The sequence below is a fragment of the Mytilus californianus genome, unplaced genomic scaffold (assembly GCF_021869535.1).
Source record: "Mytilus californianus isolate M0D057914Y unplaced genomic scaffold, xbMytCali1.0.p SCAF_16, whole genome shotgun sequence".
NCBI lineage: Eukaryota > Metazoa > Mollusca > Bivalvia > Mytilida > Mytilidae > Mytilus > Mytilus californianus.
Genome location: NW_026262648.1, coordinates 2,870,301 through 3,014,479, shown reverse-complemented (window position 1 = coordinate 3,014,479; position 144,179 = coordinate 2,870,301). Strand labels below are relative to the sequence as shown.

Below are 144,179 nucleotides of genomic sequence, written 5' to 3'. Positions count from 1 at the left end.
GAGGAGAATGTTAAGTTATTGAAGATAGTTTTATACTGTTGGCTTGATTGAAGTGGAGAACTGTATATGACATAAAGACTAAAAGAACACCACACTTCCTTCTATTTTAAAGGAAAGTGGATATGTTGTATCAATTCATCAACAAAAATCCCAAATTAAACTTTAATAAAAAATTGAAAAACACTAATCTCTGCATAAAGAACACAGTTGCAGGGTGAAATTAAAAAAAATATGGACTTTGTTGCTATAAATAGAACATAAGGGGGCAAAATGGTAATCTTTAGTTTTATGATATTACATTTTGTACATGTATTATTAATTTTGATGAAAATAGACAGTTTATAATTCTACTTTTCAGTCATGATGGTATTTTTGTCAGAATATATAAATGAATGGGCTGCAAGAAATTACAAGTGAGTTTAATTTAGCATTATTAATCAAATAACCTTAAGTCTTACAAGTTCCTACAATTGTGCACATGCATTCATTTGACATAGAACAAACGTAGAATGCCACTTTATTTTTGGAAAATATAGGAAAAATACAGTTTTGTTATATCAATATATTTTCTTTACAACTACGTGCATAACTTGCATTTCACCTTTTCTAATATTATACTCTGACATACAAACGTCACCAACTTAATCAAGCGAATTTTAATAATGATTTGATCCTCACTTCGTTTTTGATAACAAAGCTGAATTTTGTGGTTTCTGACACAATATTAGAATATGAAATAACTTTATAAAGAGATCGATCATTATCCAATCAAACTTTCTTCATATTAATCGTCAGATCTGATGGGTGTGTTCAAGGACGTAGACTGGCTATAAAGCCCTGCACGGTCGGTATATTAATCATGAATAACATGTTACTGTTATTCATGTTTTTTTATATATTACCTTATTACTTGTGAAATGAATAAGTGCAAATGTAATTAAGTTTGCACTCAATTTTATAAAAAAATGATACCATAATAAGTGCAAATATAATGTGCTCAATAAAAAAATAGGTCAACACATAGAAGTCATTATCCATTGTCTTGTTTGTGTCATCTCTTGTCTTGTTTTTGTCAGCTGTTGTCTTGTTTGTGTCATCCATTGTCTTGTTTGTGTCATTTATAGTTTTGTTTGTGTCATCTATAGTCTTGTTTGTGTCATCTGTTATCTTGTTTGTGTCATCTATTGTCATGCGTGTTGTAGTTGTCATATTTTGTATTTGTTTTCCCCGAAAGTTAATTCATATTAATAAGCCCAATTAATTAGCAATCAAAAGTTTCAAGTGGAAGAAGACTGACAACATTATGACCAAAGTGAAAAGACAAACAAAAGTCAACAAATCAGTACACAAAAAAAGATATGAGTGAAAGTGAGCAAAAAATAAAACCTATCAAAAACCAGGGATGAACAGGAAATGAAAGCGTAAGCAGTGCCTGCTCCTACATGTACATCAGTGTTTTAAATGTTGTGAACTATATATCAGTAGATACTATTAATTTAATCAGTGTTTCTAATTGCAAAATTTGATTTTAATACATGTATTAAATATCTGTTTTACAGGTCATTCTCAAGACAACAGTATTTTGACAGTAATGGCTTGTTTATATCAACAGTTTTTTCAACACCAATTCTTATCAACTGTTTGATTATGGTAGTAAGTAAATGTTAAGTTAGAATAGGAAATGTAAATTGTACACAATTAATCTATTTCCTATATATATATATATATATATATATGTATCTGTGGCAATATACAATAAGAGGATTAAGATAAAGATTAAAAGTCACTTAGTCTAAGGTCAAGGTTATAAAGTTACTAAGAATATATATGTAAAAGAATATTGCTGTCTAAAATCATAATTTATATGGACTGGGAAGGGTATGTGAGCTTGCTCACTGAAGGTTCTTTTAATATTGGAAGAGCCTAGCTATAGGGTGTCTTGCATACTGCAACACATGTGTAGAACTTAATGTCCTCAAACAGACTGGACGTCACTGCATATTATATATCCTACATAGCCAAACAGGCCACCCATGGGTAAAAGTAGAAATAAAGATCCAAATCAATGCACTGAGCAAATAGCCTTACTTTTAATGACATAACAGCTTTCTTACAACATTGCAGATAAAGAAGATTCTTTTTTCCCAAAATTTATACAAGTAAAATTAAACAGAAATATTGGTTAAACAAATAAAGAATACTTCCATTTAAAAAAAATCTGACATTGACATTATTGTACTGTAGATTCAGAATACTATTTTATTGTGTCGCCTTGACGGAGTCAAAAAGCGAGACATAGGTATGCTGTTTCCAGCGTCGGCGAGGGCGGCGTCAACAATGTATTAGTTTGTGATTAGGTCTAGTTCATGGTGAACCACTAGTGGTAGGTCAGTGATATTTGGTCTGCAATTGTATAAGCATCAGCACATCTCATTACCATGGAGATTATTTGGCCACGCCCCCTCAGTCAAGGTCTATTGACTTTGAAACTTTGCTTAGTTTTCATGTATTAGTTTGTGATTAGGTCAGTTTATGGGGAACCACTGTGGTAGGTCAATGATATTTGGTATGCAGTTGTATAAGCATTGGCATATCTCATTTCCATGGAGATTGTTTGACTCCGACCCCTTAGTCATGGTCTATAGACTTTGAAAATTTTGGTAAGTTAACATGTATTAGTTTGTGATTAGATCAGTTCAAGGGGAACCATTAGTGGTAGGCCAATGTTAACTGGTGTTCAGTATTAGTTGTGATTAGATCAGTTTAAGATGAACTGCTAATGTTAAGTCAATGATATTTGGTTTGCAAATTTATTGTCATTTGCAAGCATTGTTTCCATGGAGATTATATAGCCCCATCCCTGATCATGGTTCATTGACTTTGAAACTTTTACATAGTTTACAAGTTAATGTTTGTGTATAGGTTTGTTTAAAGGGAACGACTTATAATAAGTCAATGGTATTTGGTATGCAGTTGTATTAGCATTGGCACATCTCATTCCATGGAGATTGTTTAGCCGTGTACCTTCAGTCATGGTTCATCGAATTTGAAAATTTGCATAACTTACATGTTAAAGTATTGCTATTTTAATTTCAACATTTGCATTATCAAAATAACAAAAAGGCGAGACATATCTCTGTGATAACAGTTTATTTAAACTTTGTTTGATGTGTGATAAAGAGATTATGACATGTCCTTTTCCATATATTCATGATATTATAGGAGTTATTGCTATTAAATGATTTTTGCTAGTTATTGTTGGTTTTTTGTGGAAATTATAAATGATAAAGTGGAAATATATATAGCAAAGTTAATCAGCAAGATAAAAATCTGAAAATAAGTCAAAATGATAGAAATCATCTGTCAAATTCTAACAATGGTGGGAGATATTGCCATCAAATTACAATGTGTTCCTCTTTTTTGTGTTTTTGGCTGTAAACTTGAAAACTATAATGAATAGAGAGAAACATTATTGAGTTATTTAGACAAAATCTATAATAGTCAACATAATCAGTCCATTTCTTATGAATTATTTCCCTTCAATCATGAATTCTACCCATTGTTGTGTTTATAATACCCATATAGGAGATCTGTTAAAAGCAAAAATGATCATCAAAATAATGTCTGCAAATAAGTGAAAATGGCTCCTTGTACGAATTATTTCCCTTATATGATGATTTCTTTTTGGGGACCAACCTTTTATCTTGAGAACTATAATTGATAGCCTGAAACTTTGTACAACAGTAAGGATAAGCAACTAAGTCTACACATAAGTTACCTGTAACATGATTGCAATTATAAAAAAACTCCTTGCAATAGTTATTGCCCCTTTTTAATTTCAATCCATTTGTTTGAATTTTTTCTTATTATCTCAAAAACTATAATAGGTAGTCAGAAACCCGGTAGATTGTACAACAAACAAATTTTCGATATCTTGACTTTACGTGCCTCATATTATAGAAAAAGTTGGTGTATTGTACCTCAATTATAACATGTTTTATTACAGATAATGTGGTTACTTAATATGAGCAAGTTGATGTCAGAGGTCAGATATGTTAAACATCGTTCAAAAAAGAAAAATGACAGTGAACCAATTCAAACTTCAGAGAACAGTACAGATAAAGTGGGAAAGAAAGAAAAAGGAGACTAGCATTGTCATATTCATTATTGGATATAAAAATTGTGGGAATTGCAATATCATTATAATGGTAATTTGGGGCTATAATTAATAATCTCATTTTTAATTTTATTTTGATAAAAAAAACTGTAAGTATTCCAAGAACACATGAAGAAGATAACCAATATTATGATATATCTTTTCATGTTTACCATGTCTTCTTTAAGGATAACAAACTAAAGTTGTTTTGAGAAGGCAATTCAGAATTGCTTGTATTGTCTTTGATAAATTTGTAAGAGGTGGTATTGGACTCTGATTAAAGTGTTTAGCTAGTTACTATAGCTACTCCGATTAAAGTGTTTAGTTAATTACCATGGCTACTCTGATTAAAGTTTTTAGTTATTTATCATCATTATGGCTAAGATGTCTTAAGATCAAAAGAAACTTGTGATTTCTTTATCAATGCTTTCTATTACCAATCTTAAATTTGATGGATTTGGAGAAATCATAGAAAACACAGCTGATTTTTTTTATTGCACAAAAATTGGGAACCTTGATATTTATACAGTATGTAGTCCTAATTTAAAAAAAATAATATCTGCTTTAGAATCCTGGACTTTTGAACTAAATGATTGTCATTACGACTGATACTACTCTACAACACTATGCACCAATACAGACTTGCATGTTACAGTGTAGCCATACTGACTTTACTGTTACAATGTAACTATACTGACTTGACTGTAACAATGTACAATACTGACTTGACTGATACAATGTAACTATACTGACTTGACTTTTACATTGTATAATACTGACATGACTGTTACAATGTAACTATACTTACTTGACTGTTACAATGTACCATACTGACTTGACTATTACAATGTGCAATACCGACTTGACTGATACAATGTAACTTTACTGACTTGACTGTTACAATGTATAATACTGACATATAAAAATAAGGAGATGTGGTATGATTGCCAATGAAACAACTATCCACCCAAATGAAGTGGATGTAAGCAATTATAGGCAACTATTTGGCCATCAACAATGAGAAAAACCCATACTGTATAGTCAGCTATAAAAGGCCATGCCTGTTACAATGTAATTACAATGACTTGACTGTTACAATGTACAATACTAACTTGACTGATGCAATGTAACTATACTGACTTGACTGTTACAATGTAACTGTACTGACTTGACTGTTACAATGTAACTGTACTGACTTGACTGTTACAATGTATAATACTGACATGACTGTAACAATGTAATTATACTGACTTAACTGTTACAATGTACAATACTTACATGACTGTAACAATGTAATTATACTGTCTTGGCTGTTACAATGTATAATAGTGACTTAACTGTTACAATGTATAATACTGACATGACTGTAACAATGTAATTATACTGACTTGACTGTAACAATGTAATTATACTGTCTTGACTGTTACAATGTACCAAATGGACTTGACTGTTCTAATGTATACTGACTTTATTGTTACAATCAATAACTGTATTCAGATTACAATGACACAGATAGGTTACTATACTGACTTGACAGTTACAATGTACCAAATGGACTTGACTGTTCTAATGTATACTGACTTTATTGTTACAATCAATAACTGTATTCAGATTACAATGACACAGATGAATTAAATTAGTCAGTTTGGAGGATTAGATTTTATTAATCAAACTATCAAATAACCACTTCATTACCATGATTACTACATATGTATATATATTGTTGTAATAATTCAAATGTAGACTATAATCCCTTCTCTCGACTGAGTTGGTCTCTCGTTTTATTCTTAGAAATAAGTTTTTATGCTCCCCACGACAAAATGATGAGGGGCATATTAATTTACCCCTGTCCATCCCTTCGTCCGTGCAGATATGGATACATGATATGTCCGGCTATCTCCACTTATAGTTTTTGAGCTACAGCTTTATTGTCCACAGGATTTTGATTTTTTTCAAATATTCTCAAAATGCCAGGTATTTGGACTAACAGTAGGGAGAGATGTTAGATATTCACAAAAACTGGTAGTAGAACTTCATTTCCTTCTCACTTGAAAACATGGTTTGTATGACTACAGTTGGATGTCCCTAATGCAATAAATAAGATTTTTTAATATTGTTAAATATTTAATCAATACTGAGAAGTAGAACTTGGTGACTACTAAAACTGGAAAATTGAAACATTCTGGCTGAACATTCAGTCCTGCAAGTGTAGACATTCAGAATAAAAATAAAAGATGGATCATCATACATAGTGTTAAATTTTTAATTTTTTATGATCAGGCAGGGGCATCATTTGTGCCTCATAGACAGCGCAACAATTTCAAGTTGTACTTCAACATCACTGTTTGTCAAATCTAACGTATGTGCAACTATACTCATGCATATGACAGAGCAGAGGGGCATTGTCCATATCTAGTTTTTTTCTTTTTTGTTTACTATAATAAAACAACATGAACAAGTTGAATTAATTTTTGTTAGTTTCATATTGTTGATCCTGTTAAATTTAGCTGAATCGATTTCAACCGAACTTATAGAATTTGTTTTCAGTGGGGTTTTTGCTGTAAATGTAATCTGCCATACCAAATGCATAACAACTGAAGTAATGTTGTATTATACAAAAACATTAGTTAATAACTTCATTTATTGTTCATTTGGTAATACTTCATGAGAATGTTACCTCTTTGGGATGGAAATATGTTATTGTTCAATAATTGTTAACTAAAAAAGTATTAAAATGTTTTTGAAGCCGGGATAGTTACTGCTCGTTTTTGTCTTGCCTCGAACTTCAAAGAAGTAAAAAAAAGTGAGACTTAAGCTTGCTACAAGTGGTAGGTCAATGGTATTTGATATGCTGTTGGATTAGCATTGGCACATCTCATTTCCATGGAGATAATATGACCCACCCCTCAGTAATGGTCTATTGTCTTTGAAAGTTTTGCTTAGTTTACATGTTAAAGTTTGTGATAAGTTCCGTTTAAGATGAACCGCTTACATGTATGGTAAGTCACTGAATTTTGGTATGTAGATGTATTAGCATGTGTACATCAAAGTTCTATAGAGATTTTATTGCTCCAATCCCCTCATTATGGTTCATCAACTGAATTTTTTGTATAGTTTACATGATAAAGTTTATGTTTAAGTCAGCTCGATAGGGAACCACTTATAACAAATCAAAGGTATTTGGTAAGTCAATGATATTTGGTATGGAGTTGTACAATGTATTAGCATTGGCACATCTAATTTCAATGAAGATTATTTCGTTGCCCCTTCAGTCGTGGTCTATTAACTCTGAAACCTTTCTTAGTCAACATGTATTAGTTTGATTAGGTGTTTTAGATCACTACTAGTAAGTAGCAGGTCAATGTTATTTGGTATACAGTTGTATTATCATTGTCATTCTCATTTCCACAGAGGTAATTTGTGCCTGCACCGACAGTCAAGGTCTACTGACTTGGAATGTTTTGCAAAGATGACATGTTAAAGTATTGCCATTTTAATTTCATAGCATTATCTTGTCAAAATTACATAAAGGCAAGACATATCTCTGTGTCAACAGTTTACTTTGCATTTCATCTGCGTTGGAATCTCACATACTTGTCTTCCTGATAGCACCTGAACATTTCACCTAAACATTTCAGTATTTCCAGTCCCCTGTTAATTCTAAAAATTACTCTCCTATTTTTAAATCTTAGTAGTTTGTATTTGTATTCAAAATTTGACTTGATATAAAAAAAAGTTACTGTTTTAATAGGCATCAGTAAAGGCATCATTCACTTGTATGCCCAAACTGGGATGAATAATAGATTTGGGGGTATAGATCAAAAAGATTCCAGTAAAGCTCGAAATAGCATTCATTTCCTTTTTTGGATAGTGGTAAACCTTTGGCCACTTCTTGCAGTATATATGTATCCCAGCTCGTTTGCTGTGAACGGGGTCTTTGAATGACTGATGAATTATTGGATTAGGAATTTCAATGCCACATTACTTGGAACCTTTGTTGTCTTTGCAAGTGCTGACGTTGATTTTGTTTTAATCAAGTGAAACATCTGGGTGTGAATATCTGTACAGTTGTAGGCACTTACTTAGTATGGTCCTTCCTCTTATTGATTCGTATATTTTGGGATTGCATAATGCCATGTTTTCTCAGACTGTTAATGACGTATGTACATTAAATCTATTTGTTGTTCTGATTGAAAGGTTAGTCTAGGAAAACATGCTTTATTTGTAAGTTGGAATTTGATTTGAACTGGCCTTCATATCAGTAACTGTGAGAACTCTAAGAAGAGCACCTTTTGTTAGAGTTTTTTTGTTTGCTTAGGGCCGATCTGATAGACTAGTTCAAGCTTTTTCCAAACATTTTTATAGTATTTTATTCTTGTGTTGTGCTGTTGCACCACTGTCCCTGGTTGGGAGAAGATTTGGTACCTGCAGGCATGTTTGACCCCACCAGTTTTTTGTGACTATCTCGAGTCAGGAGCCTGTAATTCAGTGGTATTTTTTTTTTCGTTTAGTAATAAATTAAGTATATTTTGGATTTTTTTTTTGAATTTTCATTTGAATTATTTCACATTTTGTCATTCAGGACTTGCTATATGGTATGGTTTTGCTCATTGCTGAAGGCCGTACATTGTCATGTAGTTGTTTGCATCCTTGTCCTTTGGTCTCTAGTGGATAGTTGACTCATTTACAAAATATGTAGAGGTCAAAATACGATGCTCAACAATTGACAAATGTCTTCAGTAACTGCATTTGCAGCTATAAACAACTCAAAACGTAGACAATATGTGAATGATGTTAACCGAATAAATAGAGATGAGGAGTAAACAACATTGAGACAGCAACCCAACGACAAACAACCAAAAGATATCTAGAAAGTTGATATGCAGTCTTCAACAATGTCAATAATGCTCTAAATATCCACGAGTTTAAGTTGAGATTACTATTGATACCAATTTTCCGAAGGCCAACAAAATAATTACATGGGATGGTAAAACTAGTGTTTGACTATTCAATTCTCACTTTTATTTCAATCAGTGGAATGATAAAATGTATACACATGCACAGGCACAAATAAAAGACATCTAGAGGTCAACATATGTGCTACATGATTGTGTCTAGGAAATTTTTAGAGCTCATATATGTCCAATAAGTACAAGAAAAGCTGTGAATAAATTGAACAAATTAAAATCTCTTAACTCTCTTATCGTTATTACACTTAATATTTAGCATGTGATAAGCATGAGGATTTTGAAAATGAATAGTCTGGCCTTCTAAGAAATGAAAATTAAAAAAATATAAACTTACCCGAAACAGAATAAAACTATAAAGTTGATGGTTCTCTTCGGGCACTCTGATTCCTCCACCAAAAGGGCCGCCACTATATAGCCAAAAGTACAGGATGTTTTTTTTCTGTTTAATTCTCTTTTACTGATCGGACATGCAGCGGAGAAAAAGGACTGGAATTGATGGTTTAGTATATTTGCTTTATTTATTTGGTCAGTTTCTAATTTCGATTTTTTTTTTGGAAGTGACCCTGTTTCGTTTCTATCACTTTTATTGTTTGATGTAGGTCCAGAATATTTGTTGATGAACGGGTGTCATCATGCATGATCTTCTGGGGTAACTATGTCCCCTGTTTATTTCTTATAAGTTTGCCTTGATTTGCTTTTAATGGTCGGGTTCCTTTATTTGCTAAATCTTTTGATATCAGTAGAATGGTTTGATTTTTGTTTCTTTTTACATGCTCTGTCTAACATACTGGGTTATCCACGGGTTTTTGTCCTTAATAGAAATAAGAATAATCATGGTTTTGTTTGACCAACTCCTTCCCGGTAGGTTGAAGTCACCCTCGATCTGCATTTTACATTATTTAGTGAAGCTCTATTAACAGTTATTTGAAATTCGGAGAGGCTCTCTTAGTTATATTATTATATGAGCAAATGTAGAGATATGTTAATTATGTCTTATTGTTGGATTTGTGTCCATATTATTTTACTGTTTGTGTCCAGTTCATGTACTTCAGCGTAGGAGCTTGTAGTTAGTGGTATTAAGGACTCAACCTCCAGTTTTATTTTCAGTTCTGTCTTTGTGGTAGATGTTATAATAGCGGGGGAATATTGGGCTGTTTGTGATTGATGATATGAACCAAATATCTGCCTTAATTATCTGGCTTTGTACTGCCTTCTTCTGTTTTTGGGAAAGACGGCTTCAAGTCGTCAATTCCCTATGTGGCTGGCCAGACTTCTAAGCCTCTCACGTCACTCATTTTGTTTTTATAGTTGGGGGGAAAACACCTCAAAATTTCATACTGAATTGATGAGAAGGAGACACACAAATGAACAGATTGTCTTTAAACACTTTTGCCTTCTGTTTGTCGGTAAATTATCGTATCTTGAGCTCTCCTTTACATTATTTGCGTTTCTTTTACCATCCGGAAAAATCAGTATTACGAAATATTCTCAATATATCCAACCTAGTGACGTTATGGTTGGAATTCCACACTAGGTAGAATCAGGGATATCCTTTACTCATTATTAAAATCATTCACACAAATCGTGTACGATTTAGAAATCGGTATTTGGTTATTTAAAACATAATTATGTTTGCTGTAGATGATTCACACATGCAATGCTTTGATTTGTAGGTCAACTTTCGCGGTAAACAAAGGGGATACATGGGATTTGGGAGAGAAAAGTCAGTTTTCATTCTTTTCTGTAACTGCATTGAGAATCTCTCCTCGAATACAAGAGCACCTCAAATTGATGAGAAATTATCCACCTAAAGAAAAGTTAATGTATCTGAACACTTAAAATGTGCTATTTATTATATGATAAGTAGTCTTCCATTAAAACAAAATTTTGTGTACCAACATAATCATTGTAATGGTAAAAAAAAAATATAAAATTTTCGAATGGCTTTTTGTAGTTTAAACATATTTAAATGGAAATTTAAAACTGAAAAGACTTTTCAGACCTCACTTTATTGATAAAAAATTAAAAAATCTTAGAGCACTGTCACAAAAAATGGAGAATGGCCCTAGCTAGCAATTCAGTGGTATACAATAAAAAAAAATAAAAATGTATCGTTGTAGTTATTTAATGATAGAATTCAATAGAATTTTAGATAATTAACTTTCAACTTTAATGAAATGTTTTGAATTAGAAGGTGCCAATCTCTTTTATTGGTCCAAATTGACTATGATGAATTCTTGACTAAGGAAATGAAATTACATTAACCAACAATTAATTTCAATATTATCAATTTTTCTACATGTTTTTGCTTATTCCTTTTATGCATGAAGACTATCAGAAGATACAAAAAAAATTTAGATACATTAATTGGCCGTCTTTTCCCTCAGAGCTCTTCAGCTCTTTAATTGACTCGGTGTTGTTTATTTCTTATGGATTGATGTGTGTTTTGGTTTTACATTTCTAGTCGGGATGATGTACTGACATGTATACCTTCTCTAGAAGTGAACTAGACCTATTATTAGTTTGAATAGCTGTCGAACCAAGGCATAATGAATTATACTTAGGGTTGTCACATATCATACAGTCCCATCTTACAGAGATGTTTCTATCATCCACAAGGTATCTACAAGTTCTGCTGTGAATTTTTAGGCAGATGATATGAAACCATTAGTCAAAAGTATCGCACCGAATGTTTCTGTCGTCCAGTATTTATTTGTTTTTTGGATTTACATAATTTGAGTAACCTTTACAGGATGTAGGTTTTGTATGTCATTTTGTTATCATTGTACTTGGTGATTGCCAGTACCGTGGAATCTATAACCTTTATCTCGGCACATAAACAATCTGTATTGCTCTTTTGTATTCTTTATGTTGTTTACAGTTTTATATGAGGGTCTGGTCTTTCATTTCTTTATACTTTTATTTTGTAGGCCATTTTCTCTATTCTTTATAATTTAGCCTATTATTCTCTATTCTTTATATTTTAGCACCTCATTATTCTCTATTCTTTATATTTTAGCACCTTATTATTCTCTATTCTTTATTTTTTGGTCCATTTTTCTCTATGTTTTGCCCATTATTCTTTATTCTGTAAATCCCCATCCACTCTTATGTATGTGCCAGCTCTAAATAAAATTTACTTTAATACTTACCTTGTGATAGGTGTCAGTTTAAATCAAACTGCACCCCCATTTCAACGAACTCAAATCGATTCTGTCTTGGTCGAGATATTATATGGGTCTTTCTTCGACTTTTTGTTTTTGTTATCCCTTTTATATCTGCTAATGACTATTTTTATTGAATTGCTCATTTAGACTTTATTTTAAGGGACGCATGTTCGCTCCTCTTACAGACTGTTGATGTTCCAAATAATGATTGGTCATTATCCGAAGAAGGGCCACATTCTCGTATAACTCGGAAAATAGGATGGTCATCATGAGATCCCTCAAGGCATGAATAAGCGAGGCAATTTTAGTCTTCTTAGAAAAATTGAATTCTATAGAAGAAATTGCTTAAAAATAAAACAAAAGATATGCTCCCTAATGCAATGTAAAACAAGTGGGATGGAAATATTAAATTAAGTTTGTTGCTGTATACCATATTTGTTCATTGTTTATTGTTTTGTAAATAAAGCAGGCTGTTAGTTTTCTCGTTTGAAAGCGCACATTATCGGTGTCTATTTGAATGTGCTGTATATCCGATAACATCTTAAAGCACATTATTCCCAGATATTTTCCTATCAGAATGTAATTGTAAACTTTATGAATATTTTTCCAACTACCGAGCCATTACTTAATTGGATTTATCAACAGAGAAAACTGTTGACGACCTAATAACATCCTTACCCCATGTTTGGTAATAATCATTTTAAGATGCTAGGGAATATACACATTCTCGCAAATGTTAAAACTTATGATTTCTTTGTCAGATCAAGGAGGTTATCTCATATATCCTCCTTGGTCAGATATATACATCAGAAAATTGCACGACATGAGGTCGACGGTCACAAAACAGTGACGACTTTACAAAGTTAGTTCAGCTGAGCAAGAATACGTTGGTTTTAAGATAGTAATACATATCCAGTGTGTTCAACCAAAGTGTAACATCAACGTAGAACCTTTTTAGTTTATTAGTCTAAATTAAAACAACGATTTATGGGATTCTAAGCAAAATACTAGTGGTGTATAAGTATTAGAAAGTTAAGTCATTTTCGTGTAAACTATGATGTTTTTATATAAGGCATTATATGAGTCATTACAAAAAATATGTCGAATTTCCAGTACACCTATGCTATAAATTTTATTTGTAATGGCAAATGCAGTTGTAAGTGTTTAAATAAAAGTTTGTAGGATTTATGAGCCAAAATATCAATTATAATAAACACGATTTAGACCTATTTTAATAAGACTAAAATATATTTAAGTCAGATTTTAGCGTAATTTATGTGCGTACTACACTGTCAGGGTAACAAATTTCAAAAAGATTGTTTTCCTGTTTTCTGATTTAAAATGAAAAATGCACAATGAACTATTTTAGAATGTTTATGATAGCTCTAACGAAAAAAAATCAGTTTCTTTATTATTTTATGTAATATTTTTCAACAAACTAAATTCAATCGGTGTAAATGAAATGGCATGTCTATCTTGTTACCGATACTAGATCAACCGTTAAATTGTTTCTCCCTATGAATATAGAACTATCCAGTGATGATTTCAAAAGCACAAAGCATTCTAAAAATCGAACACAGCACGTTTCTTGCATAATTTAGTGTAGAAAAAAGAAATTTCGTAACAATTATTAAAAAAATAAGTGCGTAACCTTTTATCCTGCCTTCACTGTTACCAACAAATGTATTAATAACACCAATATTATTGTAAAAATTGCAATTACGTGTTGGAAACCTACACGACAGGAGAAAAACATTATCACTGCATATACAAGGGAGTATAGTTGTTTCACAACAGCATTCATAAATAAAGAAATTTGTCTATCCTGTTACTATACACCTGCTATTATAATAGTTACAGTAACAGGATAGACAGGATAGACAATATTTGACTGAAACGTCTTCAAACAGTATAAATACGTATATGTTTTAGACAATGTGAAATATTTGATTATTTGAACTCCATGACAATAAAATATTACAATGTTTATCACACACAAAATACAATACTGCTATCGGTAACAGGATATAGAACTTATAATATGATGATAATATGTTGATGCAACCAATGACACGATCTACCTCGAAGTATCATTTCCATATAACATGCCCCTCCCCCGACAAACAGTATAATGTTAAACTAACTGAGCTTATCAGACATACAGTTGATAAATATTACTTTGGGCGGGTTTTGATATCTTTGTCTTAGGAAAAAAAACATGATTATCCTTGGTTGACTTAAGCTACCGATTTTAGGTACGACTTTACTGTATGTCAGTACCCATTATAATAGAAGAACACCCAACTGATATTATTGCTTCCATTGAACATTAAATTATACGTTGCGAGTTAAAAAAAAAATAGACCTACATATGTTAAAAGCATTTTCTTAATTTAGGCACTTGACACTCTCCCCACATTAGGCATCACACTTAACGTCTTCATTCAGAAATGGTGCAATTTTGTTTTATATCCCAGTCAGCCCTTACGATTGGAATTACTTTAAAATTTTACCATATATTTTTGGTGTGATGCAAAGATTCAGAAGACGGGAAATAGTGGTAGATAATTTTGCGGAAACCCGTGTTTTTTGGAACGTTGATTATTTTTTTTTTTATCAAAATCAACATTGAGAGAGCTGACTGTGTGATGGTCAGATTTCATATAATGGTGTTGTAGTCCAAGTAAAAGGTGACTTTTTAAACAAGATGTAACACCAAAACGGTGTCTTTGCAATAACAACTGGACAAATTTTAACAGCCCCTTCTATCAAAACATGACATGAAATAACAGTAATTGTCGAGTTCAGTGCTTGTGAGAATTTAAAAAAATATATAATAGAACTAATTTTAATTTTTAAAAGTTTTAAATTGCCAAATAATGCAAAATGCATGAAAAAATGTCAATATCTAACAGGCATGCGAAAATGCATAATATTTTCATATCCATATATAATTTAATTTTGCATGTAACACGTCTTCTGATTGGCTTACAGTTTTTGTCTATCAGTTCATAGAGATAATTTTGTCATGTGACCGTGACGTCGTCGACGTTTTTCCATGATTTACTCCTTTAAAACGGAATTTAGAATTAAATTATGAGGAATGACTGTAATATTTTTTCTGTCTTTTCGAAATAACCTCAAAAATGTGGTGCACACTTTAAAATAGCCCGCTACGATTAAGGGTTATTTTAAAGTGTGCACCACATTTTTGAGGTTATACGGGTTATTTTGTAAAGTGCACCACATTTTTGAGGTTATACGGGTTATTTTAAAGTGGGCACCACATTTTTGAGGTTATTTCGGATAGAAAGAAAAATGTTACAGTCATTCCTTAAATATTAAAGCGAATTTGTACAATGATTTTGATTTAGGATTTTACAAATCACTGAAATAATTAAGAACTTTTTTAACAGATTCGCTGGCTAAAGCTCTCTGACAGATCTATATAATCGAATATCAAAGTTCAAAAACTTTATTTATAGACGAATAAAGGTATACAGAAAACCTAAGTTCTATTGAGCTTTAAAATTATATCGTCTTGTTACAAACAAAACATTTAAAACATCTTCGATGCACGTTTAAAACAAAGCAAGCATACAAATAACACAAGAACTACATAACCAAAGCAAAGCATGACGTGAAGCATACATATACTATATAAATGACATGAAAAAAGGTAATTATGTGATACTATGAAGAAGTACAGTAAGCAATCATTTTTAAAAGCACAGTACACCTGAACAGAATCTGGAGATAATACCATGGCAGATATGGAAAGGACAAAAATAGCATATTCTGCCCCACAAAATGCAGGATATAATTGCATATAAAATCGAACATGATACAAATAAGCCGACCTAGCAATAGTAAAATCATGAATTGTGACTTCCAACTTCAGTTTCTCCCATTTATGTGACTTAATATTTGCATCTACCTATGTTCTTAAGGATGTTTGCTCCTCTGTTTCAAAATAAACAAAGTTTTTAAAAGACTGTTACACATTGATAGTATATAAATAAAGAAACTAAAAATGCAGAAAAATATAAAAGGTCCTTGTCCTTGTATTTGAGATATGATCAATAATTAAAAATTTGGCTGGAAAGGATTCTCTCTGGACTTTTTGTTCCTTTAAAATTGATTGGCACCCTTTTCTCCAAAAACTACGAAAAAATAATAAAGATTTTATAAGATTTTAAACATGGCTTTTTAAATAATATGTACTAGTAACAAAATCATGAAAAGAAAAGTAGGGGTTAGCAGGCGAAATTTTTATTGGCACTACATGGATAACATTAGAGGATTCCACAAATCTGACTTCTACTTCTCACAGTACTTCTACCGGATATTTATGGCCACAATCAACACACTGAATACTTTGCCATGACTTCAGTGCGCGTACGGACCCCTCCCACTCCCCCATAATGTTTGAATTTAGTTTAGCTTTGTCACCGAGGCATTGAAAGCCTCGACTGACGGTGCTGATACAATCCTAAGAGGGAGAGTGTTCCAATCTCTGATGGTTCGTGGGAAGAATATAATTTCCTGTAATCACTTGATGATGCTGGAATTTGGAAGCTTCTGTCATGAATGTTTCTTGACAGTCGTTCCCTTCCCTTGTCACTGCAACTTTCTCATTTATAATTTGAAGAGCATGGTGAGTCTTGCATCTTTTCGACTTTGTTCCAAAGATCTCCATTCTAAGTGACTGAGCATTTATGACTTGAGTGATCATGGTGATTATTTATCACATATCGTGCTGTTCGTCTCTGGACCATCTCTAGTCGGTTTTTGACAAAAATCAAAAACAAGAATAGCGAACATCCTTAAATGCGGGTAGAGATGGATACCTAGGGATAATAAATGAACAAAAAACTGTTGTGAAAATCTATGGATGGTACCAGCGTGTTTCGAACCCTCAATTTCGGGATCTTAAGGCAGCGCTCTGACCAATTGAGCCAAAGAAGATCTTCCCTAACTCAAATAGTTAGACGACCTTTATATTTCTAGGTCTACAACACTGTTTCCACTTTACTTTTTTGGGGCTGCGTACCATCCATCCGAGCAGTTCACATGTCCACTACTGTACAACCCCAGCCTTCTACTCGGAAACCCCCTGCATGCCCCCATGACATGACACTTGTCATCCAATGACCTGGTCAAACCTCATGACCATTATTATTTATATATTTTACATTATATATTTCTAGTTTATTAAGATAGTGAAAAGTAAAATTGAATATAAGTTTCAAATAATTCGTTGATGTAAGAAGAAAATACATAAGTAAAATAGATCAAGATTCTTAAGAATAACTAACTTTATCTGGGATGCAAGATAATCAATAATAGTCCAAAGTCAAGAACCTCATTAAACAAGTTATTTGGCACGCGTAAAAAAGGTTATTATATTGCCGGACAGAGGTATGACGAATTGCTATTACATCCAAGGTTTTAACCATATTCATAGAATTTTAAATAAACTTCAACATCATGAATATTCAGTAAGACATTAAAGCACACAAGAATGTTATTATTTACCAATCAGAATGCTGAAATACAAAGATTGATATATAGAATATATTAATTAAAATTTGTTAAAATTTAATTATCTTTTATTATAAAAATCAGAAATTAAACTTCTGCCAAAAATATAATTCTATTTAGTTTTAGAAATAATAATCCTGATGCTTTTCAAAAACAAACAAGTGCATTTTGCATATTCTGAAGCAACACATATTTTGACAACACATTACATTATTTGCAGAGAGGCTCAGTTAGAACGGTGGGAAAATGATGTCAGGTATTCAACGGGATCTATAAAAGAAAAATAATAAAGTTCCCGGCAGCATCATTTTCCTACCAGCAGAACTGAGTTCTTTTTATTTATTCATTTAAAAAGGTCGTAAGGCAGATCCCAACCTAGCTTTATCGAGCTTCCCCAGAATATTCCAAAGGTATGCCTCATCATTAGTGGTATTTGTCAATTGTCAGTCTGGAGAGTTGTTGAGACGAAGGACACTAAGTCCCGTCACAACAATATGGTGGACGCAAAAATACGACCATGAGGAAAGTAACAACTGCTGATAAACTTAAGTTACCACATAGATATTTTACTAGGGCTAATAAAGACAAAGAAGCAACCGCTATTATCTGTCCTGCTTATTTAACAAAATTTCTACCAAGTGCACTAAGAACAGATGAAGAAAATCTTCGATTTGGAGAGACTATTAAGGAAATTGATTTCAATACAGATATTGAGACTGACAGTAGAAAAATAGGGGGACAAACATCCACTCCAAAAGAATCCGATTTTTTCAAATTTCAAGTGACTCAACAAACTCCGGAGGATCAAATTAAACGTAACAAATTTGAACAATCAAAACCTTCAGCTCCTCCAATATTTAAATCAGATGATGAAGAATCAATATCAGAGAAAAATTTAAAACTAGATATTTCGACAGAGAATATAATTTTACCAGAACCGAAACATCCAATACAATCGTATCAACGTAGATTAAGTGATACCAATGATTTCTTGCCAGAACAATTTAATGACAATTCTTCTAATGTAAAATTTCAGAAATATGCGCAGTATCCAACCTTTGAAGTGAGAGAGCAAAAAAGTGCAGTAAATAGACGGAAAAGTGCAGAAAGAGTAAGTCAATTACCTAGTGACACATTTAATATTGATAAAAATAGTGATAAAAATAAGGATAATGTTAGAATAAATAAAACTAATCAATTAGACAATAAATCAGTTCCATCAAATTTAAAAAGTCAATATTCATATCACTCTTATCCTAATACTATAAATATGGCTTCGGCACATAAATTGGAAGAATTTGATGGCGTAGCGTCAGGTCAAGCTGCAATAAATTGGCTGTCAGTTCTTCAACAGTGGTGTTAATTTTATGAACTATCGGATCAAAAGAAAGCTTGTTCTTTCCCTTTTCATTTAGAAAAGCATGCAAAGATTTGGTATGATACACTATCTGAAAAAGTCAAAATGAATTACACGGCCTTTAATTGATTCTTTCAAAAAGCGATTTAAAAAAGCTTCCAACACAATGGACTTGTCAGTACTACAATGTGCTCAAAAGAAAGATGAAAGTTCATCAGATTATTTAAGTCGATTATCAAAAATAGAAACTAACAATAATATTCCGGAGGCAGTATTTCTGGCAGTAGCAATGAATGGGTTAAACTCTGGTATAAAAGCATTAGTAATTACTAAAGAACCTAAAAATATTGAAGAACTAAGGCATGCAGCTCAATTAGCAGAGAATGCAACTTCTTCTAACACGAATGAGATGAAAACCTCATATGATAATGTATTATCAGAGATAAAATCACTAAAAGATGAAATTAAGTCAGTCAATGCGATACAAGAATGTAAAACAGATGAGGATATTAACTCACTGGTAATAGCCACTTCCCCATATTCGCCAGCAAATAACCAACAACAACCGGTAATTTATAGGGACAGACAACCTCAACGGGACTCGTATCCTAATCGACCTTTTTATAATCAAAATTGGCTAAACGGATCAAATCAGAGGTGGGGTACAAATTTTGTACCTAGACAATTTAATCAAATTTCTGTAACAGAGGTCGATATCAGGGCAATAGGGATCAATATCAGGACAGAAGGAATCCAAATCAGGATAGGAGAAATTTTGGAAATAATATTCCAAGAGGTAATTACAATGGGACTAATAACCAAAATCGAAAATGTTTTTACTGTCTAGGAAATTGTCGTTCAAGAAATTATTACCCATCAAAAGAGGTTCAATGTCACCAATGTGGAAAACGTAGCCATTTTTCAAAGGCATGTTTGAGCGCAAGGAAATCGCAATTTTGATGTTGCGTGCCTGTCCAAGGCATCACTTAGGATAGGCATGAAACGAAATATGAAAATATGACGCTACAAGCGCCAAATCAATCTTGTTTGTTGGCTATCCGATTCGGTGATTATGCAAGCTTAGCACTCATTGATACTGGGTCTAGTATATCATGTATAAATCATTCAATGATTCGAAATTCAAAATTTTCAAAACAACCACTTGAAAAACCCATAATCGCTAAAATAGAGGGGGCCGGGGGAACAAAACATCGTGTTTCAGGACAAATCACTGTTGAATTTTTAATAAACAAATTTTTATTTACACAAACATATTTTGTAATTCCTGCACTCAGACAAAGTATGATTTTAGGAACTGATTTTCTGGCCAAAAATCGAGCTTGCATTCATTGCGAAACGAAGAGTTTATTTCTAAAAGATCGTTCAATAAATATCAATTTTACAGAACAACCACCAGTGTACGCGAGGGTCTCTGTGAAAACAATATTAAATCCAAATTCAGTTCACAATGTACCAGTAAAATTATCAAGAACTAATGAAAATGAATTGGTTTTATTGGAACCTTCCCAAGAGATTTATGACTTAAATGTTTTTCCTGCAGAATGCTTGATACAAAATATACCGGGACAAGTTTACATACAAATACTTAATGTATCAAATAAAGACATTACGCTAGAAATGGATTTGGTTGTTGCTACTGTTTCTACTGTTGAGGAGGCATCTGTATTCAAACTCACGGAGAACAGCGATGAAATTGCAACAAGTTCTATACCTAACGAGTCTATCAACATCAATAAAGAAAATTTGATGAAGAATATAAACTACTTCACATAGATTTTGACTTGTCCAAATCGGTTCTAACAAAAGAACAAAAAGAAATTTTTCAAAAATTTCTAACTGAACATCGAAGTGTTTTTGCAACTAGTTTAAAGGAGTTGGGTAAGACGAATGTTTTTGAACATAAGATTGAACTGATGAATGAAACTCCATTTCAATCTCGACCATATAGAACTACCCCAGCAGCCAAACAAGAGATAGACAGACAATTGGCTGAAATGTTGGAACATGACATCATTGAACCTTCAAATTCCCCATATTCTAGCCCTGTGGTCCTCGTACGGAAAAAGAATAATGCTGGCTTCAGGTTCGCGATTTATTTTAGGTCTCTAAATAATAAAACGGTAAGCTCGACGTACCCGATACCCCGGTTAGAGGACATAATAGACACTGTCGCGTCCTCCAAAGCGGCCCTCTTTTCAGTCGTTGACCTTTCTGCAGGATTGTGTGCAGATAGGCCTGGACAAGGAGTCCAGACCCAAAGCAGCATTTATTACTCATGATAATTTATATCAATTCAAACGCATGCCATTTTGTATAAAAAACGCCAGTTTTTCATTCCAAATGGCTATGAATCAGATACTAAGAGGACTAACGTGGAAATATTGTTTGGTATACATTGACGACATCATTGTATGGTCTGAAAATTTTGAACAACATATGAAACACTTAGGACAAGTATTTGATAGACTAAAAGAGGCCAACATGACAATCAAACCAACTAAATGCGTATTCGCAAAATCAGAAGTGTTATATTTAGGCCACATTTTCTCCGATGAGGGAATTAAAGTGGATGATTCAAAAATCCAAGCTGTCAAAACATTTCCAATTCCAAATAACCAAAATGATGTTAGAAGTTTTCTTGGTCTATGCAAACACTACAGAAAATTCGTTAAAAACTATTGAAAAATTGCAACACAACTTACCCATATTTAAAAAAAAAAGCATGAAATTTAAATGGACAATTAATTGTAATGATGCATTTGAAACTTTAAAACAAGCCTTGATTACTGCTCCAGTTCTGAAGTACCCTGATTTTGAAAAGGAATTTATATTGGCATGTGATGCATCAACACAAGCTATTGGATATATTTTATCTCAAAAAGATGAAGACGGACGAGAAAGGCCTATTGGGTATTTCCTACTTTCATGTTTATTTGGCAAACAGTACATTCATTGTATATACCGATCATAAAGCATTATGTTGGTTGAAAACTATCAAAAATAATTCCCCGAGGTTAATGAGATGGGCTTTACAAGTACAAGAGTACAAGTTTGAAGTGTATCACAAAAGTGGAAGCAAAAATACCCACGCTGATGCATTATCTAGGAGAAAATATGAATCGAACAATCAAGAAGATTGTACTACTGACATACCAATCAAATCTAAAACAGAGAGTATTGACCTTTCAAACGATGCACCTATTCCTCCAGGTCAATTTTATTAGATAAATCTCATTCATTCAGATAACATTCCCAGGTCAATGCATTGCCAACTATCAATAATAGTACAAACGTAGATACCGTTGCGAAAAATATAGGGATTAATAGTGGAGCGGCGAATATTGAAAAAGTCGCTTAGTTAACGAGTTAAAATTACCTAAATACCTCATTGAATTTTAATGTCTTAAATTGTCTATCGATTATCCAGCTTTAGAAAAATGTTTGTCGTAAATATCAAATGTGGTACAAATGACGTTAAAAACAGCCGTAACTGACGTTACCTAACTTGCAACGAATACCCCACTGCTGATTCGGTAGACAAATCTCATATCTAACGCCTTCTAAAAAATATTTGTGAACGAAATTGGTAAATACAGTTACTCTTGAACCTCATACACTATAAGGTCATTTTTAAGTAGTCCTATATGTAAAGCACAATGCATTAGCAGTCTAAGTAAAGCCACCGTATAATACTTCAATCGACCCGATTTACTTTTTAAAGTTAATTCGTAAGAAGATATATATTTGGCTAAATATCTGCTTTTTATCAGGATTTCGAGTCCGGATATTTGTCACACATTAACCGACACTGTTGTGGTTTCTAGTTATACGCGATTAAAAGAAGGTCATTTGTAGTCATTATCAAGATGATTTCTTGTTCATTTTAGAATTTCCAAAGTCTTGTGATTTATGTTGTTTGGTATTGTTGTTTATTCGTTTATGTTGAATTTAGCCAAGAAAGTGAATATCATTGTAGGGTTCGTTTGGTTTTCAGGTGTGCTTGATTTGTTTTATATTCAAGTAAATGGACAATTTCACTGTCTCGTTAAAACTGGCTCCGCCCGATGCCGAGAAAAGGCGATTTGTAGATGGTGTTGACAAATGCATTATCTGTGATTCTGGTGTTGAAGTAACTTGATGAAATATTAATTATATCAACAGAATCTGGACGAAAAATGTCTGATAAATGCTGCAACAAAGAGACGTGATGATTTGTACTGTTTTTTAAATGAATTCTTTAATGATATAGGAACTGGATCAACCGATTTAGTTTCATAGGTCGTGTAATAAAAGCTGCACAAGTAAGCAGAATTTGAAATCAGTAGCACATTATTCGGCTGAAAAGGAAGCACCAGATACAAAGCCTTGTTTATCAAATTCTTTGCTGTCTGAACAGAATGTTCCTCCTCTCAATACATCAAAGTGTATTATTTGCAAGAAACTATCTCATATAAAGGTGATAACATTACATACCATTGCATCTGTTGAAGGTTAGAAAATATAAAAGATGCTGCTTTTAGAGCATGCGACGCTGAAATGATTTATCAACTAGAGCAGGATAATTTGCTCAATAATGCATGCGCAGTGTATAATGCGGCTTGTTTGAACATACTTGGCATAAAGACCAAAATCCCCTAATAAATCTGCGTATGATTTGGCGTTTGAAAGAGAAGTTGAAACTATAGACAGAGAAATAATTCGTATCATATCTCGTAATGTCATCAATTTTGACAATGTACCAGTCTTTTTTACCAGATAAAATTAGTAAGACCTACTGTAATTCCTCTACCCTCAAAGCTAAACTTGAGAAGCACTACAGGGCTGCCATTGTGTTCTCTGCTCAACAAGGACAAGGTTAATGTATCGTGTTTGCTAGCGATATTTCTATTGGAGATGTTGATAAGGCCGCAAAATAACGTCAATGCAGAATTAGAATTGGTAGCTTTAAGGTCAACAGACGATTAATACCAGTTTACGCCATTATTTTGTATTTTGATCCAGTTGTCACCGGTATTCTGCCATTCGTTCATGCCTTGAAAGGGTGTGATTCCACTTCAAGGTAGCCGCTTCGTTTATCTGTAGCCTTAACACAGGATGATATTGATAGTTGCTGTTAGGGTCTTTAATACTGATTTATACGATTCGAAACACAAATTTAAGAAATCGCACAACAATTTAAATTTGCTGAGACATCAGTTGACTATAGTTATAGATAAAAGTCTTATAAAGCTTCCGCCATGTGAATCAGTATTTTAACAAACGTACTATGTGCTATGTGGCAAAGCAAAGTTTTGGTGTCGGCAAATTTTGCCAACCCAAAATAGGGCTCATCGTGTGCCTTTGGTTGGAAAATAGTGCAAAATGACAAGGTGGAGCCAGTTTTCATTGAGATACAAATGACATCAGACATCCTACAATATCTTATTTGTTCGTAAAAGGAGAATAATCATTCCAGGAAGCATGTGTTTGCAAGGAGCAGGGTCTCTTTTGCACTGGTTTGTGCTTTTGTCAAAATGTAGGTAGTTGCAACAATATCCAGGCCGTATCAGCCGACATAGCTGATGACACAGATGAATCATCAAGAAAATTGTTTTTGACATATTTAGTACCTTTAATTTGGTTTTATCAACGTTTAATTTTGTATGGAAACGGTCATGTCTCACTTTTTATATTTGTTATATAACACGCTTGCACTCATTGCAGTAATGTCGAATGAACATTAAACTGGCATCATCTGAAAATTTATCATTTACTGAGACAGTTTCAAATTCATTTTATGAAAACTCAGTGACATGTCGAATCCAGGAAAACTTAAACGAAATTTTACATGACTGCAAATTTTGTTTGATTTATCAACAATGCATTTCGGATACTCTTTTAAAAACTTATATTCTAAAGTATACCAGAAATGCTTTTTGTCGAGGTCCAATATCGAGGTATTATATTACTGTTATGTAATAGGTTTGAAAACTGAGTTATTACACGTGTTTCCTTCAAATAAAATAAATAAAACGTTGTTATGACGTCATTTGCAAATTTCGAAAAAAAACATCTAGTATGAACTGAAGTATTGATACATAATACTGCTTATATAATTTATTTCATGGGTTATTAATTTGAAAAAAAATCAATGGTTTGTTTCTCCAGGTGAAAATAGGAAATTTTTAAGTGATGAACTTTGACCTTGATTTACGGCAAGAAATTACCAGCTTTTATATTTACGACACATATTTTCAAAAAGTACAGGATTTCAGCTTTCCGATTAGCTATTAAAATCCCATGAGGTATTTAGGTAATTTAAATTTCTAAAATTGTCCTCTCCGCCGCTCCACTATAAATAGATACCAGGGTACGCGAGGGTCTCTGTGAAAACAATATTAAATCCAAATTCATTTCACAATGTACCAGTAAAATTATCAAGAACTAATGAAAATGAATTGGTTTTATTGGAACCTTCCCAAGAGATTTATGACTTAAATGTTTTTCCTGCGAAATGCTTGATACAAAATATACCGGGACAAGTTTACATACAAATACTTAATGTATCAAATAAAGACATTACGCTAGAAATGGATTTGGTTGTTGCTACTGTTTCTACTGTTGAGGAGGCATCTGTGTTCAACCTCACGGAGAACAGTGATGAAATTGCAACAAGTTCTATACCTAACGAGTCTATCAACATCAATAAAGAAAAATTTGATGAAGAATATAAACCACTTCATATAGATTTTGACTTGTCCAAATCGGTTCTAACAAAAGAACATCGAAGTGTTTTTGCAACTTGTTTAAAGGAGTTGGGTAAGACGAATGTTTTTGAACATAAGATTGAACTGATGGATGAAACTCCATTTCAATCTCGACCATATAGAACTACCCCAGCAGCCAAACAAGAGATAGACAGACAAGTGGCTGAAATGTTGGAACATGACATCATTGAACCTTCAAATTCCCCATATTCTAGCCCTGTGGTCCTCGTACGGAAAAAGAAATAATGCTGGCTTCAGGTTCGCGATTGATTTTAGATCTCTAAATAATAAAACGGTAAGCTCGACGTACCCGGTACCCCAGTTAGAGGACATAATAGACACTGTCGCATCCTCCAAAGCGGCCCTCTTTTCAGTCGTTGACCTTTCTGCAGGATTTTGTGCAGATAGGCCTGGACAAGGAGTCCAGACGCAAGGCAGCATTTATTACTCATGATAATTTATATCAATTCAAACGCATGCCATTTGGTATAACAAACGCCAGTTTTTCATTCCAAATGGCTATGAATCAGATACTAAGAGGACTAACGTGGAAGTATTGTTTGGTATACATTGACGACATCATTGTATGGTCTGAAAATTTTGAACAACATATGAAACACTTAGGACAAGTATTTGATAGACTAAAAGAGGCCAACATGACAATCAAACCAACTAAATGCGTATTCGCAAAATCAGAAGTGTTATATTTAGGCCACATTTTCTCCGATAAAGGAATTAAGGTAGATGATTCAAAAATCCAAGCTGTTAAACCATTTCCAAATCCAAACAACCAACATGATGTTAGAAGTTTTCTTGGTCTATGCAATTACTACAGAAAATTCGTTAAAAACTATTGAAAAATTGCAACACAACTTACCCATTTTTTAAAGAAAAACATGAAAAACAAATGGGCAAGTAATTGTAATGATGCATTTGAAACTTTAAAACAAGCCTTGATTACTGCTCCAGTTCTGAAGTACCCTGATTTTGAAAAAGAATTTATATTGGCATGTGACGCATCAACACAAGCTATTGGATATATTTTATCTCAAAAAGATGAAGACGGACGAGAAAAAGCTATTGGGTATGGGGGTCGTAATCTTTCTTTGGCAGAACGTAATTATTCTGTTACAGAATTAGAGCTTCTTGCACTGGTCAAAGGTTTTTCCTACTTTCATGTTTATTTGGCAAACAGTACATTCATTGTATATACCGATCATAAAGCATTATGTTGGTTGAAAACTATCAAAAATAATTCCCCGAGGTTAATGAGATGGGCTTTACAAGTACAAGAGTACAAGTCTGAAGTGTATCACAAAAGTGGAAGCAAAAATACCCACGATGATGCATTATCTAGGAGAAAATATGAATCGAACAATCAGGAAGATTGTACTACTGACATACCCATCAAATCTAAAACAGAGAGCATTGACCTTTCAAACGATGCACCTATTCCTCCAGGTCGAAATTTTTTATTAAGAGTTATGAAGCTATAAAAGCTAAATATTACTGGCCTGGCATGTATCAACTATTTTACAATTACGTCACGTCGTGTTAAACATGTCAGGAAGTAAAATCAAGTCCACAAAAGCGAGCGCCCTTAGATCCAATACCAGTGGTAAACGTTTTCGTACGTATTCATGTCGATATCCTTGAAGGATTATGCAAATCCCGTTCTGGGAATTCAGTTATCCTCTTGGTCACAGACAGTCTGAGTCACTGGCCGGAGTGCTTCCCCCTGAAAAATCAGGAGCGAAACATATAGCAGACGTGCTATGGAAAGAGATCTTCACAAGATATGGTTGCCCGTCATACTTAACGAGTGACCGTGGAGCAAATTTCTTATCGCGTATAGTGAGTTCACTTTGTGAAGTATTCAAGGTAGCTAGAAGTTATACTAGCTGCTATCACCCACAAACCAACTCATCATGCGAAAGAGTAAATTCTACTATAACCCAGTCCTTAAGAGCGTTATGCCGCAATGAACAGGACACGTGGGATGAAGTGTTGCCTAGTGTAATGATGGCATTTCGAATGACGCCAGTCATCCAATCCATAGGATTTTCGCCTTATTATGTCTTATTTGGGAAAGAAATGACTTTACCTATCAATACTCAATTGATCCCCACACAAAAAATGGAAAAAGCACCCAAACAGTTCATTGATGAACTGATTAAAAAGGTCAAAATTATCCATGAAACGGCTAAAGAGAATATGAAAGAGGCGAAATTAAAGTGTAAAATATATCATGATAAAAAGTCAAAGATTCCAAAATTTGTAGTTGGAGATCATGTTTATTTAAAAATAAGATAAAGAAACTGGAACCGAAATGAATGGGCCCTTATTACATAGTACGGTGCGGATCAAATGATACGTACAAAATATGTGAACTGCAGTCACATAAATTGATGAAACCGTTAGTGCATGCTAATAGTTTAAACCGTACAAAGATCCACGAGATTACAGACAACAGGCTGATAATCATTCGGATCTGCGCATTGATGATAAGACTGACGACAAAAATGAATCAGACACACCAGTCTATTCAAAAGCTGCGTCAGATCAATCAGTACAGCAATCACAGACACGTGATACTAGTATAAATAAACAAAGAGATAACAGTAATTCTGATAACAAATCAGACAATACATCTGATGGTACTCAAAATAGTAACAACGATAACTCAACAAAGAACACGTGGTTTGAAGTGACTAAATTATTAAAATCCAAATTAAGGTAGATGGGGTGTCTAAATTATAATCCATAGAATTTTTTAATAATTTGCCAAAATGTAGTTTATATCATGCTTTTTAAAAAACAATAATAAAAAGAATGGGTCACGGGGCTTATTTTCACGCTACAGGTTGTGCAAAATTGACAGATTTTGTATAGATTATGCATGGAAAACCCAATTTTCTGCCATAAAATGAAAACTACACCATAGAATTTTGAGATAAAATATGAGAAGATAGGTCTAATAGTATGCTTTCAGATAAGAAAAAGAAAAAATGGGGTCACGGGACCCGTTTTCTTGTTACATAATAAAATAGGTAAATTCCTAACACATTATAAAAGTAAAAGTAACTTTATCTGAATTATCTGCCCTTACATTTCACTTGCCTCCTCTTATGTGGCAAAGTTGGAAAAAATAGAATCAAACAAAAGTATTCTGTTTTCTGTAAAATACAACCATAAATATGATAAAATATGTCATTTTCTCTATTGAAATGAAAATTCTTACACATGAATTACCTACTACTCTCAAAATTTGCACCTTTTATTAAAGATCTAGACCGATTGTTTTCTTGTATTTCAAAATCCAAGATGGAGGAAGACACCCTATCTACCTTAATATCGGGTAAAAGACATTACTTGGTACAATGGGCAGACGGATCTACCCCAACTTGGGAACCAAATGGTAATGTTTCAGACGCACTTAAACAACTGTATAATTCAACCGTAATTCAAAATCGTTTTAAGAAAAAACGACGATATTAAACATTGTATTCTATTTAATCTCATTCATTGGTAGAACTGTATAAGAGGAAGACTTTCAGCGTAGTGACAAAATTACCTTCTGCCGAAAACGTTATGTTGCCTATAGTTTTTAAGTTACGGTACCTAACTTCGATCCTTTTATATTGCATGGGAAGGGTAATAGGAGTGATGTTACTACGTTTGTTAGTGTACTTCTCAGTTCTGACCTTCTCGGTGGGTGAGGAATACAGATTGAATTATGGAATTATTTTTCAACAGCAAAGAGATGTTGACTTTGCTACTGATATGTGAACAAATACATTTGAAATTGAATTACATTTAAACCCTAATATGTCTCTACCACAACAAATATGTGTACAAAAAGAAAATCCTTCCTGTATATTGATGAATCAAATGCTCACACGTGCAAGTGACTTATATGAAATCCAATGTAAAGCACCATATTGTAGAAACATTAGACTTGTTGACAAAAATTATACCATCTTTACCCACAAACAGTTCTCGGTTTGAAAAAGCAATTTTGCCCTTTGTCGGAGACATCGCCTCTGGACTCTTCGGAATCTCAACGGAAAGTGACCTACGACGTGTAGTTAACCATGTCAATATGATTGGCAAAGAAACAAATACAGTACTAAAAGCATTAGCCCAATATGCTGGTGACTTTGACTCTTTTTTCACGCATTACAATGCAAGAATGGCTAACATAATGACAGGTCTTGTAGTAAATAAATACCAAATCCTGGTCCTTCAACAAGAAATGACTTATATTAGTACTGCTTTTCAACGTATATTTGCAAACTAGACTCATATTATGACTCTTGAAGGGGGAGAAATAAGGGGTATGGAAAATTATATAAATGATATACGTGTTGGGTTGACAAATTTGGCAGAAGGCAAACTTTCACCTTTCATTTTGCCACCGAAATCATTAGCGTTCGCAATAAATAAAAATTTAAGCCACGTTGAAAACAGATTTCAAAGGATACAAATTGCTGTCAACTGACCCCTCTTATTATTATAGATATGGGCAATTTCTGGTTTACAGGAACTTCACTACAATATACATCTCACTTAAATTTCCAGTTACAACACTAAATAAACAATTTCGTGTTTGGAAAGTACTTTCGTTTATGGTTCCAATTAATGAGTCTAGTAACCATGCTTCGATTTTAAAAGACATACCCGACTATTTTTTGGTTACTGAAGATAATCAATTTTATACTAAATTGTCAAAATTTACTATTCAACAATGTGAAAGAACAACTAATGTAAGACATTGCAACTCCAAACCAACTTTCCATAACATAAATGAAGAAAATTCAGAATGCATTGTAGATGTTTTTTTTAATAATAAAGATAGAATAAAAGAAAACTGTAACTTTAGATTTATGGAAGATAACATAACTCCTCATATTTTGCAAATTGCGCCGGATAAAATTCTTATATATAAATTAGCCAATATCACATTGGATTGCAATACAGGTTCATACGTACGACCAGGTTGTGATTTTTGTATTATTAATATACCGTGACATTGTGCAATCATTACACAAACAACTCACTTCCCTGCACATGTGTATAATTGTGAAGCAATTTCTACAAAAACAACCAAACTCCATCTTGTAAATTTGGCCCTACTCCAAGAATTCTTTAATTCATCAAAGTTAATCGGTATTTTAGGCAATACTACATTCGATGACCCAGTCTCAGTTTTGAAATTTATAAACATAAATTTCAAAATATAGTAGCCACAGATAGAAAAGAGGATATGAGTCTTAAAAAAATGGCAAAACGGGCAAAAGAAAGAAGTAAAATATACACTAATTTGGCTGATTCATTAGTAGATGGAGAAGTAGATTTTCCAGAAAGTTGGCCTACAAAACGGGACATTCTATCAATATCTGCTATCGTAATTGCCTCCTTGAATGCAATAGCTACATTATATCTGATTTGCAAGTTTAAAATCATAGCAGCAGCTATTTTAGTTTATTCTCCTGTAAAAGCGGACTCCTTTAATTATGAATTCCCAACAACTCAAGATACCTTGAATAATGAATGGACAAAAGTGCTTAGTGAGAATATTAAGTGGGATCACATTATCTTTGTCTTGACTTTCTTCTGTTTGGTAGGCATATGCTTCATAATATTTTATGTCATAAGTAAACGTTCGTTCCACACCACAATATGTTTGGAAATAACAAATGGCGAAACATGTTTCCTTCTTAATATCCTAAATTTACCATTATGTCCAACATTTTTCGATTTCAAAATCCCGGCTGAAGTTAGTGACGTATTTATTTAAGGATTGCTCAGTCCTATCGTTCACTTGAAATGCTCTCAATTTACAATTATGAATAAGTATACCAATCAATTTCTTCAAGGTCAACCGTACATCCTAGTTTCACCATTGAGAGCTTATTTACTACGTCGCCTAATAAAGAAACCATTCTGTGCGTATGTTATGGCAGTACATCACAACATAAAATATCCGGTGGGCAAAACTGAAACAAAAATAGATAATAATCCTAAACCTATCACTGAAAGTTCAAGCTACAGAGAACGGAATAAAGCAAAAGCAAAACCGCCAACCTACTAAATTTATCCAAATATCTGTTAAATATTATAAGAATGATAAAAAAAAATGCTACTGCCAGAACATATCTTCAAATAAATTTTCTCTTAAAGATTAGATTATGATTTTTTTTTTTAATTCTTAAAATCACAGGATTCAATTACTTATATAACAATGATTAAATTATAATCATTTATGTAATACATTTTTCTTTTCTTTACTTAATAACATAGGCTCATATACAAACAAAACAAAAAAAAAAGTATACAGAATTTATACGAACGGCAGCTTGTGTGTGCACAGATGGCTCCCACCTTTCAAGGATTATTACGTTTTGGGGAGACAAATATCAATTTATCTGAATTTTCTTGTAAAGCCTTAATTTTTATTGACAGAAGGTCAAACTCGTTACAAACAAAATGGCCAAGTATAATTGAAATAAATGAGATCACTAAATTGGCTGCCTTTCTAAATATAAGTTCAATTAATTTAATGTATATTTTACAAAAAAATTAAAATTAATTACGAAATGCATTTTTTCTATATATGTACAATTGTCCAATTGAAATTGGGGGATATTTTGATCTAGCTAATATTGTTTTATTTGATATCACTAATGCAAGAATTAGTATTAAATTTTGGTTATATGACTGTAAAATTATATTTAAAATGAATAGGAAAATACATACATTACATACCTATAAATATAATTATAGAACAAAACGGCTACTGTGTAGATGTATTGTTTGCAAATGTTTTAGACAAGTGCGCTTAATATATCTAAAACAAATCCACAGTATCAAATGGAATTCTTTAATAATCTTAACATATATTCTTGTTATTTATTTTTTGGTGTAATGCGTGGTTCCTCAAATAAACCTCCATTTCCACACAATAAATTAAAAATGTATCATCTACTTTCAGAAATGGAAATAACTTGCCTATTCAAACATTCCCGAAAAGTAAGCGCAACATCAGCATTCATTAAAATAGTGCCGATGTTTCAAGGATTATTGCGGTATCGGGAAAACGATATTGATTTAACTGAGTTTTCATATAATGCTTTTATTTACATAAATAAATGAATAAATTTAAATCAAACTAAAAGTGCTTACCGTAAAAGAGATCAGTGACATAATTCATTTATCTTCATTTTTAAATTTTAATGCAACTGATTTGACGTGGGTATTAAGCAAGTTTAATATAAGTTATGAAAATGCAATAAATTATATAAGTACAATAATACAATTTAAATCTGGAGGATACCCGGAACTAGCTAAAAACATTTCATATGAAATTATTTATAGTAGAATAAGTATAAATTTGTTATTGCAAGATTGTAAAAGAATATTTTCAATGAACAGAGACGTGCATATATCAAAAATGTATAGATACGATTATAGGAACAAACGCGTCATAACCTGTATGTGTAATGTTTGTTATAGGCATATACGCACGGTATGTCATAACAATAAAGCTTTTAAGAAAAAAAAACCCGCATTTCTTCTAAATTTTATTATACATAGCTGCAATGTTTCATATTTTAGGTTAATAATGGAACAGGTACAGAAGACAATCCTTCTTAAAGAAATATTAAACCGCGAATTGAGAAGAAAAATGAAATGTCAGGAAATCAATCCATTTTCGACAAGTGCTAGAAACAAACTTGTAACCATTCTAGAGTTCCATGTTTGTTTATCATATTTAAGTTATACGCAAAATTTGGATTGTGATAATGTTGTACATATACTGCCATCACATATTCTTTGGGCAGACCAAGAAGCAAATGATTTTAATAATTTCTTATATTAAAGTTCTTATATTTCATGTACAGCATAAGACAAAAGTATTGCCAATCATTTACAAAATTCTCATGATAACACATTAAATATATCACATATTTATTTTCTTCATATATTTTATGCAAATATTGCAATTGCATGAAACGGGATTTTTTTTTATCATATTTGTCGGCGATATGCCAATCAAGTCCAATCTTCAAATAAAAAAAAAGTACTTAAAAATAAACACATTAATATAAACTTTAAATAAACATGTCCAATTTAATATACAAATAGATGTGTCAACTTTGGTACAAATGACTAAAAGAGAGAGAGAGAGAGAGAGAGAGAGAGAGAGAGAGAGAGAGAGATATTTGTTTTTCTTTATTCCCTTACATATGGAGTACATAAGACACAGATCTCCATATGACTTATTGTCGCGTGTTGGAGTACATCCAGAGACAGATCTCCCTAATATTTCGCAGGTGGACTTCAGTTCCACAGAAGAGGATCGGCACCGATGGAATGTAAAATTTATTGTCATTGTGCATGCATTATATATTTTGTGTATGTATTTGATTGTATTTATGTTTCATTTTAGCCAGAAATTTAGATAGATAAAATTAACCTTACACAAAATTGATAAGATATTCTAATTCAAAACAAAAATGTTATACAAAGAAAATAAGAAAAATTGAAATCAGGAGATTTCATACTTAACAAGGGGGTAATGTTATGAAAGGATTTAGGACGTTATTAGAAACAATTAAAATTAAAATCAAGGAGATCTTAGTTAAACAAACAAATATATTTCTAGTTTATTAAGATAGTGAAAAGTAAAATTGAATATAAGTTTCAAATAATTCGTTGATATAAGAAGAAAATACATAAGTAAAATAGATCAAGATTCTTAAGAATAACGAACTTTATCTGATGCAAGATAATCAATAATAGTACAAAGTCAAGAACCTCATTAAACAAGTTATTTGGCACGCGTAAAGAAGGTTATTAGGTTGCCGGACAGAGGTATGACGAATTGCTATTACATCCAAGGTTTTAACCATATTCATAGAATTTTAGATTAACTTCAACATCATGAATATTCAGAAAGGCATTTATTTAAGCACACAAAAATGTTATTATTAACCAAACAAAATGATGAAATACAAAGATTGGTATATAGAATATAATAATTAAAATTTGTTAAAATTCAATTATTTTTTATTATAAAAACAAGGATTGCCAGCTTTCCTGCCGATAGTCGTTGTTCTCTCAGGTACTCTGGCTTCCTCCATCAATAAAACTGGTAACCATGAAATAGCCTTGGTAACTGAACTAAAAATGAAAACAACACTTTATAAAGTTCATACGTTCTAAGAGCTTTTCTTAATTTGTCTTCATCAGGAACCCTCAAAACCGAATATTTTGAAGCCAAGGATGTATAAGAACTGAAGCAGTTGAAGAGCTTTAGGACCAAAAAGGACCTAAATATACTAGCTAAAATGGCATTAAATAAAGGCAACAGTAGTATACCGCTGTTAGAAACTCTTAAATCGATAGAGATAAAAACCAATCCGGGTTACAAACTAAAACTGAGGGAAACGCATCAAATATAAAAGGAGAACAACGACACAACAAAAACACAACATTAAAATGTAACACAAACAGAAACGAACTATAATATAACAATGGCCATTTTCCTGACTTGGTACAGGACATTTAAAAAAAAAGTGGTGGGTTGAACCTGGTTTTGTGGCATGCCAAACCTCCCGCTTTTATGGCAATGTTAAATATAACATTAAAATGACAACATTACATGACAGGATTACAATACAAATAAATGGGAGAACATATAGGACAAAGAAACACACGAATAAAAGCCAACAAAAGGCACCAGATTTAAAATCAAATACGCCAGACGTATGCATTAAACAACATGCAGATATTTTCTTGTTACCATTAACATCTTGGGCCTGGAATTCTTGTTTTGATTCATCAAAATGGTTTTCGAAGCTTCATATAACAACAAGTAGAAGGAAATTATTTATTGTTACTTTTATTTTGGTTAAGACAATAACTGTGAATCTTTATACATCTACATGACACCCCATTTCAACACTATAATACTTGTTCCAAAACCTATAGTATACTTGCTTAGTGATATGCCACTGTCCCTTAGTGAAATATAGTTTAACTTTTGTCTGTGTTAAAAAAGAATAGGAATACATGTATTGTTCATTTTTTGGCTGTTCTTCCAGGACTTCAGCTGTTTTGTGAAGTGTGTATATTTATGAAGGGAGTAAAAGTTCAGACTTGCATTTGACAAATAAAATAAAATTTTAAGACCAGATGTAGTACATTTTCACAAACCGTCAAAAGTTTTCTATTGTTTACCTTGACATACTTTTGAAAGAAAAACATCTATTGATTAAACTTCTTTTGCAATCTGTACACATTATTACATATATGACATATTTATGAATTTCAGTATTAAACAAATTGATTGTTCATTGTGTTTCAGTCGCCTTATCTTTATCAAATAATGACTCTTGCTTCGACCGTTTCTCAGTTTGATTTCAGACAAGGGCGTTTAATTTAATTCTGTATTCTGTATTTCAATTTATTATGCTAATTGTAAAAGATAGTTTATGACTGTATGCTCATACAATGTCCACAAGACTGTGCAATAGGCATAATTATTATTTTTACTGTTTATATTTTATATATTATGATATAATTTTATATTGATTAATATTAAATTATTACACTATTGTAATAAATAGTATTTAAATGAAATGTTTTCTTTTTTTTTATTAATTCTTAGAGGTCTAATTGATAGTTTCTGGCCATCAACCAATATGAGTGTTGTAACTATATTAATAGATAAAAATACTGTTTAAATAGCTTATTTGACAAATTGAGCAGGATAGTTCTGATAGGTTTAAGAATAACTTCAGATAACCCTAAATTACATTTAAAATACCCATCAGCCTGGAAAATGAAATATTATGGAGAAGAGACCTGAAAACAAAAGTTACTTTTGATATCTACATACAGCAATGAAAATACAACCAGTATTATTTATTATGTTGTTAAAATTAAGTCAACAATAGTTTACTGCTGGTAAAATCTCATAAATCGATTAAAAAGAGACAAATCAAGGAAACAAAGAAAAGGAGCTAGACCAGATGTGTCTACATGGAAAGCGTGTCCTACTATGCATGCATCACCCACCATTCGAATTCACACTCACACTCTGGAATAGGACACACTCGGTTTAATTCAGATTAAACGACTATACTGGTAGTGTGGAATTTGTATTTTTTTCAATTTTCATGATTAATTTGCTTTAAGATTATCTTAATAAACTCATCATAGATACCAGGATTGAAGTTTTGTATTAACGCCAGACGCGCGTTTCGTCTACAAAAAACTCATCAGTGACGCTCGAATAAAAAAAAGTTAAAAAGGCCAAATAAAGTACGAAATTGAAGAGGACCAAAAATTCCTAAAAGTTTTGCCAAATACAGCTTAGGTAATCTATTCCTGAGGTAGATTTGGCATTCCTCATTTGATGATGCATCTTCTTTAAACACAAAGAAAACTGTATAGACGTAGCTCATTTTACTAAATAACTATTATACTTTTTTTTGGTATTTTTGAAGGAATTATCATAGATATGATATTTGCTATTTGAGTTTTACTGGCCTCCGAGTTTATTGCCATCAGAGCTAGACAATGGTTATTTGCAGTGATTGATTCCACCAAATAATAGAATAAGAAACTGTTGCTCTCCTGTATAATTGAATGCCGTTGTGAAGTTAATTGACAAAATAACACCAAACAGGTGAAGAATATTCTGAAAGACTTTTTTCTTAGAATGACATGTTTTTGCATTAGAAGTAATACGAAAAATTAAGCACTAACAGTTTAAAAAAACAAAAACGATGCAATATAAAGAACATAAATTTAATCGTAATACTAAGTTAAGTAACACGTATATTGTGAACAACCCGTTGCCACTCAATGAGTATTATATATTGTATATCATGCAACCATAAAACATTTACAAAATTATTGTATAGACTGAGGAATTTACGAATTGAGGATCTAAATTGATGTTTTACTACACAAAGAAGAGGATGACCAGACAACACAGGTTTGACTGTACCTCACTTGAGACAGACATGCTACATTTACTGGGCAAAATTTAATAGCCCAGTTCAGTTCAAAGATATATAAGGTATTTATTGTTTTGAAATTGATCTCTAATGTAATATAACATTGTAACTCGGGATTTTTGTTTTACGATCACAGGATCACATACTTGTAAAGATTTTAAGTGACATTAAGTGATAAATCGTACTTCGTAAAAAATCACTCTGTTTCAAACAAACAAAAATCTGAACCTGACATCATGATGATTAATTTCTTAATTGACAACATATTTGTTACTTTTGGAGGATGTGTTTTTTCAATAATTAATCGGCATTCCCATTGGAACCAATTGTGCTCCTCTTCATGCCGACTTGTTCCTTTATTTATATGAGGCTTACTTCATACAGGAGCTTCTTAGGACGAATGAGAAGCTTGCATTATTCTTTAACTTCACGCCTCTATATAGATTATGTCCAATCACTAAATAATTCAAAGTTTGGTGACTACTAGTATATGTTGAATGCATTTACTCCATCGAACTTGAAATTAAGAACCAAGGGTTTCAAGTGATAAAGTTGAAATCGTCCTTTCGAGAATTTGACAGACGCCATCACGAGTTGGTTGGCCGTTATCGAATATCTGTTTCACAGATGACGATAGATATGTTTCAATTGTCGATCCCGTCCTCTTTTCCTCGAATGTGACCTACCGAATAAGACTCATCACCGGGTTTGTACTTACATGAGCAACACGATGGGTGCAACATGTTGAGCATGATTTGGTTACCCTTCCGGAGCACCTGAAATCACCCCCAGTTTTTGATGGGGTTCGTGTTGCTCAGTTTTTAGTTTCCCATGTTGTGTTTTGTGTACCGTTGTTTGTCTTTTCGTCGTTTTATTTTGCCATGACATAGTTATGAATATAGAAATAAGAAGATGTGGTATAATTGCCAATGAGACAACTCTCCACCAGAGACCAAATGACAAAGAAGTTAACAACTATAGGTGACCGTACGGTCTTCAACAATGAGCAAAACCCATACCGCATAATCAGCTATAAAAGGCCCGAAATGACAAATGTAAAACAATTCAGTCGAGAAAACTAACGGACTGATTTATGTACAAAATAATGAAAAAAAAACAAATATGATAAACAGCAACAACGACAACCACTGAATTACATGCTCCTGACTTGAGACAGGCAAAGGTTTGTTTTTAAATTTTGAATGTAAATGTTCCTTTGGTATCTTTCCCCTATCTTTTTTCCTAATATTGTTACATGTAACTGGTATATGCATACTAAAAGAGAGGCGAAAGATACCAGATGGACATTCTAACTCATAAGACGAAAATAAACAGACAACGCCATGGCTAAAAAAGAAAAAGACAAACAGACAAAAATAGTACACAAAACAACATAGAAAACTAAAGACTGAGCAACATGAACCCAACCAAAAACTGGGGCTGATCTCGGGTGCTCCGGAAGGGTAAGCAGATCCTGCTCCACATATGACACCCGTCGTGTTGCTCATGTTAGTACAAACTCGGTCATAAGTCTAATTCGGTAGGACACATTCGGGAAAAGGGGACGTGATTGTAGTTACGACATTAGGAACTTATCCGCTATCATCTGTGAAACGCATATTCCATAACGGTCAACCAACTCGTGATGGCGTTCGTAAAACTTACGAAGGGATGATTTCAACTTCACCACTTGGAACTCTTGGTTTAATAGCTTCCTTGTGAGCAGCAACCCTCTATCAAGGAAATCATGATAGGAAATACAAGCCCTGGAATATGATATCAACTGGGAGATATATACTCCGTATGCAGGCGCTGCTGGAATGTTGCTAAGTGGACTAGTCAATAAAGAGTTTTACATAATGTAAATAAGAAGCAAAAGTAGTTTAGAAAACTTGTAAAATCACTTTGAATATTCAAACTAAGAGAATACATTAGTGGAAATCACTTTGAATTTTCAAACTAAGAGAATACATTAGTGGAATAATACTCCAAACTGACTACCAGCAGGTAGCTCAACAGGGTGAACTTCATATACGTCATGCAAATCCAGACAAAGACAATTGTAACAATAGGGCAACAATCTGTAGATTTTCAGATGAAAAGACATTTCTGATGTTTCAAGATATAAGACAGTTAGACAAGTCTACCATGCGTTTAGACACCGCCACTTTGAATCAGTAAATAAATTCATAATGATCACTATATCACTTATACAGTGTAGATTACATTTGTTCTTCCTCGATATCCTACTGTTAGGAACACACTCCTGTTAATGAACTCATTATAATGTGAACATGCACTTGCTTAACATACCAATTGAGATCTATAGATACCATTTCACAGAGCAGAAGGTATATAATAATTGAAAAACCGAAAGATGACCATAAAAAAAACCTAAAATTGACACGATTCTTGTTTGAAAAAGTCCATCTATGTTAAGTTCAAGAGAAATATCTATATATATACAACAATAATGGCTTACAATAAGACCTGCATTTTGATAGTATCCTTTATTTCAAATATAGTTGTATAATTATATGATATGCAATCAACGCAAAGGGGAACAGAGGCACATTATTTTTACTTTATAGGGCAAAGGCGTGCAGCCGAAAGGTGCAGGTGTAATGCCCTTCTATTGTTGACAAGTGACGATGATGTATTTATAACTAATGGAAAATTAAAGGCACAGGGTAATTTTTCTTTCTGTTTGTTATTAATGAAATTTTGCATAAATGATATCAATTGTGGTGACACATATAAGAAAGATATGTAAGACTTCCCAACATTGCATACTTCACTGACTTTTGATAATTTTGACATTGCTTTTTTCAGTACTTTGTAACCTGCTGTCTTGTAAAAAGATAGGTTTTAGATCGGTCAATTGACCCAAAATTCAGCAATACAGGAAAAAATACGATGTAAATAAAGGCAACAGTAGTATAACGCTGTTCAATAGTCATAAATCGATTAAGCGATAACAAATCCGGGTTACAAACTAAAACCGAGGGAAACACATCAACTATAAGAGGAAAACAACGGAACAACAGTAACACTGAACTGCAACAAAAACAAAATACATAGAAACGGACTATTTGGTAACAACTGCCATATTCCTGACTTGGACAGGTTTTTAGTTTCCCATGTTGTGTTTTGTGTACCGTTTGTTTGTCTTTTCGTCGTTTTATTTTGCCACGGCATAGTTATAAATATAGAAACAAGAAGATGTGGTATAATTGCCAATGAGACAACTCTCCACCAGAGACCAAATGAAATAGAAGTAAACAACTATAGGTCACCGTACGCGTACGGTCTTCAGGTAAACAGGTTAACATTTTTTTTTATACATTGTGACTTTGATGAAGAGTTGTATCACCGGCACTCATACCACATCTTCTTATTCATATTTGATGTAAAACATGTAAAAGTTTGATGTAAAACATGTTAAAATATCCGACAAAAACAAATTTCGCAAACTTTACTACATTACAACAATAGTGATATCACTATGAAGTCACCGTTTTACACTTTTGAAATGAAAATCATAAGATTGACTAATTTTTGGCTAAATATTTAGTTTTTGCTGCAGTCGATATTCGCCAAATGCTTGGACCACATTGACTTTTTGTAAGAATATGTATCTTACCCTGCATATACATTTTTATCAAAATTTGAATATTAAATCTTGTAGTATTTTTCCTTTTGGTCGATGTAATTGGCCATTGTTTTCAGAAGCAAGTAGATCTTAATACTGTTGTTAAACTGAAAAAATACTAAAAACTAGTAAAATATCATACTTTTGAGGTGTTCAAAATTGTCGAAAGCAAACAATACACAGAAAAAATGCCCAGCTTTTCTTACCCTTTCGGAGCATCTGAGATAACCCCCAGTTTTTTGTGGGGTTTGTTTTGCTCACTCTTAGTTTTCTCTATTATTTTTTTGTAGACTGTTATTTGTCTTTTGTTCGTTTTTCGTTTTTTGCCATGTCAGTTCGTTTTTGATTCATGAGTTAGTTAAGAAAGAATTTGCAGTTTGAGTTAGTGATTCGTTTTAAATGTATGATTTTTATGGAAGTTGTTTCCATTTGACGTAGAAAATAACTTGAAAATAACAATTTTCCACATTTTTCTTCTTAAATGAAATGATTAGATACTCTGTATATAATTATCTTAGAAGAAGTTATAAATCAAGATTCAGTTTTGTTCAGGATAAGTAATTTTTGTTGAAGTTGGCATCCCTTGAACATAGAGCTTTTTTTAATGCCTAATCAATTCATGAGATATCTGGTACATATTTACAGATAAAATTTAATGTTTGTTCGGCATGAGTGACTTTTCTTTCTGAAATGTAACTTTTGTTTTGCAACATGTCGATAAGATAATAGGTATATGAAATCTATATAAATATAATTGTTTACTTTTTATACATTATGACTTGGATGGAGAGTTGTCTCATTGGCACTCATACCACATCTTCTTATTTATAGTAACTGTGCACCACTTAACGAATTACAATTTATGACAAAAATCCCTAAAGATCCATCGAAACAACATCTGATACAAATATTTAATAACACTTGTATTTATTGGGATGATATATTGGCTCTCAATAATGACGACTTCAGTATGTCTTTATCCTGTTGAACTTACTTTAAATAAAGCTAATACTAACTAACGAACACGGCCCTTTCCTGGATTTTGATATCCATATCTTTAACGGGAAGCTTAATACTTTTTACGATAAAAGAGATGATTTTTCATTTCCTGTTGTTTATTATCAAATTTAAATGGTGACGTTACCTTGGCACCACCTTGTGGTGTTTATATATCTCAACTTGTTCGATTCGCTAGTATATGTTATAACGTATTTGATTTTAACGAAAAAATCTCTGTAATACTGAAAAATTATTGCACAAGGGTTTTCAATATCACAAACTTGCCAAAACTTTTACTAAATTTTATCATCGACACAAGGACATCAATCGTAAATATAAATCAACGTGCAGACATCTTATACGTTCAGGTATTTCACATCCGATCTTTTATGGTAATATTCTATACATAGCACAAGAATGTCGCCCTTCACCTCAAAAGCCAACCAAACCTTTAAACAGATTTATTCAGAAGGGATATAGTTACAATATTGTTGTCAAGTTATTAAGATGTCATTTGTTTAATTAACATTGATCCACTCACAGGGTTTTTGCATCGGAAATAAATATATTTATTCTAAAACAAGTTCAAAATTTAGCACATTTGCAGTTTACAATACCCAAAGATCAGGAGAAACAGCGATTTTGATTGGCTGATCACAGTTGTCTCCCTTGGGAAAAGTTTGAGAAAAGTTCGAAATATTGGGAACAGTAGAATTTAACAAAATCGTGGTTTAGAGGTTTTTACACGATCACAATCGTGCAATCATGACAAGGGGTCAAAATCGAGTATTTCACGCCTGAATCGTGCAAATTGGCAGGTATGACAGGTTAAGAAATTAAAGAATGAAAATTACAAATTTAATTCTGTTCCTGTTGTATTTCCAACAATATGATTGAAAATTGTCCGACGGTCACTAAGATTAATGACCGCCATTTTGTACACAACAAGACATATTGAAGGGAGACAACACCATCTGTTATTTTAAAATGTACATTTGCAACGCTGGAGTTGTCTTTCTTTTACCAATGTATGAGCATACTAACATTCACTTTAAGTATGTAAAATACGGAACCGAGTTCGGAATGCGGGTTGGAAGTCTGGTCAATGGTAAAAGAAAATTGACTGCGTCATTTTCTAAAAAGGAACCTATTTCGGTAGAATTGCTGCATAAAATGTATGATGCTATGTTTTCTTTTGGTAATTTGTATAATCAGCGGATTATTTGTGCGTGTTTCACTGCTTTTGCAGTAGATGGCGGCCTTCTGAAACGGTCAAAGATGGTTACGTGAAGGATTCTTTAGATGATTTGCTTAAAGTATCAAAAAATTTAGGTTTATAGTTTTTGTCGCATTAATTTCAGACTTTTATTGCATGATATAGAACACCTTAAAATTTTCCGGTTCTTTGTGTTTTCGGCCCTCGGCTCTGTCGTGTGGTATTGCACTTTACTCTTTTTTGTTATTTATTATTATGAGTACAAGTGTGGACACAGATCAGTGTGGATAGTATGATTGGATGTTTGACAGTGTTTTATATGACAAAAGGAGTTCTATGTTTTATGTTTTCTATATATTAACTGTGTTGCACAATGACAACCATCATGAGCATTAGGGGTGTTGTTTATGTAATATTTAGTTTTTTATGTTCAACACGGGCATGGAAGAGATACTAATTTAAGTAATTAACAAATGATTATGATAGAATATATATGTTCCACATCTTTGATTTTGGATACATTTTGTAGCTAGGAGAGGAACACATAATAGGTTCATTTTTTTCTTAATGTGATTTTTTTATATGGGAGATGGTATCTGAGAACACGTATTTGCTTACTATTTGTATGGTTCTATTTATATTAATTTGTGGGGGATTGTCAGTATCATAAGTAAAAGATTTCGGTTAAATGTGGAAATTGTTTCTCAGTTTAGAACACATTTAATGTTTTTTAGTAATGACAATGCTTGACATGATGATTGGGGCTAGATGAGCTAGAAAGTGAATTTCTGTGTTATTTTTTATTAATTCTTTGAAATTATCTCCTCCAAAGCTGGTCAAAGCAAAAAAAAGTTTTGACCAGTATGAAAATGATATCAACAAAAGAGCCTTTGTGAGCATGCTTCAAAGACTCATAACTAACTACAGAAGTCAAATGATAAAATGTCAAGTGGATATTATGAACATCTACTTAATATGTCTAAATATCTAAAAAGTTTTAGTATTCAATATGAAAAAGCTATTGCAAAAGTATTCTCTTTTCAGTTTTTTTTGTTATATGGATACAAATATAAGTGATACCTATACAGTAAGGCAGTTTTGTTATGGTATGAAAGTGTAGTAATTAACATTTACTGTTAATTCACACAAATTAAGAAATAAACAAATGAATGATAAACGTTGAACATACACAATGAAATATATTTTAGAAATCAATTAGGCCAGATAGGCCTTATAAATTTTGGCCTTTTTCTTAACATACTGAATGACCATTTACACTCAGGACTGAGTCGCCAGTAGGCAGTACAGATGTAAAAAAATAAAGTGTAACAAAAGAACCTGGCATCATATTGCTAGTAGCGCCAGTAGCATTGTTTGGTGAATTTGTGCCTTTTTTTTTTTAGTTCGGCTAATGGACAAAAAATGTTCGGTTCAAATCTAAATAAAATGCTTTTATCTCCCTATTACTTACATTATACATAGAATGGATACTACTTTGACAATTCCTTGTACATGAGAGTTGTCTGTCAAATCTTTACTTCACAAAGAATGAATTGCATAACAATGAACTGAGCTCAAAGCAAAGCACTTTAATAATACACTTAGACAATGAGCTCAATCCAGTGATATACTTTGTACTACAGGTCCTTCATGAACATCCTACTGGCCAAAACCATATCTCACAAACATGCCATACTACATGGTTGGATCAGAAGTCCTGAAAAAGACATGAACTTTATTAACATATTTTAAGTATATACACCGGTTAAAACTTTAAACAAATTTGTGGTAAAATCATTCAGTATCTAGCAACTATCAATCGCTTCACGCACAAATTGATATAGGTTGAGTACCACTCTGTCAGGAATAAGAACATACCTCCACCTAATTTTAGTTAACTGATGAAGAAACATTCAAAACTATAAAATGTTATCTAATAGACTAGCTGCAATGAAATCCCAGTTTTCTAAAATGGTAGGTGGAACCTAAAACTCAAAAGATTTTAAACTATGCATTTTAAATATTGCAAATATACATGCAATAATAATAATTCTCAAAAATTCGCTATATTTTTCCTTATTTTGTCTTTTGTTCGAGACTGTATATTGACCTCTAGATGTCTTATAATTACATCCAGTTTGGCATGGGTTGATGTTTGATTGTTGTACATGTTATATATCGACGTGGGATTTGTTTATATAAATTAGGTGTGAAATAATTTTGGTTAACTGAAATCCTTTAACTTACTTCCAAATTAATGTTAATACTGAGGGAAAAAATTACATTGCTAAATAACCACTTTAAAACACATGCAAACTTTTTGAGAGGAAGTCATAATGCATGTAACATCTATTAGATCTTTTTTTAAACCATTCTAAACTACTGATAAGTGATAAAGTTTGTTAACTGTTACTTACCTTCAAAAAGGGGGTTGCATTCACTTTACTACATATACATATAAATATAATCAACAATACTGAGTGCAACCCCTAGGATTAATAGAGGATTGTTTTGTAAGAATAGTTGCTGAAATAAGCAGGCAATATTCAAAGTAAAATAAAAAATATTATAGGACTGTGTTTTAAAGTAATAAGCATTGTGCAGGGCTCACGTTACCATGCTACTGGGGCGACAAAGTCGCTTTCCCAGTCGCCACTTCGCTTTGACCGACCTTCAAAAGCGAAATCTAGCCGCCCTGTTGTTTACGATACTCAAATTCAGTCGCTTTTGTCATCGGCAATATTCAACATTTACCAAGTCGATGAAACAGCAATTTTTCATTTGAAAGTAAAGAAATTCAAAGACATAAACGATTTATTTTCTTTAGGAGGTTAAAGCATTGATTTTAAAGTTGGTTGCATGTTTTTTTCATAAAGACAATTTTTTTATCACTTCTGGTACTTGTTACTCAAGCTTAGATCAAATCATTCTAACTTTCGGCAAAATAAGCTTGTTACTTCATTAGAATGTGATGAAATTAAAGATTTCTTGCTGTTGTGCAATACACTGTGCTGTTGCGCAATACTTAGTAAATCTGTCGTCAGACTATAAACAAATAAAGTTCAATTAATTCCCAGTCATATTAGAAATTTATAAAAATGTAAAGGGAGCTTGCATCAATAGATATAAACAATTCACTTAAGTTTCATGAGAATTGCTGACAGCATTTTTGAGCTATTGTCCAAAAACTGGAAAATCACCCCTTTTTTAATGAATAAAACCCCATCACTCAGAAATGTAAAATGTAATAAAATTTATAAAATTCTAAACGGAGCTTACATCAATATAGATATAAACAATTCACCAAAGTTTCATACAAACTGCTGAAAGCATTTTTGATTTTTGTCCGAAACTGGAAAATCCCCCCTTTTTTCATGAATAAAACCCTGCAACTCAGAAATGTAAAATCTAAAATATATAAAAATCGAAAGGGAACTCATGTCAATAGATATAAACAATTCACCACAATTTCTTGCAAGTCGGTGAAAGCTTTTATTGTCCGAAAACTGGAAAATCCCCTTTTTTAATGAATAAAACCCCATAACTCAGAAACGTAAAATCTAAAATTTATAAAAAACGAAAGGGAGCTCATTTCAATAGATATAAACAATTCACCAAAGTTTTATGCAAATTGGTTAAAGCGGTTTTGAGTTAATGTCCGACATGTTGACGACGGACAGACAGACGGACAAAGGTATACCATAGTACGTCCCGTAAACGGGCGTATAAAAATGACAGGGTGTCATACCCTCCAAAACCTTCTGAAGGAAACACTAAGTTGGCAAACAAATTTTTTTTTTCATTGACAACCCTGTATAACCTTGCAGCAGTATCGAGTCAACATGCATTAAAATATATGATAAAAGAGATGATTTTTCATTTCCTATCGTTAATTATCCATTTTTAGATGGTGACGTTCCCTTGTCACCATCTTACGGGGTTTATATATCTCAACTTGTACGATTCGCTCGTGTATGTAACAATGTTTAAGATTTTAACGAGAGAAATTTATGTATTACTGAAAAATTATTACACCAGGGTTTTCGATATCACAAACTAGTCAAAACATTTACTAAATTTTATCATCGGTATAAGGACATCATTCGTAAATATAACTCAACATGCAGACTTCTTATACAGCCTTCACGCTTAACTTTTGAGTCCACAAGCCAGACGCTCAATATTTTGAAAATTTTAGTTGGATTTTGTTGGCTTGTAGAGGAGAATTTTACAAGCCCGAAAGTAATTTTATAAGCCATGGCCGTAGGACTTGTGGTTAAGCGTGAAGACTGCTTATACGTTCAGGTATTTCACATCCAATTTTTTATGGAATTTTCTTTATAAAGCACAAAAATGTCAGTATTCACCTCTGAAGCTAACAAAACCTTTAAATAGACTTATTAAGAAGGGATATAGTTACGATACTGTTGTCAGGTCATTAAAGATTGCATATTTTGGCGCTAATATTGATTCACTTATAGGGTCTTTGCATCGGCACAAAACACATTTATTTAATAAAATGCTTCGCTGGGCGCAGCTTGATACGACCGCAGAGGTTGAACCCTGAACAGGTGGGGCAAGTATGGACACAACATTCAAGCTTGATACATTGATTGTGATTAAATATTTGACACAGCATAGGTTTCTGACACAGAAAGAATGTGGTCTAAGAACTTGAATTTTTTTAATTTACCTATTATGGTCCAATGTCCAAAATCAAAATACATGGTTAGATTCAGCATATCAAAGAACCCCATATATTCAATTTTTGTTGAAATCAAACAAAGTTTAATTTTGGACCCCAACTTGGACAAACTTGAAAACTGGGCCCATAATCAAAAATCTAAACACATGTTTAGATTCAGCATATCAAAGAATCCCAAGAATTCAATTTTTGTTAAAATCAAACTAAGTTTAATTTTGGACCATTTGGACCTTAATGTAGACCAATTTAAAAAACGGGACCCAAAATTAAAAATCTAAATACACGGTTAGATTTGGAATATCAAAGAACCCCAATAATTCAATTTTTGATGAAATCAAACAAAGTTTAATTTTGGACCCTTTTGACCTCAATATGAACCAATTTGATAGCGGGGTCCACAAATTAAAAATCTAAATACATGGTTAGATTCAGCATATCAAAGAACCCAAAATATTCAATTTTTGTTGAAATCAAAAAAAGTTTTATTTTGGACCCCTACTTGGACCAACTTGAAAACTGGGCCTATAATCAAAAATCTAAACACATGTTTAGATTCAGCATATCAAAGAACCCCAATAATTCAATTTTTGATGAAATCAAACGAAGTTTAATTTTGGACCCTTTTGATCTCAATATGAACCAATTTGATAGCGGGGTCCACAAATAAAAAATCTTAATACATGGTTAGATTCAGCATATCAAATAACCCCATATATTCAATTTTTGTTGAAATCAAACAAAGTTTAATTTTGGACCCCAATTTGGACCAACTTGAAAACAGGGCCAAAACTCAAAAATCTAAATACATGACTAGATTCAGCATATCAAAGAACCCCATATATTCAATTTTTGTTAAAATCAAACAAAGTTTAATTTTGGACCCTTTGGACCTTAATGTAGACCAATTTGAAAACTGGACCCAAAATTAAAAATCTAAATACACGGTTAGATTCGGCATAACAAATAAATAAATGTGGTCAAAGATTTTACAAATCTAATGCGCCATACTGTGCAATTAAAGATTACTTCTTGAAATTTTTCAATATTTGAAATTTGAAAAAAAAATAATATTTGAAAAATAATTCTTTTTAATTTCTGAAATCTGAAATGAGAAAAAATTGACCCCCCACAATTTCTTTTTACCCCCCCCCCCCCCCTTTTTTCCCCCAAAAAATTCTTTCCTTCAAGATATGGTCATAATCTCAATCAAATTTCCAATGGAGTTTGCAACCATAATTACCCATTTAAATTTACCATAGTGCTAACTTAACCTATTTTATAATAGAATTTAAAATATAGTGTTAAATCTTTCATATGGATTTTTGTGTAAAAAAAAAAAGATGCAACATTTGCAGATATTTTTACTGGTCTTCCTTTATAAATATGCATTTCTTTAAACATAATTTAAAAGCAGTGTAAGGGAAGTAACCAAAACGTTGTATTTGGATTACCTCCCTTACACTGTTTTAAATTATCTTAATTGTTCATTAACCATTACTTTATACATAATTTAAAAGCAGTGTAAGGGAGATAATTTCAATGATGTATTTGATTTATCTCCCTTACACTTCTTTAAATTATGTTTTGTACTAAAGTATTTGTCCATTAACCAGGACAACCTTGTTTTCCCCCTTTTTTGCCCCTAATTCCTTAACGGTTTGAGCCATAACCCCCCAAAGCAAATCCTAACCATCCCTTTGTGGTATGGAAACTTGTAGTATAATTTCAGAGAGATCCATACACCGTTCCACAGTTATTGTCTGGAAACTAGAAAATGCTTATTTTTGGCCCCTTTTTGGCCCCTAATTCCTTAACTGTTGGTACCATAACCCCCAAAATCAATCCCCACCTTCCTTTTGTGGTATTGAACCTTATGGTAAAATTTCAAAGAGATCCATTCACTTAAACTAAAGTTAGAGTGCGAAAACCAATGTGTCTTCGGACGACGACAACGCCAACGTCATACCAATATACGACCGCAAAAATTTTTTGCGGTCGTATAAAAACCAGTTGTTGGCATGACACGGGTTATGTTCTTCTCATATATGTTATGATGGTATGATACTAAACCCCTTACGGGAAGGATTGTGCCTGATATTCATATGATGAAGACATAATCTTTCAATCAGTTTAATTGAAGTCTGGAGCTGGCATGTCAGTTAACTGCTAGTAGTCTGTTGTTATTTATGTATTATTGTCATTTTGTTTATTTTCTTTGGTTACATCTTCTGACATCAGACTCGGACTTCTCTTGAACTGAATTTTAATGTGCGTATTGTTATGCGTTTACTTTTCTACATTGGCTAGAGGTATAGGGGGGAGGGTTGCGATCTCATAAACATGTTTAACCCCGTCGCATTTTTGCGCCTGTCCCAAGTCAGGAGCCTCTAGCCTTTGTCAGTCTTGTATTATTTTTATTTTTAGTTTCTTGTGTACAATTTGGAGTTTAGTATGGCGTTCATTATCACTGAACTAGTATATATATTTGTTTAGGGGCCAGCTAAAGGACGCCTCCGGGTGCGGGAATTTCTCGCTGCATTGAAGACCTGTTGGTGACCTTCTGCTGTTGTCTGTTCTATGGTCGGGTTGTTGTCTCTTTGATCCATTCCCCATTTCCATTCTCAATTTTATTACCCTAGGCGGATCCAGGCTCCCCCCTTTCGTGGAAAAAATATGGTTGACTATATAGGGAATCACTGAAGCATGACTAGAGAGGCCCCCCCCCCCCCCTTATGAAAAGTTCTGGATCCGCCACTGATTACCTTGTATATTTCATGTACATTGAACTTAAATATATGTGGTCATTGTCAAAGTTAGTTATGTCAGTTATAATTTACACATTTACTGAAACATGCCAGACAAGTGCATGTACAAACTTTTGAATTTGATCTGCAAACTGGGAAAGCTATCCTTTTTTATGAATAAAATTCGACAATTTATTAAATTAAAAGGGAGCTTGCATCAATAGATATATATAAACAATTAACCAAAGTTTCATGACAAATGACAACTGCTTAAAGCATTTTCAAGTTAATGTCCGAAAACATGGAAATCCCCCTTTTTGAATGAATAAAACCCCTTACATTGTAACTGGATAATGTAAATTCTAAAATTCCAAAACAATCTAAAGGGAGCTCACATCAATACATGAATACAATCACATATAACTCTGAAACGGGAAACCTAAAATTTATAAAATAATCAATTCACAACAGTTTCATGCAAATTGGTGAAAGCGTTGAAGAGTTAGTGAACAAAGCATTTTTAGAGTTAATGGGCCAACACTCTCTGAAGGAAACTATAAGGGAGCTTCCTTTCCATTTTTATGAGGAAAATGGGGGGCTAGGATGAAACATTTTGTTCTGCATTTTTTTTTCAGTTCGAGATGTAATCTGTCCTGCCTTTTTTCTATTAGTTTATCCAGACTTGTTTTTACATAAATTGTCATCCTGCCTTTTTTTTCATATTGTCTCATCATGCCTTTTTTCAAATTTCATCCTAGACCCCCACCCCCTAAAAATCAAATGGTAGCTCCCTAAGTTAGCAAACAAATTATTTTATTTTTACATTGACAAACCTGTATAACCTTGAAGCAGTACTAGGTTCATGTATTATCCCGCATATTATTACATGTACATTGAACTAAAACAAATTGTGGTCATTGTCAAAATTCTAATTTACAGTTTACTTTTCCAATGCTTTCAATTTAAGATTAGGGCATTTTTGTCATTGGAATTGAGTTTTGTAGTTGGAGATTACTCTAACCTCCAACGACTGTTTTGCGACACCAGCTAGGGCAGTGGGACTTCAGCTGGTCCCATATCAGATAGATGATATTTGCCCGTCCAAAGTGGATGTGCTGCTTCGTTGCTTCTGGAGGCGACTGGATCCATATAAATCAAGCCTCAATTTATTCATTTTTCTCTTCATTTAAGTGAGTTTGATCAACCTGCCACCCGTTATCTTCTCATATTTGGACAGTTTTCACATTGACCCATCAATACTGGCATTTTAGAGGGTATGAATGCCCTGTACCGTCAGGCGTCAAACGGTCAATACGGATACCGTTAGCGTCAAATATGTTAACATTTTACCGTGATTCGTCAACATATCCTTATCGTGATTCGTCAGAGGTCTCAAATAATTATCGTTACCGTTATTTTTGGGAAAAAATTAACGTGATTCATCAAAATCTGTCGATTTTTTTATTTCTTGAAGAAAGTCTTCATTTTATCATCATGCACCAAAAATTACTGTTAACGTCATTTGGCAAGATTTATTACCGTTATTCGTCATGAAGGTACCCCCATTACCACCCTCATTTTAACTTTCACTTTAAAAGAATGTCACATGACCAACATTATGGGAACTGATTTATGCAAATGACCCTTATCGAGCCTCAATTAGTTCATTTTTCTCTTCATTTAAGTAAGTTTAATCGACCTGCCACCCGCTATTTTCTCATATTTGGACAGTTGACACATCAATACTGGCATTTTTACTTTTAACTTTAAATGATTGTGACATGACCAACAGAAAAAGTAACTTACAATGCATTATGAAAGCTGATTTGTGAAAATGACCCTTATTCAATAGGAAAACATAATCTAACACCTCGTTCATTTATGATGCAAATAAGCTGAATGGCCGAGAGTGTTCAATTTGAAAATAAAGAGTTAAAATGCCGGAATCGCAAAAACAGCCGATGTTGGCACTACAAACCAGTAAAAGTCTGAAATGGCCTATATCTGTACTCGACTGTACTGATTTTTACTCGACCAGTCTGAATTGGTCTGAAATTTTCTTGATAATACTCGACTGTAGTCTGAACCATACTTAACAGTCTGAACTTGTACTGGACCCTTACTCGACCAGTACTTAACTATTTTATACGCGTCTGAACAATGCTCGACCTAGTCTGAACCATGCTCGACCTAGTCTAAACCATACTCGACCTAGTCTGAACCATACTCGACCTAGTCTGAACCATACTCGACCAAGTCTTAACCAACCTAGACCTATTTTTTGTATCTATCTATTGTATTTGATCAATTTAGGAACTGTTTTTAACAACAGCTATTTCCCCTGGCTAGAAATTTGAACAACAATTTGAAATTAAAAATGTTTTCAATATAGCATTGAAACCAAAATTTCACAATAAACATAATATAACTTCATCACCATATTTATCAACACCTATATACATACATATATATCACCTTTAAAATAAAAATAAAACAAGCTGATCAAATAATCTCAAAACTGAATTGTGACTAATATTTTCAATGTTGTTCAAAATTTTTTGAATGTTTCAGATATATTTTATGGTTACTGGACAATTTTCACCATTAACTTAAGCCGCATATAGATTTATGGTGTCAGTCGAGTTAAGTTAATAATGCAGTGAACATTTTTTTTATTAAAATATATATAAAATAGCATATAAAGCAACTTAATAAATTTAAAAAATGACACCTTTGTTTTGTTAAACCAAGAATTTAATATAATCATGGTAATAGAACTTCCATAGTAATCCTGTGATAACTTTTAAAAAAGGAAATGTGTTCCAAAGTTACAATAAAAATTTATTTCAATTAAATTTAAATATTTTTTGCCAAAATTAAAGACATGGCATACAAGAAGCACTTTAATAAGGTTTAATTACCTCAGTACATGTGTGTTTTACAGGTAAAAAGAAAGCCCTATTTTTCTTAAACTCGTGTATTACTTATCTAGTGAATTCAAAAGGCCTTGCGATTTAAGTTTCACAGGATGTTGCAATTTTGAATGAATGTTATTTAGAATTTAATACTCTCTGACCAAGTGTGATCTTTTTCATGAGTTTGCCCCAAGCAGGAGGTATTACTTTATACTTCACCACTAATCAGAAGAACAATTTTATTAATTTCTTTAATTTTTATCCCTTTTTGATATATATTGTATATAATATATCCCAAATTATAATAATAGATATATTTCTAAAATAAGGTTAAACAATTTCAGTGATTTTGTTGGCTGTTGTTACCTCATTAAAAAGATAATTATATAACTATTGTACATTATTTGTATGTAACCATGAAACCTATGTAGTTTTTATTTAGGAATTTAGGAAAATTAATTTAAAAAAAAAACACATGCCAAACAAGAAGCACCTTAATAATTACCCTCAGTATAGGTGTGGTTTTTAGGTAAAAGAAAATCTTTTTTTAAAAAAACTCTAAAACTTTAAAATTAATATAATTAAATTATTATATAAGGTAATTTGATTTAACTATCTCTATTTGATATAAATCTGAGAATCATGTAAGAATGTAAAAATCTGTTTTTATAATATATCTTTAATTTATTGTGGCTGTTGTCATGTCAGTTAAAAAGAAATTTATTTTAACAGTTAAAATTTTGAAAAAGTAGAGGTTATTTGGTCCAGTATGGTTCAGACTGGTCGAGTATTGTTCAGACCTTTGGTCGAGTATGGTTTAGACTGAAAAAAATAGGTCGAGTACAGGTCGAGAATGGGTTAAGACTGTTTCAGACTGGTTGAGTAATAGTTCAGACTATTTTCAATGGCAAAGATAAGGGTCAAGTACAAATCAGTACAGTCGAGTATGGTTAAGACTGGGGTCGAGTAATGTCGAGTAATATTCAGACCAATTCAGACTGGTCGAGTAAAAATCAGTACAGTCGAGTACAGATATAGGCCATTTCAGACTTTTACTGGTTTGTAGTGTGGACATCAGTCATCTCTATGAGTATGAGTTTTGGGCAATTTGTAGGGGGGAGGGGTTCAAGGGAAGCAAATGCTCTTTAAATTATGCACGTTTCAAAAATTGGGGAAAAATTACACAGAGAATTGAGTCATTTTTATATTCATTAAATAATGACTAATGTAGACTTACCTTGTCCTTCTAATTCTATAAAAAAAATTCACAACTACTGAACAGGAACAATCATGGTACTTTTTTGTCTATGAAACTACACTATGACATCTGATCTGCAAAACCTACAAACAGACACAGAAATATCATCAAATAGTGAAATATGAGATTGATTGCACCTTGTATGGATAATTCCGACACGTGTTACATGGGGAGCCCGTTTGTTTACAAATAATAATGTCACGTGATCACGCACTGACCGTCACAAATTTTTATCCTCCGCCATTATTCATTACACAATATTACTGTACTTACACATGTTGTATCTTTACCCTAAGCCCTGGGTTCTCCAAGCTAGGAGCAGATAACTGACACCAGTGGGCCTCTTGATGGATGCAGCTGAGGACGGAGTCTGCGCACGCCTGCAGCGCCCTCTTGCGACTGACCTTCGAAGTGAAGAGACGTTACACACGAAGAGACAGCATCAGCACCCGATAATAGAGGTAATTACAGTAATAGAGCCTTCTCTTGTCATATATCATAAGTCCAGGTCGGGTCCTTTCAGGGGAAACAGTCTTTCCCGAGACGAACACCACATTATTGGTAGTGCGGGTGGTTCGAACGCACATCGTGGGACCTGGGTAGCCATTTTGGTCAGGGAATTTTGACCTGGTGCAATCAAGCGTGACTTGCAGAATTTATTTGGCTATTATGTGACCTCGGAAGTCGGTTTAGGCTCAAATAAAAGCTTTAGAAGCAGTACCTCATTGAAAAAAGCGTTTTGGGATAGGTTTTTCACTGTCTGTGAAAGTTTTCAAACTTTGTTCAAAGTATTGATTTTTTCAGATTGAGTCTCGCGTGATTTCGTGTTACCAGGTAACGACGACACTTGAGATCAATACCGGAAGTGATTTCCGTGATTTGTTTACATATGCAATACACATCTTTGCTATTTGTAAACGGGATTGATAATCAATAAAGACTTGTTTTTTCTTTGGTTATTGTCTTGTCATTTATTTATATTGAGAGTATCATTGCATATAGGTCATTATTAAAAACAATGAGTGGGTATAAAATTAAAATCAATTCCAGTCCGGAGTCTGTTCTCCTACATGTACCTGGCATTGGTACGGCTCATAGAATCATGGTTATGAGAAATAATGGCATAACAATTACACCTGACATATTGGCCCAAATACCATATATGAGAAATAAAATGTCCCAGGTGTCAGAGATGATTGATTTTTCCCCATGTGAATTGAATGACATGGACAATGTTGATGCAAGGTATCAAGGTCAGCCAAATGTGTCACAAGACTATGAGACAGATACCCAGGTAAAATCACATGAGGGAGGGGGAGCCAATTTTGAGTCAACACCCTGTACTCCTCGTACTATTAGGCAGGAGATTGCTCATTTCCAACAATTTAAGACGGACACACAGAGGTGGATAGACCAACACGGTTCTACGTACGCACCTGTCCAGGGGGGTGAAATCTATACAAAACCTTAATTAGATCAACCGGTTTTTTCTGACTCTGAGATTGTCATGGATTCGACACTTGCAGTGCAACGTACAGTGTGGAACTCGCAGGTTGATCACAAGTCGACAAGATCCATGCCATCATGCATCGACGAAAATGAATATCCTACCCAGGAGATGGACCGTTGCAGAATATCAGATGATATTCTGTCCTGTTATGAGGAATCACTACTTCACAGTCAAACATTACAACCAGAAGTAATTGGCTCTGGACGTGGATCACAATATGATAAACAGGAAAATGTCGAATATGAACCATCAGATAAGCCAGATCCGCCAAGTCAAGATCAGGCCTTTAGGTGTCAAGAAAACAACCAGTCTGTAGGTATTCAACACGACAATAGTGAAAGTATGATAGAAGTTCAGCTGAACCAGCAACCCAGGTTTGTGGGTGGAAACTGTAAAGCATACGAGCTATCAACTGTTATAATAGAGCGAGATTTAGAGAACCCTAATCTCAATGATAGGTTTCAACAAAGTCAACCGCCTACTGAGCAGGACTTCTACAGCCAGAATAGGCAAACAAGCAACCAACACAGTCGGTCGTTAGATAATCCAGTCAACTATATTCAACCGCCTCAACAAACTGTTCAACTTCCTGTTGAACATACCATCAACTTCAACCAACAACGTCAACAAACTGTTCAACTGCCTGTTGAACATACCGTCAACTTCAACCAACAACGTCAACAAGCTGTTCAACTCCCTGTTGAGCATAACGTCAACTACTCTCGATCACATACTCGAGCCATTCAACTACCTGGTGATCACACTGTCACCAACACACACCCAACTCAACAAACAATTCAACAATCTACCCGGCATACTTTAAGCAACATACAACATCAACCACAGGGCACATCCATGTCGAGCAGACAAATGCCTACTCAACCAACTTTCAACAGGTCAATTCCGACAACTGTCAATCAACCAGTCAACAATAGGGCTACAGGTCAACAACCACCTCAACCCACCATCAACAGGTCAAACCATATAACTGCACATAGGTCTACTCCACCAGTCAGGGAAAGGAAACCTTGTCAACAACCTCAACCGACCGTCAACAGGGCCCATCAACCACCCTGTCCCAGGTCAACAAGACAGTCAACTAGTCAACAGAACTATACCATTCCAAGTAATACAGCCGAACGACAAAACTTCATCAGGGTGATTGATAATCAACAACATCAACCACCGATCAGCCAACCTGTACCTATACCACCTATCAGCAGCCAAGTTTTATCGACACAACAATTTTTTAACAGACCAGGTCAACACCAACCTAACACCAACCAGTCAGGGTTTCAACAACCCCTCATCAACACAATTGGTCAACAGGGGCAGCTGCCTCAGACCATCCTGCACCAACAAGAATTTTACAGGCAACAGCCGGTGCGACATCTCCACAATGTTACTGCACCTCTACATCAGCCTCAACAGCCATTTGGAAATATACCATATCAACAAGGGAGGCCTGATCAGCCTTCAACAACACAAAATCTTGCTCAGGGAACAGCTCAATCATGTTATTATGGTGCAGCTCCACACTTGCCAATGTACCCTCAACAACAACAACCACAACAACAGATGTACATCAACCGACCAGAGGCTCAGTTTCAGGACCGAAGAAGTATATCTAGGGTTACAAGCTGCTCAAATAGTGATTCAGATTCATCTAGTACTACATCAGGGGTAGTGTACCGTCGGAGTCGTCACAAAAGTAGAAACCACAGAACACATTCTAGACAAAGTGTATCAAGTAGACATGTTTCTCCCGTTGAGGAGGAGGTGAATGATCACTCATCGCCACACCACAAGAGCTCAGGCAAAAAGCACGCTAAAAGAAAGTCAGACAGACATAGTCAGTTAGACACAGATGGTCACCATTCATCGAGCAACCGTCATAAAGCTAAGCCAGCTCCGATGAAACAAGATAATAAATTTTTCTTTTCTATGCCCAAAAACCTAAAGTATACAGGAAAAGGCAACTGGAAGGCATTTTACACAAAGTTCACCGGGTACGCTGAGGCTGCAGGTTGGACAGACAAACAAAAACGAGACCAGCTTTGCTGGTGCTTGGAGGACAAGGCTAGTGATTTTTATACAGTGCTGCTGGACTCTAACAAAGACATTGCTTTTAGTGCAGTAGTGACTAAAATGGTGAAACGCTTTGGATTTCAGGAACCACAAGAAACTTCACAGATACAGTTTCAGACGATAACCCAAAAGAAAGAGGAATCCCTGGAGGACTGGGCAGATCGTGTGTTATCTTTGGCAACACAATCCTTCAGAGATCTCTCTGAAGAGTACATGACAAAACAAGCAGTAATGAAATTTTGTCAAGGTTGCAATGATCCAGAGGCTGGCCAACATGCATGTGGATTTAAACCAGTATCGGTTGAAAATGCAATTGATATAATTAAGTGGTTCCAACATTCAAGAAAAGCTGTACAAGCCCACATTGCTCAAGGAAAAACACCAGATGTGAAACAAGCAGCAGCTCCAACACCAGTAGCACAAGTTAGTGATACACCCTCAGTGCATGGGGTAGACTCTTCCAAATCAGCCATAGACACACGAGTGTCGCAGATGGAGCAGCAGCTTCGACAACAACGAGAAGAGCAACAACAGAGCATGCAACAGATGCAAAGCCTACTATCCTCAATGGCTACACTAACTGAGGAGATGCGACAATCAAACAGATCTAATGGTACTTCGCCCAGTCGTGACTATAGAGCAGATACCTCTCGTGGACGTGGACAAGGCAGGAGAGGTGGTTATAATAATCGTTCCGGTAACCGCAGGACACAGATTCCAGATGGGGCGTGTTTTTATTGTCACAAGCAGGGAAATTACAAAAGAGATTGCCCAGAGTTAAATAATTCACCTGGCAGGCAGCCTCCCAAACAGAACAATCAAACAGCACGCAAATCAGTTACAATTAATGTGCCAGAGGACTCAGTTACTGAGGGGCCATCCAATGGGTTTACAGTTGTAGGAACTATTGGGATTGCTCGACTCTTGAGAGTGAAGGTACAAGTCCAGGACAAGCTAGTGACTGCCTTGATTGATACAGGCTCGGAAGTTACCATTATGCAAGACAAGGTTTTTGATTCCTTACAAGAACAACCTTATGTTATTAAAGAGACACTTATGCATGGTGCAGGACGAGACATGCAGATGACCTGCCGGATTACTAACCCTTCTCTTTTCAGGATAGATGACTTACTTTTCAGCCATCAGCTATATATTGCTCCAATTGACTGTGAGATGCTTCTTGGCCATGACTTTCTAGCTAGTAATAATGTCATACTCAACATTGGTCAAGGATACATGTCCATCAACGACAAGACGGTTAAGCTAGTCTTAGGAGGAGAGACACCATCTGCTCAACCCTCAGTAAACAGAATTGCGATACCAACCTCGGTAGTAGTCCCACCGAATTCAGTAATGCGAATGAATTGTACAGTACCAGTACAAGATAATGATTTTGTGATAGAACCAAACTCAAAGACTACACTTTTGATTCCCAGATCAGTTTGTGCTAAAGGACAAAGTCCAGTGGTTTGTTTTATGAATGTGACGGACAACCCTGTCCGACTCCAGAGTGGACTAGAAATAGCTGAGGCACATGCTGTGGCAGTAAACCGGAGGTTCCGCAGTTCACCTAGTGTGGCAGAGCCCGTCGTGGCTCAGTCCATACCTAGTGTTCCAGTGGTCCAGCCAACCGTTCAGGCCAATGTTTCAGTGGTCCAGTCCACAGTTCCACCCAGCACTCCAGTGGTACCACTTACTGTGCCAGAGGTACAAACTGCCCCCAAAGAGGATGAGAGGAAGTCGGCTGGAAGGGTAACCCCAACAGTGGAGGAGCCAGTGACAGTGGCGGCACCTGCCTTCCGGGAATCCTTGGTGGTTCTGGTTTACCAGAACACCAAGAAGATGGTCACAGTGACCACGATGGAAAACGCGGTGGCACAGGCAAGGGATCTCTTTGACCTGGAGGAGCAGGAGGTCGTGCTTACCTACCTAGCAGCGGAATTGACACGATCGGTGAAGATGGAGTTGCTGCCTGCCATGACAGAACTCGTGGTCGTTGTGAAGGAGTGAATGTACAGCATCGGTGTATTTAGAACTCCATAAAAGGATTTTGTTTTTTTTGTTGGCTTTAGCCTCCGCTTCCTGTCTGGAAGCTGTACTCCACAGGATTTGAAAGCCAGGCCAGTGTACAAATTGTAGTATAGTAGAATAGTGTTGGACATTTTTTATATTATCGCCATATTGAAGAACGGTATTGGTGTATACTTCGTTTTTTGTGGTCATGGTTTTCCCTTTTTTGTTCCATGCTGGAACAGGTGCTTTGATATAATTATGGGGATTTAGTAGAATAGTAGTACGTAGCTTAGATTAATTGGAAATTCGAGGGGAGATTAATGAACTGGCGATTACAGATATCTTTGTATATTTTGATTATTGGAAATATCTTTTGTTTTATGTGTTTTTGAAATATTGTATATGCAATCAATAATTAGGACGATTCTGGGTTGGACAACACCATTTATATCCATTATGTATTGGACTCAGTTCTTAGCAAGAACAGTGAGCTATCGTCTCATGGTGAGATGTTTCCAGGACTAGGTCTTGAGGGGTTGCTTGCACCTATGGCCGGTGCGGAGTTGTAGCTCAGAGTTATAGTGGTTAAGGGAAAGGAAAGATGAGTGAAAAATTTTTTAATTTTTTTTTTTTTTTTAGTTGTCCAATGCCGAGTTGTCTACAGTGATTTTTATATGCCATGTTTTTAGGGAAAGGTTAAAGTTTAATTAGAAACCCCATACCCAGGGAAAAGGGGGGTGGATTTTAAACAGCAAGTTTTATGATATTTACTGGGTTAGATAACCCATTCGTAGGTTATGTTAATAATTAAGGATTTTGACTTTTTATAAAATATGGGCGTCTTCAGTTGTCAGGCCTTTGTCGGAACTTACAGTTCCTCCTTTACAGTTAGGAAGGAGGGGGGTGTTGTATCTTTACCCTAAGCCCTGGGTTCTCCAAGCTAGGAGCAGATAACTGACACCAGTGGGCCTCTTGATGGATGCAGCTGAGGACGGAGTCTGCGCACGCCTGCAGCGCCCTCTTGCGACTGACCTTCGAAGTGAAGAGACGTTACACACGAAGAGACAGCATCAACGCCCGATAACAGAGGTAATTACAGTAATAGAGCCTTCTCTTGTCATATATCATACGTCCAGGGGAAATAGTCTTTCCCGAGACGAACACCACATTACACAATTCACAAATGCATAACCCATTTATCTTGCGGACATGCAATGGGAATGTGCACGGTTATCAAAAACTACAAAAAAATTGCATGTACAGTTAATGAAGAAGTGATTTCATCAAATAGATAAGATTTTCGCTCATGACACCAAGGATTTGTATAGTGATGACACAAATCGACTGGGTCACAGTGGGTGTCATCGCCATCGGGGATAATTGATAAATGGGATTAAATTGACCGCCAAGAAGGTGTAGAGAACCACCTCTGGAGAACCTTAACATTAATAAGTAATACTCACCAAAATTTCTCTATAATTAACGCTATTTTCTGTTGGAAAATTTCAGAAAGATGCTGATAAACTTATTTTGTGACACAGATTATTTTCTTGTTTTGGCGCGAAATATATTCTTACTCTTAATGCTTGACGTAACAAAATTTGTATAGAATTATATTTAACTAAACTCAGCGTAAATATGCAGAAGCATGACAATACATTAATGATAAAATGTGTAAATATTTCTGTAAAAGAATATAATTTTACTTTACCAGTATACTTCACTTAGAATTATGTGAATCGGCTGAAGGTTACCTCGGCTGAATCCCGGGGTCGAAGTTCAACATATCAACGGAAATTTTGCGTGTGCTTGCGTTGCTTTAGATCGAGGCCACAGCTTTTCAACCAATCGGGGAATGTTTACTTGGGGCATACATCTATTTTTACTGCAGGTTTCGACATGTTTAAATCGGGATTATAGAAAAATGGAATGTTGTTGGTAGATACAAAACAGAAAATGATAAATATTTTTAGCAAAAGATGAATTGGATCGGGGTTCTGTTTATTCACATTATTTGTACAACTCTCCTTACTCTTGGGAAGCGTGTGCTTTACATCGAGGCTTGCGTTGCTTTACATCGACGCCATAGTAGTTCAACCAATCGGGGAATGTTTATTTGGGGCATACATCTATTTTTACTGCAGGTTTTGGCATATTTTAATCGAAATTAGAGAAAAATGGAATGATGTTAGGAGATATAAAACAGAAAATGATAAATATTTTTAGCAAAAGATGAATTGGATCGGGGTTCTGTGTATTCACATTATTTGTACAACTCTCCTTACTGATGGCAAAAAATAGAATTTCCGTGACCTAAATGGTTCGCGAAAATTAATATTTTTATATATAGTAATCAGAAATTAAAATTCGGCAAAAAAAATAATTCTATTTAATTTTAGAAATAATAATCCTGATGCTTTTCAAAAACAAACAAGTGCATTTTGCATATTCTGAAGCAACACATATTTTGGCAACAAATTACATTATTTGCAGAGAGGCTCAGTTTGAACGGTGGGAAAATGGTGTCGGGTATTCAACGGGATCTATAAAAATAAAAAAATAAAGTTCCCGGCAGCATCATTTTCCTACCAGCAGAACTGAGTTCTTTTTATTTATTCTTTTTAAAAAAGTCGTAAGGCAGATCCCAACCTAGCTTTATCGAGCTTCCCCAGAATATTCCAAAGGTATGCCTCATCATTAGTGGAATTTGTCAATTGTCAGTCTGGAGAGTTGTTGAGACGAAGGACACTAAGTCCCGTCACAACAAACCCCCTTGCATGTCACCCATGACATGACACTTGTCATCCAATGACCTGGTCAAACCTCATGACCATTATTTTAACATCTACTTCAGTAGCTACCAGGCAATATTCTACATACAATCGCCATTGTTGTGAAAATCCATGGATGGTACCAGCGGGGTTCGAACCCTCAATCTAGAGATCTAAAGGCAGCGCTCTTTTTTTTCTCTTGATAAAGGCAGCGATCTAACAAACTGAGCCAAAGAAGATCTTCCGTAACTCAACTAGTTGCGTAAACCCCTGAGGGTTCACGCATATATATTAATTGATCGTGTAGTCTTTCGGAATATCGGAAATGCCTAGTCTTTTCGGAATACATCTGTTCATTTCTTTGGCCACCTGCGTAAAAGGTAATTAATTGACCTAATGAATATGTATTAGCGTCTTACAGTTGCTATAGAGATAAGTGTTAATCGAGACTGATTGATATTTTCATCAGTAGTTAATTAAATTATAGTCGCATATGTTAAGTTATCTGAAATAGAAGGTGTGTAAACATTGGACATTAGATTTTAAGCGAAAAACTTACCGTCAATGGCTAGGCGTTTTTAAGATTTTAAAACTGAGCCATTTAAGCATAATTAAAAGAGAACTAAGTCCGTTTATGCAGTAATTAAGGAGTTTTTAAAAAGTGTTCCTATTTTAATTAAAATAGCAAAAAATGGAATTATTATAATCATATTATATAATTGGTAAAATATTGGAACAAAATATCTCTTATCGTTATCAAAATACAAATTGAAATAAAAAGAAAATAAATTAAAGAAAAACAAACTGAACCTTAATAATTAGATCTCTGAATATAGTTTACATTGGCACTAATATCTATTTTGTCATTAGCAAATTAAAACATAACTAAATTTGTATTTTCTTTTCAAACGGGATGTATAGAGACACACACACACGTTCATTTTTATCTATAAAGAAGTCACTCCTAACTATCCTACTACCTATCGATATATTTATTTTTGGCATTGCACAAGTCATGTCTTCTTTGACTGTTCGTGACGTTAAAATACTAAATCCCTGGGATGTATTTTAGTTGATTTTAGTCTCTGATGCATGATTTTTTATTATTAATTGTTTTGGCTTTTAACTAGCTGTCAGTAACTGCGAGTACTCTCAAATCGTACTTTCTTTTTAATTTGACCTGTTGATACTATTTGTAATGCTTTTTTTTTATTTAATGTTAACATGGATCTTGTCTATATACCAGCTTTGGTTATTTGGTATTACTACAAATTTTCACTTCTTCGTACTATGAACATCAAAATTATTTCATTTTTCCTTAGATGCTGTTCTTGGACCTGTACAGGAGGTTATATCTAGCACTAATTGTATAGTTTTATTGTTGATATTCACCCCATATGTACCAAGTGTTAGATTATAGTTTTATTGATATTAAAGAAATTTCTTGGTATTCTTAAACGGAAGATTTTATACACACAGAAGAAGAAGTATACTTAACAACAAAATTATTTTCATTTACCTGTGTATAGTATGACGCAGGTTTCTTCAAAGGCACTGGCTACGGTTACATGGAAATGTAACAATAATAAAAATATTATTGTTACGCACGAGGATAAAAGCTTATGTGAAGGGTTACTGCCGGTCACTCATCATCAAAACCGTCGCACTACGAAAAGTGTATACGCAAGTTAATGTAGTCCCAACCAAAAAGATAGATCTAAATATCTAAAAGGAAGCATAATTGAGCATGTATGTGCGGTAAAATAATTTGCAATAAAGGCATTGCATTGAAGTGCAAGGTTTCTTGATTATCAATAGAATAGCCTGTCATTTACAAGTAATATTTATTCCGGCAAAAAAATGAGATTAAAATCGACGATGTTATTATATGCCAAGTGAATCAGTTGGTGCTTAACATCATAAATTATGTCAGTCTCTATAATATGCATTTTTTGTCGTTAAGGTTAAAGATATTTCGTTTTTATCTTTTGATTATCCTCTTTGTATTACGTTGAAAATCACTGTTTATTGGAAATATTTAAAATACTATTTACAGTCATATCAGGCAAAATGATAGGTGACTGTGGGTCACATTTACATAGCTCCAAAAAAAAAATATGAAATATTCGTATAAATTAAGAATAGTAATAGTTATTATTTGCATAGTTACATAATTATTTTCACTTTTGACTGATATTAGAACATCATAGGTATGACTATCTTATAACAGCTATGATTTACATTGTATTACATAGAAAATGATAGTCATAAGATGGTCATACAATATGCCTTAATATGAATCGCAAAACCAGCCCCTGGCCTATTCAAAATCAACAAAATCAAATATGTTCGTTATTTTCGTTAAAAATGGTATTTATTTACTATACAGCAACCGGAAAACCCAGAAAAAATATACAGGGGCATATTTAGGAAGTGAACTAAATCAACAGGTGAACTTCGTCTTAATGTTGTTTTAGTGAAGTCTAGTTTCCATTTCCTTTATTGAGTGTTGCAGTGTTTTTTCTCTTTTATTTTGTAATTTATGATGTCAAAGAGTGGTGTCGTGGTAAAGGACTTTTCAATTCAATTAAGTGTAATTTCTGGCCGTTTTACTCCACACAGAAGATCTTTATCTAACCCGCAGTAGTTTCATTTAAAAGGGGGACATGTATGTGTTAATGTGTGGAATTCATTGGTGGCATCAATATTCTTTCAGGTAGATAAGTAGTCATGCCAAGAAATTTCTTTCGTTGCAATTTTGAAAACATCCCATAGAACAAATTACACAGTCAGATGCTACTCAGACGTTGTTAAAAGTCACCAGTGCCTCAGCAGAAAGTTGATGAACGCCCTGGAGGTATGTCAAAGAACGTCTCGTCCTTTTTCTACAACAGTTCATCGGAAGCTTAAGATACAAAGACCTTGTTGATAAATATTCCGTATCAACTTCACAAATAATCACGATGTTTTTGAAGTAAAGACTCTAGGTACTGACTTTGTTTAGCATCTTATTAATAATAACGTGTTATAGTACTCTTTTATTTGTCTTTGTTGATTAGTACTTTTACTTTTTAGTCTAATTTTGGTAATATCCATTTGACGTGAGTTGGTACTTATACATCCCGTCATTGTCGTATTGTGGTATGGTAAATTTTTGTATTTTTGTCTTTCGTTTTTGCTAATGTGCTTTGTCAATATGCCTTTTTGTTTTTCTTTGTTGAAATACTTATTTGTTTTTATAGTGATTAAGATTATAAGACAATGTAGACTGATGACTAAACCCCTAACGGGAAGGATTGTGCCTGATATTCATATGATGAAGACATAATCTTTCAATCAGTTTAATTGAAGTCTGGAGCTGGCATATCAGTTAACTGCTAGTAGTCTGTTGTTATTTATATATTATTGTCATTTTGTTTATTTTCTTTGGTTACATCTTCTGACATCAGACTCGGACTTCTCTTGAACTGAGTTTTAATGTGCGTATTGTTATGCGTTTACTTTTCTACATTGGCTAGAGGTATAGGGGGAGGGTTGAGATCTCATAAACATGTTTAACCCCGCCGCATTTTTGCGCATGTCCCAAGTTAGGAGCTTCTAGCCTTTGTTCGTCTTGTATTATTTTTAATTTTAGTTTCTTGTGTACAATTTGGAGTTTAGTATGGCGTTCATTATCACTGAACTAGTATATATATTTGTTTAGGGGCCAGTTGAAGGACGCCTCCGGGTGCGGGAATTTCTCGCTGCATTGAAGACCTGCTGGTGACCTTCTGCTGTTGTCTGTTCTATGGTCGGGTTGTTGTCTCTTTGACACATTCCCCATTTCCATTCTCAATTTTATGATGTACCACTATTTGTGATATTTTTATGTATGTTTGTTTTGTTCACACATCGTTGTCAATATAATGGAACTTTATGTGACTGTCATACAAGTGAGAGGTTTAGCTAGCTATAGAACCAGGTTTTGCATTTGTATAATTACATTATACCAAGGCTCTTGTATAGCCCGACCCAAACATCTTTTCTGTTCTTTGCTGTATACTGTTAAACATGTCGGATTAACATTTGCCACCAAGGTTACTCCCAGGCACAGCAACCAGATAACAGCATCACAGTACCTGCATCTTCATAAATGTGGAACATGTTTAATTTTGTAACATCGGCCCTGGCATACTAGAATTCATTGCATAAAATGCACTAAAAATGCAGATGTCTTATTGCTCGTCAAATGACAGTTTACCGGTTATCGTTTTGTACCATAATTTTCTGAACGGCCTGTAGGACACCTTGCTATTGATCTGTACCATAATTTTCTGAGGTGCATGTAGGTCACCCTGTTATTGATATGTACCGTTACTATCCGAGGTGCCTGTAGGTCACCCTGCTATTGATCTGTAACATAATTATCTGAGTTGCCTGTAGGTCATCCTGCCATTGATATGTACCATAGTTATCTGAGGTGCCTGAAGTTCACCATGTTATTGATCTGAACCGTAATCATCTGCGGTGCTTGTAGTTCACCCTGTTATTGATCTGTACCATAATCATCTGCGGTGCCTGTAGTTCAACTTGTTATTGATCTGTACCATAATTATCTGAGGTGCATGTAGTTCACCGTTATTGATTTGTACTATAATTATCTGCGGTGCCTGTAGTTCACCCTGTTATTAATCTGTACCATAATTATCTGAGGTGCATGTAGTTCACCCTGTTATTAATCTGAACCGTAATCATCTGCGGTGCTTGTAGTTCACCCTGTTATTGATTTGTACCATAATCATCTACGGGGCCTGTAGTTCACCCTGTTTTTAATCTGTACCATAATTATCTGAGGTGCCTGTAGTTCACCCTGTTATTGATCTGTACCATGATCATCTTCAGTGCCTGTAGTTCCCCCTGTTATTCATCTATCTGTACCATGATCATCTGCAGTGCCTGTAGTTCACCCTGTTATTGATCTGTACCATAATTATCTGTGGTGCCTCTAGTTCACCGTTATTGATCTGTACCATAATTATCGGAGGTGCCTGTAGTTCACCGTTAGTGATCTGTACCATAATTATCGGAGGTGTCTGTAGTTCAACGTTAGTGATCTGTACCATAATTATCTGAGGTGCATGTTGTTCACCGTTATTGATCTGAACCGTTATTATCTGAGGTGCCTGTATTTCACCGTTATTGATCTGTACTATAATCATCTGAGGTGCCTATTTTTTACTCTATTATTGATATGTACCATAATTATCTGCGGTGCCTGTAGTTCACCCTGTTATTGATCTGTACCATGATCATTTGCGGTGCATGTAGTTCACCCTGCTATTGATCTGTACCATAATTATCTGAGGTGCATGTAGTACACCGTTATTGATCTGCACCATAATTATCTGAGGTGCCTGTTGTTCACTCTATTATTGATCTGAACTATAACCATCTGCGGTGCCTGTAGTTCACCGTTATTGATTTGTACCATAATTATCTGTGGTGCCTGTAGTTCACCCTGTTATTAATCTGTACCATAATTATCTGAGGAGCATGTAGTTCACCCTGTTGTTGATTTGTACCATATCCTAAAAAGGTGCATATAGGTCACACTGCTATTGATCTGTACCATTGTCATCCTAGGTACCTGCTATTGGTCTGCACCATATCATATCAAATAGTTATCAAAGGTACCAGGCTAATAATTTGATACGCCAGACGCGCGTTTCGTCTACATAAGACTCATCAGTGACGCTCAGATCAAAAGAGTTAGAAAGCCAAAACAAGTACAAAGTTGAAAAGCATTGAGGACCCAAAATTCCAAATACGGCTAATTTAATCTATGCCTGGGATAGGAAAATCCTAAGTATTTCGAATAATTCATACTTTTGCGAACAGTAAATTCATAAAAAGTGCAAGAGGTCACATTGCTATTGATCTGTATCATACCCTTTCAAAAGTGCATATAGGTCATCTTGTTGTTGATCTGTACCATATCCTATCAAAAGTGCTTGTAGGTAATCTAATATTAGTCTTTACCACATCCTATCAAAGTTGCTGAAGATTATATTCCTGTTCATCTTTACCATATCCTATTCAATTATCTAAAGTGCCTGTAGGTCACCCTGTTATTGATCTGTACCATACATATCCTAGGTGTCTGTATGTCACACTGATTTGTTTTTTATCGTTACCATATCATATTATAGATGCCCGTATGTCACCTTATTCTCTTCCATATCATATTATGGGTGCATGTAGGTCACCGTATTAATTTACATATCCTATCATAGATGCCCGTAGGTTACCATGGTATTTAAACATGAAATATTATAGGTGCCTGTATGTTACCCTGTTATTTTACATATCCTATCATAGGTCACAATGGTATTTATCGATATCATGTTTGAGGGGCCTGTTAGTCACCCTGTTATTTTACATATCTTTTCATAGGTGCCTGTACGTCACCATGTTATTTTCCATATCATATTATAGGTGTCTGTAGGTCACCCTGTTATTTTCTCTCTCCTATCACAGGTGCCTGTAAGTCACCATGGTATTTATTCACATAGTATTATTGGATTCAACCTCCATGGACCTATGATACATATCTATATGGTGATTGGATCTGCAGGCTCTCAGTATGACCTGCAGGCACATATGATAGGCTATGGTATAGAATAAAGCTGTGTTATCTGCAGGCACCGATTAAAGGCTATTTCATATGCATAGCAGTGTGACCTGCAGGCTCCTATGATGGGCTCTGATAAAGATCTATGAGGCTAAGACCTGCATGCACCTGTGATACAGATCTATGGTGACGTGACCTGCGGGTTCATATGATGGGCTATGGTACAGATACATATCAGTGTACCTACAGGTAGTTACAAAAGGCTAATGTTACATATGAATAAAAGTGTGACCTGAAGGCAATGATGGTACAGATAAATTTTAGTGTCACCTGCAGTCACCTATATATATATGATAGGATAGGGAACACAAAAAAGCGGTGTGACTACAGACACCTTTAATAAACCTGCAGACACTATGATATTGATAGGATATGGTACATAAAGAAACGGTGTGACCTACTGGCACCTATGATTAGATATGGTACATGCAAAAATCTGTGTGACCTACAGGCACTTATGATAAACCTGATAGACTATGGTGCAAATAAAATGGTGTATGATCTACAGGCACCTATGATAGGCTATGGTGCAAATAAATAGCCGTGTGACCTGCAGGCACACATGATAGACTATAGTGCAGATCTATGGTGATGTAACCTGCAGACACCTATGATAGCTATGGTAATGTGAACTGCAGGCACCTGAGATAGACTATAGAACAGATAAATATCAGTGTGACCTGAAGGCACCTATGATAGACTATGGCACAGATAAAAAGTTATAAGACCTGCAGTCACATATAGACTATGGTACAGATAAAATGCTGTGGGACCTGCAGTCACCTATGATAGGCTATGGTGCAGATAAAAAGGTGTATGACCTACAGGCAACTATGATAGACTATAATGCAGATCTATGGTGATGTGACCTGCAGGCACATATAAAAGGTTATGGTACAGATAAATAGAAGTGTGACCTACAGGCACCTATGATAGGCTATGGTGCAGATAAAAAGGTGTATGACCTACAGGCACCTATAATAGGCTAAGGTACAGATAAATAGCAGTGTGACCTGCAGGCACCCATGAAAGACTATAGTGCAGATCTATGGTGATGTGACCTGCAGGCACCTATGATGGGCTATGGTACAGCTAAAAAGCTGTGAGACCTGCAGGCATCCATGATAGGCTTTGATCTACGGTGATGTGACCTGCATGCATTTATGATAGGCTTTGGTACTCAGATAAATGGCAGTGTGACCTGCAGGCTGCTATGATAGGCTATGCTTCAGATCATAATTTAAATAACCTACAGGCACCTATGAAAACTGCGAGTACTGTCAGATATATACTTAGTGTTTTGTTTTTGTTTTTGTTTTTGTTATTTGCATGTACAAGTACCCATCCACGTCCACTTTGTGTTTTGTTAGATGTATATCTATTTTTATCCATTTGATGAGTTAAGCCTTTTTCAGCTGGTTTTTATAGTTTGTTCTTATGTTCTACTGTTACACCACGGTCCAATGTTAGGGGAGGGTTGGCGCCTTCAAACTAGTTTAACCCCGACCCACATTCTGTATGTGCCTGCCCTGTCCAAAGTCAGGAACCGGTATTTCAGTAGTTGTCATTTGTTACTGTGTTACATATTTGTTTTTCGTTTATTATTTTGTACTTAAATTATACCGTTAATATAGCTGACTGTGCGGTATGGGCTTTGTTCATTGTTAAAGGCCGTAAGGGAACCTATAGTTGTTAATTTCTGTGTCATTGGGTCTATTGTGGAGAGCTGTCTCATTGGCAATCATACCATATCTTCCTTTTATATATTTATATGGTGCAAATTTCTATAGTGATGTGCCCTGCAGGCACCTACCATACAAATATATAAATGAAAGTGTGACCTGCAGGCACCTTTAATAGCATATGGTGGAGGTATATGGAGATGTGATCTACAGGCACATATTATAGGATATGAAACAGATAATTAACAGTGTGACCTGCAGACTCAAATGATAGACAATGTTACAGATCTTAAGTGATGTGATTTGCAGGCACCTATGGTACAGATAAATTTTGGTGAGACCTGCAGGCACATTTGATACAGATGAACTATGGTGACCTGCAGGCACCTATGATATTGTATATGATAATACGCGTAGGTATATGCAGCACTACTTTTTTATAAGTGGTGACTGGCAGTAACCGTTCACATAAGCTTTTAGGGAAAACGGTACTATTACATTTTCCCAGCATTAGGTTGGCCTTTTGTGTACCCAAGGCAGGTGAAGGAAGTCAAATTAGGAGCGCTGTGATTGGATGTAAGGGTACAATATATTTTTTTATTTATCTATGAATAACTGCAGTGTGTATATTTACAATATAAATTTTTATACCTATTGAAATATTTTCTAGAGAATTATTTGAAAAGGCTTCCAAAATTTCATAAATTTGGTGTAAAATGACGGTGGGCATGGATAACATAAACAAGCTCCGTTGGAAATTGGTCATGATACTATTTGGCTTCAATTTTTAAAATAGAATAATAAAGTACTAACACCACACATAACTGTTTTATCCAGGTTTTTATTATAAAAAGTGGTAAATTTAGAAAATGTTAGTATTGTCGCCTATGGCAGAATAAATAGTACCGTTTTCCCTATATCCTTGTGCTATTGTTACATTGGAGACTAAATGCCGGAATGCATGGTTGGGTAAGGACTTGATTAATTACGAATGTAACAATAATTATTGAGGCTACGTTTACATTGCGTTATTGTTACATGAAAAACAGCAATGTACGCTAGATTTATTAAACTTAAATCTTCTATAGTTTTGTTGCTTAATTCTTTCATATGTACTAAATAATACTTGTAATAATGATAAATAATAAATATGATTATTCAACAAATGGTGTTTAAATAGTTTTACGTATTAATGGTTTTGATGTTCTTAAAGATACTACTTCAGATTAGTAGTGCCAAAGGCGAAAAATATAGTTCAATGGTTTGTTGTTGAGAACTCGGGCTGAGAAAAGTGTTCACTTCTTAGTATTTAACTGCACACCTACTACTTATTACTGTTATTATACTTTGAACAATGGATGAAGAGATTCCTATTGCCAATTTTGTTTTGGGTGAAAAATTTAAAACTTGGGATGCGTTTGAAACAAAACTGAAACAATATCAAGACACAAATTTCATACAGCTATACAAACGCAGTTCTAAAAAAAATTGATACATCAATAGCAAAGTTTGCTAACTGTGAACAAAAATACTGTGAACTTCTGTATACATGTATCCATGGAGGACATAAGCTATATTTAATTCTTAAATTTTATATTAAATTTGCACTATATTTGTTTCAGGTGATTTCCCGTTACTGACAGAACCTTCCTATAAGCTCCCCCCTAAAATGATACGCCGAGGAAGACCGAAAGGTGCAGAAACGACCGTCGTTGGATTGCCCAGAAGAACGAAGAGAGTCATGCCGTTTCTTAAAAGACGACCAAAGGAAAAAGAAGAAGGTAAATAACTTTAAAAAAAATTGGGACAGTGAATATCCCCCCCCCCCCCTCAGTTTTGATGGGGTTCGTGTTGCTTAGTCTTTAGTTTTCTATGTTGTGTCTTGTGTACTGTTATTTGTCTGTTTGTCCTATTACGTTTTAGCCATGGCGTTGTCAGTTAGAAAAAAATGGGAAAAAAATGGAAAATAATTCAACGGCACTATTTATTAGTACTTGATGAACTTTCGACAATTGATTTGCATTTTTATAATTTAATTTATTGTTTTTTTTTTCAGCTATGCTAAGTTGGATACTGAAATGTGAGGTAAACCTAAAATCCGTAATGGACGGTAGTGCGATCATATTGAAAGACGACATGAAACTACACCACATGCTTCCAACCAAAATATTGGATGAGAATATCAACATTGCTAGAGTGAAAAAGTATTTCTCACCAGAAGCATGGCAAACATTAAAGGTTGCCTTATCTTCTAAAAGGGATATCGCAGAATGGAACTGCACGGTATGCGATACGGACGTTCACAATGCGGCATCACTGGTGTGTGATGGCTGCTTAGAGTGGTTTCAACAGAAATGTATCGGACTTAAACATGCTCCAAAAACCACTTACTGAATATGTAGAAAATGTCATTGTAAATAAAAAATTAAAGAAATTGTATGTAATAATTGTATGTATTGTAAATATAAAATAAATGTCTTCAACTTTTATTATTTAGTACATATTACTAGTCCCATCGTACATTGCTGTTTTTCATGTAACAATAACGCAATGTAACCGAAGCCTCAATAATTATTGTTACATTCGTAATTAATCAGGTCCTTACCCAACCATGCATTCCGGCATTTAGTCTCCAATGTAACAATAATATTTTTATTATTGTTACATTTCCATGTAACCGTAGCCAGTGCCTTCTTCAAAAGTGATGATTTTCTAAAAATTGTTTGACATTTCACATTGATATCATACTTTAACTATGTTTAAACCTGTTTATTTACTTTTGACTTTAATTATTTATCCCTTGTAATTTTTAATTAACTGTGTATTTGCATTCAGGTGTCACAGGTAAAATTTTTTTTTTTTTTGATTGAGTTAAGCCTTCCAATTGATATTTTATAGTGTGTTTTTCTATGTTGTGATGTTATACTATTGTTTCAGAAAAGGGAGAAGGTTTGGTACCATTAAAACGTTTAATCCCGCTGCAAATGTTTGCACCTGTCCTAAGTCAGGAATCTGATTACAGTAGTTGTCGTCTGTTTATGTAGTTCATACGTGTTTCTCGTTTCTCGTTTTTATATAGATTAGACCGTTGGTTTTTCCGTTTGAATGGTTTTACACTAGTAATTTTTTTTGGGCCTTTTATAGCTTGCTGTTCGGTGTGAGCCAATGCTCCGTGTTGAAGGCCGTACCTTGACCTATAATGGTTTACTTTTATAAATTGTAACTTGGATGGAGAGTTGTCTCATTGGCACTCATACCACATCTTCCTATATCTACTTAAAGAATCGTTGAGATGTGTAAAATGCAGGTATGAGATACTACAACGAAATATTTCATTTTTTAATCATGAAACATTTAACTTATTAAACTATTTTTAGCGGTATGTGATGATTCTGAAAGATTAATTAAATTTCAGGACTTGATGCCTGATATGACGGATAATAGAAAAGTTGATTATGCATAAATTATGCATTATTATAGCAGGAGTGAAATGCTAATACAGGGTCAGAGATATAAATAACGACTGTCTTTTATAAGTTCTTATAAAGACTGAGTGATGATAGATACAGTCAGAGATAAGATAATGAATTTCTATTGATATTGATTAAGGCTCTACATTTGTATCAAAATATAAATAAGGATAAAAAGCAATAATTAGAATAAAAGACAACGCAATGAAATCAGGCAGTTAGTTTTCTCGTATGAATTATTTTACATTTGTCATTTCGGGTCATTTTGTAGCTTACCATGCGGTAAGGGTTTTGTTCATTGTTAAAGGCCGTACGGTGACAATAGTTGTTAACTTCTACGTCACTTGGTCTCTGGTGAAGATTTGTCTCATTGGCTATCATACCACATCTTCCTTTTTTATAGAAAGAAACCATACTTGGTCTCTTGTGGAGAGTTGTCTCATTGGCAATCATACCACATCTTCTTTTTTTATATTAATCATATTTTAAAATACTAGTCAACCCTGGAAATTACGACGAAATTTAACGGCACCTTTTAGGTGTGTTAAATGCAGAAATTATAAGTCACACTGAAACAGTTCATAAATGAATATGCGTTTGAGTTCTTAAAATAATTCTATAGATGTGAAACGATTTACAGACACTGAGTGATATTCTTTGGAGTTGAGGTGATGACTCTCTATTTATTAAAAACTTATGGTCTATGAAGTAAAAAAAAAATGAAGTCTGATCTATTCTTCGATGTTTGGATTGAAAACTATTATACTTAAGTTACTAACGGTATGTGATTGCAAAAATATATTAGCAATTGTCCAAAGAATTATAATAACAGGAAGATGAATATTATCTATTCCAGATTATTTTATAAAATTAGAGATGCGTATGTTAATTTCTTATAGGAAAATGTGCGAGTTTTCCAAAGCACATGTGTCGACTACTCTCTCTAAAAAATATAGTTATAAATGGCATAGTCAATTCTTTTGTTTTTTTTGTGTGAAGACCCCCCCCCCAAAAAAAAAATAATAAATTTAAAAAGATCAGATTTAAAGTTGAAGTAGCTGGTGCACAACTGCATGTCCACCCTAAAGTGAACCAGTGCAAATTTCTGGGAATTCCGTCAAATTGTTTTCAAGGAGTCGAGGCAATCTGTATTCATAAGCGAATTAAGAGGGTCTAGATGACAAAGACTTAGAGCGTTTTCGGCGACAAAATACGACGATATCATTACAAATTAGACGATACAAAAACGTTTGTATTCATAAGAACACAACTTAGTAACAAAATATTTGTTTTCTTAAAATCAATATTATCCATATTCAACGGACATGCGATTGCAAAAACATGATTTTAAATTGCGTACTGGACATGAGCTATACTGAATTGGCACTGTTATTCCTGCTTCTCTCTGTCTGTCATACACTCGTATAAAAACAACAAATCAACAATTTCATTATAGTTTGGCTAATTTACAAAAGGACAAGCTATGAAATGAAAAAGTGAGATTTGTTTGAACAAACTGATTTAAGTATAAAGTTGAGGTTCAGTCAAACTGTTTCTACTCTACATACCTGATTTGAGTTTGTTACCTTGGTTATAAATAAAATGAGATCAAGCATATCTTGAATATGATAGCCAATGAACAAACCATACAAACCATTGAAATTGGTTTTCCAAAATGGTTTTAGTTCGGGATTAACAAATAAGAATATGGCTTAGGGTTTTGAACTATTTTCAAACTGGCTACAAAAACTAATAAATTAAATCATGATTCATTTCATTAAACTTCTTTACAACAAAGACTGTTTTCACTGTTACATTTCAACTTCAGCCAGGAAGCTACCTCTAATTCACAAAATAGCACATCAGAAAGGAATTAACATACAGTGGTTGCTTCTTATTTATCATGTTGTTATGTTATCTATCGGAAGTGACTGAGGGATGGGTGAAAGAGAAATTATTTCTTTAACAAGAAATTATGTCCAACATAGAACACCAGTTTCATTAAGAATCCATGTCAGTTTATCTACATCTTATATAAAAAAGTAATGAGGTAAGATCATGCATTTTTATAAAACAATCATCTGATCTTTCATTCCAAACAGGCATTTAGGTTCACGATTGCATTTCTTTTTTTAAAGAAAGCAACTTGTTAGAGTACCTTTATTACCGTCTCCGCGGAGACGGTCTTAAGAGTTGAACGATGCACAGTCTGCGGGATGAATGTTTCTTACTGTCTGATTGGAAGATAATTACTGACTCTATAATAGTGAAGTTCGTTGATTGGTTGGGACAATCATAACCTAGTCAATGTCTGTTAATCCCGTAGAGTGTCGGATTTGAACTCTTTATTTTAGCAATTAGATTTTGCCTGTTTACCAATCATGCATATCGGTACACAGGTGACACTTATCTATAAATAGCCGAAACTCCTAAACACACACGTGATCGACTGTGCGAGGGCTTTATATATAGCCAGTCAAGATCGTTAAAAACCCCAATAAGACACACACATGATTATTTCACATTCAATCCAGTCGCACGTACAGTTTATACAAGAAAACATACTTTATTTATTAGGATAACTCCGCGCATGCTTTTTTTTCTTTGGTTATAGATATTTTTCTTCGTAAGATAATCAAAAGGCAGCAAAAACATTGAACACGGAGATATCCAAATCATTTACCGGTATTTTCAATTAATATTAGTTTACAATTAATGGAATCTTTATTTAAGGGGGCGGTGGCACTTCGACCTTTTTGTGGTAGGGATGACTAGCACCCCACTCTTTTCATATATTTTGAACAACAAAAGAACATACCATAGCTATCGTACTTTTTTACTAATTATACCTACATATAGCTCGTATCATTGTTACGCTTTTCATGGGGAGATAAATAAGAGTTGACAAATGTCTTAAGCATTAACGATTAGTTTCAGATTCACAATCATCAACCTTCTTATAGATTTCACCTAAATTTCTCTACCAGCGACTCATCTCTTCCACTTATTGTAATAAGTGCCCCCTCCACATACCCCAAGATCTTTATGGGATACGTTGTTTAGCTCTCCCTTGCTCTTCCTTATCAAGATAGCAGACGTTGAAGAACAGAAGACAAAAAAATTCCCAAAGGGGAATATAAGAAGAATAAAAAAAACTACCCTCAGACGAGTAAAGCAATTATACATGTATGCTAGTATATTTTAAGCAATATTTAATATTTATGCATGATTCAAAAGGAGATGTGGAGTATACATAATGTATTTAGAAAGCAACCCAATTAAACAGCAACAAAAAAACCCAATATACTTCTAAAGTTCAACATACGGTCTTTTACAATGGACATGTCATTACATTATTTTAAGTTTGTTATCCTCCCAAGTCTAGCTTTAATATATAGCATAGTTGTGAATACATGTAAAAAATATCTTAATAGCAAAAAAATCGTAAGGGGTTCCGCGGAACCCTGTATCTCGCCTGCGATTGCTGCTATCAATGCAAAAGTGTAATGTTGACTTAAAAAGTAAGTCCATTTATCAGTATAAAAAACATAAAAAAAAGTACTCTGATTATAAACATACATATACTATGATCATAATAAAAAAAGACATTTATATATCAACATACGAACATTCTCCCACAAAAGGTTATGTCAATCCAGTACGCCAAGCTTTGAAGGGCAAGTACGATAAGGGCCTTATTCGTCACCCAACTTTAAATGGTATAGTAAATAAATATGAAGACATGTACAAGTAAAACAATAAAAACGATACAGTATCAAACTGCATGCTTATTAAAGTTTTTTGGTAAAATTTGTTGATTTTATTATGTTGATGGCCTCATAGTGAATTTAAAATAGCATTGCAGAACTTATCACCTTCTTAATAGCAAATGACATTATAATAATATGATAATTTGAAAAAGAATGGCGAAACTACTATCTTTTGAATTTCAAGCGCTTACAATAGGTCTTATATAACACATTACCCTTTGAGTATTTTTTTTTATCAGAAGTCCAATAAAACCAAATAATCTCAAAAGAGAAACATTTAATTGTAAGAATACTCATAATTCAAAAATAGAAAAACAGGCATTGGGCATTCCACATTGCAGTCCAACTACAATGAATAGACAGGATATTAAAAAAAACAAAAACAAAAAAAACCATACATATGTAAAGCTTTACATTTTAAGGATCATTTTAAAAAGATGTGAGATACCGTTTGAAATAAATCATTTGTGTTCTTTTATGTTTAAATTTTACTACGCTTCATTCCTTGCACTTTTCGATGCCCATTATGAATGAATAAAATGCTCCGCAGGGCGCAGCTTGATACGACCGCAGAGGTCGAACCCTGAACAGTTGGGGCAAGTATGGACACAACATTCAAGCTTGATACAGCTCTGAATTTGGATTGTGATTAAATATTTGACACAGCATAGGTTTCTGACACAGAATAAATGTGGTCTAAGAACTTAAAAATTTTAAATTGGACATTATTCCTAAACGTTTTGGGCAATTACCCCCAAACTCAAATCCAGCTTTCCCTTTGTGATATGGAACCTTGTAGTACAATTTCAGAAAGATCCATACACTTTCACACAAGTTATTGTCATGAAACTAGAAAAATGCTTGTTTTTTGCCCCTTTTTTGGCCCCTAATTCCTAATATTTTGAGACAATTACCCCCAAAATCATTCCCAGCATTCCCTTTGTGATATGGAACCTTGTGGTACAATGTCAGAGAGATCCATACACTAACACACAAGTTATGTCTGGAAGTTACAAAAATGCTTATTTTTGGCCCCTTTTTGGCCCCTAATTCCTTAACTGTTGGTACCATAACCCCCAAAATCAATCCCCACCTTCCTTTTGTGGTATTGAACCTTATGGTAAAATTTCATAGAGATCCATTCACTTAAACTAAAGTTAGAGTGCGAAAACCAATGTGTCTTCGGACGAGGCAGGACGACGCCGGACGACGACGACAACGACAATGACGACGACGACGACGACGCCAACGTCATACCAATATACAGTAGGACAACCGGAAGCGCCTGAGTATTGATTTCGGTGCTCAGTGATACGGTTCATTAGACGACGTTGACAACACGTAATGGCGGCCATTGTTTGACGTTGGATTTGGCATTCCATGCTGTAAAGATGCATTTATGACATTCTTGGATGCTAAAACTTAATGCCACACAACATAAAAGGTAAAGGATTATTTCAGTTATACCAATTTAATTATTTTCAAAAAAGTGGAATCCCAAAAAATGATTTAAACGGCAAAAATAAAGTGTAAAATTATATGAAACATGAAAATTGAAATCCCATTTTTCATCATTTCTTAACATATATTGAATACACTATTTACACCAACCACTGGTGAATTATATTCGGATTTCGGTCTTAGGTATCCGTCCTTGTCTCCGGGAATATTATACCCACACAAGTTGTCAACATCCGTTTTCAAAGTGTTCTTCACAATCTCCCTGGAAAATATTCACGCTATCACTTCGTGCTCAGATAATAGAACATTGTGAACCTCTAACAGCAAATGCGGACCAAAATTAATCAAATTTGAAAGCACGGATGATCACGTGTAATGCCGACTTTAAGTTCTCTAAAAAGGGGGTAATTTCTCCCCCAAATACACATGAATTTTGCTGACCGTCTCAAATTCAACTCAAAAGTCCATTATCAAATCAGAGGCGTCCCATTTCATATACACCAAAATTTAATATTTAAAAAGACTTTCATTACTATATTAACATATAATACAAAGGGAAATCAATCACAAGCACTTGTTTCTGTCAATTGGGGGGGGGGGGGGGGGGTTCACTATCCATACTCATACGAAAATTTTTATTTTTATGTGGGTGGGTGGGTAGGAGGAATTTAAGGGGACATTATATTCATCTTCTTATTTTACTATTATGGCTTATTAATTTTTTTTCAATCTGTACACAATTGTTCTTTCCTTTTTATTGGACAGAATATTCATGTTCATCCTGTGTCAGCACTCTTGTCAGAGCAATGTTTATTTTATGTTCGGTTATCACCATGGTCCATGATTACATGGACATGTACCAGATCTTTCCCATAAAAAAAATTAATTAAGATAGCCATCCTCTAAATCATAACTCTAAAATTATAAAAGAAATTTACACATTGAAATTAACCAATTACCCACCCATTTGAAAAGCTTGTACACATGCTGCTTTGCATTACATGAATCCCCGGAAACTAATTAATTTACAATTTCTTTATACATGTTATATCTGACATGTTATATTCTTCCAATGATTATATAAACAATCTAATTAGAAATGATAATCCATTAACAATATTACTTTCTCAAACTTCATTAATATAGTCAAATTCAAGGTGTCAATTTAGTGACAATACAGTCATGACAGTGGTGGTTCCAGGATTTAAATTAAAATAAAACTGGGTTTTGAGTGCCCCCAAAATGTATAAAATTTCAGCTTGCATTGTACAATAGACATGTTATGATCTTATGATGTTTATGCAAACTATTAAATATAAAAATGTTATCAAAAGGTTTGGTATAACATAAATTTGATCCTTGTTAAACCAAAAAATTATTTTTCAAGACTTTTGAAATGTTTTCTTTGTCTGAAACTTTTATGTACATGTATTGAGCAAAAATGCTGGGGGCATTGCCATAATTATCTATAATACTTAATAAATACTTGTATTTTCTTGGTAATTTTTTTGGCAAATTTGTATTCATGTGTTGACAATAACAATGCAAAGTTTAATTTTGCTTTGAATAATTTAGTAAATAAGCATTAATAGTAATTGTATGTAAATTTCCTTTATATTTACAGGATGGAGAAAGATGTTCACTATAGATCAAAAATTCAAAACAGAGGACTTTTTTATTCAAACAAAAATACTTGTACATGTATGATATTCTGTACATACAACAAGAAAACAGTAATCAAATGGAATGTCCAGTGATGTTGAAAGCAAAATTATTTTTGTTAACAGAAAACAATAGGACTACAATATATTAAGGGTAAGTAATCTGAAATTGTCTGTTTTAATAGGGTTACAAAAGTGGGTTATTGACAATGTGCTATGATTTCAATCCCCCAAATATGAAACAAAAACATAATATACATGGTATTTAAACTGTTTTCATAAGGAAACAGACTGAAAATATTCTGCATTTAACAGTCAGACATGAAAGTTGCCAATGTAATAAATTGGGATTGGAACTTAAAATTTATAGGATATAGGCCAAGGAATCATTCAGACTTTAAGGCCAAATGGTATACTTTTAATAGTTTAAAGATTTTATTCTATTATCTATGCTGTATAAATGTCAATATTGTTTCATTTGGATTTAAAACCTAATTTCAAGAATGAAGGGTACAGTAATTTAAAATTAATTTAAATGATTAAAAACAATACAAGGGAAGTAACTCTTACAAGATGTGCATTATATCCTAATGAAGTGTTTTAATGAATTTGTCATTATTTTCAGATAAGAGAATGACTTAAGCAGACTGTATTGGGGTCATAGATGGCCATAACAATGAAATACAATATATTATAATTATCATTCTTCATTACGTCTTGATTGAATTAACAAACTTTAATTTAATAACAAAATATTTTCTTTTTTCAGTACACAACACATCGTGTCAGAGAATAATTTTACTGGAGGATAAAAAATTTAATACCTGGAATCAACAATTTACAAAATGTATACGAAATTTATTAAGAGAGATATATTCATGTACAGAAAGGTAACCCCACCAAATAACTCAGGTGGTTCAAGTGATTATTAGCAGACATTTTTGTTGAACTAATGCAGGATTAAATAAATGAAGCTTTAGCAGACTATGGGCTCCAAAGTGTAGTAAAAAGAGGATTTTTAAATATGACAGACTCATAAACATTAAAATGTGCATAAGTGAAATGTTACAATATTTAGTAAAAAATTCAGATTATTGACTCAGTTTTTTTCATGAAATTTTTTATCAAAGCAATATCACTGTTATATAATAAATAAGATTCTATATGTTTTATTTTACTGGTATACTTTTGACAACCGAATATATCTTCCCTCAGCTCTGGCCTCAAGTGTTTCCCTTTTATTTTGTATGAGTGTAATTTACAGAAAGCTCACTTTGCTTTTGGCGAATTCAAGTTTTGCCTTTCCAGAATTATTGGACTTTATTAATGGAAAATTAGACATTTGCCCATATGTTGTAGAAGAGCTCAATTTTGCTTTAATACTTTTTCAAGAAATTGTATCATAAGGCTAGATTTGATCAAATAATCTCACTTTTGAATATTTATCACATACTGTGGATTCATTTAATTTCGTGGGTATCAATTTTCGTGGATCGAGGAAAACTTGCGTTTTCCTGGATATTTGATTTCGTGGTTTAGCAATCTCTGTATACAAAGCCTATATAAAAATTTCAATTCGTTGAACATTTGAATTCGTGGTTCACCTGTACCCACAAAACCCACGAAAATTGGTATCCAACGAATAATACTGAATCCACAGTATCACATACTTAAATAATCTAGTATGCTTAGATTGATTTCCTTCACTTTTGTCCTGTTGTTGAGATTGAGTGAAATAATTTAATTATTTTATCCCTATCAATTTGGGGTTGCCTGGGGATCTGTGTCCCATTGGGACCGGCATTTAACACTGCATAACTATATCCTATCACAAGTTATGATACAGCCAACCATATAACATAGCCCCTGCCACTGAAAGGAGAAAAGAGGTGCACAACATACAAAAAAATATTTCATATGGCTAGCTTCATTGTATCCTTTGAATATTTCATTGATTTTTGTCGAGCCTGCCACTTTTGTCGCAGAAAGCACGACATAAGGATAGTGATCCATTGCCGGCAGCGTTAGCTAACTTCTTAAAAGCTTTATATTTTAGAAGCTAGAAGACCTGGATGCTTCATACTTTGTATATAGATGCGTTATGTTACGAAGTTTCCGTCTGTCATATGTCCATTGTCCTTGACCTCATTTTCATGGTTCAGTGACTACTTGAAAAAAAAGTTTAACATTTTTTGTAATGTTAATTTCTTTCTTATTATGAGTAATAGGATAACTATATTTAGTATGTGTGTACCTTGCAAGGTCCTCATGCCTGTCAGACCTAGACCTCATTTCATGGATCAGTGAACAAGGTTAAGTTTTCGTGGTCAAGTCCAAATATCAGATACTATAAGCAGTAGGTCTACTATATTTGGTATATGGAATGATTGTAAGGTGTACATGTCCAACTGGTAGATGTCATCTGACCTTGACCTCATTTTCATGGTTCAGTGGTCAAAGTTAAGTTTTTGAGTTTTGGTCTTTTTTTCTAATCCAATATGCAATAGGTCAACTACTAGTATATATATTTGGTGTATGGAAATATTTTATGATTTACATGTCTGTCTTGCAGGTTTTATTTGACCTTGACCTCATTTTCACGGTTCATTTCTCAGTGTCAAGTTTTTATACGACCGCAAAAAAATTTTGCGATCTTATATTGGTATGACGGCATCGTCGTCGTCGTTTATCGAAGACACATTGGTTTTCGCACTCTAACTTTAGTTTAAGTGAATTGATCTCTATGAAATTTTACCATAAGGTTCAATACCACAAAAGGAAGGTTGGGATTGATTTTGGGGGTTATGGTACCAACAGTTAAGGAATTAGGGGCCAAAAGTAAGCATTTTTGTAACTTCCAGACATAACTTGTGTGTTAGTGTATGGATCTCTCTGACATAACTTGTGTGTTAGTGTATGGATCTCTCTGACATTGTACCACAAGGTTCCATATCACAAAGGGAATGCTGGGATTGATTTTGGGGGTAATTGCCTCAAAAATTTAGGAATTAGGGGCCAAAAAAGGGGCAAAAAACAAGCATTTTTATATGGACAAATACTTTAGTACAAAACATAATTTTAAGGCAGTGTAAGGGAGATCAATCAAATACATCATTTGAATTACCTCCCTTACACTGCTTTTAAATTATGTATAAAGTAATGGTTAATGAACAATTAAGACAATTTAAAACAGTGTAAGGGAGGTAATCCACATACAACATTTTGATTACTTCCCTTACACTGCTTTTAAATAATGTTTAAAGAAATGCATATTTATAAAGGAAGACCAGTAAATATATCTGTAAATGTTGCATCTTTTTTTTTTACAAAAAAATCCATATGAAAGATTTGACACCATATTTTAAATTCTATTATAAAATAGATTAAGTTAGCACTATGGTAAATTTAAATGGGTAATTATGGTTGCAAATTCCATTGGAAATTTGAATTGAGATTATGACCATATCTTGAGGGAAAGAATTTTTTGGGGGAAAAAGGTGGGGGTCAATTTTTTCTCATTTCAGATTTCAGAAATTGAAAAGAATTATTCTTCAAATATTTTTTTTTTCAAATTTCAAAAATTGAAAAATTTCAAGAAGTAATCTTTAATTGCACAGTATGGCGCATTAGATTTGTAAAATCTTTGACCATATTTATTTGTAATGCCAAATCTGACCGTGTATTTAGATTTTTAATTTTTGGTCCCGTTTTCAAATTGGTGTACATTAAGGTCCAAAGGGTCCAAAATTAAACTTAATTTGATTTTAACTAAAATTGTATATATGGGGTTCTTTGATATGCTGAATCTGAACATGTAGTTAGATTTTTGATTTCGGGCCCAGTTTTCAAGTTGGTCCAAATTTGGGTCCAAAATTAAACTTTGTTTGATTTCAACAAAAATTGAATATATGGGGTTCTTTGAGATGCTGAATCTAACCATGTATTTAGATTTTTTATTTGTGGGCCCCGCTATCAAATTGGTTCATATCGAGGTCAAAAGGGTCCAAAATTAAACTTTGTTTTATTTCATCAAAAATTGAATTATTGGGGTTCTTTGATATGCCAAACCTGACCGTGTATTTAGATTTTTAATTTTGGGTCCAGTTTTCAAATTGGCCTACATTAAGGTCCAAAGGGTCCAAAATTAAACTTAGTTTGATTTTAATAAAAATTGAATATATTGGGTTCTTTGATATGCTGAATCTAAACATGTATTTAGATTTTTTATTTCGGGCCCAGTTTTCAAGTTGGTCCAAATGGGGCTCGAAATTATACTTTGTTTTATTTCATCAAAAATTGAATTATTGGGGTTCTTTGATATGCCAAATCTAACCATGTATTTAGATTTTTAATTTTGGGTCCCGTTTTTTAAATTGGTCTACATTAAGGTCCAAAGGGTCCAACATTAAACTTAGTTTGATTTTAACAAAAATTAAATTCTTGGGGTTTTTTGATGTGCTGAATCTAAACATGTGTTTAGATTTTTTATTATGGGCCCAGTTTTCAAGTTGGTTCAAGTTGGGGTCCAAAATTAAACTTTGTTTGATTTCAACAAAAATTGAATATATGGGGTTCTTTGATATGCTGAATCTAACCATGTATTTTGATTTTTGGGCCCCATTATCAAATTGGTCCACATTGAGGTCAAAAGGGTCCAAAATTAAACTTTGTTTGATTTCATCAAAAATTGAATTCTTTGGATTCTTTGATGTGCTGAATCTAACCATGTATTTAGATTTTGAATATTGGACCATATTATAGGTAAATTAAAAAAAATTCTGTTCTTAGACAACATTCATTCTGTGTCAGAAACCTATGCTGTGTCAAATATTTAATCACAATCCAAATTCAGAGCTGTATCAAAGTTGAATGTTGTGTCCATTCTTGCCCCAACTGTTCAGGGTTCGACCTCTGCGGTCGTATCAAGCTGCGCCCAGCGGAGCATTTTATTGTGTTTTGGTCTGTTTTCTTCAACTATAAGCAATAGATCAACTATATGTGTTGTATGGAAGGATTGTAAGGTGTATATGTCTGTCTGACAGGTATCATCTGACTTTGACCTCATTTTCATGGTTCATTGGTCAATGTTAAGTTTTCATGTTAAGTTTGTTTCTTAGACACTATAAGGAATAGGTCAACTATATTTAATGCATAAATTGATTGTAAGGTGTACATGTCTGTCTGGCATGGTTCATCTGACCTTGACCTCATTTTCATGGTTCATTGGTCAATGTTGAGTTTTCATGGTTAAGTTTGTTTCTTAGACACTATAAGGAATAGGTCAACTATATTTAATGCATACATTGATTGTAAGGTGTACATGTCTGTCTGGCATGGTTCATCTGACCTTGACCTCATTTTCATGGTTCATTGGTCAATGTTAAGTTTTCTTGGTTAAGACTGTTTATTAGAAACTATAAGCAATAGGTCAACTATGTTTGTATTATTGAATGATTGTAAGGTGTACATGTATTTCTCATTTGGTTGATCTGACCTTGACCTCATTTTCTTGGATCTTGTTAAGTTTATGTGTTACTTGTAGTAAAGCTTTATATTTAGGACTATCAACATAAAATCAATGGTTAGAAAAGAAGGTGAGACATTTCAGCGTGTGCACTCTTGTTTTTCAGTAGTTATTTATTAAAGGTACTACAGTTCCCTTTCAGTTTGCCTGCTTAAGACTTGATTACAGTTCCAATATAAAAATAAGAAGTTGGGGTATGATTGCCAATGAGACAATGAATTAACTCTCCACCAGATACCTTATGACGAAAAGGTTAAAAAATGTATGTATAGGTTTCTGACAGCCTTCATCAATGAGCAGAACCAATAACGCATAGTAAGCTACATGTATAAAAGGTCCATAAATAACATGACACAATAGAGGCTGAAAATGAATATTCTGCATCAGTGAGTATGCAAAAGTGAAAATACATTTAGAAAGAAAAGCATGTGTACCAATGGATGCAAATAATCCAGAAAAAAAAATCCTACTACCTCACACGTTAACTTATGGCTTATGCAGTTTATTCACTAAATTGTCAACAAACTTTTACATTACCCTTCCGGAGCACCTGAGATCACCCCCAGTTTTTGGTGGGGTTCGTGTTGCTTAGTCTTTGGTTTTCTATGTTGTGTCATCTGTACTATTCTTTGTCTGTTTGTCTTTTTATTTTTGGCCATGGCGTTGTCAGTTTGTTTTCGATCTTTGAGTTTGACTGTCCCTCTGGTATCTTTCGTCCCTCTTTTACATACTTCATTCAACTAATTTACATTAAACCTGGGAACAGTATATCTGTCAATATATGTTCGTGATTAAACAAGACAAAATAAAAGAAAAGAACAGGGCGAATTGGTAACAGGACCCAGAGCGAACAAGTACTAGTGCGAACAGACCAGGATTCCCTTCCCACCACCTACCTAGAATAGCAAATGGTCCTCCCCATATGCATAGATATATTAATACTAGTCTAATAGTCATTATACATGTACATGTTATACCAATGCCCTAAGAAACTGCACATTAAATTTTTAAAAAGTAAAGTCATGAAGAGTTTTAACCAACACTGCAAACCAGAAATTAAGATATTTAGAATCAATAAAATGACACATGCCTTTGACAAAATTACCCCCCCCCCCTTTTTCCAAAAAAGAAACAAAACAAAACACATAACGATTACTGTATTAACGAAAGGAAACTTATGAAAAAAACCCGATAGCTTTTCTATGGCCTATTCAGATTAGATGTTCATTAAAAACTCATCGGCCGGTAACATACTAACAAGATCTAACAAAATATTCACGAAATAAATATGGATTGATCAACGAAGTACGATATCAACAAATCAATCCCATGATGATGTAGGCCTAAAACTGTTAGTTTGCCAAGCTCGGCCTGTTTTGGTATAACGTTGATATGAATTCAACATATCGCATGACTTCCTTGGCAATCAGATAAAACAATTGCTACAAAGAAGTAAAGAATCCAACGTTTAATGACATTTACGTTGACATTTTCGGCGCCGGAAATTGACAACGTTGGTCTAGTATATATAATATACTGACACAACATCGGTTGAGGTCGATTCCGGCAATTCTGCTTCTAAAAATCTCTAGCAGTTAGAATTTATTGATGACTTAAAATATATTTGTTATGTTTCAATAAATTTTAGTGGATAATTATTTTGGAGAGAAGAATAGCTATCGTGTACTCCAGAAACAAGGTTTAGGGAGGACCACGCCCCCATAGTGGGAACATACAAAATAAAGATAACCGTTCTCGATTTCTACTCGATAGAAGTGCCTAATTTTTTCATAACATATACATTAAGTACCAAAGATAATTATATGAAAGTATAAAAAAAATCGAGGCGGAGATTTTTTAGAAACAGCTAATAATTGTAGCAGACCAATTGACGAAATAGATAAAAAGACGAAAATGGCGCCTTCTTCAATTTCGAAAAAAAATCTATTATTTTATAATGTATTGACACATATTGTTATTTTTAAAGGGGTTTAATATCTATTGATTCACTTTTCCATGAGAATTGAATGAATATTTACTTTAAAAACAGAAACTCTTCCAATTTCTAAATCTACCGACCATGCAAGGAAAAACCTATAAAAAATTGCGACCCCTACATTAAAATGGGAACAAATTTTTGCCCTGGCTTGAACACTCACGTTCTTTACGAATTTCGATGCCAAAAACTAGCGAGAATATGATGTACAAATTTTTTTTAAATCGAAGGATAGGTATTTTTTTGTTCCCATTTTTAATATAGGCATTTTATCCTACAGTGCAGAAAATCAATATCCGAAATTATAAGTTCAGATATAAAAAAATAAGATTGCCTTTTATTTTAATGTTCAAAAAAGAAAATAATATGTAAATTCATATATTTTTCTCATATAGATTTGCTTACAATCAACAATATTTATCGTCGGTACTTTGCAGCAAACGAACGAAAAAACATTACAAAAGCGCGCCATTTTTCAGTTGACGTCGGTCGACGCAAAATAGTCCAATTTTCGGCGTAGGACTACTGAGCGCCGCCGAATCACATTTTGGCCAAAAAGGCACATCCGGTTGTCCTACTGATACGACCGCAAAAATTTTTGCGGTCGTATAAAAACAGGTGGAAGCGGTCATACTTTTCTAAGACAACTTAGAAATATGCAAACAACCAAAGAAAAAGTAAACGAACAACATATCTGTTTGAAAAATAAAATAATCGATAAAAATGTACAAACGCAGATGAATAAGACATTACCCCTCCGTTTCCTGTGTAAATATATTCCCCCAAAAAAGATATTGGTGAATCTAAAAAATTGTATAAGCCTTTTATAAGTTTTATAATCCACTACAATTTATATATAAGGCCATTCTGAATGAATTAAACTACAAAGCGAAAACATATTCCATTTTCATCAGCTAAAGACGGCTAGCTTTTTAGAAAAAGCTATTACTTGTATCTCCAGGTCTGCAACATAACCATAGGATACTTCAGGTCTAATATCCAAACACACCTATAGTTTTTATCTGTAAACATTCGGAACTTTTCTTGATATTACCGTATAATGTACTGGTTTCCATTGACGTCACAGTTGTTTAGAAATGGCCGAGTAGGAAATAGGAGCCAGTGCGCTGAAATTTTCGATTGGTACATTTAAAGTAAGTGCAAGGAAATCATATTGACATAACAAATGATTTAGACAAATAGTCTCAGTAAATGTTTTTTTTATTGTATTATAGCTCTTGGCCCCTGAATAAAGTAATGATAGTGCTTGGCAGTTTGCCAACTTTGGATGGCCAAATCAGAAAGGAATTTAAAGGAAATCAAAGCTGACTAACGAAAAATCCGCTGTCAATAAGGTTTTTGGTCGTTTTTTTAATTGATAAAACGTCTATTTTAATACCCAACTGGAGTCGATGTCGTAGCAAGGCAATTAAGTAAACTTGTGGAAGCTAGTACTAGGCAGGGGTCTAGGCCCCTCAGAAGCTGAATCAAAAATGGGGCAAAATCCTGCATTCTGATCATGCTCGAGTACTTTTCAGGGCGTTCTTAAACACAACTTTTGAACCCTTTTCAACTGATTGTGATAGTTTTTTTCTGATTTTGTACTAGTTGTTATAACACTGTCCCGTGTTAGAGGGAGGGTTTGGTTCCAGCAAACATGATTAACCTCTCTGCATTCTGTATGTACATGTCCTAAGTCAGGAGCCTGGAATTCAGTGGTTGTTGTTTTTTGTTGTGTATCATATTCGTTTGTTTTTGTACATAAATCAGGCCATTAGCTTTCTTGTTTGAATTGTTTTACATTTGTCAGTTCAGGGCCTTTTATATATAGCTTTCTATATATGCTGTAAGGGTTTTGTTCATTGTTGAAGGCCGTACAGTGGCATATAGTTGTTTACTTCTACATCATTTTGTCTCTGGTGGAGAGTTGTCTCATTTCCGTTCTTACCACATCTATCTTCTTATTTTTGATATATTAACCAGATATCTCCTTATTTTTATATACATGATATATGTTCATGAAACAACGTTCCACCAAAACATTCAAAATCATTAAGCATTTTGTGCTGGTGCTTAAGGCTAAAAAGATGGAAATTAACAGCGTACTCTGGGCTTAATGATAAAAGTTTGGGTGTATTGAGAACTCGATGCACGTCGTGGGAGTTGAAACTGTATGACTATATATCTTGAATAGACCAGTACCAGAGGATTATATAATCACAACATCTTATTGGGTTAAAATTAGCCAGACCATTTTTTGAATTGGATGTATATTACATTTCAGAAAAGAACAATAAACTAGACGAAAACTAAAATTGGACAAGAGAATATACATGATATATGTAAATGATATATGATCATTGATGATAAAGTCACACACAAACTAGTCATGAATTTTAAAGAGAAAAGCTAGTCTTCTGTCAGTGAGTGTCTTTCTTTAGAACAAAGCAGTCAATGACTTTGTCTATATTTAAACACATCTGATTCTCCTTGTATGTGTGACAAATACAAAGTTCAGACACATAGTTACTTTTATAACATCTGTGCACAGTAGACAATGGTAGATAGATTTGTACAGTTCTTACTGAGAAAAAAGGTTGAAATTTGATTTAAAAACTGTATGCGTTTGAAAATGAGGAGATTTCTCACTATTAAGTGTTATTTTAAACAAACTATAAAGTGTAATTCTAAACCTTACATTTCTTTTGTAGAGTTGGTAATTGAGTCATTTGAGGCTGTATTTAGCTTGAATTGCCGAACATTTTTTGTAACATAGAGAATGGAAGAAGATCCAAAGAAAAAAGGTATATACATGTGTAACAGGAGGGGTTTATATGTATACATGTATATTGATATAAATTATTCCAACCAGTGCATGTGTCATTACAGTAGTTTTTATTGATAACTTCTATAAGTTGCAGACAGGCAGCTGATAGCCAAAAGCATTACGTTCAAATCTGCTTAGCTGTCATCTAATGGCTTCAAAGTAAAACACTCCTTTATCTGTTAATGTAATATCATATCACTTATAATTTTATCAGTTGTGAATAACACAACATGGATTAGATAATATTTTTGAAGAAGATAGGAGATTGCCATTTTCAGTAAATCAACAATTTCCTTTACTTCTAGGGAACTTGTAACTTCCTTTGGTCTTATTTAAAATTGATATAATTAATGTGTGCTGAAAAAGCAGCACTTGTGTAGACATTATAAATCTAAACCTATATTAAATGGAATTAAAATTAATGGACATGATAATAACTTGAAAATTGATGTTTATAGATCGTAAGAGGCAAAAGAAGATGGACAGTAAACCTGATAGTAGGAAACCTTCAGTTTCAGTAGAAAGTCAGCAGCAGTCAGCAGCAGTTGAGAATGAAACAGGAAAACCTATTGTTACACCACCACAAGGTAAATATATACAAAATGTTTTGTTTTTACTTTATTTCAATTTTGATATTTTGAATGACAAGAAGATGCAATTTGTTTTATATTTATTTTTCCATCCAAATAAAACATTTGTAAAATTAAAGCTTTAGAAGAAAAAAGAGCAAAAGATATTAAAACCCACAAGTTGAAAAGAGACCAACAAAATAATTAAAAATCAACAAATACGATGAAAAGACACAACACTACATAAAAAAATTAAAAACTAAAGTCAGAATATGGTAGTCAGGGTTTTCCCTGGGTCAATTTTCTTTTTCCCCATCTTTTTGGCCAAAACAACATTTTTTGCCACTTTCAATTTTTTTTTCGCCAATAATATAAATTTATTTTTCGTTTAAAATTTTCCTTCTTTCTAACAAAAAAAATCAGTTAGTCACATTGTTATATAAAATTAAGAAGATGTTGTATGATTGCCAATGAGAAAACTGTTTACAAGAGACCAAATGACATAGAAGTTACCAGGTCACTGTACAATCTTCAACAAAGAGCAAAACTCATACCGCATAGTCAGCTATAAAAGGCCCCGAAATGACAAATGTAAAACAATTCAAACTAGAAAACTAACTATATCTTTTATAATTCTTAATATTTTTTTAATGAATAAACACTCAATAATAACAAACATTTAGTTTTTAAAAGATACTGTAAAATTGCAATATAGATCATGAAATCATAATTTTTAACTTCTGCCGGGGAACACGGGATTCATCTATGATAGTTAATAAGGTGCTTCCCGTCTAGTTGTAGAATAAAGAGATTTTTCTTACTTTTGAATATTTTTCTTCTTAACAATAGTTTTCTTTTCCAGACCATCATTAAAAGAAAAGTTTGGACGTAAAACTATGCCTCAAACACGTGCGTCGCTAAAACGATTGTAAATTACCGACTTCAAAAATTATTTCTATCAAAAGTTATAGGATAAAATTTAAAGTCAGAGATTTTTCTTACTTTTGAACATTTTTCGTCATAACAACAGTTTTTTACCCAGACCAAGAACAGACGTAAAATATGCTTCAAACACGTGCGTCGCTAAAACGTTGTAAAGTATTCTCTTCAAAACAATTATTTCAATCAAAGTTGTAAACAAATCCTTTAAATGACATGTGAAGCCAGTAAAGTATTCTCTTCAAAACAATTATTTCAATCAAAGTTGTAAACAAATCCTTTAAATGTCATGTGAAGCCAATTAACCACATCATTTCATGAAACAATACAATTTACATCTGTATTAATTATAATACTTTGTTGCCGATAGGTACAAAAATGAGGTATAAAATGCAATCAGCTGATTATTGATTTTCTATCAAAATTGTAACGAGTTCAAGGTGAATTCTCAGTATTGTCTGATCAGGGAAAAAGTCTGAGTAACCGTGAAAAAACTGAGTAACCCGAAAAAAGTAAACAATGGACGAAGTCGAACCGTTATATTTTTTTTGGCCAAATTCTTTTGCCAATAATGAATTTTAATCGCCACAATTTTTATTTTTTCACAAAATGCGAAAATGGCAACCGCCAACGGAAACCCTGATGGTAGCTAAGCAGTACAAGAGTCAATGTCATATTTGTTGATAGGCCTATATCAATTGCCAGACTAAATTTGTTTTAATCATGCAATGACCAACATTGTATAGTTGCTAAAATCTACGTCATTTGAACTCTGGTGGTCAGTGGTGGATAGTTGTCTCATTGGCAATCATACCACCTCTCTTTATTTTAATATGCCAGTATATATATATCTTTAAAACGAATTGTAAATTTCAGTATCTGTAATTGTTAAGAACTGCAAACAGCAGACAGGTTACTACAAGACTGCATTTTATTGGAAATATTTCCTTTTTAGCTCACCGGGGCCCAAAGGGCCCCATGTGAGCTTATGCCATCGCTTGGCGTCCGTTGTCATCGTCGTAAACTATTTAAAAAATCTTCTCCTCTGAAACTACTGGGCCAAATACCTTCAAACTTTAACTGAATGTTCCTTAGTGTATCTAATTTATAAGTTGTATCCAAAGTTTTGATCCATCAACAAGCATGGCCCCCTTGGCTAAAAATAGAACATAGGGGTCAAATGCAGTTTTTGGCTTATATCTCAAAAACTAAAGCATTTAGAGCAAATCTGACAGGGTAAAAATGTTCAATATGTCAAGATCTATCAGCCCTGAAAGTTTCAGACAAATCGAACAACCCATTGTTCAGCTAAGTTTTAGCGGCCACTAAATTGGTAATTTTAAGGAAATTTGCAGTTTTTAGTTATCTTGAGTATTATTGAAGATAAAGATAAACTGTAAACAGCAAAAATGTTCAGCAAAGTAAGATCTACAAAAAAGTTTTATATGACTAAAATTGTCAATTGACCCCTTAAGGCGTTATTGCCCTTTAAAGGGAAACTCCGCAAAAAAATGAAAAATTGATATTTTGTTCTTTAAGCATAAAAAACCACATGTTCATAAATAAAAAACTTTTATTCTCTATGAAAAGAGATCAAAATCGATTTTTGAAATTCACTATCAGTTCTCGACATATCGCCATCTTGTCGGCATGTTCGATCTAAAAAGTCACGTGATATCTATAAACCACAAAGACCAAAATGAATCAGGGATTTACCGACCGTGCGTTAAAAACTCCCATCATCAATCGGGGATTACCGTAGATGATCACTCATTGTGAAAATGTCTTATCAAGCGTACGGTTGTTCTGTCCGACAAGGTTATGACAAAAGTCTAAATAGTTTTCCCAAACCCACAAAAAAAGAAAATAGTTATGATCTATAGCAAGCACAAGTTGATGTGTGAAGACCATTTTGAACAATCTTGTTTCGAGGAAGATTTGATGGTAATTATACCTTTTTTAATAACAAAATAACCTAGCAGTTCTGATAGCTGTAGTTATCAAATCCTTATATGATAAGATCTCGTTGATTAAAAAAATATAGATTTGATGAGGAAGAAAAGTTTCAATTAAAAGAAAGACAAATGCAGTGTTCTTGTAACAATCACTGATTTACAAAAGATTCATTTATATAAAGTGCATTGCATTTGGTTTATATAAAGAATAGTTCCGTATTTAGTCAAGATCATTTTTCAAATTAATAAAGTTATACGATAAATAACATTTTTAAATTATGATATTTAACGGATATTGACGGGGAGCAATGTTAGGAAGAGGTTTTAGCTAAGACAAAATATGTTGATATGGTATAATATTCCCAGGTTATAGAAATGTAAATATCGAAATATTGGACATCTCAATTTTTTATCAAAAAAGTTTTTTAACTAATCTTTTAACTATATCAAATTTATACGGGATCAATTCGGAACAGTCACTTATAAAGACATTTTACAGTTAAATGTGTGACCCTATCTGGTATGTTTGGAAAAAAATGTATATTTTTTTTTTCTTTTTAAATTTTATATACGTTATCTTATTATATATATATATATTGGCTTCCTCCCGAATTGATAAAAGGTATGTCAGAATTATTGATAGATGTCGTGTCAGAGCGACACATTCAGTTAGTTATCCCAAGGACGTATATTAGATACACGTCCTTGGTTATTCCAGTGACATCCTGTCGACTAAAAATTCCTATTACACAATATATTATACAGGTTCATGCATGGCTTCTTAATTGAGGTACCCGACGTGCACAGGTAACATTTATTGAACCACATAAATTTGTGTTCGACGTTATTTATCTTGTTTGTGTTTGAAATTATAATTCCACCTGTTAATGAATGATGTTCTGATAATAATATTATCCACTACTTTAGCTGATAATAAGTTTAAAAATTTTATAAACATGATCTTTAAAAAAATTTGTAAAATACATATACTGTTTTGTCATGATTCTGGACCCTTCTTTTGAAAAAAAATTCTTCACGCAAATGCAAGCTTTTGACGATTGGCAAACATGCAGTATAAAGTAATGCAACACTTATAGTCAGTATCAAATATTTATTTATTGACGATAAGAGAGCTCCTTCTATGTACAATGTCCCTATTTTTATACGGATTAGAACGACAGGGGAAACAGTCAGTGTAAAGGAACGGAGATAGAGTGGCATAGTGAAAAAAAAAACCGATTAGAGAAAATTATACTACATAGAGAATGATCGAAGAAAAGGCTAATAGTAATTGTAAAGGAAACAAGATAAAGAGAGGCATAGTAAAAAAATGTTTGCTAGACAAAGTTACTGCTCGCTTTGATATTTTTATACAAAATCACACATCGTGTTCCAAATTGGTATTCACGTGCGCTAACTTGATGTGTTAAGTTTCTGCATAGCATGGTTAAAAATAATTAAGTATCCCGTTTGTTATATCGTAGTGTCACTGTGTTTCTTTGTTCAATTTATTTAGTTTGTTAATGATTATGTAAATAAGAATAAATCTGTATAAAAACTTCATACCCGTTTAGTTATTGCCTGTAGGCGTTTCATTATTGTTACATTTAATATATATATAGAATCTTTCATACATCTTAAAGTAAAAGATGTGTGTCTGAGTCAAACGGCGACATGAGAAGCCTGTATACTAGTACGACTCGAGTATAGCATGTAAAAATCCTACTCAATATGGTTGTATTGGAAATCTTTTCATAGAGATAGATAACTCATACATGTAGTCCGACATTTATGTAATATCTGCCACATGACGCTCATATTTCTTTCTGCTATCATCATCTAATTCATTAAATATTGCTGTAAACATCGATGGTTCACACCCAAACCAAATGGGAGTAATATACCTTTAGAGCTTCTCCGTGGTATACACTTGTCACAAATATATAGACGAAATTCGTTATTGAAGTGAATCTACATCTCACAAACACAATTTTTGAATTACGATTTTGAGTGAACACCCACCAAACCAATACAAAATGGCAAGATATAACCATGCAGGCATTTAGTTTTCGTCAGACACAAGATAAATAATACGCTCATATTGCTTTCTACTATCATCATCTGCTTCATCAAATATTGCTGTTAACAACGATGGTCCACACCAAAAAAAAAAGGAATTATATACAATCAGAGCTTCTTAGTGGTATACACTTGTGAAATATATAGAAGAAATTCGGTATTGAGAAGTGAAATTACATCTCACAAACATTATCTTTGAATTACGATTTTGAGTGAACACACACCAAACCAATAAAAACGTATAGCAAGATACATAACCATGCAAGCATTAAGTTTTCGTCAGGTACAAGATAAATAATCGCTCTCATAAACGTACATGCATGCAGTTTATGATATCAAGAATAAGAGGTCGATGTCTGTAGATCATTTTTCAGTTCGTTTATTGACTGTTCAGAGTCAGACATGTCACTTATTCATTCTTGGAAGCATTCGTGTACCCCATCCGACGATAGGAACTCTTTTCCGAAAGTGTTGACAACTATGCTTGTATGGTGATTCTGTTTTTCTGGGCAAGTGGTTGGCCTCCCCTGACCCAACAAACAAACGAACGATACGCTATTAGTCTGCTTTGTCCTTTAGAAAGAACATCTTGAGCTCGTCTTCAACGGCGCTTATACCTCAGGAAAAGTATACTAGTACAGCTTGTTTCAAGGAGACGAACTGTTCTAAAATCGTCATTGTCAGCAATACATTACTAAGCTATGCCATTAATTACTACAATTACTATTTTGGATTAATGACGGCTACCCTGTAGAGTATTACACTAAATTATAATATAATATAAAAATGATTATATTTAATTTTTCATATGTTCAAACCGTTAAAGACAATTAGAACACCTCAAACAAAAAACAGATCAAAAGAAAAAAAAAAGAAAATAAAAATTTCCAGACAGAATAAACAATTATTTTAATAGCTTAGATTTATAGTGAATGAAATAAATGATAATTGGCATTCTTTTCACAAATAATTATTCTAAGAGATTGTTAGTTGAATTTATTATGTAGGAATGAAATTTTAAAAAGAAGATTAAAAATCATGCATGTTGTACTTTTGTATTTTTTCAATAAAAACTTTTAAATTGCGATAGTTTTACGATTGTTAGTAATTAAAAATCGCCAGATTTAAATACAAGTTAAAGAATTCCGGTAAAGTAAATTAAACAGATGTGCAATTATTTATTGGGAAATGTTAAATTAATTTTCTTTTAACGTCATATTTTAATTTTATGCTAATTGCATAGAGCGTAATCGAAAATTGTTCCATTTCAAAATACACTTCCGGAATTAAAAAAAATGAATGTTTATTTTCAATTAATTTACACATTTTAATTATTGTTTCTCTATTGTCATCGGGTATTTCAGCTTGGTGTATTAAACACGCTATACTCTTTCTGTTAATCCATTCAAAATGACAACATTCACACCTGTGTACGCTTGAATTCACACCTGTGTACGCCTGAGGCTAAATTGCTGCAAGGTAAAGTTCAAAGGAATTCTCCTCAAATCGATAAATAAACAATGACTTTACAAAATAATATACACACTCTGTTCACAAATATTTTGCCTTGAAATGGTTACCAAAGTTATAACGGTAAATAAAACGTAAAATATTTTCAGTTTAATATCAGTCAAAGTGTTCAACAGATATTTTATGAAAAAATCTCAACAATAATTTATGAAATTAATTCGAAAATATTTATATTTAGATAACTTCATATAGGAAGTTTTATTCAATCAATACAAAATGGTACACACATATTCATTTTCTTTCATTCTTATATTGTGGTTATTAACTACGACCAACGGTCATCTGTGCGCTTTTAATTACGTAAAATTCTGATAAGCAATTAAGACTTTAACAGATTTTATTTTTTCCCATGATTCAACAAATCGGGTTAAAACGTCACAACCCAGTGACGTAGGTCAACCAAAAAAGTTACAAATACTCGATTTTCTCCGTTATTAAAAAGAATATAAATTTAAAACTTTGTGAATGTGTTTTTTATGTTAAGATGAACATATTTAGATGATAAGTAAAAAATCGCGGACTTTCCCTTTAAGGACAATTTTACACAATTTGTTCATCATGTTTGCTAACATTTAAAAATCTTCTCCTCTGAAACTACTGGGCCTAATACTTCTAAACTTTAACTGAATGTTCCATAGGGTAATTGGTTTATAAATTGTATCCGAAGTTTTGATCCATTTAATAACAAACATGATTGCCAGGGCTAAAAATAGAACATAGGGGTCAAATGCAGTTTTTGGCTTTTATCTCAAAAACTATAGCAGTTAGAGCAAAAGTGATATGGAGTTCAAGTGATGAATAAGTCCAGATCTATCTGCTGTGAAATTTTCAGACCAATTGGACCACCCATTATAGGGTTACTGTTTTTGGTTATTATCTTTAATATTATAATAGATAAAGAGAAATTGTAAATAGCAAAAATGTTCAGCTAAGTAAGATCTACAAATAAGTCAAATGACCAAAATAGTCAATTGACTCCTTAAGGAGTTATTGCCTTGAAACATTTATTTTTTACATTTTTTTGGGCAAGTCTATGACTTTTTCAAAAATCTTCTTCTGTGAAACTACTGGGCCAAATACTTCCAAACTTTAACTGAATGCTCCTTAGGACTTAGGGTATCTAGTTTATAAATTATATCTGAAGTTTTGATCCATCAACAAACATGGCCGCCATGGCTAAAAATAGAACATAAGGGACAAAAGCAGTTTTTGGCTTATAGCTCAAACACTACAGCAGTTAGATCAAATGTGAAAGAGAGTTAAGTGATAAATGGGTCATGATCTATCTGCTATGAAATTTTCAGACTAATTAGACCACCCATTGTACGGTTACTGTCAGAAATAGTTTATTTTAATAAAATTTTACTGTTTTTGGTTATTTTCTTTAATATTATAATAGATAGAGAGAAAGTATAAATGGCAATAAATGTTCAGCTAAGTAAGATCTACAAATAAGTCAACATGATCAAAATAGTCAATTGACCCCTTGAGGAGTTATTGCTCTTAAAACGTGCTTTTTTTAACATTTTTTGTGTAAGTCCAATTACTTTTTCAAAAATCTTCTTCTCTGAAACTACTTTGCCAAATACTTAAAAACTTTAATTGAATGTCCTTAAGGTATCTAGTTTATAGATTGTATTCGGGGATTTGATCCATTCAAAAACTTTGTGGCAGTTTCTAAAAATAGAACATAGGGGTCAAATTAAGTTTTTGGCTTTCATCTCAAAAACTAAAGCAGTAAGAGCAAAACTGACATAGGTGAAAGTGTTGAACAGGTTTAGATCTACCTGTCAAGTAATCTTCAGACCAATAGGACAACTTATTGTTGGGTTACTGTCCAGAAATAGTTAACTTTTAGGAAATTTTACAGTTTTGGGTTATGTATTATCTTTAATATTATTATAGAAAGAGAGAAAGTGTAAATGACAAAATTGTTCAGCAAAGTAAGATCTACCAATAAGTCAAATGCCTGAAACTGAAATTACAGTCAGGTGAGCGATATGAGGCTCTCATGAGCCTCTTGTTTAAATATGAATTTGAAGGGTTAAGATTATTCATAGACTTTTACATGTGATTTAAGGAGCATTTAAATATTGACATCCTTTGATACAGCAACAATTAACATTAATGTACATGTACATGCAAAATTTCAGGAAAATATCATCGGAAAATATAGCATTTAATTTGCAGAAATACATTTGTGTACTCGCTTACAATGAAGTTGATCAGAAATGAACATTACTATTTTTTTTTTTATTTATCCTGTATTAATGTGCATACATGATATCCCATCTTCCCTAGCCAAATGTTACAATCCAGTCCCCTCTTCTCTACCCTTGATGGATTAAGATAGAATTTCGGATCCACGAGGAATGATTTCCGTTAGTCGCAGTTGTAACTGGCAGCATCCAATCAAAAAGTGCCTTGAAGATTATCACTTGTAAATGTAAAAACTGTAAATAAACAATTGCCACATGCTGATTGTGCAACAAATCTTTACCCCTAAAACATAGGATGATATTTAGTGAGAATTTTAAAGTTCTTAATAAACTAAATGAATTTCCAGAATATGTTTCTGGCGTAAATGTTGGAACATGTGGAATGTCAATGAATATTTTCGGTTCTTGCTTCACGAAATTTGTAAACACTAGACACAACCATTTTTATGCCTCCATACTTAACAAATTTCAAATGCTGCCATTTAATCTACCGGTAGATGGCTCAGCATTGTATTCACAAATGTTGGCTTGATCTGCCAAGGGTGGAGAGGAGGGCACTGGATGGTAACCCTTAGCTAGTGAAGATGACAGTATCCTTGGATACAGAGTAAGACTTCACATAGATAACTATACACTAACAACACATTTGTAATGCTGACCATTAATCATTTTTGTTGTTCTTTATATAAGAAGAATTTCCAACTGAAATTAAAAGGGAAGAGCCAAAAACTGAAACCAAAAGAACAGTTGAAGTAAGTACAGAGAGATTTGATTTATGGATTAATGTACTTTGAATCATCTATTATTGTTTTTATATTCAAAGATGTTACCTGCAAAATATTAAAAAATCATCTTTTTCATCCATATAAAAATAAGAAGATGTACTTGTGATATGATTACCAATGAGACAACTCTCCACAAGAGACAAAATGACACAGAAATTAACAACTATAGGTCACTGTACGGCTTTCAACAATGAGCAAAGCCCACACTGCATAGTCAGCTATAAAAGGACCCAAAACGACAAATGTAAAACACTTCGTACGAGAAAAATAACAGCCTAATTTATGTTCAAAACAATGAACGAAAAAACAAATATGTTACTACACATCAGCAAACGACAACCACTGAATAACAGGCTCCCTACTTGGGACAGGCACATTCAGAATGTGGCAGGATTAAACTAGTTTGTTGGCGCCAAACCCTCCCCTAACCTGGTAACAATTAAATGTGTAACGGCACAACATAGGCATTTGTTTGTGAGTGACAAATATTACAAGCAAAAAAACGTTAATCTTTCATGAAATAGTTTTAAATGTTTTACCATGTTTATTCTAAACAGAGATAAGAGGCGAAACACTTCATTGACCATTTATGCACATCTATTTTCTGATCACCAGTATTATGAATAAGAAATTAATTGTTAAAGACTATAGGTTGCTCTTTGTAAAATGTTATTCCTTGTGAAAGAATCTATTTCATATTGAATTACTCTTATCATCTGTCTTTATATTTGAATATGTTACGTATTTTGGTCAAGTTGTTTCATAGAAATAAAAAGTGATGTAAAACATCAATATGACAACAACTATATATAACACAAAATAAAGAACAAAAAATATTTATCAGGTCAACTGTTTTCCAAAGTCAACTTTTTTTAAACCAAGAAAGTTCACTAAAGCATCTTGTCATTTGTTTTTATTGCTTATTGTACAAATTTATGAAACTGTAAAGGAAAATATTTATTTTTATTTGATTTATGCCCCACCTATGATAGTAGAAGTGTATTAAGTTTTCAGGTCATGATTTCCTATGGACACATATTATTGTTTGTTATGTACTAAATATCATATCTCCTTTCAATAATCACTTATTTTCCAGGTTGAAAAAAGAGAATATCAAACAACAGAATTTACGATGGTTGATCCAAAGGAATATGGCATTGAAATTGAGGAAGAAGAATTTAAATTTGGTAAGCATGTTCTGAAGATATAAATTTACCAATACGAAATAAACATAAACAGAAGACTTTAAATCTATAAAATTTGATAAAACTATTTTTATGTGGTTATGCACCTTGGAAATAGATATTAAGGGAAAATTACTTTGAAATCTATCTAATGTTTACATTTCTTGTATGATTGATTGGTGATTGCTTTACGCCGCATCAGCACAAAAAGGCTATATCTTGGCGATATTTCTTGTATGCTATCTATGTAAAAGTTTACCATATGGTGACGGCGTAAACCTTTTGTATTTATGCTTTATATTTCAGAAGGTAGAAATACCTTGTATGCAGATACCTTATGTTATGAAGTTTCCATCTATCATATGTCCATTGTCCTTGACCTCATTACATGGTTCAGTGACTATTTGAAAAAAATACTGTTTTTTGGAAGAGTAAAATATTCTCTTATAATGAGTAATATGATAACTATATTTGGTATATGGGTTCCTTGCATGGTCTACATGTCTGTCAGGTAGGGTTTACCTGACCTTAACCTCATTTCATGGATCAGTGTTCAAGGTAAAAATTATGTGGTCAAGTCTGGCTCTCAGATACTGTAGGAATGATTGTAAGGTGTGCATTTCCGATTGGCAGGTTTCATCACACCTTGACCTCAATTTCATGGTTCATTAGACAATGTTTAGTTTTTATGGTTTGGTCTATATCTCAGATACTATAACCAGTAGGGCCAATGTATTTGGTGTATGGAATGATTGTAAGGTGTACATGTCTGTCTGGCAGGTTTCATATGACCTTGACCTCATTTTCATAGTTCATTGGTCAATGATAGGTTTTTGTGGTATGTCAGATTATCAGTTAGTATAAATGAAAGGTCAACTATATTTGGTGTATGGAATGATTGTAATGTGTAAATGTCTGTCTGGCAGGGTTCATTTTACCTTGTCCTCATTTTCATGGTTCATTGGTCAATGTTAAGATTTTGTTGTTTGATCTGTATCTGAGGTACTATAAGTGATAGGACCCCTATATTTGGTGTATGAAATGATTGTTACATGTAGGTGTACATATAGAAATAGGAAGATGTGGTATGATTGCCAATGAGACAACTCTCCACAAGAAACCAAATGACAGAAATTAACAACTATAGGTCACCGTACGGCCTTCAACAATGAGCAATGTCCATTACGCATAGTCAGCTATAACTACATGGAATGATAAATGTAAAACAATTTAAACAAGAAAACTAAAGGCCTAATTTATGTACAAAATAATGAATGAAAAACTAATATCTTACACAGCAATAAACAACAACCAATGAATTACAGGCTCCTGACTTGGGACAGGCACATACAGAATGTGGCGGGGTTAAACTAGTTTGCCTGTCTGGCATGGTTCATCTGACTGTGACTTCATTTTCAGGGATCATTGATAATGTTAAGATTATGTGATAGTTGTAGTAAAACCTTCATATTACAGACTTTCAACATGAATTCAATCATAAGTAAAACAGGCGAGACATATCAGCATGGTTTTAATAATTATCCACATACAATCGTAAACTTTAAAAATATGCCAAACACTAAAAATATATAAGTTTGTGATTTTGTTATTTAATGAGTGACATAAGTTGTTTATGATGAAATTGCCAGTTTCATTTTTCATTTGAAAACTGTGTTCATGGGAAAAAATTCAGTATCTATAGTAGTGCATTTTATGTACAATATTGAGGCATCTTCTTTGAATAGTACATTCTTCAACAGTGAATTAAAGTTATTTGAATATGATATATTATTTTATGTCTCCCATGAGGAAAGTTTAATTGAAAATTAAAAGCAGATTTTACATACTTTTTTGGTGAATAAAATGTCAAAATATGTACATGAGACTTTTCAGTCATTTCTCACTGGATCATTTAGTGTCCTTCTTATAATACACTTGTATTTTAGAACCGCCACAAAGAGATGACACATTACCAGACCTACGTAGACTGATGGACTCATTAGAGGATGGCCAAACTGACTTGGAGGCAAAAGACGACCCTCCAGCACTTTTTACAGGACCAACACACATTCCAAGTTATACTAAGATTTCAGGTAAGAAAATGAAAAAGTTTACTGGACCAACTCACAAACTAAGTTATACCAAGATTTCAGGTAAGAAAATAAAAAGTTTACTGGACCAATTCACAAACTAAGTTATACCAAGATTTCAGGTAAGAAAATAAAAAAGTTTACTGGACCAATTCACAAACTAAGTTATACGAAGATTTCAGGTAAGAAGATAGAAAGTCTACGAGACCAAAACACATGCAGAGCTCCAGATAAGCTGTGCATTTACTTGATTGCACAATAAAACAATCAAAAACCCAATGCATTTGTCAATTTAAGCGTTCAAAAAACCCAATTCATGCAAAGGAGAACCAAATTAAATATCAAAACTATGCATTCTTGACCTTTCTAACCACTGTTGAGAACATAATTTACCCTAATTGATAAATTGTTGTCGTGTAATTTATCTTTTTGGTAATATTGGGAAATTTACTTTCATTCTAAAATTAGAGCACTCAATCAAATAGCTAACTGGGTCTCTGTTGGAATTTCTAAATTGTTTGCCCTTTTCACAAATTTTGTATCCCTAGTAAACAACAGGCACCAGTTAATAAAGTTTCCTTTGCCTGACCACTAGATGAGTCAAAGAGATAGGAAGAAAGCATCGTTAGCGCTCAAATTGTATAGCGTATGGAATAATATGACAATAAACCAGCATTCTGAGGCACAGTAACCACCTTAGTGTTTTCACATTTAGTGCAGGAGATTGTGGTTCAAATCCCGACTAGTCAAACGAAAGAGTTGAAAATTGATATTTGATGCTTCCTTACTTAGCACTAGACATTTAGAAGGGAAAGCAAAGACTGATCAGCTCGAAGTCAGAATAATGTGTCTGTGTGACATGTCTCCCTGTGGATTGTGACCTTGAAAATATGAATCAGAAAGTAAATAAGGCCAGAGGGTGTAATGCCAAAAGAAAACCTAAATCTGGTTGTCGAAAGTGTCTTTTACATTTTTGTTAAAAATGATTTTAACTGTATGCATCCAGACCATTCAGATGGTTCAGTACATGTACATTTGTTAACCTTGTGCACACTTTACCAATTTCTGTTTGTTTTCAATCACTATGTGATTTTATCTATAGTGCCTATTGGTCATTCAAATACAAAACTGACAGGAAAACTTTATTAAACCAAAATAAAATAAATTAAGAAAAAATACTTGCTCAACAGTGTATATACATGTACCAAATGAAATAGCTATCACATATATACTTCAATGAAATTTATTTAAGATTTGTGACATTAATAATAGATATAAGAAGATGTGGTATGAGTGCCAATGAGACAACTCTCCATCCAAGTCAAAATTTATAAAAGTAAACCAATATAGGTCAAAGTACGGTCTTCAACACGGAGCCTTGGCTCACACCGAACAGCAAGCTATAAAGGGCCCCAAAAATTACTAGTGTAAAACATGTCTCAATTCAATAACTTGATGATGAAAAAAGCCCAATAGATTCAGGAATGTTGTGTTGTAAAATCCAACATATTCAGGAGCTTGTTGGTGAAAAACCCAATTGATTCTTTGTCTGGAGGATGATGCAAATGAAAACATATTTCACTGATTTATGTAAAAAATTATGGGTAAAAACCCCAATTTGTAATTCTTATCTGGAGCTCTGCTTAACCTTTCAGCATAAAATCAATAATGATTAGTAAAGCATGCAAGATATTTTAGTGTTTTCATATATAAGAACTATGTTAAGCTTTAAGAAATACTAGTTTGGGTAAATTTAGCTTCTATTTTTCAGAATTAAAACTGCAGATTGAGAAGTCTGAGTTAGATCCATATCTCGATCATTTTGAAGAAGGTGTTAAAGATGAAGTAGTTATGCTAGGTCAGATTTCTCTTGAAGAAGTCCAAGAAGAAGAAAAAAGACTCCGAGATGAACATATTGAGTTAGTAAATTGAAATTATTCTTCTGATCTTAAAAAATCAATTGGAATCTTTCACAGTAATCCCATTAGAATGCTTCACATTTAAAAATTCAGATACTCTTCAAAAGATTAGCTTTTGTGAATGGAATGGTGCAAAGTGTTTAATGATCAGAATTATTCATCAGCCTTAGGTCATAGATACCTCAAGTATTTTTTATATTAATCCTGGTGGTAAACATTTGTAAAAATGTCCTAGAAAGAGTTAGTCTCTGGTGGATAGCTGTCTCATTCATTTTGTCATTGGGAATCATACCACGTCTCCTTATTTTATATAAAATTTTGTGTTCATTGCTTAAAACTGTTGACACAATTTAACATTCTTTTACATGTACATTCTTATAAATAAGTAGTTTTTCAGGTATAAGACAGATTTGTTTATAATACAATAACTAGCCTTTTATCACTATAAGTGGGGTTGACATGTCTGCTTAAGGTGTTTATTTAGCAATATGATTGTATATCAAATAAATTTTACATTTCACTAATACACTGAACTAAAATGCATTTTAAAACTTTGGATTGATTCAAACAAAGCTTGAAGATAAACCAGTTACTGTCAATCAACTATTTTAGCAGATATTTTATTTCCTGATTAGCCTTTTCTAGCTGACTTCGCATCGATTTATTTTTTCATAATTTTGAAATTTTCTTGATGTATTTATGTAAGGGAAGATCTATGTTTTAAATATTTGTGATGATTTTTTTTTATATTCATGCTAGTTTTTATACGACCGCAAAATATTTTGTGGTCGTATATTGGTATGATGTTGGCGTTGTTGTCGGTGTCATCGTCGTCCAAAGACACATTGGTTTTCACACTCTTAACTTTAGTTTAAGTGAATGGATCTTTATGAAATTTTACCATAAGGTTCAATACCACAAAAGGAAGGTTGGGATTGAGTTTGGGGGTTATGGTACCAACAGTTAAGGAATTAGGGGCCAAAAAGGGTAAAAAAATAAGCATTTTTGTAACTTCCAGACATAACTTGTGTGTTAGTTTATGGATCTCTCTGACATTGTACTACAGGGTTTCATATCACAAAGGGAATACTGGGATTGATTTTGGGGGTAATTGCCTCAAACTTTTGGGAATTAGGGGCCAAAAAAGGGGGAAAAAAATAAGCATTTTTCTAGTTTCATGACAATAACTTGTGTGTAAGTGTATAGATCTTTCTGAAATTGTACTACAAGGTTCCATATCACAAAGGAAAAGCTTGAATTGAGTTTGGGGGTAATTACCCAAAACAATTAGGAATAAGGGGCCAAAAATAAGCATTTTTCTAGTTTCCAGACAATAACTTGTGTTCAAGTGTATGGATCTCTCTGAAATTGTACTGCAAGGTACCATACTACAAAGGGAAGGCTGGGATTGATTTTGGGGGTAATTGCCTCAAATTTTAGGAATAAGGGGCCAAAAAGGGGCAAAAATCAAGCATTTTTCTAGTTTCAGGACAATAACTTGTGTGTAAGTGTATGGATCTTTATGAAATTATACTACAAGGTTCCATATCACAAAGGGAATGCTGGGATTGATTTTGGGGGTAATTGCCTCAAAATTTTAGGAATTAGGGGCAAAAAAAGGGGCAAAAAACAAGCATTTTTCTAGTTTCATGACAATAACTTGTGTGTAAGTGTATGGATCTTTCTGAAACTGTACTACAAGGTTCCATATCACAAAGGGAAAGCTGGAATTGAGTTTGGGGGTAATTGCCCAAAACGTTTAGGAATAAGGGGCCAAAAATAAGCATTTTTCTAGTTTCCAGACAATAAAGTGTGTTCAAGTGTATGGATCTTTATGGAATTTTGCTACAAGGTTCCATATCACAAAGGGAATGCTGGGATTGATTTTGGGGGTAATTGCCTCAAAATTTTAGGAATTAGGGGCCAAAAAAGGGGCAAAAAACAAGTATTTTTCTAGTTTCATGACAATAACTTGTGTGTGAGTGTATTGATCTTTATGAAATTGTACTACAAGGTTCCATATCACAAAGGGAAAGCTGGGTTTGAGTTTGGGGGAATTGCCGTAAACGTTTAGGAATTTGGGGCCAAAAAGGGGCAAAAAAACAAGCATTTTTCTAGTTTCCAGACAATAACTTGTGTTCAAATGTATGGATCTCTCTGAAATTGTACTGCAAGGTACCATACCATAAAGGGAAGGCTTAGATTGAGTTTGGGGGTGATGAATCATAAGGGGGTTCAAAGAATTTGGGGGGAGGGATTTTTTTTCCCCTTTTATTTTCTTTAAAATTTTCCATTTTAAATTGGTTATTTCTAATTTATATGTAAAAGCAAATAATAATGATATGGTTTGAATAGGTCAATTAATAATTTATAAGTTCTTAGACCACATTCATTCTGTGTCAGAAACCTATGCTGTGTCAAATATTTAATCACAATCCAAATTCAGTGTGTATCAAGCTTGAATGTTGTGTCCATACTTGCCCCAACTGTTCAGGGTTCGACCTCTGTGGTCGTATCAAGCTGTGCCCAGCGGAGCATTTTATTACTCATGCAAAAATAAAATACTTACAAAAATAAGTTGGTTTACAGTATCCAAAAATATGCAAAACTTCTATTCTGCTGATATAGAATTATAAGAGAGGAAAGGAACAAAATTATTTTTTATCCTCTGAAAATGACTTTCAGTGTTTATGTAAAAAGTATTTAATAGGGATGTCAATGAGAAATCAAATACTCCAGTATTGCTTGATAATACCAAGTATCCAATACCAAAATAGTACTCGTCTAATCAGATTCTTGTGAGAACATTTTATCCTATTTGTCTTGTGTGCGACAAAAATTGCGGCCGGCGAGACATATGTGTTGCTTTTCCAGAAACGTTGTCAGTGTCAACAATTGTTAAGTTTTCTGCTTAAGTTAGTGTGACAGGAACTAATTGTGATAGATCAATGATATTTTGTACAAAGTTGCATTACTATCAGTACATATCAGTTTGATGACTGTTTTGAAGCCTTGCCCCCTAGGTCATGGTCCTGTGACTGTCAATGAATTAGCAATTTGCAATGTTAAGTTTTTTGCTCAAGTTAGTTTGATAGGAACTACTAATGATAAATCAATGATATTTTGTATGAAGTTGCATTACCATCAGTTCATATCAGTTTGACAACTATTTGAAGCCCTGCACCCTAGGTCCAGTGACTGAATTAATTATCAATTTTCAATGTTAAGTTTTCTGCTTGAGTTGGTTTGATAGGAACTGCTTACGATAAACAATGATATTTTCTGTAAAGTTACATAACTGTCTGTACATCTCAGTTTGTCTACCATTTCGAGGCCCTGCCAACTGGTTTATGGTCCAGTGACTTAGAATTAATTTTAGAAATGTTGCTGTCATTCAGATTGTCTTTTTCTGAATTTTATGCTGGCAGGTGAGACATATCTCTGTGTGTTTATTTCATAGTGCGTGAGTAAAGCTCAGTAAAACCAACGAGTACTTGATAAATAATTCTTCATTTAGTTGACATCCCTGATATTTAGCAATAATACTATGAAACTACAAGTTGTCTTAACTATTTTTTGAAAAATTAGCTTAAAAATCATATTGCCCAGTATTTGCTGTTTCTGGGATTATTGCCTAGCCTGTCAACACCAGGACCCTGGTTTTCCCATCTGTGCTAACCCTGATGTTTGGTTGTATATATAATATAGTGTCTTAAATTTATACCAGCCTCAAATCCTTTACAATGTACCCATTTGCATCATTTTGATTAATGTAGCGAGAAAGAAACAAATTTTTTAGAAATAGTATTATTGGAGCAAACTAATTTTGATTGTTGCCAGCTGAATTGTTTACATAAAGTTAATGTATTAAAGTTAAAGCTTGCTTTCAAATATTGCATTGAATAAACTTTTATAGATACCTTGATCAAGAGGCCAAAAGAAAACGAGACCTTCAAGAGGAGGTGTTACAACGTGAAGAAGAAGCAAAGAAAAGATTAGCTTTACTTACTAAACAGAAGAGAGATGACATCGCTAGGAGAGAGGTATTAAATTAAAGGAAATTTTTGGGATCTGAAGAAATGTAATATGTTTTAACACTAGTACAGTAGCTTTTTACCTTCATTTTATATTGATTTTTAAACACAAACCTACAGGTATTGCTTTATTGTCTAGATCCAGGAAATGTTAGATGTTATCATAAAGAGATTGTAATAAACGACATTATTACCTTTTGGCCAAAAAAAAATATATGTCTGTTTAAGGTTATATCCTTTAAAAAAATGGGTAGGTAGGTATTTCCATTTTATTTTTTTTTTTGGCGAGATGTGTGATGTTGTTACATATTGTTTTAACTAATATTAAGTGACTATATTAACTTTTTACTGTCATATAAACTTAAAATAAATTGTTTTGTCCTTTCTAATATATAGGTTTATTAATGTACATGTATGCAGGCATATATGCAGAAATAAATTCATTATGCTGTACTGGTGTATGAACAATCAATATATATAAAACAAGAAGACCCATCAGAAACGAGGAAAGATGACAAAACCTGCATTTGTCTTATACATATGAACGTACTGGTTCAAGTTTTGGGGGTTGTACCAACTCCTTGTATTAAAGAATGTTTCTTTCACTGTTGCAAATTCGATGCATTAAACTGTTAAGAAATTTAATTCTTTTATACCATAATAAATAACCTTCCCAGGAACATTGCTCACAGTCACAAGTTTGGTGCTGTGTTTTTTAGAAGAAATAAAGAGTAGACACCCCTGCAGACCATACATATCATTAAATGTGTGGTATTAACATTTATTAATGGGAGGTTAGTCTGAAATTATCTATCTGTCAGTATTTGGCTAACCTCTGCAAGTACTGACACTTACCTGCAGAATTAATAAATAGAAAAAAAAAACATGCCTGTTTTAACAGGTTCAATTCCTGGTTTGAAATATATTTGCAGGGATAGGTGTCAATAGGGTGATGTCAGATGTCTTTTAATATTTAAAAAAAAGTTGGGTGTGCTCGTCCTCCAGCCATCATAACTTGAAAAACATTTATTGCAGTGTTGGTAGCATTGTCTGTCGCTGTTTGGACAATAGATACCAAGTTATTGTTGATCTCCTTCTCACATAAAAATTCTATACATTAAACATTGAATTTATCTACAACATCTCCAACAGTTAAGTTCCCATCAACAATAAAACCGTCACCTTGTTGAATTTCAGTCTTGCAAGTCACCGTTACTTTGTATGTTTTTGCAGGTTGTTTACTATGGTACAGATCAAACACATCGGTACCAATTATTAATTTGTTTGGTAACGTTCTCATAATAGATTTTGTGAGCATGTGGTCGCATTTTTTTAACTTTAATGCGACCACACTTGCTGCCTCAGCATGTTGGGCCATGCAGGCTGCCATTGAGATCTAGATCGTAAAAACACTTCAATATTGAGTACGCGATTTTAAAATTAAAGCACTCAGATGATCACGCACATACTTTCACTTTTATTTTAAACTGAAAGTAGGTGTTTTCGGCTTTGTACTTTCACTTTTGATTTCATTTTTGAATAAAATGACATAGGGTCGGCACCCCAAAATAGGGACAGTCGGGTAACCGTAAACAGACATATATTTTTTTTTGGCCTTAGTTATAGTTAACATTAGAACAGAAATTAAATAAGGAAATGATAGTGGATGTTAGTTTGGCAAAAATTAGGCTCACAAGTAATAAGGCATTGTCAGCATTGCATTTCAAGAGTTTTTAATAATTACAGGAGATACTGAGACAAAAGGAGAAATTGTTGATGGACAGACTACACAGAGCTTATAGAAGAGCTGAAAGTCAACTTATCAGTACACTAGAGAGTCGTAAAGGGGAAGTCAAAGTAAGTTGGTTTATAACGCAATGGCAAATTAATGATAAAATTGAGAATGGAAATGGGGAATGTGTCAAAGAGACAACAACCCGACCACAGAACAGACAACAGCAGAAGGCCACCAACAGGTCTTCAATGCAGCGAGAAATTCCCGCACCCGGAGGCGTCCTTCAGCTGGCCCCTAAACAAATATATATACTAGTTCAGTGATAATGAACGCCATACTAAACTCCAAATTGTACACAAGAAACTAAAATTAAAAATAATACAAGACTAACAAAGGCTAGAGGCTCCTGACTTGGGACAGGCGCAAAAATGCGGCGGGGTTAAACATGTTTATGAGATCTCAACCCTCCCCCTATACCTCTAGCCAATGTAGAAAAGTAAACGCATAACAATATTACTATGTTTCTCTATCCATTCTAATTTTAAAATCAAAAGTTTATTAATCCAGTCATTTGTAATATTTTTACATTGATCTTTAACATATTTATTTTCTGATCTCAAACTGCCTCAATTGAATAATAACTGCCAAAATAAGGTCACTTTGACATCTTTGAGCAACTGTTTTGTCCAGCAAGATAATTTGGAAATTAATTGCTGCATGTGTTATCAGATAAAAGTGGATCCTGATTTCGAAAGTCCAAAAAGCACCATAATTTTTAATGTAACTTTATTTTTAAAAATTAGAAACATTTCAAACAGAATTATCCAGAATCCAGATTCTGTGGGAAAAAACAAATATTACAGCTATAACTACGGTATTTACTTATTCATACTCATTTTTTCTACCTTAATATATATTTTAGACATTTTATGGTGATTTAATGCTGGCAGATGGCACTTATGGTGGAAGTAAAGGTCGAAGGTGGAAGGTTGACTGGGACAAAACCCCACAACCTATTCAAGTTAAACTAAAATGTCTGAGAGGTGTAAGAGAGAAGCTTCCCGGTTAGTAAATTGTGGCAATAAATACAGACATCAAAGTTAGAATGTGTATCACATTTTTATGCTCAATCTACAATTGTATGGTAGCATTATTTTTTTCAGTCTATGCATCAATTTTTTTGTCCATCCGTCCGTTCGACCATCGTTCTCCCCAACATCAGGTTATAGTATAGGTTTTAGGTAGTTTAACATGAAGTTGTGGTCACATCAATTTTGAAACTTGTCTAATTTCTAAAAAGTTTGCCAAATTGATGTTTTAATCAAGATTTCCCAGTTCTTTTGAAAATGGAAATGTGATATTTTGAGAGGGCATGGTGTCATATTCTTGTTCTGTATATAAATTCATAAAGTATGCTGACAGCCTTAAGGATATAAAGCAACAAATCATTACAGGGATAATATATTACATGTAACCTTAGTACAGGTGAAATCTATGCAAGGCTGCTACTGTAAATTTTCTTTTAAACTTTAAAATATATTTGTACCTCTAAGTATTCCTTTTTTTTCAAGAAAAATTGCATTGCAATCTTCTTAATAAATACTACTGTATAGTGGTCTGCTTTTTGCAAATTTGACTCATTATTTTGTTGTGAAAAAAATTCACTGCATTCCACCAAACTCCTAAACATTGATTTGTTTTACTGAATTTCAGGTGGAAGGTATGTGTTAATGGTTTCCCTTTACAACAGACTTGGAGGTCATGTGTTAAGATGGTCAAAGTTGAAAGGCCAGATGTGGGGAGCTGCAACACTTCCCATAGATCATGATGGACAATTCTATAATGTGGAAATGAAGGTAATTATTCCCCATGATTCAAATGACACCTTATTTGTTTGTCATCTTGTTAACTGTATCATCTGCTCAGTAGTCAATGCTCTAGCAACAATTTGTTACATTTTGATTAATTTTCTGTCATTAAATATTGTATAATGTTCACTTAACCAAAGGCTCCAACCCACTCCTAGTGATTGATTTATAATGTAACCTGTAGCTGGGTATACAATTTGGCATTTTTTTGTCCAAAAATTTGGAAAAATTAAGTAGTTTTGTCACCACTGGTTATTAAAAAAAAATATGTCTGTAGAGGTCCAGCATCTTTAAATGCCATAAATAAGTATACATTTGAAGTCAAAATATCTAACTTGTCAAAATATAAATGAATGAAACAAATATTTTTTTCAGAACTCTTTAAAAACATTTAATTGACCTGTAGTGGCAGGGGACATATGAAAATTAAAATAAGTCAGAGTGGAACCTCTTATTTAAGAATAACAAATATAAGCACTGTTATTGTACCATGTGACAGGCTTCATGTGGCACTGAATTTAAAATTGTGAGCTCTAAGATTACCTTTCAGATTTATTATTAGACCAAAATCCCCAAATAGACTGATATCATGCAGGTTAGTAATTTTTAAACTATTTTCAAGAAAGAACGTAATTTATATCCAAGACTAAAATTTCTGTTTTAGATGGACCAGAGTGTTTTTACAGTTCTTCCCGCTAAAGCATCACTGAGACCTGGTATGGTACTGACCTTTGAACTTTTCCTGTTAAGAGGATCTGTAGTAGCAAAAGACAGAGTTGTTGCATGGGGCTCATTTCCAATCTGTGATGGCCAATTTGATGTGATAGAGGGAAAGTGAGCGTTTTTTAAATGTAGTCAAAATTTACACAAAATTCTGTCATATTGAACTTTAGATAAAGGATATCACAGATACTGTTAGCTCTGTCACCTAGATTTGACATTGATCATGTTGATAGTCTGTTAACTTAACTTCAAGATAGAAAAAGAGATCTTCAATTTTACTATAGTGGTATTTCCAATTTTATAGAACCAAGGGAATTTAGTGTAAATATGAATATAATTCTTCAAAATTGATTGTTATGGTATATCTGTGTCACAGATGACTATGGACATTACACTTTTACCCTTTGAAGAGAAAATTTACAGCAAATGACAACATGAATGATATTTCATGGCAGCACAGGAGTGTTGACTACTTGGCTGGTGATACCCCCAGGGACAAAACACCAACCAGCAGTAGCATTGACCCAGTAGTTCTAAAATCTCATCAAAGATACCAGGCTTTTATAATTTGGTATGCCAGACTTTTTCCTTCACAAACGACTCATTAAAGTAACATAATTTGAAGGCGAAGTCAATTGCAAAATTGAAGAACATTGAAAACCAAAAACTCTGAAAAGTTGTGCCAAATCTGGCTAAGGCGTCCTACACCTGGGAGTAGAATAATCTGAATGTTTGAATGATGTTTTTTATTTTTACTATTTTGAGAATATCAGGGACTGCCCTGGCCTTCACAAAGAAACTTATTTATTATCAAAAAATCATTAAAAAAATACATTTGCATATCAGTTTATGGTACAAAACTTGAAGGAAATTACCATTTTCACATAACTTATATATTTAAACCATCATCAATCTGGTTTGACTGTCAGTAAATGAAATTCATAGCCATGGATATTCGGACAATGTTCATTCAAGGATCATCCATTTGAAAAATCTGACTGATTTCCATCACTTTTAATAATACTTAGTTGGTCAGAAAGTTATAGAGAAAGTCCAAATAACTGTCCATTCCTGGGAAATAATGGAGCGGAGGCCCGTAGGGCCGACGCCCATTATTTCCCAGGAATGGACAGTTATTTGGACTTTCGCTAACTTAAAATACGTTATAGATAATGCATATTTTAAGGTTTTTCTTGTCGTAGAACACACCGAGGGGTGTCAGGATTGGTCAAATGAAAGACCGACCGTAGGGAGGTCTTTCTTTGTGCAATCCTGACACCCCGAGGTGTGTTCTACGACAAGAAAAACCTTAAAATATGCATTATCTGACTTATATACCGTCAAAAAAATATTATTTTTTATAATGATTTGCAAAATTTAGCATCCAATTTTACCGACCACACTCAAGTGGGATATTCCTTTCTAATGCGTTCAGCTTTAAATACGCCCTACGGCTCATTTAGAATGTGAAATAAAACTCACTAATTAATCTAGATATAAACCTTTGAAATTATTATCCATACATAATAAAAATATTACTGTAACTGCATGAAGAAGGACACAAATGAATGGTTACCATTCGAAAACAGTGTATGACAAATACAAGACACATTGTAAGTAATTTATCCTACCAACTAAGTTTATGGAAAGGGGGGGCTATGTTTTTTTTTCCATTTCTAATGACATTTCTACCGCGGAAAAGTGGTTATTTTTTTCAACAATTTTATATGAATGGAATGTTATATTCAGAAAGATTGTCTTTTGAATAGCAATACATTTTTTAACAGATAATCAGTATATAACTATATACCCTCCCCATCCGCCCCTTTTGTGAGTTTCGTGAATATTATTCTTTTAATAGTTGATCATTAGATAGAGTAAAAGGTATACATAAATTTAAAAAAGTTAAGAACTGACATGAAGACGAATATAAATACATGCAGGTCACAGTATGATTTCCTATTCAGTGTGTATCGTCCTGAAAATTGAAAACAACACGTTAAATAATTTCTTGCGTCCGAAGCGCTTTTCTGGATTTACCTTCATCAGGAACGCTCAAAGCTAAACATTTGAAATCCAAAGATGTATAAGTTCACTGAAAATGCATGAAATATTTGCCACTGGACGTTAAGCAACCAACAATCAATCAACCTATTCAGTGTTCCTCAATAAGAATTTCAAAATCTTACACACGAATATGTTAAATCTGGCTTTATTTCATGGAAGTCTACACTACAATTCATCTCACATATATGATAATGTTTCTGTATTGTAGCGATAAATTAACAAAACTTCACGTTATATGTTTCTAAAATTAAAATGTGGGCAATGATAATTTTTTTACACCTATCATTGATTGAACTTTAAAAAATAAATTCCCAAATCGGCAACAAAAAAACTATCAGACGAATATGATTTTGAGGTAAGTTATAGATTGCATTTTTAAACAGGAAAATAATGACCTCAGATAGGTCATTATTTTATGCCTTGGAGCATATTTCATTGAAACATGGTATCGTCCGGGTTGATTCTGAAAAAGAATTACCTATGGTTCTGAAAGACAATAACTCCATATAGGTATATAAACCTTAAATATTAAAAAAAGTGAAATGGTACAACTAGAATGAATTTCCAGGTATGTAACACTCTAGTATAGGTTATTTAACTAATAAAGGTGTGCTTGATTTTAAGTCATATCGAAAACAAAATGTGATTCTATATTTCAAACCATTTTTATTCGATGAAATAAACAGATAAAATGAAACAAGAAAACAGTATTTCATGCACAACCCAACATTTCGTCTTTGCCTTAGCTAATTACAACAAACAAAACTTTTATGCTTTTTTTAAATAGCAATACAAGCAAACTGAAAGTATTTTTCATTCTTCCCTATCAGAGGCGGATTTAGGGGGGCTCAGGGGGCCACCCCCCTTTTGTGGGAAAAATTTGGTTGATTATATAAGAAATCATCGAAGCATGACTGGAGCGGCCCCATCTTAGGCAGTCAGTGGGCCCCCTCATGAAAATTTCTGGATCCGCCACTGCCTTTTCAGAAAGGAAGCAAACAAGTTTTAGAAAAAAAATCTGCATGGACAACTACCTTTTAATTTCATTTAAACAATTATTTCAAGATTAACGCCGTTTATTTGCACTGCCGATATAACTGTTATATTTGCCACTGGACATATAACAACAGTCAATGAATTCGATTATGTTACGCGTTTCTGTTGAAAATTGAATAAAAACCATGCCCAATTTTTAACACAAGCCTTATCCAAATGTTATACATACCCCCTCAAATTGTTTTCATTACTGCTATATTTAAATTATAACAACGAACAATCAAATAAAATACCGAATACACCATTTTGACCATTTCAGTTTCTTGGACTATTTATTCTATTAAATATTATTGTAGACACTCTCCGAGTAATTTTTGAGTTTTTGTCGAGCCTGCGACTTTTGTCGCAGAAAGCTCGACATAGGGATAGTGATCCGGCGGCGGCGTTAGCTAACTTCTTAAAAGCTTTATATTTTAGAGGGTGGAAGATCTGGATGCTTCATACTTTGTATATGGATGCCTCATGTTACGAAGTTTCCGTCAGTCACATGTCCAATGTCCTTGACCTCATTTTCATGGTTCAGTGACTACTTGAAAAAAAAGTTAAGATTTTTTGTTATGTTAAATTCTCTCTTATTATAAGTAATAGGATAACTATATTTGGTATGTGCGTACCTTGCAAGGTCCTCATGCCCGTCAGACAGTTTTCACTTGACCTCGACCTCATTTCATGGATCAGTGAACAAGGTTAAGTTTTGGTGGTCAAGTCCATATCTCAGATACTATAAGCAATAGGTCTAGTATATTCGGTGTATGGAAGGACTGTAAGGTGTACATGTCCAACTGACAGGTGTCATCTGACCTTGACCTCATTTTCATGGTTCAGTGGTTATAGTTAAGTTTTTGTGTTTTGGTCTGTTTTTCTTATACTGTATGCAATAGGTCTACTATATTTGGTGTATGGAATGATTGTAAGGTGTACATGTCTAGCTGGCAGGTGTCATCTGACCTTGACCTCATTTTTTCATGGTTCAGTGGTCAAAGTTAAGTTTTTGAGTTTTGGTCTTTTTTTCTAATACTATATGCAAAAGTTCAACTATATTTGGTGTATGGAAATAATTTATGATCTATATGTCAGTCACACAGGTTTTAATTGACCTTGACCTCATTTTCAAGGTTCATTGCTCAGTGTTAAGTTTTTGTGTTTTTGTCTGTTTTTCTTAAACTATGAGCAATAGGTCAACTATATTTGTTGTATGGAAGAATTGTTAGCTGTACATGCCTGCCTAGCATGGTTCATCTGACCTTGACCTCATTTTCATGGTTCATTGGTCAATGTTTAGTTTACTTGGTTAATGTTAAGTTTATGTGACAGTTGTAATAAAGCTTTATATTTAGGTCTATCAACATAATATCAATGATTAGTAAAGAAGGCGAGACATTTCAGCGTGTGCACTCTTGTTAATTTATATATATATTTATAAATGCAACAAACAATTTTTGCTGTACAAAATCAAAATATTTCAAGGAAATGATATCTTAAACGGTAAAATTAATATCAAATCTTTATGTGAAATATATTTTTCTCTTTACTTTCATTATTGAATAATGTTATTGTGTTCAATATTACAATAGAATTCATCAACACATTTGATATTTTGTAGATGCACACAAGAGGAATGGGACTCAATGGAAAATATTCGTTTTTACCCACTTGGATACTATCCGTGACAAAAATTCAGCCAAGATTTGCATCGGAAAACAAATTGTGGATTAAATTGTTAAATTTTAGTGAATACGATACTATATTTTAAACGATGGAATTTCGACTCGCAAATAAAAGCTGTTTGTTAATAATGAGATATTTAGTGTTCATTGTATTATTATAATCGCAATTTAAAAAAATCCAGTATCAGTCGTTTTAGTAAGATTTCATCTTCACTCAATATCACGTTACGTCCTTTATAACTATTTCCATGGGTGAACACTTTTTAAGAAAGTGTCCATGGAAATATCCTAAGGACAAAACGTCCTGATGAATGAAGACGAACAATAGAAAATAACTCTCCATTCCTGAAAAATAATGGAGAGTTTGAACAAAAGATTTACGTCACAGGTGTATTTTAATCTACTAATCAAATATACCTTCTTTCAGACAAACCCCATTATAAGACCACTTTCAAGGTGCTGATTGGGTGGTATTATCATGATTATAGATGTACTAGTGTTGTATTTTGTGATAACTAAATATAATATATATGCTTCTTATAAATTTTTCAGGTATAGATGTCCAATGTTGCGTGGAGAAATGGATCCCATATTAGACAAACATGACAAAATAGAAGAACTAATGGCATCAGATCTGGACCACTGGATGTCTAATCTCTACTTTGAAATTATAAAGCTTCCTAGGTATATATTAATTGCACTATATAATGATGAACTTAAGTGTACTCTTAACTGTTTAAAAACTTTGTTAAAATATTCCTTTATAGAATAGTTATTCAAAATTGGTGAGTTTTAAACCTTAGATGAATCTGTAGGCAATGCCAGTTACATTTTCACATTGAAATTAAGTTTTACTTTCATAGCCTTTTGAACGATTATATGATGCTTTCAGGGCATACTTTGGGGACAAAGCAAACTTTTTAATATCAAAATGCATAAGTTATTTTCATATTGGATATTTTATATATTATTTTATACTCTACATTATATTCCATGATGAACAATAAAAATTAAAAAAAAGATTAAATGCATGAAAAATGTTGATGATTTGTCAGAAAAAGGATATTATGCTTTTAACTCAATGTTCTCCCTTATTCAGATATTTGGCAGGACAAAAAGAACATGAAGTTGAATTACATTTTACGTCTGGGTTGCTAGGCTACCCTGATCGAGTGAGATCAGCTGAGGAGTATAGAGATGGAGAGAAACCACTTCCGGGTTCAATATCTACCATGGCTTCTGATGATGGGTAAGGTTAAAAATAAGTCATTTTAACTGTAAAAAAGACTTTTGACATAACATCCACAATGGCTTCTGATGAGGAGTAAGGTTGTAAATACATCTTATTATACTTCATGTCAAAATGCCAGATTTTGATCGGTTACTATGAGAGTGATAATTGACTCTATCACATGGCTTATACATGTGTTCTATTACCCTTTGTGGAGACACTTGATCTGTTGTGCCTTTTATTTAATATTGATGGTTGTTATATACAGGATGTCATAGTTTTTTACTTTCAATTTACTAGACTGATAACAGAACATTCAGTATAATAAATGAAATAATACACATCTGAAAGGGTGATTGAGGAGATTGTTATCCTTTGAAAAAACATTGTCAACTTTGGCTTTGCCTCTGTTGACAATGTTTTCTCAGGTTAACAATCTGCTCTATCACCCTCTCAGCTATGTGTTAATTATATAAAGTTAAATGAAAAAACTCAAATAAACTATGGGGGGTAAGATTTGAAAAACATACAAAATTATGAAATAACTTACATGTAAATAATTTTTCATCACCTTTATACATGATATCCTTTTGTAAGACAAAGAAGTGCAAACAAGTAAAAAAAAAAGTTTTTTGGGTATACCCATATCACATGACACCTTTTGGGGTATACCCATATCACATGACACCTTTTAGGGTATACCCATATCACATGACACCTTTTGGGTATACCCATATCACATGACACCTAATAGTAAATCCACAATAATAAACATCAAACCTACAGTCTTAGCTTTGGGTTTACATGGGATGTGATATGAAAAAAGTCAATAGGATAGTTTGTCTATCTGGCCTTTGCAGTTACTCTTGCTATGGGGAGTATGTTAGGCTGTATGGAATGTTTGAATACACAGCTACATCCTTCTTTACTATACATAATCAGTAAATTGGAACTAAGATGACTGTCTTACAAATGAGGGATTTGAACCACTGTAAACCCTACAGTTTTTTTCTAAAGTTGTGGTCCAAATAAACTAAATAATACAATAACACATTATGATATTTCAATTTTGCAGCACTACAGATTCTTTCTACATTTAGTATTTGGTCCAAGGACACAGTTATCGTCCTTGGGTTTTCGTTGTCTACAAATATAGTCCCTAGTGTGAACAGTGTATAACTTGCATTTCTTTTTTGATACACTTTCCCAATTTATTTCTTGATATTTTATGCATGAAATATTGAGTAAGGGGATGCCATTACATGTTAAAAAAATTTGGGTGCTGAATCTTTATGTTAAGTAGTGATTTGGTCCAGTTAAAAAAGGTCAAAAATTAGAATGTCTGAAGCTGTCAAACTGAATTTTAGCCCCCCTTAACACAGAATTGTCAATATTTTGAGTTAGAGCTGGTAGAAGTTTCTATAATTTTGATATTATTTGTATCAATAGTAGTACACTACACTGTAAAAATCTTTTTGAGATAGAGCAGGTGCGATTTTTTTAATTTGAATTTATTGTCTAAAAGAAATGCACTACGAAATAACTGTGTTCTCGGGCCTAAGAGATGAATTCCGTAAATGTAGATTCTGTACTTTTGCAACTTTCCTGAATGGTTTGTTGGTTTCAATTTGTCAAACTCAATAAAAGTAAAGGATTTACATCTTTGTTTGACAGAAATTCTGTTAAAATGTCCCATTTTGGCATTATACGGCTAAAATAAGCATTTTAAAGCAGTTTCCATTTTATGCCTAAGAGCCATGCTGACTTTCTATCTGACAGCTTTTTATGTTCCTGATATTTGTGTTTCTATGCTTAAATCAAATTTAATTAACCATTTGTGAACTCGGAATCTAGAGAAAAGTAGATTATCACAGAAAAAATGTGCAGAATATTTGTATTTATGTCCCTTGTTAAACGGCCTGTTTGATGTATGTGAAATGTGAAGAGCTTTGTACATAAAATCTGTAGTCCATCACAAATATTTCACTAAATCTGTAAAAAAAAACACTTTACAATGATCAGTACACCCTATTCATTTCATATGCTACCATAATTTTCTTCTTTAGGATAGTAAGTGGTTCAAATATATGCCAAATGAGACTAAAACTACATGCAAGTTTTGCATTGAAAAGTGAAAAACTGGTCATCAGACCATACTGTCTGCAAAAAAAAGTTGAATTCAAGAGTCCTTTTGCAATTAGACTTCTTGTATCATGACATCTTAGCATAGAAATGAGCAAAAAGTAACAAATTTCAATTTCTTATAGCCTCTGTGTGCATTTTTATATGTAAATATGGGCTACGGCCTAAATCGACTCTAAATAATTCTCAGTCTTACATGGCCTAAGACCATTTTATACTCATGTGGTATGCTTTTTGTAACTTTTCTTTATATTCAAAGTACATTTAATATATATGGAAGAATAATGTATGGTTAAAAAACTTCAAAAACTTCAAATTGGTTGAAAAAAATGCATGTTTATGTAAGGCTTCCCTTAATTCGAAAATCTCTATTTTCAGGCACAGGCTCATATAAATTTGACTTTTGAATAACTGTAATAAATCTGATAAATCAAATGAGTGTTCCGTTGCTTTTAATACTTATTATATTAAATTCAAGAGTATTTAAAAAGCAAATTTTTGCAATATTTAAATTTTTTAGGCCAAAATCTTGACAGTTGAAAATATTTGATTTAAACGTCAAAAATAAACATCCAAATTACAATATTAAAATGGCCCTAGTTTCTATAATATATATCCTATGGCCATGAAACTTGGCCAACTATCTTATAATTGCCTAAGCTTAGGTCATGCCAAGTTTTATTAAAATTGGTCAAGTCTTTCTATCCTATTAGGTCCAAGGACACAGTTATCGTCCTTTGGTTTTCGTTGTCTACAAATATAGTCCCTAGTGTGAACAGTGTATAACTTGCATTTTTTTTTTGATACACTTTCCCAATTTATTTCTTGATATTTTATGCATGAAATATTGAGTAAGGGGATGACATTACATGTTAAAAAAATTTGGGTGCTGAATCTTTATGTTAAGTAGTGATTTGGTCCAGTTAAAAAAGGTCAAAAATTAGAATGTCTGAAGCTGTCAAACTGAATTTTAGCCCCCCTTAACACAGAATTGTCAATATTTTGAGTTAGAGCTGGTAGAAGTTTCTATAATTTTGATATTATTTGTATCAATAGTAGTACACTACACTGTAAAAATCTTTTTGAGATAGAGCAGGTGCGATTTTTTTAATTTGAATTTATTGTCTAAAAGAAATGCACTACGAAATAACTGTGTTCTCAGGCCATTTAGTATTTCCAGAATTATATTATGTGCATATAAGTTAGATATCCTGATAATCCCAGAATACTTAGATAATTTTCATTCTCTTCAGTATGAACTTTGTGGACACAACTACTCCTACATGATTCATCAGAATTTAATGAAACTTACTACATTGTTATATCCTAATACAAAGATGTGGGTACATGTATTAGTAGGGTATCCTGGTGAAAGAGTTATGCCTCTTTGCACATAGAAGTTTTGATACTATTCCATATGGATAAAAAGATTAGAATAGAAATGTACATTGACATGCATATCATTACTGTAAACATATATTTAGATTATTTGGGACTGACACCTGAGAAATGATTGACTGATTGGTGTTTAGCACCACTTTCAGCAGTATTGGCTTTTTCATGGCAATCAGTTTTTATTGATGGAGGAAGCCGTAATGTCTTAAAGAACCACTGACCTTTGGCAGAACTGTCTGCAGAGCAGAACAAATATCATTTCTTCCACTCTTTCACAATAATCAGAAAAAATTGAAATGGTGGAAACATGTTAGGGCCTTTAGTTTAAAGTATTTAAAGAAGACTGAAGAAAAAAACTCTTCATTTTTTAAGGACAGTCAAGAGTCTTTTGAGCTGCAGAGTGTGAAAAAAAGTCAAATGAAATATTTCTCCCTCATGATTACATGAAGATATTTTGTTTGAGTATATCGGTATATGTATATAATTACTCTAAATATCAGCACAACAATGTTAAATCTGCAAATTTGCGGAAGCAAATTTTTGTTCTTCTCTCGCCGGGATTCGAACTCATGCTATTGGGATATCGTGACAACACCACCTGCACTGTGTCCAGCGCTCTAGACCACTAGGCCACCTAGACTGAACTAAAAAATTCAGCTTTCGGTGGCCTAATGTTACCTTTCCTCGTCAGTAGAATCTAGAGTTGTAATACAATACATGATATATTAGGCATGAAGATGGAATGGATTGCAGATTAGCTTAATTATCTGTCGTAAAGATATATATATATATATATATGTTGTGTACAAGTTATCATTTTGTACAAATTATAATTTGTACAAACAAATTGTACAAATTATAATTTGTATTTTGACTTTGTACAAATTGTAATTTGTACAAAAAGTGCTTGTACAAATTACAATTTGTACAAAATTTGACAAAAAATCACTTATAACTTGTACAATTATTTACAGTATGGATTTTTTTATAAAAAAAAAAGCATTGATACACACCATTTTTATTCAATGACCACACAATAAACCTTATTTACAAAATACAAAAATACCTAGATGAAGAAAGGAAATGTAATTGATACATGAATGCCAGTTAATTCTGATAGTACAATAGAAATTGGTCCCAGTGACAATTCTGATAAAATAATAGAAATAGGCCCCAGTGACAATTCTGATAGTATAATAGAAATTGGCCCCAGTGACAACCAGGATGACACTGACGTTGAAACACCAATCATAGCGTGCGCTGTCTGGCCAACAGATCCAAGCCGAATATCTAACCAAGAAAACGAAAAGGAAATTATCAGAACTTGCTTTGGGGATGATGTCATAATACCAATTCCTCAGTCTGATCGTGCCCAAACTGATCCTCGAAATATCTAAGGTGTAATAATGGAATCTGGAGAGTTTTTGTACCGCATTGGAACAACTGTAGGAATTTTAACAGGATATTTGTCGAGAAATCAAATTGAAGCTGGTAAAGACACATCTTTATTTGCAACAACGGTTCCTGAGCTTCAACTTTCGCTATGTGAAGCAGTTAAAAAGCTTTCAAAAACTGATGGTCAGGGGTTTCTTTCATGTAAATGCAAAAGGGGTGTAGCTCTTCTAAAAATAAATGTAAAAAGCAAAAGATGTTGTGCAATTTCCAATGCCATAATTAAATCGCATGCTCAAACAAATTATATAGAACTATTTTTGTATTTTGTGAACAAGGTTTATTGTGTGGTCATTGAATATAAATTCTATAGTGTGTATCAATGTATTTTTTATAACTAAATCCGTAATATAAATAATTGTACAAGTTATAGTGATTTTTTGTCAAATTTTGTACAAATTGTAATTTGTACAAATTAAAATTTGTACAAAGTCAAAATACAAATCATAATTTGTACAATTTTTTTTGTACTAATTATAACTTGTACACAACATACATATGTTTTAATTTTGATTAAATGCAGATCATCAACAAGTTTAAGTCCAACAGACTCAGGAACTATTGAAGTGAGATCCGAAGCAACAACTTCCAAAGTAAAACTGGCAGATAAAAACAAGGTAAGGACACATTAATTTTGTTTTTTTTTCTGTTTTTTTTTTTTTTTTTTTTGGGGGGGGGGGGGGTCTTTCTTGTTTAAACAAATCAAGAACCATTATCAAAACTGATGAGGATTAATATTTCAAAGTATAAAGAATATACTAAATAATCTAAAATCAAAAGTAAAATATTTACAATTAACACAAATTAACTTCCTTTATTAGAGAAGCAAAGAAAATTCTAACAAATATTAAAATTCAACTGACATTTTGTATGTGTATATTTTGATTAGAGTAAAGAGGCTCAAGCAACTACATATGGTTCTCGCATCATACACAAAGACAAGAAACTAAACATGGCTATTGGTGATAGTTCCGATGAGAGTGATGATGAACTGGCTGACCTAGCCATTAGAAAAGAGGAAGATTTTAATCCTGTAAAGGGCATGCCTGGCATGTATTACAAGGTATATATGAGTTTGACCCTGTAAAGGGCATTTATTACAAGGCATATATGAGTTAACTCTTGTAAAGGGCATGCCTGGTATGTATTACAAAGTATATTTGAGTTTGACCCTGTAAAGGGCATGCCTGGCTTGTATTATAAGGTATAGTTGAGTTTGACTCTGTAAAGGGCATGCCTGGCATGTATTACAAGGTATATATGGGTTTGACCCTGGATATTACAAATAATACATAGACCTTAATAAATAGTGACACAATTTACATGTCATAATTAGAAAATGGGAATTTCTGTCCAAAGATTTTGGTAAAACATGTCGATACAGCAAAATCAAATCAGTTAATCCATCATCTAACAAGAGTCAATTTGAATCCCGTCCAACAAATATTTAACTTGCCTTAGTGGTCACTTTTCTAACATAGTCAGAGGTCACCTGACTATGTATAAATAATAAAAATAAGGAGATGAGGTATGATTGCCAATGAGACAACTATCCACCAAAGTCCAAATAAAGTGGATGTAAGCAATTATAGGCAACTGTACGGCCTTCAACAATGAGAAAAACCGATACTGTATAGTCGGCTATAAAAGGCCCAGACATGAAAATTATTAAACAATTCAATTGAGAAAACTAACGGCCTAATTTATAACAAAATAATTAATGAAAAACAAATATAAGTGTTTCTCGTTTCTCGTTTTTTATATAGATTAGACCGTTGGTTTTCCCGTTTGAATGGTTTTACACTAGTAATTTTTGGGGCCCTTTATAGCTTGCTGTTCGGTGTGAGCCAAGGCTCAGTGTTGAAGACCGTACTTTGACCTATAATGGTTTACTTTTATAAATTTTGACTTGGATGGAGAGTTGTCTCGTTGGCACTCATACCACATCTTCTTATATCTATGACAGACATGAACCAATGACAACCACTGAACTACAGGCTCCTGACTTGTTCTTGGCTGTTCCGACCCCTGATAATTGTCATTATTCAATTCATGTAAATAATGTGATACCAAAAGTAATTCTTATCGTGTGACAGGTCATATATATATGTGTCTGTATTAATATACCCCTGAGGGGTTAAATAACTGAAAATTAAAAAAAAAATGGTTGGCATTTTTAAGTTCCTTTCAACTGCCAAAGCACTAAGGTGTTTTTAATCAATCTTTTTAGGAAAGAAGAATAAAAAAGTTGTTCCTTTACCAGAAGCACACCTTATTTATTTTTTAGCAATACAACAGCAAACCTGTTGATATTTATCACAAGAAATTGTATTCAATGCTGCCTAAAACTCCATTACTGGCTCCAAACATGAAGAAGAAGAAATTGACACATGTTGAAGAATTAGAGGAGCATTCTTTTGCAGTTCAGTAAGTACTGACATAAGATATACAAAAGTCAAATAATAGATCTAACTATGTAAAGATTTATTTTGTTAACCACATTAATATTATTTAACCTAAAAACATGTGTGTTCAAAAGATTTTAGTCGACCAAAACAAGATTTTGTTTGGTAAGGCATCTCTTCAAAATTTTATTTTGGAGAATAAAAATGGAGACAATTTGGTGACTTTTACAATTTTCCTAAAAGCTAATAGTTGGATGGCCTAACTATAACTATAAATAAGAAGATATTGTATGAGTCTAAAGCATATATATCAGGAGCTTTTAATTCAGTAGTTGTATATCATATTTGTTTATAGTTTCTTGTTTTGTACATAAATTAGGCTGCTTTATTCTAATTTGAATTTGTTTACAACCCTTTTATAGCTTGCTATGCGGTATGAGTTTTGCTCATTGTTGAAGGATGTATAGTGACATATAGTCATTGGGTCTCTGTTTTAAAGTTGTCTCATTGGCAATCATAGCAGATCTTATTATAAAAGACATGTCAAATTAAATATAATATTACAAATATTTTCTGTCTATTTATTGTCTTGTGAACACCTGAAAAGATATTTTTTGATAGATTCATACTACTTTTTGATTTTCATGATCAAGGGACCAAAGAAGTAGTCTGTTCATACTTTCTCCTTTTGTAAAGTGTAAAACAGGGATATAAATAGGGCAATCAAAAACCATAAGTTGAAGAAAAAAAGAAATCATGCCTGAAAGGAAAACAATAATAAGACAAACATTTGTTCACAAAACACTATACAGTTATCTGAATTTTGAGAAACACCAACCCTTGCAAAAACTGAGGGCGAACTCAGGTGCTGCAAAAGGGTATTCAGTTCCTAGTGACACCTGGTGATTAAGTCAAAATTTTTGTTTTGTAGACCAGCTTTTGCTGGAAAAGGTAGATTGGCTAGAGGCAGCCATGAGAAGCTACAGTATGTTGGTCGTCAGTTCCTAGCAGAACTTGGATTATCACAGTGGAGAAGTAGAGAATTCTGGGGCATGCTGTTGATGTTTATTATTGTGTTTTTCCTCAGAATGTACATGCATTATATTGGACAGTGGTTATTCCTTAATGCTATCAGTATACCAATCAATAAGTAAGTTATAGTGCTCCAGTTATTTGGCAGATATTAGTAGCAAGCCATGTAAAAAGCATTTATTCAATCGATTGAAATAATATGGCTATTGAATTACTAAGACATGCTATCAGTTGTTAAATCTGGTTATTATATAATTCTAGCTCCTGGATTTTCTGATTGGCTTAGGTCCTTAGCACATCAATTGATAAAACACTGTTTCTCAATGAAAAAAAGACTGGTTAAAGTTTGTGTAAAGCGTATAAGCAAAACAGAAAAATATGTAATTTTCGTTGGTTGGTACAAGGTTTATTAACCATGTTAACCAAAGCAAAATTATAATTCATATTAGTAAACCTAAAATTCTTGAGTTGATAAATTCTTGTGTCCACCTCATCAAAAAGTCAAAAATACAAAGATGTCAAAATTACATGAATTCCCTTTATAAGGTCAAATAAAAAAGAATAGATTCTCTGTAGAAAGTATTTTTTTCAAACTATCATATCCATAAATTTCAGGTTCAACTTTTTGCCATACACTGTGGAACTGAACTATCAAAGTAACCTGATGAAGACCAGAGAAGAGATAGCAGTTGTATGGTTAGGTCCAATTATGAACATTGTTATTTTCGTTTTGTTGGTGATATTTTGTTGGATATCTCAGAAATTGTTTGGACTTTTCCCAGACATTGGTTGTAAATTCACCGTGGCTTATGGACTTATGACTCTGCTGGATCCACTCTTTATAATGATTGTGGATTGTATTTTGAAGGTAAGTATTTTAATTACAGAATAAATGGGGAATGTGTCAATGGGACACAGATAATGCCCCCGCTTGCATATCATATAAAGTTATAAAGGAACATAACTGAAGAATGGTAAAAGTGACGCTACCCAAATTTGTACTTGATCTGAGTTTTGTGGTAATAAATATTGTGTATAAGTCTCATAACATTTGGTAAAGGCTAACTTAAGTTAGAGAAAAGAAACGAAAAATTCAGCAATTTTTCCATTTGTAAACGGGCATAACTCTAGAACGGTAAAAGTGACACCACCAAAATTCAAACTTGACCTGTATTTTGTGGCAATAAACATTGTGTGTAAGTTTCATAACATTTGGTTGAGGCAAACTAAAGTTAGAGAACGGAAACGAAAAATTCAGCAATTTTTATGTTTATAAAGGAGCATAACTCAAGAACAGTAAAAGTGACGCCACCCAATTTCGAATTTTATCTATATTATGTGGTAATAAACATTGTGTATAAGTTTCATAATATTTGGTTGAGGAAAACTAAAGAGAGAGAATGGAAACGAAAAATTCAGCAATTTATTTGTTTATAAAGGGGCATAACTCAAGAACAGTAAAAGTGACGCCACCCAATTTCGAACTTGATCTGTATTATGTAGTAATAAGCATTGTGTATAAGTTTCATAATATTTGGTTGAGGCAAACTAAAGTAAGAGAACGGAAACGAAAAATTCAGCAATTTATATGTTTATAAAGGGGCATAACTCTAGAACGGTTATAGTGACACCACCAAAATTCAAACTTGATCTGTATTATGTAGTAATAAGCATTGTGTATAAGTTTCATAACATTTGGTTGAGGCAAACTAAAGTTAGAGAACGGAAACCAACTTTGGGACGTACGGACAGACGTACGGACGTACGTACGTACAGACGGACAAGGGTAAAACCTAATGTTCCCTCTGCTACGGCGGGGGCATAAATTAGTTTGCTCTCTAATTAGATTCCCTGTTTGTATTGATGACTAGTCTATTTAAAGTAGGTCACACTGATATTCCAAGATCCACCATTATTGATTAAGTATTTGTTTATAACTACATTTATTAATGACTCATTTAATGTATTTTTACTCAAGCGATACATTGATGATGCAGTAAACCCAGAGGCAGACTTCATGAAGCTTTACTGGCACTTTGAAAGAGCAGAAGGTTCAGGTCTGGCAGGCATATTTGTAACCTCATTCCTGTACTTATTTACCATGTTCATGACAGCCTCTATTATCTACATGTACTTCCTAAGGTATGCATACAATAAAATTAAGTTATGGCTCTTTATCTTCAAAAAATTCTGAAAATTTGGTTTGCATTCTATAACTCTTTAGTAGGTTTGCTTTTGTGAATTCTCATAATTTTTTCGCAAAATGTTATTAATGGGGAAATGAAGCTGTCTTTGAATTTTGAAGATTTTTTGGTTATGTCTAACCAAAGTGTTGTTTTCTGTGGTTTTAAATTAAATACTAATAGAGAACTTTTATGTAATAGTATCTTTTTATGTAAAACAGATATTTACAAGGCTTTGTTCTTTCAAATTTCGTGGATTGATGAAAGATTGTATATTTTTGATTTAGTGGTTTTGCCAAAGACTACATGAGTTAAGCCCTTTTCAACTGATTTTTATAGTTTGTTCTTATGTTGTGCTGTTACACCACTGTCCCAGGTTAGGGGAGGGTTGAGCACACAAACATTTTTAACCCCGCCACATTCTTTAAGTTCCTGTTCCAAGTCAGTAATCTGTAGTTCAGTCCTTTCATTGGTTCATGTCTGTCATATTTGTTTTTTGTAAATTGTTTTGTTATAAATTAGGCCGTTAGTTTTCTCAGTGGGATTGTTTCATATTTTTCATGTCAAGGCCCTTTATAGCTGACTATACAGTATGGGTTTTTCTCATTGTTAAAGGCTGTACGATTGCCTATAATTGCTAACATCCACTTCATCTGAACTTTGGTGGATAGTTGTCTCATTGGCAATCTTACCACATCCCCTTATTTTGATATACTAATCTATAGAAAACTTGTACTTCATTGAATATTTGAATTTTTGGTTTAAATGAAATCAACAAAAATTTGTATCCAACAAAGAATAATGAATCAACAGAATATGATAAATCATAATCATTACATACTAGGAGAAACAAGGAACCAAAATCTTACACAATATATTAGAATAAGGAGATGTGGTATGATTGCCAATGAGACAAATATCCACCAGAGACCAAGGAGATGTGGTATGATTGCCAAAGAGACAAATATCCACCAGAGACCAAGGAGATGTGGTATGATTGCCGATGAGACAAATATCCACCAGAGACCAAGGAGATGTGGTATGATTGCCGATGAGACAAATATCCACCAGAGACCAAGGAGATGTGGTATGATTGCCAATGAGACAACTATCCACCAGAGACCAAGGAGATGTGGTATGATTGCCAATGAGACAAATATCCACCAGAGACCAAGGAGATGTGGTATGATTGCCAATAGACAACTATCCACCAGAGACCAAGGAGATGTGGTATGATTGCCGATGAGACAAATATCCACCAGAGACCAAGGAGATGTGGTATGATTGCCAATGAGACAACTATCCACCAGAGACCAAGGAGATGTGGTATGATTGCCAATGAGACAAATATCCACCAGAGACCATAAGGACAAGGATATAAACAACAATCAGGGACTCCATACCCTTTAACAATGATCAAAACTCATACTGTACTGTAAAGTAAACTATTAAAGGCCCTGGCATGAACAAATGTGAAACAATTCAAAATAGAATATCAAATGTTTGATTCATGCTCAAAATTTGATGTACTAGGTTATCTAAGCATTTTGTATATGGAAATGTAAAGTGTGTAATTTCAGTAAGGCTTCACTGAAAATTGTATTATTTGTTGTCAACATGAATATAAATTATAACATGAATATTAATTGTTCTAGGCTGCACAACAATGGAAGAATGTTAGATGTTTACTGGCGTCTACATGGGGCTGAGGATAACTTCTTCAACCCTTATGACCTTGAAGTATCCAATCAGGAACTGAACTTTATTGTTAAAAAGTCTGAGGCATGGAGAGGAGAGGAAGGGGAGAGACGAAAAACTGCTGTATATGATTATATCTGGGAAGAGGAAGATGTAATAATTAAGATAAAGTTTTACATTTTTTCTTTGAAAATAATGATCACCTTATACAAATTTGAAACTGTCATCTGAAGAATGAGCTAACTTTAGACAGTTTTAGCTGTTTTTTGTAGGCCCTTTTGGTTTTCATGCTGTCACATGTTTGATAGTTTGGACTTTTTGGGGTTTTTGTCTAAGAGTTTTCCTGATGAAGGTTATTCCAGAACATGTATCTTGCACCCAGAAATCTGTTCTATAGTATTTTAAAGGCTACAGTAAAATTTAGCAGCTCAAAAAAGATCAAATAGATTTTCTTATTTAAAGAACATGTAATAGCAAGTTTTTCAATGCTGTATTGCAGAAAGCTGATAAAAATGTTTTACACTTCATTATTGTTTGTTGTATCTTTGTTTTGTGATTTATTCATGTTAACAAATGGCAACATTTATTTTGTTCAAATTGAATGTTGTCAGGTTGAAGAGAGTATTTGGGATGAGCAAGGTGTGGAACACCGTGAAGTAATACATGGTCGAAAGGAGATTACAACACATGTCTCTATCCATACAATACATCTGGATGGTCTGAGAGAACTATACAGACATTTCCTCAGACTACCTGATGGTGGTGTTGTAGAGGTAAGATTTATACAGGCATTTCCTGAGACTACCAACATATCACTTTATTGTAAAAAAAGTCAAGGTAGATAACTCTTACAAGATGTTACTGGATGGCTTAGGATAAGATTGACCAAAGCTTCCTGAAACAATATATTCTTTTTTTTTTTTACGAAGGAGATACACTCAGTTTTAGGGGAGATAACGCTTACAAAGAAAAGTGTTTGGTTAAACAGGGTGAGTTTCAAATACATACTGAAATTGTTCAATATCATATGCCAAATATCTAATCAAAATCTTGCAAAACAACAATACAGGGGGAAAAAGCATGTTGGAAGTAGACACAAAATAAAAAAACATATAATAACGATCAGAACAAAAACAAAGGGTCTTTCCTTAAAATACACACTGAAAACAAAGGTAGAAAAACAAAAGGTAAAAGTTGATATTGTCAAGTTGTAGCAGTTTAAAATATTTTTACCTGCATCTCCAGAGGTAAAGGCAGGTCTAGTTTTGGCCTGACTATCCCCTACACAACACACAAATCTTGCTGTACTTGATAATATCTGGTCTCAGTGCTCTAAAGATAAAACCATTCTATAGACTGAGAATTTCTTCCATGGGATTCCATATTCATGCATTTTGAATGATTGAATGAAATTCTTACACTTGAGAACTTATGGCATTGAAGGCTATTCTCTAAAACTGCTTCATGCCACACAGGTCAAGACATGATAATGGTCTTGTTGTGTTATTTATACTCTTTGTAAAACCTTTATTTCATGATAAACTAAAATAAATAAAATTATTATTATAAAATACTGTATGGTCTATAGAAATATAAAATACTGTATGGTCTATAGAAATATAAAATACTGTATGGTCTATAGAAATATAAAATACTGTATGGTCTATAGAAATATAAAAAGCTGTATGGTCTATAGAAATATAAAAATATTATATAACTACAATAACTACACAGTTTTTTTATTTTCTCAAAATTTCTATTAACTGAATAACTCTACATTATTAATAGATATTTGGTGATATAGCAATACCTGGCATGGACAAGGATATAAAATTTGCATTGGAAAAAGGAGCAAAAAGGATTGAGAACCTAGGATCACAGACCAGCTTGCACAGGGTAAAGCTTACAGTGTAGTTACTTGGCATATTTAAGATACTCAAAATTTTGAAAAATTAGATTATGCATAAGGATTGCTCTGACAGTGTGAAGACACAATAAATTTTGAAGTATGCAAACTTTTACTTATGCTGGTTAAGTGGGAGATGTGGATTATAGAGAATAAGATGAAAAGATTAAGCTGTCAGACTATATCCATCTATAAGTATTATGGTAATCAATATCTAACAAATTACTATATATTTTATTATACATGTATGACACAACATATCATTCCATGTATTTTTGTGTTCAAAAATTTCATTGCAGTGCATATGATAGAGGTTAACTTTGAAATAAAAAATCATCAGGAGATAACAAACAGTATTAATTTTCTAAAGTTTGGACTTTTTTGTATTAGGCCGCTGCAAGGAAATTTGCTCAAATGTATATAACTTGATCGTTTCTTAGTTTTTTGTCTTCAATTTACAATTATTTTTAACTTGAAAAATTCTTTGCAATTTTAGGGAAAAATATCGAAAAGTTTAAAAAATGAAAGTTTTCCCGGAATAAAAAAATAAATGTAGCCTGAAAAGACACAAGAGAATTAAATGTTACTGCAAACAGATTGACATAGCTTTCAATATTGCATAAATCACGATTCTGCAAATAATCTGATAAATTTTATTTTAGATTCGTGGATGTCACACATCAATGTCTAAAAGTGGATTTGCAGCGCCAGATTCACCAACATCCAGCAGTCCAGGATCCATCAGAAAAAAGAAAATGGCTTGATGTTTTATTGTACAATTCATTTCTCTCAAGTGTGACTGAAGAAATATTGTCACATTGTGTTTAATACTTTGATACTTATCTTTTGGCATATTGTATTATTTCCACTCTTACCTCTTGGCACAATGCATTATTTTTATCCTTACCTGAAGATGTGCAGGAAGTTGAATTTTTTTGACTAAACAGTGAAGTTTGTAGGAAATTTACATTTTATTTAAGAAGTTAACAGCAGAGATTAGTAACTTTGACAACTCTCTATTATTTTAATATTACTCCAACTCACGGATTTCTGCAATGCCTTTGACAACTCTCTATTATTATTATTATTATACTCCAACTCACGGATTTCTCCAATTACCTTGTCAGTCAGTTCATCTTTCAGCACATACATTTGTCTGTTCACAAATTTGCCAGCATTGAGGAATGATATTTGGTCGTGATCAATTTTCAGATCTGCTTGGTAGTTACTTCCTGTTTGATGATTATTTGAATTCTTATTTTACCAACTGAGTACTGAATTTTTCTTCTATGCCTAATAGTTATACTTTACATGACATCATATCATGTGCAACTTGTTTATATTTTGAAATTTCTTTTACTTCAGTATTAATCAAATATTTGAGAACAAATCCAAAGCTACCGTCTTCTTACTTATACTTGTCATTCTCAATACTTGCTTTTCTGTTGTTTCTATTGTTTAACTTCTTAACATGCCATACATTATAAATTTATAAATTAGTTGTCTTTTTCAATGTACACTATAGTAAGAGAAGAAAAAAGTTTAGAAAATTTGTAATTGAAAAAATTAAAAAGGAAAACATTGTGTAATTTTTAAATCAATCTTCTATCAATTATCATTTGTTCTGTTTTCATTTTTGTATGTTTACTTTATGTGTATCACATAGAACAATGATTTTCACTACTTGTAGTTTGAAAACAAGTAGTTTTAATATAATTTTGAAAAAAGTATGATTTAATCTAAAAGTCTAAAAATATTATACCATAATTTTTTGGTTTTATACTAATTTTACATTAATGAACATACATGTATTAAGAAATATACATATAAATTACAAAGAACAGTTTTTTTCTCTCTAAATGTTAGGAAGGGTTATCTAATTTTCCAGTTCTTGAAATAAAATTGTTATGAACTTTGAAGAATAAAGTAAGCCTATACAAACTTCAAGCACAGGAATAATTATACATGTACTATATATATATAGAACTATTTATCACACTAGAAGTTTTTTAGTTGTTTTTATATTTTTATGTTATATCTTTAAATTCATATAAGTATGCATATATCAATTCCGTCCAATATTTTTATATGACCGCAAAAATTTTGGGTTCGTATAATGCTATGATATTGTCGTCGGCTTTGTCGTCTGCGTTGTCGTCATCCGAAGACACATTTGGTTTCTGGACAATAACTTTAATTAAAGTGAATGGATCTCTATGAAATTTCACAAGAAGGTCCATTACAACAAAAGGAAGGGTGGGATTTATTTTGGGGGTGATGGTACCAACAGTTTAGGAATTAGGGGGCCAAAAAGGGGCCAAAAACAATCATTTTTATACGCCCGTTTACGGGACGTATTATGGTATACCTCTGTCCGTCCGTCTGTCCGTCCGTCCGTCGTCAACATGTCGGACATTAATTCAAAAACACTTTAACCAATATGCATGAAACTTTTTAGTGAATTGTTCATATCTATTGACCTGAGCTCCCTTTCGTTTTTTATAAATTTCGGATTTACCGTTTTTGAGTTTTGGGGTTTTAATCATTAAAAAAAAGGGGTGATTTTCCAGTTTTCAGACAATAACTCAAAAAATATATCACCAATTCGCATGAAACTTTTATGAATTGTTCATATCTATTGACTTGAGCTCCCTTTTGTTTTTTATAAATTTCGGATTTACCGTTTTTGAGTTTTGGGGTTTTATTCATTAAAAAAGGGGGGATTTTCCAGTTTTCGGACAATAACTCAAAAACAATTTCACCAATTTGCAAGAAACTTTGGTGAATTGTTTATTTCTATCGACATGAGCTCCCTTTTGATCTTTATGAATTTCAGATAATACGTTTCCGATTTATGGGGTTTTATTCATTACAAAAAGGGGGATTTTCCAGTTTTCAGACAATAACTCAAAAATGCTTTCAGCATTTTTTATGAAACTTTTATAAATTGTTTATATCTATTTTTGTAAGCTCCCTTTTGATTTTTATAAATTTTTGATTTTGCGTTTCCAAGTTATAAGATTTTATTTGTTTATAGTCTGACAACAGATTTACTAAGTATTGCGCAACAGCACAGTGTATTGCACAACAGCAAGAAATCTTTCATATAACCAATTTCAAGTTCTTTGACTACATTTATTCAGAAACCTATAATATATCAAATATTTAATTACAATCCAAATTCAGACCTGTATCAAGCTTGAATATTGTGTCCATTTTTGCCCCAACTGTTCAGGGTTGGACCTCTGCGGGCGTATCCAGCTGCGCTCAGCGAAGCAGTTTATTGTAGTTTCCAGACAATACCTTGTGTGTAAGTGTATGGATCTCTCTGAAATTGTACCACAAGGTTCCATATCACTAAGGGAAGGCTGAGATTGAGTATGGGGGTAATTGCACCAAACATGCAGGAATTAGGGTCCAAATAGGGTCCAAAAACAAGCATTTTTGTAGTTCCAGACAATAACTTGTGTTTAAGTGTATGGATCTCTCTAAAATTGTATTAAAAGGTTCCATACTACAAAGGGAAGGCAGGGATTGAGTTTGGGGGTAATTACTCCAAGGGAGGTCAAAAAGATTGGGGGGGGGGATTTTTTTTCTCCAATTTTTTTGGGGGGTTCATATTTTTTTTCTTCAAAATTTTTGAAATTTCAAATGTTTTGAAAAGTTTCAAGAAGAAATCTTCAATTTTGCAGTATTGCGCAATAGATTTTTAAGATCTTTGACCTCATTTATTTTGTGTCTGAAACCTATATTATGTCAAAAATTTGATCACAATCCAAATTCAGACAGTATCAAGATTGAATATTGTGTCCAAACTTGCCCCAACTGTTCAGGGTTCGACCTCTGCGGTCATATCAGGATGCGCTCAGCGAAGCATTTTATTTGTAAAAGTGATTGTGTATGACAATTGTAAATTTATTAATTTGCCCAAAAATTAGGTACTACTTATTTCTTTTGAATTGTTTATTCTACAACTGAACACATACTTAATTATTTTGGTAAAGTCAAATGTACAGATCTATTTTATATGCAACATGTTTTCCTTTGCTGATTTACTGTTCAGATTAAATCAGTTTACAGCCAAATTGTATTGTGGAATTTATTGACTTCTTTTATTATTGTAATTTAGTTTAGTACTGTAGATTCAGAAATTATTGCATGCATTTATTATTGCGATTTTGTCATTTTAGACTAAAATGGGATTTTAATTTTTGCGATATTGAGAAAAATCCTGTTTAATTCATATAAAAAAATTCAAAATGTGAGTTTAAATTATTGTGATTATTACCCTGTCGCATTTTTCGCAATAATTTCTGAATTTACAGTACATGAAACTTTAAAATATTTTTGTTTTTATTTTATTTTCTATTTGGCTAGAAAAGATGAATTGTCAGAAAGAAAACGAATGTAAAGTAATAAATTTGTCAAATTTTTATGATTTTTACATCGCGATGACCTTGAGGTCATCCCGATGTATTGCTATCGCCTAGATTTCCATTATGTAAATTAGTTTTGGGTTTGTAACCGATCTATAAACATGATAAATACGCGCACATGAACGAGTGCAAAATAACATTCCTTATCGTTTGATATAAATACATCTCTTCAATGAATACTGATAAAAATATTTTTGTTTACAACATAAATTAATAATATGAAAATGTTTTGTAGTTAGATATATATATATATAAGTAAAAAATCATTGATAATATCAATGCACACGTACCGGAAAATTGTGTTAAAGCATGCGGAAGAATATCTCAAAGAACGTTTTGTGAAAATACCGTCAAGGACCGGTAACTCTGTAATTGATTTTGCGGGAAAATATGAATGCCTACTCGTATCCAATCTTAGAAAAATCGTATTTTTACAGAAAAGTGTCCACCATGCACTTGCATTGCACTATTTTTAGAATAGTAGAATAGAATGATATACAAATGGATTCAAATCATATATATATGTAACTGTTATTTTAATATAATATAAACAACAACTCAGTGTATACTGATTTGTATCACTACAATATAATAGTTATTACGGTGAAGTTGAATTTCCTGTCATTTATTCATCATCCACGCACGAACTTGTCTCAGAAAAAAATATATCTCTGTACATTAACCTCAGTTTTAGGTAAAGAGATATGTTGTTTTTTTCTGAGACAAGTGCTTTTGACCATCCTCAAGAACTTGTGGTCATCCGATGTTCAGTACTTCAGTACTTTGATTTTACAAGCTGCTCTTAATGAGTCTAAGGTCATTTAAATTATTTGGCTGTAGTGTGATACAACAGAACTAATATCAGCAAATAAAGGGAAAAAAAATAAAGCATTTGGCATACATGTCCCTCTTTGAAAGAAAAGGTATTATAAAGTCATTTTTTTGCTTCTTTAATTTGAAAATCTTAATATATAATATGTATTTTTAGATCTATTAAGTATACTTTTTAGATGTTAACAAAACTTGGATCTGACTAAATTAGTACATAATAATTTATTTTAATTTGTTTTACATTGAAAAGGTACCATAAATGCCTAATAATGAGATCTTCCAAGTAACATTGTGATATAAGCGACAGTCTTATCCAGGAAAAAGGTTTTGCCACAAGGAGTCTTAAACAAAAATGTTGATGCAAGTCCAATATCTTTTCAGTGGGGACGGGGTACAGGCGTTGCTTATATTTTGTTCTTTTAACAAAATGTTGTCTGTAAGAATGTAATAGGTTGTGGATTAGTCTGCCTTTATTGAGAATTTAAAGATAAGTTTTTATGGCTAAATACAGAATTACACTTCATAGATTTTTGTCCATATGAAATGATTTTCGTAGTATAAAATATATAATAAAAATAAAGTTTCCATCAGATACCAGTTACTTTTATGTATTTTTTCATAGCAATTAAAATGTATCAATATTTTGATGTTCCAGGAATTGTGACATGCAAATTAATTAAAGATGATTTATTAAAGTAAAACAAAGGCTGCTGTGATAAAATTATTGTTGAATTGTTGAATTTTTATTTGTTAAAAGTGTTGTGGACAACATGCAACCTAAGCTGGACTTAGAGGTTAATTTGTGATAATTTATTTTAATTATTATATAGATTTTATAGTATATTTTATTAACACATATATTTGTAATGTTTATGACCATTCATTGATACCTTTTTTTATGTACACTGATTTGTGCAATATAAACTTTGCAATCTTTCACTCACTTATAAAACAGTTTTACCATGTTTGAAAAAAAGTTATCTTTCTTACTATACATATTTTAAACATAATCTGAAGATACAGTGATTTCATTCATGTTTCATATTAAAAAAATTTAAATTCATATTTGGCAGACAACAAAACTTTCAAAATTTTTAAGGACAATCGATGATAATGTCATATATTAAAATGAGTTAATTTCAATGAAGTTGATAAAACTGATTTATTCATGCAATAATATTTTCTTCTCCATCTGTCAAGCATTTTATATGTAGTGAGTAGAGTTAACAAATTCTATGACACAAGGATACAACACTCCAGTAGTGTTTGCTGCTGGCAGCCTCAAGTTTTTTTTTATGAATAAAACATTAACAATAATTCCTGTTGTTTTGTTTTTTTCTCTGACAGTCAAAATACCACAGAAAATGACTATTTTTTTGTTAGTACGTAGAAAGAGACTTCACTTTAAATTTTTGTATAATGATGATGTCACTTGTTTTACTTTGATTCTTTTAATCAATTATCAATTCTGGGGGAATTTCAAGTATCTTATTTGGCCTATAAATGAAGTTTTCAAATTTATGTGAGACAAATAGTACTCAAAACCAAAAGACAACCCCCTGAAAGTTTCAGTGCATTTACATATTAGGAACTGGGAACTAACTACCCCATTAGTTAATTATGATGTTGAAACACCTAATTTATCTATATATCAATTTTAATTCAAATGCTACCACAAGATATTTCTCAAAAAATGGTTTACCACTAAATTATCACAAAAAAATCAATTTTTGTCCTTGAAATCAATTTTGAATAATATATCATAACTTATATGATTGTCAATTACTTTTTTAAAGTTCTAGGACAAATAGACATGATAGATGTTTCTAAAAATTTGTTTATTTATTCCACAATTTTTGTCCAAATTTCATAAAAAATGAAAAGGGCCTTTTATAGGTATTAACACTGCATAAAAATTTAAAATACTGGTCAATCTGGACTTATAGTATGACATAGAAGTGCTGACAGACAGACAGATTTCTAAAGGGCACTGATAACTAGTTGGGAGGCCCTAATAAAACAATTGAACATAACAAAAAAAAGTTCACTTAAAAAAACTAGAGCCTCTAAAAGAGGCTGTGTCACTCACCTGCATCTTAAACAATGGCCAAATTTTAGTAAAAA

General features: G+C 33.1%; 2 protein-coding genes and 2 long non-coding RNA genes across 5 annotated transcripts in view; all 4 read left to right on the top strand.

Moving 5' to 3' along the window:
- The window catches only part of LOC127726091 (transmembrane protein 18-like), a 19,911-nt gene extending 13,005 nt beyond the window's left edge, over positions 1 to 6,906 (top strand). Inside the window, exons 3-5 of the mRNA XM_052233428.1 lie at positions 359 to 413; positions 1,560 to 1,653; positions 4,007 to 6,906. Coding sequence (XP_052089388.1) covers positions 359 to 413; positions 1,560 to 1,653; positions 4,007 to 4,150 — 293 coding nt within the window. The 3' untranslated portion in view covers positions 4,151 to 6,906. The remainder of the gene's footprint in view (positions 1 to 358; positions 414 to 1,559; positions 1,654 to 4,006) is intronic.
- A 66,473-nt stretch (positions 6,907 to 73,379) lies between these two features.
- LOC127726099 (uncharacterized) lies at positions 73,380 to 74,705 on the top strand. The gene is made up of 2 exons (XR_007993329.1): positions 73,380 to 73,997; positions 74,273 to 74,705. It is a non-coding gene; the product is annotated as an uncharacterized LOC127726099 (long non-coding RNA).
- A 6,010-nt stretch (positions 74,706 to 80,715) lies between these two features.
- On the top strand, positions 80,716 to 83,676 carry LOC127726094 (uncharacterized). The gene is made up of 3 exons (XR_007993325.1): positions 80,716 to 80,900; positions 82,542 to 82,732; positions 83,348 to 83,676. It is a non-coding gene; the product is annotated as an uncharacterized LOC127726094 (long non-coding RNA).
- Positions 83,677 to 91,172: 7,496 nt separating this feature from the next.
- Positions 91,173 to 143,372, top strand: LOC127726087 (uncharacterized). Of its 2 annotated transcripts, none has more exons than XM_052233421.1 (24): positions 91,173 to 91,252; positions 92,810 to 92,902; positions 93,384 to 93,512; positions 102,907 to 102,968; positions 104,098 to 104,188; positions 106,132 to 106,278; positions 108,047 to 108,194; positions 112,111 to 112,237; positions 113,975 to 114,085; positions 114,886 to 115,027; positions 115,677 to 115,819; positions 116,496 to 116,665; positions 121,897 to 122,028; positions 122,444 to 122,593; positions 128,088 to 128,181; positions 128,454 to 128,627; positions 129,852 to 129,991; positions 130,901 to 131,119; positions 131,617 to 131,869; positions 132,980 to 133,143; positions 134,840 to 135,035; positions 135,494 to 135,655; positions 136,671 to 136,778; positions 137,451 to 143,372. In XM_052233421.1, exons 2-24 carry the CDS (start codon positions 92,878 to 92,880, stop codon positions 137,550 to 137,552), a joined length of 3,189 nt encoding a protein of 1,062 aa, XP_052089381.1. In that variant the 5' UTR covers positions 91,173 to 91,252; positions 92,810 to 92,877; the 3' UTR covers positions 137,553 to 143,372. The 2 variants fall into 2 exon arrangements, with proteins under 2 accessions (XP_052089381.1, XP_052089382.1); XM_052233422.1 differs by having other exon boundaries at positions 91,187 to 91,252; positions 102,910 to 102,968.
- Positions 143,373 to 144,179: the final 807 nt, after the last annotated feature.

What these genes read in the sequence shown, in the direction of transcription:
- LOC127726087 (XM_052233421.1), top strand. Translation starts at nt 92,878, where the DNA reads ATGGAAGAAGATCCAAAGAAAAAAG. An exon ending in AAGTTATACTAAGATTTCAG is followed by an intron (nt 106,279 to 108,046) that starts GTAAGAAAATGA and finishes TCTATTTTTCAG; the next exon opens with AATTAAAACTGCAGATTGAG. An exon ending in ATCTACATGTACTTCCTAAG is followed by an intron (nt 133,144 to 134,839) that starts GTATGCATACAA and finishes TAATTGTTCTAG; the next exon opens with GCTGCACAACAATGGAAGAA.